General features: G+C 42.0%; 5 protein-coding genes and 1 long non-coding RNA gene across 9 annotated transcripts; 1 reads left to right on the top strand and 5 right to left on the bottom strand.

Annotated features, from left to right (window-relative positions):
- Window positions 1-31,952: 31,952 nt before the first annotated feature.
- Window positions 31,953-62,354, bottom strand: LOC135527138 (homeobox protein EMX1-like). The gene is made up of 3 exons (XM_064955783.1): window positions 61,563-62,354; window positions 34,636-34,820; window positions 31,953-33,496 (listed from the first exon to the last, which is right to left on the bottom strand). The coding sequence occupies exons 1-3, from the start codon at window positions 61,903-61,905 to the stop codon at window positions 33,326-33,328; spliced, it is 699 nt and encodes a 232-aa protein (XP_064811855.1). The 5' UTR covers window positions 61,906-62,354; the 3' UTR covers window positions 31,953-33,325.
- Window positions 62,355-67,628: 5,274 nt separating this feature from the next.
- LOC135526738 (beta-1,4-galactosyltransferase 7-like) lies at window positions 67,629-76,015 on the bottom strand. Of its 2 annotated transcripts, XM_064955358.1 has the most exons (7): window positions 75,570-75,796; window positions 75,193-75,234; window positions 74,491-74,823; window positions 74,008-74,233; window positions 71,836-71,919; window positions 71,276-71,380; window positions 67,629-71,131 (listed from the first exon to the last, which is right to left on the bottom strand). In XM_064955358.1, exons 1-7 carry the CDS (start codon window positions 75,620-75,622, stop codon window positions 70,976-70,978), a joined length of 999 nt encoding a protein of 332 aa, XP_064811430.1. In that variant the 5' UTR covers window positions 75,623-75,796; the 3' UTR covers window positions 67,629-70,975. The 2 variants fall into 2 exon arrangements, with proteins under 2 accessions (XP_064811430.1, XP_064811429.1); XM_064955357.1 differs by lacking the exon at window positions 75,193-75,234 and having other exon boundaries at window positions 75,570-76,015.
- Window positions 76,016-76,829: 814 nt separating this feature from the next.
- Window positions 76,830-82,170, bottom strand: LOC135526739 (transmembrane emp24 domain-containing protein 9-like). The gene is made up of 5 exons (XM_064955359.1): window positions 81,985-82,170; window positions 81,333-81,433; window positions 81,051-81,176; window positions 80,734-80,880; window positions 76,830-78,469 (listed from the first exon to the last, which is right to left on the bottom strand). The coding sequence occupies exons 1-5, from the start codon at window positions 82,130-82,132 to the stop codon at window positions 78,320-78,322; spliced, it is 672 nt and encodes a 223-aa protein (XP_064811431.1). The 5' UTR covers window positions 82,133-82,170; the 3' UTR covers window positions 76,830-78,319.
- Window positions 82,171-82,481: 311 nt separating this feature from the next.
- LOC135526736 (vesicular integral-membrane protein VIP36-like) lies at window positions 82,482-89,019 on the bottom strand. 2 transcript variants are annotated; one of them, XM_064955356.1, is made up of 8 exons: window positions 88,736-89,019; window positions 86,155-86,273; window positions 85,859-85,976; window positions 85,459-85,538; window positions 84,544-84,705; window positions 84,093-84,207; window positions 83,607-83,726; window positions 82,482-83,422 (listed from the first exon to the last, which is right to left on the bottom strand). In XM_064955356.1, exons 1-8 carry the CDS (start codon window positions 88,893-88,895, stop codon window positions 83,262-83,264), a joined length of 1,035 nt encoding a protein of 344 aa, XP_064811428.1. In that variant the 5' UTR covers window positions 88,896-89,019; the 3' UTR covers window positions 82,482-83,261. The 2 variants fall into 2 exon arrangements, with proteins under 2 accessions (XP_064811428.1, XP_064811426.1); XM_064955354.1 differs by lacking the exon at window positions 85,459-85,538 and adding an exon at window positions 85,590-85,672 and having other exon boundaries at window positions 88,736-89,010.
- LOC135526737 (uncharacterized) lies at window positions 88,836-91,558 on the top strand. Its single transcript, XR_010453347.1, has 3 exons — window positions 88,836-88,925; window positions 90,861-91,126; window positions 91,214-91,558. It is a non-coding gene; the product is annotated as an uncharacterized LOC135526737 (long non-coding RNA).
- Window positions 91,559-100,583: 9,025 nt separating this feature from the next.
- On the bottom strand, window positions 100,584-138,743 carry LOC135526735 (cyclin-J-like). 2 transcript variants are annotated; one of them, XM_064955353.1, is made up of 7 exons: window positions 138,492-138,743; window positions 136,786-136,839; window positions 136,328-136,436; window positions 129,894-130,104; window positions 105,592-105,891; window positions 104,334-104,493; window positions 100,584-103,995 (listed from the first exon to the last, which is right to left on the bottom strand). In XM_064955353.1, the coding sequence occupies exons 3-7, from the start codon at window positions 136,403-136,405 to the stop codon at window positions 103,455-103,457; spliced, it is 1,290 nt and encodes a 429-aa protein (XP_064811425.1). In that variant the 5' UTR covers window positions 136,406-136,436; window positions 136,786-136,839; window positions 138,492-138,743; the 3' UTR covers window positions 100,584-103,454. The 2 variants fall into 2 exon arrangements, with proteins under 2 accessions (XP_064811425.1, XP_064811424.1); XM_064955352.1 differs by lacking the exon at window positions 136,786-136,839.
- Between the last annotated feature and the right edge of the window lie 5,436 nt (window positions 138,744-144,179).

Genomic DNA, 144,179 nt, shown 5'->3' with positions numbered 1-144,179 from the left:
AGGTCTATAACTCCATTAGGTTGAATGTCTGTCTATAACCAGCCTGAGTAGGTCTATAACCAGCCTGAGTAGGTCTATAACCAGCCTGAGTAGGTCTATAACCAGCTTGAGTAGGCCTATAACTCCATTAGGTTGAATGTGATAGTCTGTCTATAACTAGCCTGAGTAGGCCTATAATTCCATTCCAATTCTTTTCAGAGTTTAGAGAAATTAATCGAATTGCTAATTAGCTATTATCAGGCTGGTTAATGTGCTGTATGTCTGTTTAATTTTGAAAAATCCACCAGCACTCTGTCCCGCCCCACCTACTCAGGCAGTCGGGAGCTGTGCTGCAGGCATACTGCTTACTTTTTTCTAAACGGTACGCACTAAATAATATGCGACGATGAGTATGCAGTTTTTTTTTCAACGGATCCACTTCTAAAACAATAAACATCTGCTCTGTTCAGGCCTTGTATTCTTGAGCTTTTCTTGTCTGGTAAACACAACCTAAGCTTGTTTCCTCACCCTCCCACCCCTTTTAACTTCTGTTTCAGCCACCCAATAAATTGGCTGCAGCTCGGCTAGACACACGTCCCTCTCTTCTCTACCCGGCTCTGTGTGCCGCTCTCATTTAAAACGTGAGAAATTATAATTATCAGAATTATGCTTTTAATTATGCGTTAATTAGACTCCTACAGTGAGATTAGCAAGCGCTTATGAATTATTAGCTGTGAAATCCTTCCAGATTCATACGTTTTTTGTGTGTTTTTTTTACAGACGAGACCATAGAAATGTAGCTTTCTGCTTGGTGATTAGCGTGCCTCAAAATAACAGAACAGACTTTGGTACATATGCTTATGATTACAACTTTTAGAAATGCATCGATTTAACTCTGTGTTGTACATGCAGTCTGGTAGCCTACTGAAGATAAGTGACTATACACTAATTATCCTTGATGGCCTGGTTCACAGTCAGCTATTGACACAACAGATGTTTGAGTTGAGTTTGATGTGTCTCTGCACAAAAAAAATGTTTAGACAACGAGCTGTTACGTCAAACCAGTATCCAGGTTCATGAAACATATTATGTCTGTGTGAAACTAGGTCAGAATGTTCTGGTATAGGAATGAGTCACGTAGACCTAGTACAGGCAGTTGTACAACCCGTAAGAGGCCATGTTGAGAGCGCTTCTGACTGTCACGAGGGGAGAGACGACAAAGGGAAAAGTTAACAGAGCATGCAGGGAGAATTTGGGTAATCCTTCCTTGCAATAACCACCCCTAGGTTGTTTTGAATCTGAGGCGGCACAGGCGGCCATCCCTTGTTCAATCACTGCGTCCTTGGCCATCCTCTTTAGGCCCTGGCGTTCCACTCTGTCGTCTGCTGTCCAAACTATGGGAGGGAAATGGATGGAAATGGAGCTGCTAATTTGCTGCTAATTTGCAGGATGTGTGGCTTGGACCATCCTACCTCCTCCTCCTGCTGCTAGACATGCACGTTGGGGATGGGAACATCCTACCTCCTCCTCCTCCTGCTGCTAAACATGCAGATTGGGGATGGGAACATCCTACCTCCTCCTCCTGCTGTTTAACATGCACATTAGGGATGGGAACATCCTACCTCCTCCTCCTCCTGCTGCTAAACATGCAGATTGGGGATGGGAACATCCTACCTCCTCCTCCTGCTGCTAAACATGCACATTAGGGATGGGAACATCCTACCCCCTCCTCCTGCTGCTAGACATGCACATTAGGGATGGGAACATCCTACCTCCTCCTGCTGCTTAACATGCACATTAGGGATGGGAACATCCTACCTCCTCCTGCTGCTTAACATGCACATTGGGGATGGGAACATCCTACCTCCTCCTCCTGCTGCTAAACATGCACATTAGGGATGGGAACAACCTACCCCCTCCTCCTGCTGCTAGACATGCACATTGGGGATGGGAACATCCTACCTCCTGCTGCTGCTAAACATGCACATTGGGGATGGGAACATCCTACCTCCTCCTGCCGCTAAACATGCACATTGGGGATGGGAGCAACCTACCTCCTCCTCCTGCTGCTAAACATGCACATTAGGGATGGGAACATCCTACCTCCTCCTCCTGCTGCTAAACATGCACATTAGGGATGGGAACATCCTACCTCCTCCTGCTGCTGCTAAACATGCACATTAGGGATGGGAACATCCTACCTCCTCCTGCTGCTAAACATGCACATTAGGGATGGGAGCATCCTACCTCCTCCTGCTGCTGCTAAACATGCACATTAGGGATGGGAACATCCTACCTCCTCCTGCTGCTTAACATGCACATTAGGGATGGGAGCAACCTACCTCCTCCTCCTGCTGCTAAACATGCACATTAGGGATGGGAACATCCTACCTCCTCCTGCTGCTGCTAAACATGCACATTAGGGATGGGAACATCCTACCTCCTCCTGCTGCTTAACATGCACATTAGGGATGGGAGCAACCTACCTCCTCCTCCTGCTGCTAAACATGCACATTAGGGATGGGAACATCCTACCTCCTCCTGCTGCTAAACATGCACATTAGGGATGGGAACATCCTACCTCCTCCTGCTGCTAAACATGCACATTAGGGATGGGAACATCCTACCTCCTCCTGCTGCTTAACATGCACATTAGGGATGGGAACATCCTACCTCCTCCTGCTGCTAAACATGCACATTAGGGATGGGAACATCCTACCTCCTCCTGCTGCTTAACATGCACATTAGGGATGGGAACATCCTACCTCCTCCTGCTGCTAAACATGCACGTTGAGGATGGGAACATCCTACCTCCTCCTGCTGCTTAACATGCACATTAGGGATGGGAACATCCTACCTCCTGCTGCTGCTGCTGCTAAACATGCACATTGGGGAAAGGAACATCCTACCTCCTCCTCCTGCTCCTGCTAAACATGCACATTGGGGATGGGAACATCCTACCTCCTGCTGCTGTTTAACATGCACATTGGGGATGGGAACATCCTACCTCCTCCTGCTGCTAAACATGCACATTGGGGATGGGAACATCCTACCTCCTCCTGCTGCTAAACATGCACATTGGGGATGGGAACATCCTACCTCCTCCTGCTGCTAAACATGCACGTTGGGGATTATGTAAAATATATCACTAGCCACTTTAAACAATGCTACCTAATATAATGTTTACATACCCTACATTATTAATCTCATATGTATACATATATGCTGTACTCTATATCATCTACTGCATCTTTATGTGATACATGTATCACAAGCCACTTTAACTATGCCACTTTGTTTACATACTCATCTCATATGTATATACTGTACTCAATACCATCTACTGCATCTTGCCTATGCCGCTCTGTACCATCACTCATTCATATATCTTTATGTACATATTCTTTATCCCCTTACACTTGTGTCTAAAAGGTAGTAGTTTTGGAATTGTTAGCTCGATTACTTGTTGGTTATTACTGCATTGTCGGAACTAGAAGCACAAGCATTTCGCTACACTCGCATTAACATCTGCTAACCATGTGTATGTGACCAATAAAATGTGATTTGATTTGGATGGGAACATCCGACCTCCTTGCCTTTTAGATCATAACGAATAAGATTAAATCAAGATGGGGGACCTGATCCAAGATCAGCACTCCTACTTTTGGACTCCCGAGTAGCGCAGCGGTCTAAGGCACTGCGTCTCAGTGCTAGAGGGTTCACTACAGATACCTTGGTTTGAATCCAGGCTGTATCACAACTGGCCGTGATTGGGAGTCCCAGAAGGCGGCGCACAATTGGCCCAGCGTCATTTGGCCGGTGCAGGCCGTCATTGTAAATAAGAATTTGTTCTTAACTGACTTGCCTAGTTAAATAAAAATAAATCAAACAAAATACTCTGAGATGTTTGTTGAATACAAATTTTACTTTGTCAATGGACAAGCACTAGACCTTTTCACCTACTTTCATATCTAAATATTTTATATTATGTTTCGTAGTTTACGTGATTTTATCTTATCAAGCTAAAAAGGCGATATGCCCTGAGGTGAATATTTAAGCAATGAGGCACGAGGGGGTGTGACATATGGCTAATGTACCATGGCTAAGGACTGGTCTTAAGCACGATGCAACGCAGAGTGCCTGGATCCAGCCTTTAGCCGTGGTATATTGGTCATATATCACAAAGCCCTGAGGTGCCTTAATGCTATTACACACTGGTTACCAACAGAATTAGAACAGTAAAAATACATGTTTTGTCATACCAGTGGTATACGGTCTGATATACCATGGCTGTCAGCCAATCAGCATTCAGGGCTCGAACCACCCAGTTTCTGAATAAGCAATAAGGCACGGGGGAGGTGTGGTATATGGCTAATATACCACGGCTAAGGGCTGTTCTTATGCCCGATGCAAAGCGGAGTGCCTGGATTCAGCCCTTAGCCGTGGTATATTAGCCATACGGTCTGATTTACCATGGCTGTCAGCCAATCCGCATTCAGGGCTCGAACCACCCAGTTTATAATACAGGATCAACCTTAATCTCATATAATAGTGTTCATAATAATACACCCATGAGGGATTCAATCAAAATAAATGTAATTTACACTTTCAGCTAACAGAAGAACAACACCATAAACATTTAAATATTTCAGTTACTTTATCTGTGCCTGATTGAGCTTGCCTGGCTTGATGGACCAATAGAATAGTGCCGAACAGTGCCAACCCCGCCCTTACGCCACTCCAAGCAGGCCAGAGCAAACGCTGAATGTATTGAGTATTTGAACCCAGCCTGTAAGGGAGACTCGATCGGGGTTTCTGTTGGTGCACTTTATGCTAATGTGTAAGGACAGATGCTGGAGTCGAGAAGCAGGTACGGGGAGTCAATATTTAATTAGGAACAGACAGGTAACAAGACAGGAATAGCGGAAGAACATGGGAATACAAAGACAGACGACAATCACTGCAGCAGCGGGAACAGAGCTGCGGAACTGACAAATATAGGGGAGGTATTAAACAGGTGATTGAGTCCAGGTGAGTCCAATAATCGCTGATGCCCATGACGAGGGAAGGCAGGTGTGTGTAATGATGGAGGCAGGAGTGCGTAATGCAGGGCAGCCTGGCACCCTCGAGCACCGGGAGCAGGCGTGACACTAATGAGCTGACGTTGAACTTGTTGTCTCCTCTCGTTATAACATTAATTAACACACTGCTACCTTGCTCAATATTCGGTAAGAGAACCATCGCTTGCGGATGTAAAAATGTACAAGATTCCACTTTTAATGAGGAAGCTCACGCAGCACAGGTGTGCTAAGGAGGAAGTTTTCCTCATTTGAATAAAAATCATCCTGTTTGGAGGGACAATTAATTAGCGCTGCTCGGAGTATAAACGATGTGGGCTACATTTCTGGGTAAGAATAGTGAAATGATGCCAAAATGCTAATTGAGATTTCGATAGGCTTCTGGGTATTTGTTTTCTGCTTATTTAATGAGATTTGTTTTGAACCTATTATTATCTCAGTTTGTTCTTCATTTACTCACCAACTAAATCATTAATATATCATAAATGCTCCCGGAAATCACTTCACTTGTGATGTGTTATTGTGGAGCTCTCTTTACACGGTATCACCACATAATTCCAAATTTAACCCCTTGACCTGAACCCTTAAAATGAAAAGGAACCCTTAAACATTATAATCTCTGAAGGTAAATTGATACGGTTAAGCTGGGCCTTGAATAAATTATCCCAATATTATTAATAGCTATATTGACTCCCAATAGTTTATATTCTATTACATTCTACTGTGTATCACGGGTTCAGCCATGAATCTAAAGGATAATTTACTCAAAGCCAAGACTTACAGTGTCAATTTACCTCCAGCAATTACAATGTTTAAGGGTTCTTTTTCATCAGACAACACTTTACATAATTACAGAATAATAACACTGTATTAAGTCTCATCGTGACTTGTGGAATTCACAGAGCTGCTGGTAAGGTGATGTAGCTACTTTAGACAGGTTAAAGGGGGGGTAAGGTAGCTACTGTAGACAGGTTAAAGGGGGGATAAGGTAGCTACTGTATACAGGTTAAAGGGGGGATAAGGTAGCTACTGTAGACAGGTTAAAGGGGGGATAAGGTAGCTACTGTAGACAGGTTAAAGGGGGATAAGGTAGCTACTGTATACAGGTTAAAGGGGGATAAGGTAGCTACTGTAGACAGGTTAAAGGGGGGATAAGGTAGCTACTGTAGACAGGTTAAAGGGGGGATAAGGTAGCTACTGTAGACAGGTTAAAGGGGGATAAGGTAGCTACTGTATACAGGTTAAAGGGGGGATAAGGTAGCTACTGTATACAGGTTAAAGGGGGATAAGGTAGCTACTGTAGACAGGTTAAAGGGGGATAAGGTAGCTACTGTAGACAGGTTAAAGGGGGATAAGGTAGCTACTGTAGACAGGTTAAAGGGGGATAATGTAGCTACTGTAGACAGGTTAAAGGGGGGTAAGGTAGCTACTGTATACAGGTTAAAGGGGGTAAGGTAGCTACTGTAGATAGGTTAAAGGGGGGGTAAGGTAGCTACTGTAGACAGGTTAAAGGGGGGGGTAAGGTAGCTACTGTATACAGGTTAAAGGGGGGTAAGGTAGCTACTGTAGACAGGTTAAAGGGGGATAAGGTAGCTACTGTAGACAGGTTAAAGGGGGGATAAGGTAGCTACTGTAGACAGGTTAAAGGGGGATAAGGTAGCTACTGTAGACAGGTTAAAGGGGGATAAGGTAGCTACTGTAGACAGGTTAAAGGGGGATAAGGTAGCTACTGTAGACAGGTTAAAGGGGGGATAAGGTAGACAGGTTAAAGGGGGATAAGGTAGCTACTGTAGATAGGTTAAAGGGGGGATAAGGTAGCTACTGTAGACAGGTTAAAGGGGGGTAAGGTAGCTACTGTAGACAGGTTAAAGGGGGATAAGGTAGCTACTGTATACAGGTTAAAGGGGGGATAAGGTAGCTACTGTATACAGGTTAAAGGGGGGATAAGGTAGCTACTGTAGACAGGTTAAAGGGGGGATAAGGTAGCTACTGTAGACAGGTTAAAGGGGGGATAAGGTAGCTACTGTAGACAGGTTAAAGGGGGGATAAGGTAGCTACTGTAGATAGGTTAAAGGGGGATAAGGTAGCTACTGTATACAGGTTAAAGGGGGATAAGGTAGCTACTGTAGATAGGTTAAAGGGGGATAAGGTAGCTACTGTATACAGGTTAAAGGGGGTAAGGTAGCTACTGTAGACAGGTTAAAGGGGGGATAAGGTAGCTACTGTATACAGGTTAAAGGGGGGATAAGGTAGCTACTGTAGATAGGTTAAAGGGGGGATAAGGTAGCTACTGTAGACAGGTTAAAGGGGGGATAAGGTAGCTACTGTAGACAGGTTAAAGGGGGGATAAGGTAGCTACTGTATACAGGTTAAAGGGGGGATAAGGTAGCTACTGTATACAGGTTAAAGGGGGGATAAGGTAGCTACTGTAGACAGGTTAAAGGGGGGATAAGGTAGCTACTGTATACAGGTTAAAGGGGGGATAAGGTAGCTACTGTAGACAGGTTAAAGGGGGATAAGGTAGCTACTGTATACAGGTTAAAGGGGGATAAGGTAGCTACTGTATACAGGTTAAAGGGGGATAAGGTAGCTACTGTAGACAGGTTAAAGGGGGATAAGGTAGCTACTGTAGACAGGTTAAAGGGGGATAAGGTAGCTACTGTAGACAGGTTAAAGGGGGATAAGGTAGCTACTGTATACAGGTTAAAGGGGGGATAAGGTAGCTACTGTAGATAGGTTAAAGGGGGGATAAGGTAGCTACTGTAGACAGGTTAAAGGGGGGGTAAGGTAGCTACTTTAGACAGGTTAAAGGGGGGATAAGGTAGCTACTGTAGACAGGTTAAAGGGGGGATAAGGTAGCTACTGTAGACAGGTTAAAGGGGGGATAAGGTAGCTACTGTAGATAGGTTAAAGGATAGCAGGCGCTCCATTCAAAATGGCACTCTATTCCCTAGTCCACTGCTTTTGACCAGAGCTCTATGGGTCGTAGTCAGAAGTAGTGCACTATAAAGGGAATAGGGTGACATTTGGGACGCTGAGAGTGTTGAACGTTGGTTTAACCTGCAGGCCTGACATTAAAATGTTCTTTCCTCGCCTGCTTAAAGCAGCAATTAGTGAACGTTGTGAAACAAGTGTAAGATACTAAAAAACTCTCTCACACGATATCTCATGATCTCTCCACTTTGAACATTCTAAGTCAATACCCACTTGGGGCAAATGCAAATTCTTTCCATATCTAAGATAGCAAGGTGCTTTACCCCTCCTCACATTTGAACGTTGATAAAAAAGAAACCACAATGTGATGATGAGGTGGTGTTTTATCCCAATCATACCACCTAAAAAGACCAAAGACTTCTTCCCAACAAAGGCCTGACTAGACAGCAGTGGAACAAGCCTTTGCCTACAGCCATGAATAACTTACAGTAGTCTGTGTGTGTGGTATGTCTGTGAATTAATAACACAGTAGAGAACCTTGTCTTCAGAACTTTACCAGAACTCACATCATCAACATTCACCTGGAGTGAATCAACCAAGAACCTGTCTCACCCTCTCTCCTGTCTCACCCTCTCACCTGTCTCACCCTCTCTCCTGTCTCACCCTCTCACCTGACTCACCCTCTCTCCTATCTCACCCTCTCTCCTGTCTCACCCGCTCACCTGTCTCACCCTCTCTCCTGTCTCACCCTCTCACCTGTCTCACCCTGTCACCTGTCTCACCCTCTCTCCTGTCTCACCCTCTCTCCTGTCTCACCCTCTCTCCTGTCTCACCCTCTTTCCTGTCTCACCCTCTCTCCGGTCTCACCCTCTCTCCTGTCTCATGCTGTCACCTGTCTCACCCTCTCTCCTGTCTCACCCTCTCACCTGTCTCACCCTCTCTCCTGTCTCACCCTCTCACCTGTCTCACCCTCTCTCCTGTCTCACCCTGTCACCTGTCTCACCCTCTCTCCTGTCTCACCCTGTCACCTGTCTCACCCGCTCTCCTGTCTCACCCTCTCACCTGTCTCACCCTCTCTCCTGGCTCACCCTCTCACCTGTCTCACCCTCTCTCCTGTCTCACCCTCTCTCCTGTCTCACCCGCTCACCTGTCTCACCCTCTCTCCTGTCTCACCCTCTCACCTGTCTCACCTTGTCACCTGTCTCACCCTCTCTCCTGTCTCACCCTCTCTCCTGTCTCACCCTCTTTCCTGTCTCACCCTCTCTCCGGTCTCACCCTCTCTCCTGTCTCACCCTCTCACCTGTCTCACTCTCTCTCCTGTCTCATGCTGTCACCTGTCTCACCCTCTCTCCTGTCTCACCCTCTCACCTGTCTCACCCACTCTCCTGTCTTACCCTCTCTTCTGTCTCACCCTCTCACCTGTCTCACCCTCTCTTCTGTCTCACCCACTCTCCTGTCTCACCCACTCTCCTGTCTCACCCTCTCTCCTGTCACACCCTCTCACCTGTTTTACCCTCTCTCCTGTCTCACCCTCTCTCCTGTCTCACCCTCTCTCCTGTCTTACGGAGGTGGAGCTCCATTCCAGCCAGGGTGCAGCTGTGCTTATGTTAAATCTAACCCTCAACTCTAAATCTGACTCTCCATCACGGGTAGACATATACCCTAACCCTGAATCTCCATCATGGGTAGACATATACCCTAACCCTGAATCTCCATCACGGGTAGACATACACTCTAACCCTTCATCTCCATCATGGGTAGACATACACTCTAACCCTTCATCTCCATCATGGGTAGACATACACTCTAACCCTTCATCTCCATCATGGGTAGACATACACTCTAACCCTTCATCTCCATCATGGGTAGACATACAGTCTAACCCTTCATCTCCATCATGGGTAGACATACACCCTAACCCTTCATCTCCATCACGGGTAGACATACACTCTAACCCTTCATCTCCATCATGGGTAGACATACACTCTAACCCTTCATCTCCATCATGGGTAGACATACACTCTAACCCTTCATCTCCATCATGGGTAGACATACACTCTAACCCTTCATCTCCATCATGGGTAGACATACACTCTAACCCTGAATCTCCATCATGGGTAGACATACACCCTAACCCTGAATCTCCATCACGGGTAGACATACACTCTAACCCTTCATCTCCATCATGGGTAGACATACACTCTAACCCTGAATCTCCATCACGGGTAGACATATACACTCTAACCCTTCATCTCCATCACGGGTAGACATACACTCTAACCCTTCATCTCCATCATGGGTAGACATACACTCTAACCCTTCATCTCCATCACGGGTAGACATACACTCTAACCCTTCATCTCCATCATGGGTAGACATACACTCTAACCCTGAATCTCCATCACGGGTAGACATATACACTCTAACCCTTCATCTCCATCACGGGTAGACATACACTCTAACCCTTCATCTCCATCATGGGTAGACATACACCCTAACCCTTCATCTCCATCATGGGTAGACATATACACTCTAACCCTTCATCTCCATCATGGGTAGACATATACACTCTAACCCTTCATCTCCATCACGGGTAGACATATACACTCTAACCCTTCATCTCCATCACGGGTAGACATACACTCTAACCCTTCATCTCCATCATGGGTAGACATATACAGTCTAACGCTTCATCTCCATCATGGGTAGACATATACACTCTAACCCTTCATCTCCATCATGGGTAGACATATACACTCTAACCCTTCATCTCCATCATGGGTAGACATATACACTCTAACCCTTCATCTCCATCATGGGTAGACATATACACTCTAACCCTTCATCTCCATCATGGGTAGACATACACTCTAAACCTTCATCTCCATCATGGGTAGACATATACAGTCTATTGGCTATCTGAGAGGAGTACAAGTAGTTGTTTTCCTTACGTCTTTATTTCCTGTTTTAGAAAATGGTCAGGTCAGATCATCAAAAAATAGCCTACGATTTAGACTTCCGTCTTACACATCCATGAAAGGATGAGTATCTTCGTCAGTGGCTTTGTATATACAAGATATAGAATATAACATGGCCCTTCTAGGCCGGTCCCTTTAGATAGTAATGCAGCAACAGAACACAACCAAGAGATGCGTGATCACATCGGAGGAAACCTGCTGTCGAGTGTTGATTCTCGCTGTCTGTCTGTCTGTCTGTCTGTCTGTCTGTCTGTCTGTCTGTCTGTCTGTCTGTCTGTCTGTGATGGAGGGAAGAAGTGCTAATGGGGAAGAGTGTCAGTTTAAAGGGGCAATCCGGGATTGGTAAATCAATTTTTGGTCTTTTAAATGAATGATATTTAGCCATTTATTCTTGAATAATATAACTTATAATGCCTCATGAGCTTAGTTCAAATGTCCTACACCCTATCAGAACTAAATAATGATGTATAAATATATAATAATAATAATAATAATAATAATAATAATATTCGATTTCACGGATGATCTGTCCTTGCAACCGTAGCTCCGTCTATGAATTTGTGAGTCGTTACATTTCTCCAGCCCCATCCCTCAGCTGATTACAAAAACGTGTGGTCGCTTTGTTGTTTTTCAAATCCCAGATTGCTCCTTTAACGGTGGAGTCTGCAGGAGAGGCGTTGGCAGGGGAAGAGAAGGCTTCTCATCAATGTTTATTAATCATCAGCTAGATATGATACAGTAATAGCTGTGGTATTTTTACACCCCACCACAGTGAACATAACGCACAAAGTGGCTTTGGCTAAAAGTCTTGTAGCATTGACTTAATTAGTGGTAAGTCTGCTTAAAAGCCACGCAAAACTGTTGCTGCTATAAACAGACAACGTCCTCAATTAATCAACTGTCAGTCAAGGTCTGAGCCAAAAGTGAGAATGTCTGTTTCTCAGAGTTGTGATTGCAAACAAGTATTTGGTCTGGCATGGCCAATAGTAGGCTACTGTATAAGAAACATTAGGGCCCAGTTTGACCTAGACTATGGATACACTAGGAACAGAAAACATTCTATTACTGTAATATAGGTATAGAATAGGAGCAGAGTAAGAATCAAAAGTCTTTAATTAGAATTGTGGCTTTCAGTGTCCTTAAAGGAGTCACAGGTCCGGTTCTACAGAGTTTTCCGGCAGCAAGGGTTCCTAAGGGTTGCTATGGGTGATTTATTCTCGTCCAATCAGTGTTATTCTAACGATAGTAAATACAGGTTTATTTTGTCTGAAATAGTTGTTAGACGTATTGAGTGAGAAATGAAGGTAATGTTTATATATCTTACTTACATTAAGATAGCACTTTAAGTACACTTGGCTATCTGGTTCTGACATTCTGGGTCAATCCAAAATGTCAGTTACTGTATGCTTAGTGATAGCTAAAATGACTGTCTGTCAGTGTGTTGTGATTAGTGTAGACAGATCGTGTTTGTTTTAATGGCAGAAATGAACATGTTTAGATAAGTCTGAATGGTGTTAGTCTGATCACAACTACACTCTATACTACAGCTTATTGCCAACTAAACACACTGCCCCTGTGGAGATGGAAGACTCACACAATCAAATCCCATGCTTATTCCGCTGACCCTTTGGAATAGATATTTCAGATTTTTATCCAGAGTGGCATATTTATTTGTTATTTTCTACATTCATTATACTGTAATTGAAGATACACTCCAGGACCTTAAGCGCAAAACGGGCGGCAGGGTAGCCTAGTGGTTAGAGCGTTGGACTAGTAACCGGAAGGTTGTGAGTTCAAACCCCCCGAGCTGACAAGGTACAAATCTGTCGTTCTTCCCTTGAACAGGCAGTTAACCCACTGTTCCCAGGCTGTCATTGAAAATAAGAATTTGTTCTTAACTGACTTGCCTGGTTAAATAAAGGTAAAATTGCATTTGTAAATTATAGTATGAATTGCAACCACAACAACAACAAAAAATGCAGGACATAACATATTTTACGAAATGGATGATATAGTGCACAATCTGATGACATTGTACACAATCTGATGACATAGTACACAATCTGATGACATAGTACACAATCTGATGACACAGTGCACAATCTGATGACATAGTACACAATCTGATGACATAGTGCACAATCTGATGACATAGTGCACAATCTGATGACATAGTACACAATCTGATGACATAGTACACAATCTGATGACATAGTACACAAAAAACAGTGACCACTTTTGGCTCGTGTGCACCTCTTTCAAATCTACTGGCTGAAATTGTTAACAAAAAAGTTAGAGACTGCATCTTTAAAGCCTCTTTTTCTGATTCCTAAAACCAATGAATTGCAATCTGGGTCTGACTGGCAGCACCCTATAATTGGTTAGAGCTGCTGTCCTTTTCTCAAGTACCCTGTAGCCTATAACTGCAGACTAAACAGGTGTCAGGCTAAGAAGCAGGCCCTTCCAGTCTATAAAGCAGCTAACTAGCTCCCCGGGTCGTGTCAACCTGTAATTATTACATCATTTGGGTTGTAAATCACACCCGCTCTTGTCATGGTGTCATCACATCCACAGCAGCAATTTCTGAGCTCCAAATCTAGCTGGTCATGTGGTCCCAGACAGACAGAATGGAGGTGGAGGAGTTGAGGTGCCTGTTGCACGTAATGCTATGGCACAAGTATAAAGACAGGCTGATGGAATGGTACAGTATGGAATCTGCCTGAGCACAAAGAACTCATATCTAACTTAGCACAAATAACTAATATCTAACTTAGCAGAAAGAACTCATATCTAACTTAGCACAAAGAACTCATATCTAACTTAGCACAAAGAACTAATATCTAACTTAGCACAAAGAACTCATATCTAACTTAGCAGAAAGAACTCATATCTAACTTATCTCAAAGAACTAATATCTAACTTAGTACAAAGAACTCATATCTAACTTAGCACAAATAATTAATATCTAGCTTATCACAAAGAACTAATATCTAGCTTATCACAAAGAACTAATATCTAGCTTATCACAAAGAAATAATATCTGACTTAGCACAAAGAACTAATATCTAGCTTAGCACAAATAATTAATATCTAGCTTATCACAAAGAACTAATATCTAGCTTATCACAAAGAAATAATATCTAACTTAGCACAAAGAACTAATATCTAGCTTAGCACAAAGAACTAATATCTAACTTAGCATAAAGAACTAATATCTAACTTAGCACAAAGAACTAATATCTAACTTAGCAGAAATAATTAATAACAAACTTAGCACAAAGAACTAATATCTAGCTTATCACAAAGAACTAATATCTAGCTTATCACAAAGAACTAATATCTAACTTATCACAAATAACTAATATCTAGCTTATCACAGAGAACTAATATATAACTTAGCACAAAGAACTAATATCTAGCTTATCACAAAGAACTAATATCTAACTTAGCACAAAGAAATAATATCTAACTTAGCAGAAATAACTAATAACTAACTTAGCACAAATAACTCATATCTAATTTAGCACAAAGAACTAATATCTAGCTTATCACAAATAACTCATATCTTACTTAGCACAAATAACTCATATCTAACTTAGCAGAAAGAACTCATATCTAACTTAGCAGAAAGAACTCATATCTAACTAACCAGAAAGAACTCATATCTAACTTAGCAGAAAGAACTCATATCTAACTTAGCAGAAAGAACTCATATCTAACTTAGCAGAAAGAACTAATATCTAACTTAGCACAAAGAACTAATATCTAACTTAGCACAAAGAACTCATATCTAACTTAGCAGAAATAACTAATATCTAACTTAGCAGAAATAACTAATATCTAACTTAGCAGAAAGAACTAATATCTAACTTAGCACAAAGAACTCACATCTAACTTAGCACAAAGAACTCATATCTAACTTAGCACAAATAACTCATATCTTACTTAGCACAAATAACTCATATCTAACTTAGCAGAAAGAACTCATATCTAACTTAGCAGAAAGAACTCATATCTAACTTAGCAGAAAGAACTCATATCTAACTTAGCAGAAAGAACTCATATCTAACTTAGCAGAAAGAACTCATATCTAACTTAGCAGAAATAACTAATATCTAACTTAGCAGAAAGAACTAATATCTAACTTAGCACAAAGAACTAATATCTAACTTAGCACAAATAACTCATATCTAACTTAGCAGAAAGAACTCATATCTAACTTAGCAGAATGAACTCATATCTAACTTAGCAGAAAGAACTCATATCTAACTTAGCAGAAAGAACTCATATCTAACTTAGCAGAAAGAACTCATATCTAACTTAGCAGAAAGAACTAATATCTAACTTAGCAGAAAGAACTAATATCTAACTTAGCAGAAAGAACTAATATCTAACTTAGCACAAAGAACTCATATCTAACTTAGCAGAAATAACTAATATCTAACTTAGCAGAAAGAACTAATATCTAACTTAGCAGAAAGAACTCATATCTAATTTAGCACAAAGAACTCATATCTAACTTAGCACAAAGAACTCATATCTAACTTAGCACAAATAACTCATATCTTACTTAGCACAAATAACTCATATCTAACTTAGCAGAAAGAACTCATATCTTACTTAGCACAAATAACTCATATCTAACTTAGCAGAAAGAACTCATATCTAACTTAGCAGAAAGAACTCATATCTAACATAGCAGAAAGAACTCATATCTAACTTAGCAGAAAGAACTCATATCTAACTTAGCAGAAAGAACTCATATCTAACTTAGCAGAAAGAACTAATATCTAACTTAGCAGAAAGAACTAATATCTAACTTAGCACAAAGAACTAATATCTAACTTAGCACAAATAACTCATATCTAACTTAGCAGAAAGAACTCATATCTAACTTAGCAGAATGAACTCATATCTAACTTAGCAGAAAGAACTCATATCTAACTTAGCAGAAAGAACTCATATCTAACTTAGCACAAAGAACTCATATCTAACTTAGCAGAAAGAACTCATATCTAACTTAGCAGAAAGAACTCATATCTAACTTAGCACTAAGAACTCATATCTAACTTAGCAGAAAGAACTCATATCTAACTTAGCAGAAAGAACTCATATCTAATTTAGCAGAAATAACTCATATCTAACTTATCACAAAGAACTCATATCTAACTTAGCAGAAAGAACTCATATCTAACTTAGCAGAAAGAACTAATATCTAACTTAGCAGAAATAACTAATATCTAACTTAGCACAAAGAACTAATGTCTAACTTAGCACAAATAACTTATATCTAACTTAGCAGAAATAACTAATATCTAACTTAGCAGAAAGAACTCATATCTAACTTAGCACAAAGAACTCATATCTAACTTCCTGTATCTGTAATTGGTTGTCTGATCATGCCACTTATCTTGATCAAATCAGATTGTCTAAAAAAAAGTTGAGCTTATGAAAATGCATGTTATGTGAATTAAATATTATAAATGTTATCTCTGGCTTTCTAAGGGTCCAAATCCCCAAAACAAATGAGGTCATACTGTCTTTATTCAACTCCAGTATATCTATCCTCATCGGTGTCTTTATGGTCTGTGATTGAGGTTGACCAATAGAAGGGCCACCACTGCACCAAGGACAAACATTTGATCTCAGTAGAAGAAGAAATTCAAACTATTCTGGAAGTTCCCTGCGTCAAGTCATGACACCCATCGGTTGCATGGTGCCCACCCATCTCCACTCTCCTGTCTCAACACAATTCCAGACATCCATCTCCACTCTCCTGTCTCAACATAACTCTAGACACCCATCATTACACTCGCCTTCATCATCAACCCTGTCAATCACATAAATATTCCCTGGATGACTTCAGTCAATGTCAGACATCACAGAGCATGATTCTACTCTCATACAGTATGAAATCAAATATGTATTATGCATTGATCTTGAAAAATCAAACCAGTCGAATCAAATCCATAATAGATGTTTTATACACTAACAAAAGGATTACATTAACCTGTACTGTATACAGTATGTAAATGTATATATTGTACAATTCCTATCAGATAAAATAACTACCAAAAGTTTACAATACTATGATACATACAGTGTATATTCATACAATACATCAAATGTGGGATGAAGGCAGTAAGACTGATGTGGCAGAACTGTCACGTGTCAGGGAAACTTTCCACTCCGTAACACGGGGGGAAGATTTGGGGCTGATCATTTATGGGGATGCAGGGCTTGTTGTGAGTTGTCATCTATTTCTACAGACACTCAACAATGCTGGCAATTTAACCTTTCACTGTCTTCACCAACTAGGAGCTAAAAGGAATGTCAAGAAAGTCAACCTTGTACTCTTCCTAACCTATCTTAAGATATGTTAACAGGGTACCCTGCTAACCCATCTTAACCCTTTACCCTGCTGACCCATCTTAACCCTTTACCCTGCTAACCCATCTTAACCCTTTACCCTGCTAACCCATCTTAACCCTTTACCCTGCTAACCTATCTTAACCCTTTACCCTGCTAACCCATCTTAACCCTTTACCCTGCTAACCCATCTTAACCCTTTACCCTGCTAACCTATCTTAACCCTTTACCCTGCTAACCCATCTTAACCCTTTACCCTGCTAACCCATCTTAACCCTTTACCCTGCTAACCTATCTTAACCCTTTACCCTGCTAACCCATCTTAACCCTTTACCCTGCTAACCTATCTTAACTCTTAACCCTGCTAACCCATCTTAACCCTTTACCTTGCTAACCTATCTTAACCCTTTACCCTGCTAACCCATCTTAACTCTTAACCCTGCTAACCTATCTTAACCCTTTACCCTGCTAACCTATCTTAACCCTTTACCCTGCTAACCTATCTTAACCCTTTACCCTGCTAACCCATCTTAACTCTTAACCCTGCTAACCCATCTTAACCCTTTACCCTGCTAACCTATCTTAACCCTTTACCCTGCTATCCTATCTTAACCCTTTACCCTGCTAACCCATCTTAACCCTTTACCCTGATAACCTATCTTAACCCTTTACCCTGCTAACCTATCTTAACCCTTTACCCTGCTAACCCATCTTAACCCTTTACCCTGCTAACCTATCTTAACCCTTTACCCTGCTAACCTATCTTAACCCTTTACCCTGCTAACCCATCTTAACCCTTTACCCTGCTAACCTATCTTAACCCTTTACCCTGCTAACCTATCTTAACCCTTTACCCTGCTAACCCATCTTAACCCTTTACCCTGCTAACCCATCTTAACCCTTTACCCTGCTAACCCATCTTAACCCTTTACCCTGCTAACCCATCTTAACCCTTTACCCTGCTAACCTATCTTAACTCTTAACCCTGCTAACCCATCTTAACCCTTTACCCTGCTAACCTATCTTAACCCTTTACCCTGCTATCCTATCTTAACCCTTTACCCTGCTAACCCATCTTAACCCTTTACCCTGATAACCTATCTTAACCCTTTACCCTGCTAACCTATCTTAACCCTTTACCCTGCTAACCCATCTTAACCCTTTACCCTGCTAACCTATCTTAACCCTTTACCCTGCTAACCTATCTTAACCCTTTACCCTGCTAACCCATCTTAACCCTTTACCCTGCTAACCTATCTTAACCCTTTACCCTGCTAACCCATCTTAACCCTTTACCCTGCTAACCCATCTTAACCCTTAACCCTGCTAACCTATCTTAACCATTAACCCTGCTAACCCATCTAAACCCTTTACCCTGCTAACCCATCTTAACCCTTTACCCTGCTAACCTATCTTAACCATTTCCCCTGCTAACCCATCTTAACTCTTAACCCTGCTAACCCATCTTAACCATGCTAACATTAACCCTGCTAACCTATCTTAACCCTTAACCCTGCTAACCTATCTTAACCCTGCTAACCTATCTTAACCCTTTACCCTGCTAACCCATCTTAACCCTTTACCCTGCTAACCCATCTTAACTCTTAACCCTGCTAACCCATCTTAACCATTTACCCTGCTAACCTATCTTAACTCTTAACCCTGCTAACCTATCTTAACCCTTTACCCTGCTAACCTATCTTAGTCCTTTACCCTGCTAACCCATCTTAACTCTTAACAATGCTAACCTATCTTAACCATTTACCCTGCCAGATCTCTATAGCAGCTCATGCTACATGATCCAAACACAACTAGCTTCATGTTCTCTTGCCTCTACTGCAGGCTGGTTGTATCTGAAGGACTTTAATCATCATAACAGCATTAATCATGTGTACATAAGTGTATAACTACTGGGTCCTAGGAGGAACATAACTAATTATATTGATTTGACTTATTTTAATTGTTGCATTTCTACATTTGCTAGATTATAAAATCAGTACTAAAATAGGAACACAGGATACGTGTATTAATTAATCTCATTTTGATCAATAACACAATAATTATCACAATTATCCCTGTTTAAGCTGTTGACCTGTTTTCTGATCAACAGGACACACACATACATACACTAACACAAACACACTAATGCACACACACATGCACTCATGCACACACACACATACACACACACAAGTACACGCTGTAAAAAGTAATTGTCTAACTCATTAAAGCAATTGAGTAGTGGTTACTCAACCATCTCCAACTGCCTGTAGAACTCAAATCATATAAGTGGTACTCATTCAGGTGTTTTTTTTTTTTACCTTTATTTTACTAGGCAAGTCAGTTCAGAACAAATTCTTATTTTCAATGACGGCTAGGAACAGTGGGTTAACTGTGTAAATGTTACAATTACATTTACACAATTTTCCCAATTGTTATAACACTATATCTCAGATACTCAAAACTCTAAAAACGAAACACAAAACAGTTAGCCAATTTCCTCCAAATCCCACAGACATTTTTCAAAATGAAACACAGCAAATCAAAATCATGTACTCCCTGCTCAAAATGAAAAAAAGTGAGACAGACACACACACACACACACACACACACACACACACACACACACACACACACACACTAGACTGACACGTCAACACACACTCAAAATACAGTCAAATCATAAGTCATAAGTCAAGAAACAAAATCAGTAATGTCTGTTTTGGTCTAGCCACAGATTTTCATCAATATCACAGGCCAGACAGCGGGGGAAATATCTTCTGGCATGACACATCCATCCCTGACAGGACTCTGCTGGAATGTCACCACAAGCCTCCTCCATTGCCTGGAGAAGGGCCATACGTTCATGGAGTTTGAGATCATACACATTCTGTAAGGACCGACGCTGGAGAAGAGAAGCAGGTACGGGCAGTAGAACATCTAATATGGAACAGACAACAAATAGGACACAGACAGAGTCAGAACCGGGTATGCAAAGACAAACAAAAATTAATCCTGAAGCAGGGAACAGAGCTTGGGAACAGACAGATATAGGGGAGGTAATGACACAGGTGATTGAGTCCGGCGTCCTGCCTGGGCGAGCCTGAGGGGCCGGCCGAGGCCTGGGAGCTGGACCAGCCAGCTGGGGCGTGACAGTCCGACGAACTGGCAGGGGCGTGGGAGCCTGGCGAACCGGCTGAGGCGTGACAGCCTGATGATCCCGCTGGAGCGTAGACACCTGGCGAGTCGGCTGAGGCGTAGACACCTGGCGAGCCGGCTGAGGCGTAGACACCTGGCGAGTCGGCTGAGGCGTAGACACCTGGCGAGCCGGCTGAGGCGTAGACACCTGGCGAACCATGGTTGACCAGCCTCTCTCAAGGACAAACCATAGTTGACCAGCCTCTCTCAAGGACAAACCATAGTTGACCAGCCTCTCTCAAGGACAAACCATAGTTGACCAGCCTCTCTCAAGGACAAACCATAGTTGACCAGCCTCTCTCAAGGACAAACCATAGTTGACCAGCCTCTCTCAAGGACAAACCATAGTTGACCAGCCTCTCTCAAGGACAAACCATGGTTGACCAGCCTCTCTCAAGGACAAACCATGGTTGACCAGCCTCTCTCAAGGACAAACCATGGTTGACCAGCCTCTCTCAAGGACAAACCATGGTTGACCAGCCTCTCTAAAGGTCACACCATAGTTGACCAGCCTCTCTAAAGGTCAAACCATAGTTGACCAGCCTCTCTCAGAGATTACTCTCCTTGTTCTTGGTCTTCTTCCACCTCCACCTCCACCTCCACCTCCACCTCTACCTCTGTCTGCCAAGTTTGCTTACATTGTTCTCCAAACACACACAAGTGGCCTTTTTATCCATACCAGAGGTCTGATTGTAAAGTGAACATTTACACAATTACTGTTGGCACATGTGAAGAGAGAAAGTGATCAATTGGTAATTGATCTTAGCTTGTTGAACAGTGTTGTTTTTCCTTTTCATACAATACATTTTAGTTGTGAAGGTTGTGCCAAAGGTAGAGAATTGTGTGTTGTGTTTTGCCAAATGTTTGTTTGATTATGAGTGTAAAGCAAAACATGTAGTATTGCAGATGTGTTGTCTGGTTCTACTAGTTACAGGTTTGGGTCATTGTGCCACATGGGCCAATTTTAGTGTGTAAACAATTGGGGTACACTGTAATAGTGCCACTTGTCTCTGTTTTTAGAGGATTGTGGGTAATTGGAATTTTAAAAACTTTATTATACTTTTACACAATGGTGTATGCATGTTTGAAGAAAGAAAAGTACATTTCTAAAATAGTATTAAGCAGCTTGTTGTGAGTTGTAATTGATCATGATGAATGGATATCAAAACCGTCAAGCAAATTGACATTAAATAACGAGACAAGCCATTCCCGCCATCCACAAGGCCATATGCACCACTCTTAATGGCAGAGGTTAAATTCAGTATCCTGTAGTGCTTGCTTCGTGGAATGAGTAATCTGCTCAACAATACAAATCAAATTGTATTGGTCACATGGGTCAATACAACAGGTGTAGACTTTACTGTGAAATGCTTATTTACGAGCCCAATAACAACAATGCAGAGTTAAAAAGGAAGAAACATTTTTGCTAAATGAAAAAGGAAATAGTAACACAATAAAATCCCAATGACAAGGCTATATACAAGGAGTGGGAACAAGGTAGTTGAGATAATTGAGGTAATACAGTATGTACATGTAGGTAGGGGTAAAAGTGACTAGGCAGTCAGGATAGATAATAAACAGAGTAGCAGCAGCGTATGTGAAGATTGTGAAAGTGTGTGCGTGTGCGCGTGTGTGTGCGTGTGCGTGCGTGCGTGCGTGCGTGTGTGTGTGTGTGTGTGTCTGTGAGCGTGCGTGCGTGCGTGTGTGTGCGTGTGTGTGTGTGTGTTGGGTCTAGTGAATAGAATCAGTGCAAAAAAAATAAGATACGAAAATGAATGATAAAGGGTCAATGTAAATAGTCCGGGTAGCCATTTGATTAACTGTTCAGCAGACTTATGACTTTGGGGTAGAAGGTGTTCAGGAGCCTTTTGGCCCCAGACTTGGCACTCCAGCACCACTTGCCATGTGGTAGCAGAGAGAACAGTCTATGACTAGGGTGGCTGGAGTCTTTGACAATGTTTCAGGACTGCCTCTGACATCGCCTGGAATAGAAGTCCTGGATGGCGCCTGTAGCGCTTCGGTTGCAGAGCTGTTGCCACACCAGGCGGTGATGCAGCCAGTCATGATGCTCTCAACGGTGCAGCTGTAGAACCTTTTGAGGATCTGAGGGCCCATGCCCAATATTTTCAGCATCCCGAGGAGGAAGAAACAATGTCTGCTAAGGTGGGTTCAAATGACAAATCGTCAAATACTGTACATTAAACAATATTAAACATTAAGACAAGACCACGGAAAATGACTTATCAGAACTTATTACACTTGACAAAAAAAATAATTAAATTAAATTATCATTTAAATGGAAGGGACTCAAAATGTGTATGTTCATTACAACAAATGTTTAAGTAACTTCAGTCGTTATAATTCAGAATACATAAATGCAATGGGTCTGAAAACGTTCTGAAGGTCAGAACCAATATGGTTATCTAGTTCTAAATACTAAACTGTTTTGTGTTTTATGAACTGTTTGACAGCCTTACTCTAAAATGGATAAAATAAATAATCAATTCAATCTACACACAATATCCCATAACAGCAAAACAAAAACTGTTTTTTTTATAAATTTTGGCAAATTTCTTTAAAATAAAAAACAGAAATACCTTATGTACATAAGTATTCAGACGCTTGAGTCTGCATCATGTTTCCGTTGATCATCCTTGAGATGTTTCTTCAACTTGAATGGAGTCCACCTGTGGTAAATTCAATTGATTGGACATGATTTGGAAAGGCACACACCTGTCTATATAAGGTCCCACAGTTGACAGTGCATGTCAGAGCAAAAACAAAGCCATAAGTTTGAAGGAATTTATCCGTAGAGTTCGAGACAGGATTGTGTCGAGGCACAGATCTGGGGAAGGGGAACAAAAAATGTCTGCAGCATTGAAGGTCCCCAAAAACACAGTGGCCTCCGTCATTCTTAAATGACAGATGTTTGGAACCACCAATAGAGCTGGCCGCCCGGCAAAACTTCGCAATCGAGGGAGAAGGGCCATGGTCAGGGAGGTGACCAAGAATCCAATGGTCACTCGAACAGAGCTATAGAGTTCCTCTGTGGAGATGGGAGAACCTTTCAGAAGGACAACCATCTCCGCAGCACTTCACCAATCAGGCCTTTATGGTAGAGTGGCCAGACAGAAGCCACTCCTCAGTAAAAGGCACACGACAGCCCGCTTGGAGTTTACCAAAAGGCACCTAAAGACTCAGACCATGATAAACAAGATTCTCTGGTCTAATGAAACTAAGATCGAACTCTTCGGCCTGAATGCCAATCATCATCACGTCTGGAGGAATCCTGGCATCATCTCTATGGTGAAGCATGGTGGTGGCAGCATCACGTCTGGAGGAATCCTGGCATCATCTCTATGGTGAAGCATGGTGGTGGCAGCATCATGTCTGGAGGAAACCTGGCATCATCTCTATGGTGAAGCATGGTGGTGGCAGCATCATGTCTGGAGGAATCCTGGCATCATCTCTATGGTGAAGCATGGTGATGGCAGCATCATGTCTGGAGGAAACCTGGCATCATCTCTATGGTGAAGCATGGTGGTGGCAGCATCATGTCTGGAGGAATACTGGCATCATCTCTATGGTGAAGCATGGTGGTGGCAGCATCACGTCTGGAGGAATCCTGGCATCATCTCTATGGTGAAGCATGGTGGTGGCAGCATCATGTCTGGAGGAAACCTGGCATCATCTCTATGGTGAAGCATGGTGGTGGCAGCATCCTGTTGTGGGGATGTTTTTCAGCGGCAGGGACTGGGAGACTGGTCAGAATTGAGGGAAAGTTGAACGGAGCAAAGTACAGAGAGATCCTTGATGAAAACCTGCTCCAGTGCACTCAGGACCTCAGACTGGGGTGAAGGATCACCTTCCAACAGGACAATGAACCTAAGCACACAGCCAAAACAAAGAGTGGCTTCAGGAGGAGTCTCTGAATATCCTTGAGTGGCACAGACAGAGCCCGGAATTGATCCCGATTGAACATCTCTGGAGAGACCTGAAAATAGCTGTGTAGCAATGCTCCCCATCCAACCTGACAGAGCTTGAGAAGATCCGCAGAGAAGAATGGGAGAAACTCCCAAAATACAGGTGTGACAAGCTTGTCGTGTCATACCCAAGAAGACTCAAGGCCTTAATTGCTGCCTACGGTGCTTCAACAAAGTACTGAGTAAAGGGTCTGAATACTTATGTAAATGTGATTTTGCAGTTTTGTATTTTTTTTATACATTTGCTCAGATTTCTAAAAACCTGTTTTTGCTTTGACATTATGGGGTATTGTGATGTCATTATGGGGTATTGTGTGTAGATTGATGCGGGAAATCAATTTGAGAATAAGGCTGCTAATTAAGTAACAAAATGTGTAATAAGTTCCAACATGAATTTAAAATGTATTCAATTGGAATTTTTGGTCATTGGCCTACGCTCAATAGCCCAAAATGTCAAAGTGAAATTATGTTTTTAGAATTTTTTTACTCATTCATTACAAATAAAAATCTTAGTGTTCAACCCCTTTGTTATGTCAAGCCTAAATACGTTTAGTAGTATACATTTGCTTAAGAAGTCACATAAGAACTTGCATAGACTCACTGAGTGCAATAATAGTGTTTAATATGATTGTTGAATGACTACCTCATCTCTGTACCCCACACATACAATTATTTATGAGGTCCCTCAGTCGAGCAGTGAATTTCAAATACAGATTGAACCACAAAGACCAATGAGGTTTTCCAATGCCTCGCAAAGAAGGTCGCCTATTGGTAGAATGTGTAAACAAAACAGAAAGCAGACATTGAGTATCCCATTGAGCATGGTGAAGTTATTAATTACACTTTGGATGGTGTATCAATACACCCAGTCACTACAAAGATACAGGTGTCCTTCATAACTCAGTTGCCAGAGAGGAAGGAAACCGCTCAGGGATTTCACTATGAGGCCAATAGTGACTATAGAACAGTTTAATGGCTGTGATAGGAGGAAACTGAGGACGTATCAACAACACTGTAGTTACTCCACAATACTAACTTAATTGACAGAGTGAAGAGCAGGAAGCCCGTACAGAATACAAATATTCCAAAACATGCATCCTGTTTGCAACAAGGCAAAGAAATTGGCAAAGCAATTAACTTTTGGTCCTGAATACAAAGTGTTGTGTTTGGGGCAAATCCAATAGAGCACATTACTGAGTACCATTCTCCAAATTTTCAAGCATAGTGGTGGCTGCATCATGTCATGGGTATGCTTGTAATCGTCAAGAACTGGTGAGTTTTTCAGGGTAAAAAAACAATGGAATGGAGCTAAGCACAGGCAAAATCCTAGAGGAACATCTGGTTCCGTCTGCTTTCCACCAGACACTGGGAGATGTATTCACCTTTTTTAGCAGGACAATAACCTAAAACACAAGGCCAAATCTACACTGGTGTTGCTTACCAACAAGACAGTGAATGTTCCTGAGTGGCCGAGTTACAGTTTTGATTAAAATCTGCTTGAAAATCTATGGCAACACTTGAAAATGGTTGTCTAGCTACGTTCAACAACCAATTTGACAGAGCTTGAAGAATTTTGAAAAGAATAATGAACAAATACAATCCAGGTGTACAAAGCTCCTCGAGACTTAATCAGAAATACTCACAGCTGTAATCGCTGCCAAAGATGATTCTAACAGGGGTGTGAATACTTATAGAAATGATACATTACTGGATTTAATTTCCAATACATTTGCAAACATTTCTAAAAAATATGTTTTCCCTTTGTCCTTATGGAGTATTGTGTGTAGATGTTGTGAGGAAAAAATATAAATTGAATCCATTTTGAATTCAGGCTGTAACATAACAAAATGTGGAATAAGTCACGGGGTATGAATCATTTCTGAAGGCATTGTACTTTGAGTTTGGTTACTCGAATGGTTCTAGGCAGCGGGTTTCCGCCAAATGAAATTGTTAGCAGAACTAATGACTTTTTACAGTGCACTAATGCACACACATACACTAACGCACACACACACACACACACACAGAGGTACTGGGGGTTGTGTCGTTTTCTGATTACTGCAATCACTCAGGTCATTATAAAAACTGCTACTAATAGCCTACACTTTTCACAACACTATTACACCGTAAGGCATATTCATTTTCACACAACCCTTGACAACCCTTATCTGACTTTCAACAAAGGAACCAAACTTCTTTTCACTTCATGGTGTTTATTTTAAGCCTAATGGTTGAGAAAAACATTTAAATAAGAAAGAAGACTTGTTGTTTTTTTTTACTTGAGAAAAGCAACAGGGAACTTTTCCAACCATCTATCTAAGGTCATGTCAATGTGAGCTGTGTTTGTGTCTTTGTCTATGACATCCAGGCAAACAGAGGTCTCATAATGGAGCCTCGTGGGATTGTCAGTCACTAATTAGTAATAAAGATGATTACATCTTTCAATCAGCAGAAAGAAGAACATTCATAGCTCATTCCATAGTTCTAGCCTCTAGTTCTAGAGTTCTAATATTTAATTCTAGAGTTCTAGCCTCTAGTTCTAGAGTTCTAATATTTAATTCTAGAGTTCTAGCCTCTAGTTCTAGAGTTCTAATATTTAATTCTAGAGTTCTAGCCTCTAGTTCTAGAGTTCTAATATGTCATTCTATAGTTCTAGTCTCTAGTTCTAGAGTTCTATTACTTAATTATATACAGTAGTTATAGGCCTCTTGATCTGCCAGCTGTATGGCTGGCTGCACACAACTACACTGTTGTGTGCATAAGTTAACCTACATAAAAGTAAATGTAAAATGGGATCTGAAAATAAGGAATCCAGACATTAAATACTTTAGTATATTAAATTATTATTATAAATATCAACAGCATAATATAATCATAACAATAAATATCTCTCTTGATTTCTCTTGAGATATGGTGGCTACTGAACAAAGCTGATCATTCTGTGCACCTACATGCATTCTACCATCTGGTATTTTATTTGGCCCCATAAATTTCCAATTTCCATGGCAACGCCAAGGAGGCAGGTAGCAGGAAAGTGTATAAATGTTTTCCCCTGAATAAAACCACTCACAGGGTTCATAAGGCTACAACTGAACTGAGGGCATTTGGACAGACCAGTGCAATATATTTAGAGAGCTGAGGACATTGAGGTTTCTGCATTATGATGTATTTACATGGCACTACAACATTGTATGGTAGCCATGATAGCTCCGCATTACATAACATGGGGAATATTTAAACAATGCTGTGAATGTCTAGAATTAGAAAATGTTCTTAACGTTGTTCCAACTTTCTAAATATATGGCTCTGGAACAGACTATAATAATTGACCCAACTTTCTAAATATATGGCGCAGGAACAGAATATAATAAATTGGCCCAACTTTCTAAATATATGGCTCAGGGACAAACTATAATAAATTGTCCCAACTTTCTAAATATATGGCTCAAGAACAGAATATAATAAATTGGCCCAACTTTCTAAATATATGGCTCAGGGACAATCTATAATAAATTGTCCCAACTTTCTAAATATATGGCTCAAGAACAGAATATAATAAATTGGCCCAACTTTCTAAATATATGGCTCAGGGACAAACTATAATAAATTGTCCCAACTTTCTAAATATATGGCTCAAGAACAGAATATAATAAATTGGCCCAACTTTCTAAATATATGGCTCAGGGACAAACTATAATAAATTGTCCCAACTTTCTAAATATATGGCTCAAGAACAGACTATAATAAATTGTCCCAACTCTCAAAATATATGGCTCAGGAAAATACTTTAATAAATCTACTACTGAATAATCTTCAAATCTATAATCTATAGTAAATTAGGCATTCTATACAATACCATAAAACTCTACTATACAATACCATACTACTTTACTATACAATACCATACTACTTTACTTTACAATACAATACTACTTTACTATACAATACCATAATACTTTACTTTTCAATACCATAATACTTTACTTTACAATACAATACTACTTTACTATACAATACCGTACTACTTTACTTTACAATACAATACTACTTTACTATACAATACCATACTACTCTACTATACAATACCATACTACTTTACTATACAATACAATACTACTTTACTATACAATACCATACTACTTTACTTTACAATACAATACTACTTTACTATACAATGCCATACTACTTTACTACACAATACTACTCTACTATACAATACAATACTACTTTACTATACAATACAATACTACTTTACTATACAATACCATACTACTCTACTATACAATACCATACTACTTTACTATACAATATCATACTACTTTACTACACAATACTACTCTACTATACAATACAATACTACTATACTATACAATACCATACTACTTTACTATACAATACCATACTGTACTGCACTGTACTATACTATAATACCACTTTACTATACAATACCATACTACTTTACTGTACAATACAATACTACTCTACTATACAATACAATACTACTTTACTATACAATACAATACTACTTTACTATACAATACCATACTACTTTACTTTACAATACAATACTACTTTACTATACAATACCATACTACTTTACTACACAATACTACTCTACTATACAATACAATACAACATTACTATACAATACAATACTACTCTACTATACAATACCATACTACTTTACTATACAATACAATACTACTTTACTATACAATACTACTTTACTATACAATACCATATTACTTTACCATACAATACCATACTACTTTACTATACAATACAATACTACTCTACTATACAATACCATACTGTACTGCACTGTACTATACTATAATATGCTATACTGTACTAACCGAAAGGTTGCTGGATCAAATCCCAGAGCTGACAAGGTAAAGATCTGTCGTTCTGCCCCTGAGCAAGGCAGTTAACCCACTGTTCCCCGCGCGCCGAAGATGTGAATGTCGATTTAGACAGCCTTCCACACCTCTCTGATTCAGAGGGGTTTTGGGTTAAATGCGGACGACACATTTCAGTAGAATGCATTCAGTTTTAAAACTGACTAAGTATACACCTTTCTCCTTTCCCCTTTATAATATAATATACTGTACTATAATGTACTATAATGTAATGTACTATACTACTATACTATACTATGCAATATTATACTATACCAGACTTTATTGCACTATACAAATGTAATGTAATACTATGCTATGGTATAATATACTATACTACAATGTGCTATGCTATAATATACAGGTAGCCTAGTGGTTAGAGCATTGGACTAGTAACCGAAAGGTTGCATGTTCAAATCCCCGAGCTGACCAGGTACAAAATCTGTCGTTCTGCCCCTGGACAGGCAGTTAACCCACTGTTCCTAGGCCGTCATTGAAAATAAGAATGTGTTCTTAACTGACTTGCCTAGTAAAATACAGGTAAAAAAAATAATAAAAAATATTTCAGCGTGCCATACTATGATATACTATACTGTACTACACTATACTTAAGCAATAAGGCAGGGGGGGTATATGGCCAATATACCACAGCTAAGGAATGTTCTTAAGCACGACGCAATGAGGAGTGCCTGGATACAGCCCTTGGCCGTGGTATATTGTCCACATACCACAAACCCCCGAGGTGCCTTATTGCTATTATAAACAGGTTACCAATGTAATTAGAGCTGTTTTGTCATACCCGTGGTATACGGTCTGATATACCATGGCTGTCAGCCAATCAGCATTCAGGGCTCAAACCACCCAGTCAATAATATAACATAATCAACTATACTATACTAAATATACTATAGATTAATCCCCATTACAACAGTACAAATAAGATTACTTAGAATTACTAAAAGAGAGCTGGTTTGTATTCCACTCATGCGTCAAGCAGAACAGAAACAACTGTATCAATTTAACAACAAAATCCTGGCATTCATGTTGCCTTGGCAGATTTTTCGATCCCTATTTCAATGCTCGTATCATCAATGTGTCTGAAATGATGTGATTGACTATGTAATCGTACCCTGAAAAAAAAGATTCAAGTCCCAATTACCGAGAATATGAATAGTTTGCTCCTACATTTTGTTCACAGTTTATGCGCCTATCTGCCGATAATGAGGCTGTCTATTGTAAAAAGGTGATGAAAATGACGCAAATCTAACACCTCTCAATTGCTCGGGGCTTGAAGAATTAGCAGGTGTAAATCACAACGCATAAAGGTGATATGAATTAATTTTCCAGCTGGTAAAACACAGAACCGAAGGCCCAGCAGAGGCCCTTCAAGCAACGTTTCATCAATCTACATTAATACAAGCTAAATATCAAACACAACAATGGTGACATAGAATATAATAAAACGTAGAATGAAATTAGGGACAGTTTGAGTATGAAGAACAACGGCTCTAAATGATTGACCACTCGGGGACTATGTTCCATATATCACTGATTAATACTATGGCTCACGCTAGACTTGTCTCTATTCCCCAAAGAAAGCCGTTTTAGTACGGAGGAAAAATGTCATGTTAGTAATAATAGCAGGGACGGGTTTTGACCTGTTGTTGGGTTGATCATGTCCGTTTGGCCCGACACATGTCTTGCTGTGATTGTCTATTTCTCAGCCGTTACTCGTCTGTGTGTGTCGGCATAACGGAACAGTGAAGTTGTTTTCCCATAGCAGCATATCCTCATCTCATGTATGGCAAAAATTGGAATAAAAAATATGCGTTTGATTCTGAGTCTGACATAGGCCTACCTTTTTGGAAACTCTTTCGGTTGAAGTGTTATGGCCTAGGATGCTAATCAATTTACGTTTGTCATTCTCTATTTTTGCTGTTGTAAGTGTTGCATATGTCCTTCGGTGTGTCCGGAAAGAAAAACATCTCTGGCACAATAATATTTCTGGTGAAAGATGTCCTTTGAAGAGCACGAGACGGAACAGAGTGTGTATTGACACCGAGTTATGTTAAACTTGCTTCACATATCGCTTTGAACGTGTCGTCGTATTTGGCCCTGCACTCATCGCAACCTATCCAGTGTCTCGTTGAGTTACAGATTATAGACCTACAGGCACAAGTCCAGACGGAGAATACATTGAACAAGGATTGGCCCTAACTTAATAGGCCTACTGCCGTCTAAATAACCTCCTTATGTTTAATGTTTTCGTCAAAAGGTGTATTAATAATATAGGCTAATTGTTAATAACCCTATTATAGCCAATGTATAATTTAGGATAGGCCTAATAATAAAGGCTATCTGCAGACTGAATAAAGATGAGTAAAACACAAACCATTTGGGTTTCTTATGGATAACACGTTTAACAACACAAGATAAAGCGTTATAAACTATAACCATGCCTCTTTATATAGGCTAGACTAGGCTTTATGTACTTTTTTATTAAAATATAATAAAAAAATGTATACATGTCACAAAAATATGCTGATCAGTAGCTTGGACTATTCAACCGCAGTTCGCAAAAATATTAACAGCTGTTCTACAAAGGTGTAGACCAAATAACAAATACCAAATCGTCGTGAATCAATTTACTTTTTCAAGTTCTGTGTCGTTGTCATTTAACCGATATGTGTTTGTAGTTTGACGTGTCGACAATTATAGATGTTGAAAGTAGGTTATAAAATTAACGCTTAGACATCCTCGCACATAACCTATCAGTAGTATTGTACAAATAATGTTATGTTGATGTTTTTTTATTTTCCAAAGTCATCTGACCACACACAGAAAGTACAAAAAACGTTCACTCTCGGGGCATAGGTTCAAAGAAAATCAAAGTGTCGGCCTACTTATAGTGCGTTATTTCTAACATCTATTTAAAACAAATAAAAATATATATATATATATTCCACTACGAAGTGCTACATAACATGATATCACAGGAAGTGTAATGTTGCTGAAATAAATGTAGTATTGAGGTACATTTGTTTTCCATGTCATTCTTGTGGACAAGTTGTAATGTGCCTGAGCTGTACATTCTACATGGTCTCAGTAGAATTGATCAAATATTTGTCAAAGGGCAAAAACAAACTTGCAATGAATTTAAAGAGTAACAAACTAGGCAAAAACTACCTTTTTAAACATACAGAGGAAACAAAACCAGGACAAAATATGCATAGAATAACATTTTCAGATGTACATAAATACTTACAATTTAAATTGTCCAAACTATTCCAATGTGAGACTCCAAAATATATCTCAGGGGTAATGTGACATCTGATGTATTGTCTGTAGTGGTGGTCACCTACTTTTCAGTGGGACTGGTGTAAAGACTATAATTAAGACAAACAAAATCCTAAACAGAATCAGCAGGTTCTAGGTGGTTCCTCTATAGCTATCATACCAATGGCTTATTTTTGACCTCAAACATATTGTGCATATTGAGCATTGTACAATTACACAACAAACTGAAAACGCTAAAACAATGACAAAGTTTTGTTAAATGTGAGTGTGAGGGAAGGACAATCTCAAGTTCAGGTAGACAATAGAGTAACCAACTGTATTGAATGGATTCCTCTCAGTCAAACCGTCTCTCTTCAGTCATTTGTGCTGCTACGGCAAGCAACATAGACCAAAATGCAGATGTCCACCACGTTTACAGCAGTCAGAGCTGTGTAATAAAAATGATAAACTTGGCCTTCTTCTGTCCAACTTAAAGCAGTGATCGTTTTCATTGAAAGGTCAAACCAGGTGTTCAGAGGAGCACACAGACTGCCGACACAGTCAGTCAGTCAGTCTGCATTCATGACAAATGATTTATGATGGTTTAATCAAGGTGACAACGACGACGTACGTCAGTCCTCTGAGATGACATCGATGTCCTCAGGGCCACTGCCCTGCTGCGTAGCCACCCTCCAGCGGCTGACGTGCTGGCTTCCTTTCCTCTTCTGCTGTGACTCGGGTGACTCTTCCTCCAGCTTCTGTCTCTTGTGCTTCGTCCTCCTGTTCTGGAACCAAACCTTTACCTGGGAGAGAAAGGAGAGACATCACGTTTAGTACTGGAAGAAACATTGGCAAAATATATAGTATCAATGTGCTTTTTGTAAAAACGACTACTACTTGTTATTCCATGTCCATGAAACACACATTTTCTTCAGTACATGTACCTTTACTAGTTATAAAAGTGTCTGCGTGTGTCTCCCCTATGATTTTTAAGCAAAGCTTTTTTCAAAGTGTCCTAGCAACAATGGCAACACAATATTTCACACGGTGTAAAACTGTTATTTCTTCCATATTGTCTCTATAGCACTGGCAAACATTGCCTTTACCTAAGGCTTCACATACTCTCGTTCTTAACAGCTGTTTGCAAATAGCAACATATTTCTATCTCATGTTTCAGGCATTGTCTGGTTGTAATTTTTATATCACATTTACAAGCTTGATTCAATTATTGGTCTAATTGCTTTGAAATTAAAAGTTCAGCACATCGCAATACTGTATTCCCAATGTATAATATATTGCATGAGAGGATTGCGAAAAGCCTAAATTGCTGTTTATCAGCAGCGTGTTTCTGATGTTGATTAGTGAAATGAAGTCATAAATAATTGTGAAATCTACTACATAATTTATTGACATCACCTTGCCCATCCCGATAGCTACCGTAGGACAAACAACTTGTGGTTAAGAAACCTGGTTTTGCTATACGTTGGTTGAGGGGGTGTTGTGGAGTTCTGACTACGAGTCTACTCATATCTCCTGTTTCAGCGCTCTGGAATGCAGCCATGCCTTAAAGGCTTTGCACGGTAAATCCGCGTGCTGCAGTGGCCATACAGCATTTACTATGATACGGCCTCTAAAGTCAGGGCATGTATACTTCTTTCACTTCCCTGATTAGAGCTGTTGACAAGGAAGTTGTCAAGGAAGTGAGTTTATGTTCATACTGGACCTACCGTCAACCAATCATGTCAATGCGGAGCTATACGAAGGAGCATAACGATGCGGTACAGAGTTCGATTTGGCCTCCGCAAGCCTCCAGAAGCGCTACAATTGTGTCACACCCTCCATCCGGAGCCTCCGAACACATTTTCGGATCAAGCACAAATGGGCTTTTAGGCCCTAGGGGTTAAGGGTGCGTTCAACATCGCTGAGTCCCCTCATCACACACCTGTGTCTCCGTGAGGCAGAGGCCGCTGGCGAGCTGCTTCCGCTCTGCTCCCACCACATAGTGGTTCTTCTCAAAGGCCCTCTCCAGCCTGAGGAGCTGTGAGGGGGAGAAGGCTGTCCGGATGCGCTTCGGCTTGCGGGAGAAAGGCCCATGAAGGAGCAGGTTCTCTGGGCTGCTGTCCTCATCTGGAGAGAGGAGAGGAAGGAGAGAAAGTGAAGGTTTAGACTTAGGGTTGACAGACAGGAAAGACACCGTAGCAGCTCTTGTTGTATGTGTAAAGAGACCGGTAAAGAGAGAAACCAAAGTATACTAACTGCTGTATACTAACTATAGTAAACGAACTATAGTATACTAACTGCTGTATACTAACTAAAGTATACTAACTATAGTATACTAACTGTTGTATACTAACTATAGTATACTAACTATAGTATACTAACTATAGTATACTAACTGCTGTATACCAACTATAGTATACTAACTGTTGTATACTAACTATAGTATACTAACTATAGTATACTAACTGCTGTATACTAACTATAGTATACTAACTATAGTATACTAACTGTTGTATACTAACTATAGTATACTGACTATAGTATACTAACTGCTGAATACTAACTATAGTATACTAACTGCTGTATACTAACTATAGTATACTAATTGCTGTATACTAACTATAGTATACTAACTATAGTATACTAACTGTTGCATACTAACTATAGTATACTAATTGCTGTATACTAACTATAGTATACTAACTATAGTATACTAACTGTTGTATACTAACTATAGCATACTAACTGCTGTATACTAACTATAGTATACTAACTATAGTATACTAACTGTTGTATACTAACTATAGTATACTAACTATAGTATACTCACTATAGTATACTAACTGCTGTATACTAACTATAGTATACCAACTGTTGTATACTAACTATAGTATACTAACTATAGTATACTAACTGCTGTATACTAACTATAGTATACTAACTGCTGTATACTAACTATAGTATACTAACTGTTGTATACTAACTATAGTATACTAACTATAGTATACTAACTGCTGTATACTAACTATAGTATACTAACTATAGTATACTAACTGTTGTATACTAACTATAGTATACTGACTATAGTATACTAACTGCTGTATACTAACTGCTGTATACTAACTATAGTATACTAACTGCTGTATACTAACTATAGTATACTAATTGCTGTATACTAACTATAGTATACTAACTATAGTATACTAACTGTTGTATACTAACTATAGTATACTAACGGCTGTATACTAACTATAGTATACTAACTATAGTATACTAACTGTTGTATACTAACTATAGTATACTAACTATAGTATACTCACTATAGTATACTAACTGCTGTATACTAACTATAGTATACTAACTGTTGTATACCTACTATAGTATACTAACTATAGTATACTAACTGCTGTATACTAACTATAGTATACTAACTGTTGTATACTAACTGTTGTATACTAACTATAGTATACTAACTATAGTATACTAACTGTTGTATACTAACTATAGTATACTAACTGCTGTATACTAACTATAGTATACTAACTATAGTATACTAACTGCTGTATACTAACTATAGTATACTAACTATAGTATACTAACTGCTGTATACTAACTATAGTATACTAACTGGTGTATACTAACTATAGTATACTAACTATAGTATACTAACTGTTGTATACTAACTATAGTATACTAAATGTTGTATACTAACTATAGTATACTAACTGCTGTATACTAACCATAGTATACTAACTATAGTATACTAACTGCTGTATACTAACTATAGTATAGTAACTATAGTATACTAACTGCTGTATACTAGCTATAGTATAGTAACTATAGTATACTAACTGCTGTATACTAACCATAGTATACTAACTATAGTATACTAACTGCTGTATACTAACTATAATACACTAACTATAGTATACTAACCACAGTATACTAACTATAGTATACTGACTATAGTATACTAACTATAGTATACTAACTGCTGTATACTAACTTTAGTATACTAACTATAATATACTAACTATAGTATACTAATTGTTGTATACTAACTGCTGTATACTAACTATAGTATACTAACTATAGTATACTAACTGTTGTATACTAACTATAGTATACTAACTGTTGTATACTAACTGCTGTATACTAACTATAGTATACTAACTATAGTATACTAACTGTTGTATACTAACTATAGTATACTAACTATAGTATACTAACTGCTGTATACTAACTATAGTATACTAACTATAGTATACTAACCGCAGTATACTAACTATAGTATACTAACTGCTGTATACTAACTATAGTATACTAACTGTTGTATACTAACTGCTGTATACTAACTATAGTAAACTACCTGTTGTATACTAACTATAGTATACTAACTGCTGTATACTAACTATAGTAAACTACCTGTTGTATACTAACTATAGTATACTAACTATAGTATACTAACTATAGTATACTAACTGCTGTATACTAACTATAGTATACTAACCATAGTATACTAACTTCTGTACAACTCAGCAAACTTATACTAATGGTTTGTTTGTAGGCTTTGGTGTTGTTTGTGATTAACAGCTTGTCTAATTACACCTCAAAAGGAGGAAAAATAACTGAATAAGCAGGACATCAGTGTTGAAGCACATTGCATGTTGCTAAGCAGGACATCAGTATTGATATGTATTGCATGTTGCTAAGCAGGACATCAGTATTGATATGTATTGCATGTTGCTAAGCAGGACATCAGTGTTGATATGTATTGCATGTTGCTAAGCAGGACATCAGTATTGATATGTATTGCATGTTACTAAGCAGGACATCAGTATTGATATGTATTGCATGTTGCTAAGCAGAACATCAGTATTGCATGTTGCTAAGCAGGACATCAGTATTGATATGTATTGCATGTTGCTAAGCAGAACATCAGTATTGCATGTTGCTAAGCAGGACATATGTATTGATATGTATTGCATGTTGCTAAGCAGGACATCAGTATTGATATGTATTGCAAGTTGCTAAGCAGGACATCAGTGTTGATATGTATTGCATGTTGCTAAGCAGAACATCAGTATTGCATGTTGCTAAGCAGGACATCAGTATTGATATGTATTGCATGTTGCTAAGCAGAACATCAGTATTGCATGTTGCTAAGCAGGACATCAGTGTTGATATGTATTGCATGTTGCTAAGCAGGACATCAGTATTGATATGTATTGCATGTTGCTAAGCAGGACATCAGTATTGATATGTATTGCATGTTACTAAGCAGGACATCAGTATTGATATGTATTGCATGTTGCTAAGCAGGACATCAGTGTTGAAGCACATTGCATGTTGCTAAGCAGGACATCAGTATTGCATGTTGCTAAGCAGGACATCAGTATTGATATGTATTGCATGTTGCTAAGCAGGACATCAGTATTGATATGTATTGCATGTTACTAAGCAGGACATCAGTATTGATATGTATTGCATGTTGCTAAGCAGGACATCAGTATTGCATGTTGCTAAGCAGGACATCAGTATTGATATGTATTGCATGTTACTAAGCAGGACATCAGTATTGATATGTATTGCATGTTGCTAAGCAGGACATCAGTATTGATATGTATTGTGTGTTACTAAGCAGGACATCAGTATTGCATGTTGCTAAGCAGGACATCAGTATTGATATGTATTGCATGTTGCTAAGCAGGACATCAGTATTGATATGTATTGCATGTTACTAAGCAGGACATCAGTATTGATATGTATTGCATGTTGCTAAGCAGGACATCAGTATTGATATGTATTGTGTGTTACTAAGCAGGACATCAGTATTGCATGTTGCTAAGCAGGACATCAGTATTGATATGTATTGCATGTTGCTAAGCAGGACATCAGTATTGATATGTATTGCATGTTACTAAGCAGGACATCAGTATTGATATGTATTGCATGTTGCTAAGCAGGACATCAGTGTTGAAGCACATTGCATGTTACTAAGCAGGACATCAGTATTGATATGTATGGCATGTTGCTAAGCAGGACATCAGTATTGATATGTATTGCATGTTGCTAAGCAGGACATCAGTATTGATATGTATTGCATGTTACTAAGCAGGACATCAGTATTGCATGTTGCTAAGCAGGACATCAGTATTGATATGTATTGCATGTTACTAAGCAGGACATCAGTATTGATATGTATTGCATGTTGCTAAGCAGGACATCAGTATTGATATGTATTGCATGTTGCTAAGCAGGACATCAGTATTGATATGTATTGCATGTTACTAAGCAGGACATCAGTATTGCATGTTGCTAAGCAGGACATCAGTATTGATATGTATTGCATGTTGCTAAGCAGGACATCAGTATTGATATGTATTGCATGTTGCTAAGCAGGACATCAGTATTGATATGTATTGCATGTTGCTAAGCAGGACATCAGTATTGCATGTTGCTAAGCAGGACATCAGTATTGATATGTATTGCATGTTGCTAAGCAGGACATCAGTATTGATATGTATTGTGTGTTGCTAAGCAGGACATCAGTATTGATATGTATTGTGTGTTGCTAAGCAGGACATCAGTATTGCATGTTGCTAAGCAGGACATCAGTATTGATATGTATTGCATGTTACTAAGCAGGACATCAGTATTGATATGTATTGCATGTTGCTAAGCAGGACATCAGTATTGATATGTATTGCATGTTGCTAAGCAGGACATCAGTATTGATATGTATTGCATGTTGCTAAGCAAGACATCAGTATTGCATGTTGCTAAGCAGGACATCAGTATTGATATGTATTGCATGTTGCTAAGCAGGACATCAGTATTGATATGTATTGCATGTTGCTAAGCAGGACATCAGTATTGATATGTATTGCATGTTGCTAAGCAGGGCATCAGTATTGATATGTATTGCATGTTGCTAAGCAGGGCATCAGTATTGCATGTTGCTAAGCAGGACATCAGTATTGCATGTTGCTAAGCAGGACATCAGTATTGCATGTTGCTAAGCAGGACATCAGTATTGATATGTATTGCATGTTGCTAAGCAGGGCATCAGTATTGCATGTTGCTAAGCAGGACATCAGTATTGCATGTTGCTAAGCAGGACATCAGTATTGCATGTTGCTAAGCAGGACATCAGTATTGCATGTTGCTAAGCAGGACATCAGTATTGCATGTTGCTAAGCAGGACATCAGTATTGATATGTATTGCATGTTACTAAGCAGGACATCAGTATTGATATGTATTGCATGTTGCTAAGCAGGACATCAGTATTGCATGTTGCTAAGCAGGACATCAGTATTGATATGTATTGCATGTTGCTAAGCAGGACATCAGTGTTGATATGTATTGCATGTTGCTAAGCAGGACATCAGTATTGAAGCACATTGCATGTTACTAAGCAGGACATCAGTATTGATATGTATTGCATGTTGCTAAGCAGGACATCAGTGTTGATATGTATTGCATGTTGCTAAGCAGGACATCAGTGTTGAAGCACATTGCATGTTGCTAAGCAGGACATCAGTATTGCATGTTGCTAAGCAGGACATCAGTATTGATATGTATTGCATGTTGCTAAGCAGGACATCAGTATTGATATGTATTGCATGTTACTAAGCAGGACATCAGTATTGATATGTATTGCATGTTGCTAAGCAGGACATCAGTATTGATATGTATTGCATGTTGCTAAGCAGGACATCAGTATTGATATGTATTGTGTGTTACTAAGCAGGACATCAGTATTGCATGTTGCTAAGCAGGACATCAGTATTGATATGTATTGCATGTTGCTAAGCAGGACATCAGTATTGATATGTATTGCATGTTACTAAGCAGGACATCAGTATTGATATGTATTGCATGTTGCTAAGCAGGACATCAGTATTGCATGTTGCTAAGCAGGACATCAGTATTGATATGTATTGCATGTTGCTAAGCAGGACATCAGTATTGATATGTATTGTGTGTTACTAAGCAGGACATCAGTATTGCATGTTGCTAAGCAGGACATCAGTATTGATATGTATTGCATGTTACTAAGCAGGACATCAGTATTGATATGTATTGCATGTTGCTAAGCAGGACATCAGTATTGATATGTATTGCATGTTGCTAAGCAGGACATCAGTATTGATATGTATTGCATGTTACTAAGCAGGACATCAGTATTGCATGTTGCTAAGCAGGACATCAGTATTGATATGTATTGCATGTTGCTAAGCAGGACATCAGTATTGATATGTATTGCATGTTGCTAAGCAGGACATCAGTATTGATATGTATTGCATGTTGCTAAGCAGGACATCAGTATTGCATGTTGCTAAGCAGGACATCAGTATTGATATGTATTGCATGTTGCTAAGCAGGACATCAGTATTGATATGTATTGTGTGTTGCTAAGCAGGACATCAGTATTGCATGTTGCTAAGCAGGACATCAGTATTGATATGTATTGCATGTTACTAAGCAGGACATCAGTATTGATATGTATTGCATGTTGCTAAGCAGGACATCAGTATTGATATGTATTGCATGTTGCTAAGCAGGACATCAGTATTGATATGTATTGCATGTTGCTAAGCAAGACATCAGTATTGCATGTTGCTAAGCAGGACATCAGTATTGATATGTATTGCATGTTGCTAAGCAGGACATCAGTATTGATATGTATTGCATGTTGCTAAGCAGGACATCAGTATTGATATGTATTGTGTGTTACTAAGCAGGACATCAGTATTGCATGTTGCTAAGCAGGACATCAGTATTGATATGTATTGCATGTTGCTAAGCAGGACATCAGTATTGATATGTATTGCATGTTACTAAGCAGGACATCAGTATTGATATGTATTGCATGTTGCTAAGCAGGACATCAGTATTGCATGTTGCTAAGCAGGACATCAGTATTGATATGTATTGCATGTTGCTAAGCAGGACATCAGTATTGATATGTATTGTGTGTTACTAAGCAGGACATCAGTATTGCATGTTGCTAAGCAGGACATCAGAATTGATATGTATTGCATGTTACTAAGCAGGACATCAGTATTGATATGTATTGCATGTTGCTAAGCAGGACATCAGTATTGATATGTATTGCATGTTGCTAAGCAGGACATCAGTATTGATATGTATTGCATGTTACTAAGCAGGACATCAGTATTGCATGTTGCTAAGCAGGACATCAGTATTGATATGTATTGCATGTTGCTAAGCAGGACATCAGTATTGATATGTATTGCATGTTGCTAAGCAGGACATCAGTATTGATATGTATTGCATGTTGCTAAGCAGGACATCAGTATTGCATGTTGCTAAGCAGGACATCAGTATTGATATGTATTGCATGTTGCTAAGCAGGACATCAGTATTGATATGTATTGTGTGTTGCTAAGCAGGACATCAGTATTGCATGTTGCTAAGCAGGACATCAGTATTGATATGTATTGCATGTTACTAAGCAGGACATCAGTATTGATATGTATTGCATGTTGCTAAGCAGGACATCAGTATTGATATGTATTGCATGTTGCTAAGCAGGACATCAGTATTGATATGTATTGCATGTTGCTAAGCAAGACATCAGTATTGCATGTTGCTAAGCAGGACATCAGTATTGATATGTATTGCATGTTGCTAAGCAGGACATCAGTATTGATATGTATTGCATGTTGCTAAGCAGGACATCAGTATTGATATGTATTGCATGTTGCTAAGCAGGGCATCAGTATTGATATGTATTGCATGTTGCTAAGCAGGGCATCAGTATTGCATGTTGCTAAGCAGGACATCAGTATTGCATGTTGCTAAGCAGGACATCAGTATTGCATGTTGCTAAGCAGGACATCAGTATTGATATGTATTGCATGTTGCTAAGCAGGGCATCAGTATTGCATGTTGCTAAGCAGGACATCAGTATTGCATGTTGCTAAGCAGGACATCAGTATTGCATGTTGCTAAGCAGGACATCAGTATTGCATGTTGCTAAGCAAGACATCAGTATTGCATGTTGCTAAGCAGGACATCAGTATTGATATGTATTGCATGTTGCTAAGCAGGACATCAGTATTGATATGTATTGCATGTTGCTAAGCAGGACATCAGTATTGATATGTATTGTGTGTTACTAAGCAGGACATCAGTATTGCATGTTGCTAAGCAGGACATCAGTATTGATATGTATTGCATGTTGCTAAGCAGGACATCAGTATTGATATGTATTGCATGTTACTAAGCAGGACATCAGTATTGATATGTATTGCATGTTGCTAAGCAGGACATCAGTATTGCATGTTGCTAAGCAGGACATCAGTATTGATATGTATTGCATGTTGCTAAGCAGGACATCAGTATTGATATGTATTGTGTGTTACTAAGCAGGACATCAGTATTGCATGTTGCTAAGCAGGACATCAGTATTGATATGTATTGCATGTTACTAAGCAGGACATCAGTATTGATATGTATTGCATGTTGCTAAGCAGGACATCAGTATTGATATGTATTGCATGTTGCTAAGCAGGACATCAGTATTGATATGTATTGCATGTTACTAAGCAGGACATCAGTATTGCATGTTGCTAAGCAGGACATCAGTATTGATATGTATTGCATGTTGCTAAGCAGGACATCAGTATTGATATGTATTGCATGTTGCTAAGCAGGACATCAGTATTGATATGTATTGCATGTTGCTAAGCAGGACATCAGTATTGCATGTTGCTAAGCAGGACATCAGTATTGATATGTATTGCATGTTGCTAAGCAGGACATCAGTATTGATATGTATTGTGTGTTGCTAAGCAGGACATCAGTATTGCATGTTGCTAAGCAGGACATCAGTATTGATATGTATTGCATGTTACTAAGCAGGACATCAGTATTGATATGTATTGCATGTTGCTAAGCAGGACATCAGTATTGATATGTATTGCATGTTGCTAAGCAGGACATCAGTATTGATATGTATTGCATGTTGCTAAGCAAGACATCAGTATTGCATGTTGCTAAGCAGGACATCAGTATTGATATGTATTGCATGTTGCTAAGCAGGACATCAGTATTGATATGTATTGCATGTTGCTAAGCAGGACATCAGTATTGATATGTATTGCATGTTGCTAAGCAGGGCATCAGTATTGATATGTATTGCATGTTGCTAAGCAGGGCATCAGTATTGCATGTTGCTAAGCAGGACATCAGTATTGCATGTTGCTAAGCAGGACATCAGTATTGCATGTTGCTAAGCAGGACATCAGTATTGATATGTATTGCATGTTGCTAAGCAGGGCATCAGTATTGCATGTTGCTAAGCAGGACATCAGTATTGCATGTTGCTAAGCAGGACATCAGTATTGCATGTTGCTAAGCAGGACATCAGTATTGCATGTTGCTAAGCAGGACATCAGTATTGCATGTTGCTAAGCAGGACATCAGTATTGATATGTATTGCATGTTACTAAGCAGGACATCAGTATTGATATGTATTGCATGTTGCTAAGCAGGACATCAGTATTGCATGTTGCTAAGCAGGACATCAGTATTGATATGTATTGCATGTTGCTAAGCAGGACATCAGTGTTGATATGTATTGCATGTTGCTAAGCAGGACATCAGTATTGAAGCACATTGCATGTTACTAAGCAGGACATCAGTATTGATATGTATTGCATGTTACTAAGCAGGACATCAGTATTGATATGTATTGCATGTTGCTAAGCAGAACATCAGTATTGATATGTATTGCATGTTACTAAGCAGGACATCAGTATTGATATGTATTGCATGTTGCTAAGCAGGACATCAGTATTGATATGTATTGCATGTTGCTAAGCAGGACATCAGTGTTGAAGCACATTGCATGTTACTAAGCAGGACATCAGTGTTGATATGTATTGCATGTTGCTAAGCAAGACATCAGTATTGATATGTATTGCATGTTGCTAAGCAGGACATCAGTATTGATATGTATTGCATGTTGCTAAGCAGGACATCAGTATTGATATGTATTGCATGTTGCTAAGCAGGACATCAGTGTTGAAGCACATTGCATGTTACTAAGCAGGACATCAGTGTTGATATGTATTGCATGTTACTAAGCAGGACATCAGTATTGATATGTATTGCATGTTGCTAAGCAGGACATCAGTGTTGAAGCACATTGCATGTTACTAAGCAGGACATCAGTGTTGATATGTATTGCATGTTGCTAAGCAGGACATCAGTGTTGAAGCACATTGCATGTTACTAAGCAGGACATCAGTGTTGATATGTATTGCATGTTGCTAAGCAGGACATCAGTGTTGAAGCACATTGCATGTTACTAAGCAGGACATCAGTGTTGATATGTATTGCATGTTACTAAGCAGGACATCAGTATTGATATGTATTGCATGTTGCTAAGCAGGACATCAGTATTGCATGTTGCTAAGCAGGACATCAGTATTGCATGTTGCTAAGCAGGACATCAGTATTGATATGTATTGCATGTTGCTAAGCAGGACATCAGTATTGATATGTATTGCATGTTGCTAAGCAGAACATCAGTATTGATATGTATTGCATGTTGCTAAGCAGGACATCAGTATTGATATGTATTGCATGTTGCTAAGCAGGACATCAGTGTTGATATGTATTGCATGTTACTAAGCAGGACATCAGTATTGATATGTATTGCATGTTGCTAAGCAGGACATCAGTATTGATATGTATTGCATGTTGCTAAGCAGGACATCAGTGTTGATATGTATTGCATGTTACTAAGCAGGACATCAGTATTGATATGTATTGCATGTTGCTAAGCAGGACATCAGTATTGATATGTATTGCATGTTGCTAAGCAGGACATCAGTATTGATATGTATTGCATGTTGCTAAGCAGGACATCAGTGTTGATATGTATTGCATGTTACTAAGCAGGACATCAGTGTTGATATGTATTGCATGTTGCTAAGCAGGACATCAGTGTTGCATGTTGCTAAGCAGGACATCAGTATTGATATGTATTGCATGTTACTAAGCAGGACATCAGTATTGATATGTATTGCATGTTGCTAAGCAGGACATCAGTATTGATATGTATTGCATGTTGCTAAGCAGGACATCAGTATTGCATGCTGCTAAGCAGGACATCAGTATTGATATGTATTGCATGTTACTAAGCAGGACATCAGTATTGATATGTATTGCATGTTGCTAAGCAGGACATCAGTATTGATATGTATTGCATGCTGCTAAGCAGGACATCAGTATTGATATGTATTGCATGTTGCTAAGCAGGACATCAGTATTGATATGTATTGCATGTTGCTAAGCAGGACATCAGTATTGATATGTATTGCATGTTGCTAAGCAGGACATCAGTATTGATATGTATTGCATGTTACTAAGCAGGACATCAGTATTGATATGTATTGCATGTTACTAAGCAGGACATCAGTATTGATATGTATTGCATGTTACTAAGCAGGACATCAGTATTGATATGTATTGCATGTTGCTAAGCAGGACATCAGTATTGATATGTATTGCATGTTGCTAAGCAGGACATCAGTATTGATATGTATTGCATGTTGCTAAGCAGGACATCAGTATTGATATGTATTGCATGTTGCTAAGCAGGACATCAGTATTGATATGTATTGCATGTTGCTAAGCAGGACATCAGTATTGATATGTATTGCATGTTGCTCTCTAGGCCAGTATCAGCCATATCAATGTGCACCGATGTCATCTTCACTTGACTCATCATTCATGACACTTTCCCATAACGTGAGTAATTGATTAATGTACAGGTAAACGCTACTAATGTTTGGTTGTGACATTATCCCTTCATTTCACAATGCTACCACACCTCATTCCACATGCTTGTTCTAGTATGTAGACAGATTTATCGTTAAGGAGATGATATACTGTATGCATTACACATAACGTTTGAATGTCATCACAGTTAGGAAATAGTAGTGCTGAATTTCATCACAGTTAGGAAATAGTAGAGTTGAATGATTGACATGTTGGTTCAGCCAACATGGACGACATCCGTCTCCAGGGACTTTCAACAACGAGCCTATTGGTTCCTCACACACACACACACACACACACACACACACACACACACACACACACACACACACACACACACACACACACACACACACACACACACACACACACACACACACACACACACACACACAGAGAGAGAGAGAGAGAGAGAGAGATAGAGAGAGAGAGAGAAGAACATTTGAAAGAAAAAAGAAACCTCTGATATATCAAGGTCATGACCAATGTTCCCTCTAATAATAAAGGTGTCTGCATTCTTCCCAGCTGAAACAGGTCGGTAGAGTTCGTGCACATATTATGATGACATTTTGTTTGTTTTTGACTTCGGTGAGGGTTTTTTTGGTTGTTCGGGAACACACATTTTTTTTCTGAAAGCAAGCCGAAGTTTGGAGCCGAAGTCTACGCCTCTTCGTCGGTGATTGGTCAACATCTTAGTTAGATGTAAAATTGCGTGACTAAACGTCAAAATTAATTACAAATTTCTTGAGTTATCTTAGGTTAATTCTGACTATTTTGAGGAAGTGTATACTGGCTATGGCATCGCAAAAGGGACAAACAGTACCATTGCTGATTTTATTCTCATTTTTCAAGCGAAGGTCTTTTACCATTGCTGCTTATTTTCTCATTTTTCAAGCGACGGTCTTTTAAAGGAGTTTGTGAGCACACTCGTTCAGTTCGGCTAGCCGAGTTCAGCTAAACTGAGGCCTTCAGCTGGGCTCGTGCGCACCCCTGGGACTACCGCACAGAGCGACGCACTAGATTGAACTTCACTCAACTTTCTAGTTTTCCAACTTAGTTAAACACTAACAGGCACGAGTCAGGCCCCGTACTCTACACAGACCAGACCAGTGTGGCATAACCAATCAGAGCTGCAGTAGGCCTATATGTAAATAGACCATTGCCATATATGGATCTGTGCCATTCACTTTGAACTGGACTGTCTTTACAGGATGAGCGGTCATGAGTAGATGCGCTTGTTTTGAGATCAAAGCGAGAGCTGCATGTAGCGAAATGTGCACATTTGTTCATATCCTTGCTATTTAGTGAGTTATTAGCCCAGTTATATATTATTTGTTGTCAGCAATGGGGGAGTGATTTCTTCCTACAACCCCACCTCTTCAAGGAATACCTAGGATAGGATAAAGTAATCCTTCTCACCCCCCCCTTAAATGATTTAGATGCACTATTGTAAAGTGGCTGTTCCACTGGATGTCAGAAGGTGAATTCACCAATTTGTAAGTCGCTCTGGATAAGAGCGTCTGCTAAATGACTTAAATGTAAATGTAAATGTTAGAGAAGAAAAGCTGTACATCTTTGAAAAGCGAGTCAGGTAAAAGCTTTTTTTTTGTCTTTAATTAAGGGGCCATGTTGTATTTTGAGACATGCTTGAATAAGCTAAGTAGCCAATAGGCAGAGGGTAGAATCATTTGTCTGATTCTCTGTAATTATGATCTAAGTAGCCAATAGGCAGAGGGTATAATCATTTGTCTGATTCTCTGTAATTAGGATCTAAGTAGCCAATAGGCAGAGGGTAGAATCATTTGTCTGATTCTCTGTAATTATGATCTAAGTAGCCAATAGGCAGAGGGTACAATCATTTGTCTGATTCTCTGTAATTATGATCTATGTAGCCAATAGGCAGAGGGTAGAATCATTTGTCTGATTCTCTGTAATTAGGATCTAAGTAGCCAATAGGCAGAGGGTAGAATCATTTGTCTGATTCTCTGTAATTATGATCTAAGTAGCCAATAGGCAGAGGGTAGAATCATTTGTCTGATTCTCTGTAATTATGATCTATGTAGCCAATAGGCAGAGGGTAGAATCATTTGTCTGATTCTCTGTAATTATGGTATGGGAATAATTAAACATCTTTAATTTTGTAAAGTGGTGTCCTGCATCAACACCACAACATGTTCAGTCACCTCCTTGTCTGAAGGACAAGTGGATAAACAGGGTAATGTCTTATTTATTTATTTTTACTCACAGAATGTAGTCCTATATTGACCAACATACAATTTCTCAATTGTTGTTGATGGTAGGCTACTCTGTTAAGCCTACATTATGATCAAATAGCCACAGTAGAATACTTTTTGAAACAGTAACTTAAAGTGGGTACAGCCTCAGCAAACGTGTGCTGGAAGTTGCACAGAATTTTCACACAGTTCAAGTTTGCACTCAGCAAACCTGAAATTTGCTCAAGTGCCTAATTTTTTTATAAGCATATGTTTATTGTGAGAGAAATGTTATGTTTGCTATTCAGATCAAAGTGTTTCAAAATAAAAAACTTTAAATAGGACATTGCATAGGTGTGCCAATGTAACAAAGACATGAATCACATTTTAGTAGTGTAATTTAAAGTGAGTTATTCCATAAATCTTTGTGAATACTTATCTTTTCTTTTTTTTCTTTTTTTCTTCTTCTTACTCAATAAAACTTGAAGTATTTTTATTTATTTAACCAGGGAAGTCAGTTAAGAACAAATTCTTATTTACAACGACAGCCTACACCGGCCAAATGACGCTGGGCCAATTGTGAGACCCTATGGGACTCCCAATCACAGCCAGTTGTGATACAGCCTGGATTTGAACCAGGGTGTCTGTAGTGATGCCTCTAGCACTAACATACAGTGACCATAGACCGTTGCGCCACTTGGGAGCCCCAAGTATACTAAAAAAAAATATAAACGCAACATGTAAAGTGTTCCCATGTTTCATGGGCTGAAATTAAAGATCACAGATACATTCCAAATGCACAAAATAAAAAAATTGTGCACAAATTTGTTTACATCCCTGTTAGTGAGCATTTCCCCTTTACCAAGATAATCCATCCACCTGACAGGTGTGTCATATCAAGAAGCTGATTAAACAGGATGATCATTACACAGTGCTGGGGACAATAAAAGGTCACATTAAAATGTGCAATTTTCTCATACAACACAATGCCACAGATGTCTCAAGTTTTGAGGGAGCATGCAATTGGAATGCTGACTGCAGGAATGCCCATCAGAGCTGTAACTAGAAAACTGAATGTTAATTTCTCTACCATAAGCTGCCACCAACGTCGTTTTAGAAAATTTGGCAGTATGTCCAACTGCCCTCACAACCGCAGACCACATGTAACCAAGCCAGCCCAGGACCTCAACATCCGGCTTCTTCCCCTGCGGGATCATCTGAGACCAGCCACCCGGAGGGCTGATGAAACTGTTTTGTTTGCACAACCAAAGAATTTCTGCACGAACTTTCAGAAACCATCTTCATGCTCGTTGTCCTCACCGGGGTCTTGACCTAACTGGAGTTCGGCGTCGTAACCGATGTAAGTGGGCAAATGCTCACCTTCGATGGCCGCTGGCACGCTGGAGAAGTGTGCTCTTCACGGACGAATCCCAGTTTCAACTGTACCGGGCAGATGGCAGACAGTGTGTGTGGCATTGTGTGGGCGAGTGGTTTGCTGATGTCAACATTGTTAACAAAGTGCCCCATGGTGGGGGTGGGGTAATGGTATGGGCAGGCATAAGCTATGGACAATGCACACAATTGCATTTTATTGATGGCAATTTAAATCCATAGAGATACCTTGATGAGATCTTGAAGCCTATTGTCGTGCCATTCATCCGCCACCATCACCTCATGTTTCAGCTTGATAATGCACGGCCCCATGTCTCAATGATCAGTACATAATTCCTGGAAGCTGAAAATGTCCCAGTTCTTCCATGGCCTGCATACTCACCAGACATGTCACCCATTGAGCATGTTTGGGATGCTCTGGATCGACATGTACAACAGCATGTTCCAGTTCCCACCAATATCCAGCAACTTAGCACAGCCATTGAAGTGGCACAACATTGAAGTGGCACAATGAACAGCCTGATCAACTGTATGCGAAGGAGATGTGTCGTGCTGCATGCATCATTTGGTGGTCACATCAGACACTGACTGATTTTCTGATCCACGCCCCTACCTTTTTTTAAGGTATCTGTGACCAATAGATGCATATACACTACCGTTTCACAACACTAAAAGTTTTAGAACAGCTACTCATTCAAGGGTTTTTATTTTTTATTTTTAACTATTTTTCTACATTGTTGAATAATAGTGAAGACATCAAAACTATGAAATAACACATATGGAATCATATAGTAACCAAAAAAGTGTTAAACAAATCATAATATATTTTATATTTGAGATTCTTCAAAGTAGCCACCCTTTACCTTGATGACAGCCTTACTATTGGCATTCTCTCAACCAGCTTCATGAGGTAGTCACCTGGGATGCATTTCAATTCACAGGTGTGCCTTCTTAAAAGTTGTGGAATTTATTTCCTTCTTAATGCATTTGAGCCAATCAGTTAGGTAGGGGTGGTATACAGAAGATAGCCCTATTTGGTAAAAGACCAAGTCCATATTATGGCAAGAACAGCTCAAATAAGCTAAGAGAATGACAGTTCATCATTACCTTAGGGCATGAAGGTCAGACAATACATAATATTTCAAGAATTTGAAAGTTTCTTCAAGTGCAATCACAAAAACTATCAAGCGCTATGATGAAACTCGCTCTCATGAGGACCGCCACAGGAATGGAAGACTCAGAGTTACCTCTGCTGCAGAGGATAAGTTCATTACAGTTACCAGCCTCAGAATTTGCAGCCCAAATAAATGCTTCACCGAGTTCAAGTAACAGACACATCTCAACATCAACTGTTCAGAGGAGACTGTGTGAATCAGGCCTTCACGGTTGAATTGCTGCAACAACAAAAAAACACTTATAAAGGACACCAATAAGAAGAAGAGACTTGCTTGGGACAAGAAACACGAGAAATGGAAATTAGGCCGGTGGAAATTTGTCCTTTGGTCTGGAATCCAAATTGGAGATTTTTGGATCCCGTCTCTGTGTCTTTGTGAGACACAGTGTGGGTGAACGGATGATCTCTGCATGTGTGGTTCCCATCATGAAGCATGGAGGAGGAGGTGTTATGGTGTGGGGTGCTTTGCTTTTGAAACTGTCTGTGATGTATTTAGAATTTAAGGTACACTTAACCACCATGGATACCACAGCATTCTGCAGTGAAACACAATCCCATCTGGTTTGTGCTTAGTGGAACTATAATTTGTTTTTCAACAGGACAATGACCCAACAATCCTCCAGGCTGTGTAATGGCTATTTTACCAAAAAGGAATGTGATGGAGTGATGCATCAGATGACCTGATCTCCACAATCCCGCAACCTCAACCAAATTGAGATGGTTTGGGATGAGTCGGACCGCAGAGTGAAGGAAAAGCAGCCAATAAGTGCTCAGTATATGTGGGAACTCCTTTAAGACTGTTGGAAAAGCATTGAGAGAAGCCGGTTGAGAGAATGCCAAGAGTGTGCAAAGCTGTCATCAAGGGAAAAGGTGGCTACTTTGAAGAATCTCAAATCTAAAATATATTTTGATTTGTTTAACACTTTTTGTTTACGACATGATTCCATATGTGTTATTTCATAGAAAATAATACAAATAAAGGCAAACCCTTGAATGAGGTAGGTGTTCTAAAACGTTTGACCGGTAGTGTATGTATTCTCAGTCATGTGAAATCCATAGATTAGGTCCTAATGAATTTAATTAAATTGACAGTTTTCCTTATATGAACTGTAACTCAGTCAAATCATTGAAATTGTTGCATGTTGCATTTATAATTGTGTTCAGTGTAGATCATCTAGTTTCAATACTGATTCCCACTTCATTCAGAAGCTATGGGGTATCCACTGTGGATGGCAGGTTCATTCAGAACTAGAGGAGTATCTTACCACACTGGATGGCAGGTTCATTCAGAACTAGAGGAGTATCTTACCATACTGGATGGCAAGTTCATTCAGAAATAGAGGATTATATTATCACCGTAGATGGCAGGTTGATTCAGAAATAGAGGATTATATTACCACTGTAGATGGCAGGTTGATTCAGAAATAGAGGATTATATTACCACTGTAGATGGCCTGTTCAGTGACTTTTCTCCTCTTTATATTGTGACATTATGATAATTTGTATACAGTAGCAGTGAAAAGTTTCAACACACCTACTCATTCAAGGGTTTTTCTTTATGTTTTACTATTTTCTACATTGTAGAATAATAGTGAAGACATCAAAACTATGAAATAACACATATGGAATCATGTAGTAACCAAAAAAAGTGTTAAACAAATCAAAATATAGTTTATATTTCAGATTCTTCAAAGTAGCCACCCTTTGTCTTAATGACAGCTTTGCACACACTACAATATTATAGGAATAATGTCATGCTAATATAAACCTAGTTCGAAACTGACCTGGCTCTCTACTACAGACTGTTAAATGAGTTCAATGAAAGCACAGTTTTTTTGGAAACAACCGTGCATTTCTCGCCTAGCATAAAAAATCACATCTGCTTATGGTCAACTTTTAATATCTTCTTTGACATGCCTGGAATTACCAGCGGCAAAAGTCATTCCGCTACCCAAGAGTGGTAAAGAGGCTTTTACTGGTTCTAACAGGAAACCTATCAACTTGTTGCAATGCAAAATGGTTTGCAAAGTCAACTTAACACACAGCACTGACACACATAGTTACCCCACCAGACATGCCACCATGGGTCTTTTCACAGTCCCCAGGTCCAGGACAAATTCAAGAAAAGGTACAGTATTACACAGAGCCATGAGTGCCTGGAACGTCCTTCCATCTTATGTAGCAGAAGTGAACAGCAACACCACCTCTCCCCCATGTGACCTACTTGTTGTGTGTATGAACTGACATGTATGTGTAACTGATAGATGCACACACACATTAATGTTTTACATTTATTTAACTAGGCAAGTCAGTTATTAAGAACAAATTGTTATTTACAATGACGGCCTACCTTGTCAGCTCAGGGATTAGATTCAGCAACTGGCCTGACGCTCTAACCACTAGGCTACCTGCCGCCCCAAATGTGTGTCAATTGTAAAGTATTTTGTCTGTAATGTCTTTTTCGTTATGTGTCAGACCCCAGTAAGACTAGCTGTCGCCATCGGCGTCGACTAATGGGGATCCTAATATATCAAATAAAGAAATAATCTTTCTTATTAGCACCAGGTAATAATAGCTAATAGCAGGTATCCTCAGCTTCTATTCAAAACAATGCTACAACAATGTTTATCAACATGCACAGATGAATATACACCGAGTGTATCAAACATTAAGAACACCGTCCTATTGCGTTGTACCCCTCCCCCATTTTCCCTTCAGAACAGACTCAATTCCTCTGGGCATGGACTCTACAAGGTGTCGAAAGCGTTCCACAGGGATGCTGGCCCATGTTGACTCCAATGCTTCTCACAGTTGTGTCAAATTGGCTGGATGTCCTTTGGGTGGTGAACCAATCTTGATACATACAGGAAACTGTTGAGCGCGAAACACTCAGCAGCGTTGCAGTTCTTCACACAAACCGGTGCGCCTAGCTCCTACTACCATACCCCGTTCAAAGGTAGTTAAATATTTTGTCTTACCCATTCACCCTCTGAATGGCACACATACTCAATTGACTCAAGGCTTAAAAATCCTTCTTTAACCTGTCTCCTGCCCTTCATCTACACTGTTTGAAGTGGATTTAACAAGTGACATGAATATGGGACCATAGCCTTCACCTGGATTCACCTGGACAGTCTGTGTCTCAGTGGTCTCCAACAGGTCGATCGCCAGCTACCAGTAGCTACCGCTGAGTAGTTTGCCAAACAATTCTGAAGGTAATGTGATTTTCATGTGTTCCACCGCATACTGTCATTAACAAATCTCACCAACATCAGACACAGCAAGTTCGAATATACTATCTTATCGACGCAAGATTGACATTATCCCACCCCTGGTTAGCTACTACTGGTTTAAAAAGGCAAACCTAACACGCTATTTGCCAATTAATTTCCAGCAATATTGCTCCTGTATGTCTGCGTGGTGCATGTGTTTGTTAATCACTCCCTGTGTGGCGATTTGATGTGATTAACGTCTTGTGGGTTGACAGAAATACTTTCCCCCAAACCTTCTCAATGAAATGTTAACTGCAAAGTAGGCTTGCTTACCTGGCAGAAGTATATCATGAGTATATCATTTGTATCTATTATTTGTTATTTCCTAACTTTGCCACTAGAACCATCGCTAGAGCAGCACATTAGATGGCACAATCCTCACTCGCTAGATGCGCAATTAAAGGGGAATTACAAAAAAAAAAACATCTGAATGTGTTTGTTTTCTTCCAGACCTAAAAACAAATGTGATATGATTTTAGTATTGCCATCAACACAGAACGTCCAATTTCGTTGTTTCTCTATGAACAATTTTATTTTTGATTGCGAAAAACTAAACTAAAACCAGGAAAACTAAAACGGAGAAAAGTATATTGAATTTGGGAAAATATAAAACAGAATTTGGGAGAAAAAAAATCGCAGATTTTATAAGGCCTCCCTTAGAGTTGTTTGTGAACTGTTATTTTACAAGGTATATTGGCATAAAATACAGCGCACTACTTTCGCTTGTACACCAAGGGCCCGGGGAAGAGTTGTTTATTAACCATTATATTCCCACCTATATTGACAGAAAACACATATCTTGTACACCAAGGACCCGGGGAAGAGTTGCAGGGGAGAAGAGAAGAATGGGCCTATTTAATGACTAAGAAAAAAATGTGTAACTTGTGACATGTTACATTTTTTTTTGAAGTAGCTCTTATGCTAGAAAAGGTTGGAGACCCCCTAATGTTTTGGAAACTCAGTGCCCTCAGAAAGTATTCATACCCCTTGACTCATTCCACATTTTGTTGTTACAGCCTGAATTCAACATGGATAAATATTTTTTCCCCCCACACATCTACATACAATACCCCATAATGACAAAGTGAAAACATGTTCTTAGACATTTTTGTAAATGTATTGAAAATGAAATACAGAAATATTTAATTTACATAAGCATTCACACCCCTGAGTCAATACATGTCAGAATAACATTTGGCAGTGATTACAGCTGTGAGTCTTTCTGGGTAAGTCTCTAAAAGCTTTGCACACCTGGATTGTACAATATTTGCATAATATATATTTTTTTAATTCATCAAGCTCTGTTAAGTTTGTTGTTGATCATTGCTAGACAGCCATTTTCAAGACTTGACGTAGATTTATGTCAACACTGTAACTAGGCCACTCAGGAACAGTCAATGTCGTCATGTTAAGTCAATGCAGTGTATATTTGGCCGTATGTCTTAGGTTATTGTACTGCTGAAATGTGAATTTGTTTCCCAGTGTCTGTTGGAAAGCTGACTGAACCAGGTCTTCCACTAGGATTTTGACTATGCTTTGCTCCATGGTTAGCTCCAAACTCCCTAGTCCTTGCCGATGACAAGCATACCCATAACATGATGCAACCACCACCATGCTTGAAAATATGAAGAGTGGTAGTCAGTGATGTGTTGTGTTTGATTTGCCCCAAACATAACGCTTTTTATTCAGGACATTTCTTAGCCAAATGTTATGCAGTTTTACTTTAGTGCCTTGCTGCAAACCGGATGCATGTTTTGGGCGGCAGGTAGCCTATTGTTTGGAGCGTTGGGCGTGTAACCGAAAGGTAGCTAGATCGAATCCCTGAGCTGACAATGTAAAAAAAAATAGTTTTCTGCCCCTGAACAAGGCCTTTCATCCACTGTTCCCAGGCCGTCATTGTAAATAAGAAAAATAATAATTTTAATAAAAAAATTGGAATATTTGTATTCTGTACAGGCTTCCTTCTCTTCACTCAGTCAATTAGGTTAGTATTGTGGAGTAACTACAATGTTGTTGATCCATCCTTAGTTTTCTCCTATCACAGCCATTAAACTCTGCAACTGTTTTAAAGTCAACATTGGCCTCATGGACGCCCGTATCTTTGTAGGGTTCTGGGTGTATTGATACACCATCCAAAGTGTAATTAATAACTTCACCTTCAGCTCAAAGGGATACTCAATGTCTGCTTTCTGTTTGGTTTACACATCTACCAATAGGCGTCCTTCTTTGCGAGGCATTGAAAAACCTCCCTGGTCTTTATGGTTGATTCTGTTTTTGAAATTCACTGCTCGACTGAGGGACCTTATAGATAATTGTATGTGGGGTACAGAGATGAGGTAGACATGCAAAAAAATAATGTTAAACACTATTATTGCACGCAGAGTGAATCCATGCAACTTATTATGTGACTTGTTAAGCAAATGTTAACTCCTAAACTTATTTAGTTTTGCCATAACAAAGGGGTTGAATAATTATTGACTCAAGACATTTCAATTAATTTGTAAAAAATTCTAAAAACATTGGCTATTGTATGTAGGCCAGTGTCACAAAATCTTAATGTAATACATTTTAAATTCAAGCTGTAACACAACAAAATGTGGAAAAACTCAAGGGGTGTGAATACTTCTGAAGGCACTGTAGCACCCCTTACTGCTACAATAAATAGGCTATAGCACTAACAATGCCATGGATAACAGTATAGTGGGGTCCGCAACAAATACGGTATGCTCTCCAGCACTTCAGCTGTGTTAGCTAACTAAAGAATGCATATTTTTTGTCACAGGACTGTCGTTAACAACCATCTTCAGCTGGCATGCTGAAAATGCTTTGAACATCAGAGAAGATAACAATAGAGACACCTCTGAAGAGAGAGAATGTGAGGAGCGCGACTCTGGTAGAACAGGAGAATGTAAAAAGAGATCCACTGCAGCTGCAGGTGATGAAAACGTTGGTCTTAATGCTTCTCAAGGGGCACTGAACACCAACGAGCCATACTGTCACAGAAGTCACAGGATATCCTGGTTTTAGGGTCCAAAAAAAGGGTTTTAGGGTCTAAAATAAAATAACTAAATAGTATCTCCATTTTGTGGTACATTTATTTTGTAAAGCTCAGCATTAGGCCAAATTAAATACATTTAGGAGAATGTAATGTAATATATCTTGTGTTAAAGTCTTAATTCTTAACAGCAGTAACTATTGTAGTTTTCATCTAATATAGTAATGCATTGATAAGGAAAGAAACAATATGATTTTCCTTGAGAATTTTCCCTCCTATCACACACTGGTGAACCCCATGCTAGTTCTGGCTGGTGGTTTAGCCACTCAGATAGACAGTCAGACTGGCATCATCTGTTGTATGGCGTTAGTGGCGTCACCTTCACTCACATCCCCCTGGAGAAGCCTGAGACTGGGAAGGAACTTACCAGGCTGAACACTAGGCCTGAACGCTAATGCTGGTTCTGCTCAGACCTCCACTCAGTAAGAGTGCTGATCTAGGATCAATAAGAACACTAGGCCTGAACGCTAATGCTGGTTCTGCTCAGACCTCCACTCAGTAAGAGTGCTGATCTAGGATCAATATAGCCTTATAGAGCATAATAAATATAATTTTATGGACTCGGGGACCTGATCCTAAATCAACACTCCGACTCCGAGACTCTTTGTGAATACTAACCCTAAACTGTAAGGCTCAGCCCCAACCACAGAGGGAATACCCTCCAGGCGATGAGCCTTCAACACTCTGGCCTGTAGTCAGCGGGTGGGGGAACATGGGGGAACATGTCTCCAACATGACTACCAGGGAGCAGATGGCAGCGCCAGCCAGAGAGCTGTGTTCATCACCAATAACACCAGTCCCTTGGCACCAACAAGAATGGTCTTGTCAGCAGTCAGCTACACACTGGGTAGTGGTGGGGGCCAATCTCTCATTCTAACCCTGGATGGATGAATACAGAGGGAGCCGGATGGCTGTTATTAAGGACAAGGATGGTCTATTTCCGTTTATCACTAAATGGACTATAAAGTATACGTGCAGAGAGCTAATTAATGAATGTGAAAAGGAAACTATCAATTCCTGCATAAATGATTCTTTATATACAACATTTTTAATCAATTAGGATTTTATATGCAAGCAATCATAATGTTTTATCCTCCTCACACAGTCCGTCTTTATTTCAGTGATTGATTGATTGATTGATTGTTTTTCTGTCTGATTATAAACCAAAGACGGAAACAAAAACAAAAGAGGAGTATTCTACGAACTATCCAATATGTTTGGAAAATAATGTTTACAATGCCCTGTTATCCTATCAGTTAACCTCCTGCCATTCAACACCTCCTAATGAATACAAATGTGTCAAAGCAAACCTCCAGACCATCAGACCATTGGGAGATGAGATGGGTGAATGAACTGTCTGCCCTCCTTCCTGATGTTAACAATCCCATAACAATCTCATACACACTCAAATGTACCCCAGAGATTACACACTGAAATGCACCCCAATATAAAGAGCTGCTCACATGTGTAAGACCTACGAACCTGTTTATATTGCACTTCTCTCTCTCTCTGTCTCTCTCTGTCTCTCTCTCTGTCTCTCTCTCTCTGTCTCTCTCTCTCTCTCTCTCTCTCTCTCTCTCTCTCTCTCTCTGTCTCTCTCTCTCTGTCTCTCTCTCTCTCCCTCTCTCTCTCTCTCTCTCTCTCTCTAAGCCTCCCAGGAAGTGTGGGGAGTATGAAAGAAGATAAATCTCCCATCCATCCCTAACAGTAAGTGACAGTCATGATGGCTAATCCTCTCCTCTCACTCCTCCGGTCTGTAGTTAGCCTTGTCTAAACACTAGTTTTCATGGTTATTGGACACCATCAGTGAGTGGATTGGCTGTGTCTGTAAACAAAACCACTTTATCTGAGATCCTGATCTGAGCAACAGTGACAACAACCTCTGACTCCCACTGATTACCTGACTGAGGTACACCCTGAAGGTTGCCTGGACAGGACCGTAAAGAAGAGGAGTGCTGATCTAGGATCAGATTCCCCCCTTTGTCCTCATAATCTCATTCATTAATGATCTAAAAGGCTGATCCTAGATCAGCACTAATAACCTGAGACACTGTGAATACAGCCCTGGGCTGATTGGTCAGAGTGTAACATACCTGAGAGCACACCTGATGTGGCTAACTACTGCTGTCCACTGGTTTAACAAATTGCTTTGTTTTTTGAGGACCACCCAACATCAATTATTAAGGATCTTCACCATATATTGAATGAATGCACTGCACATAGCTTGAGTAAGAAGATTTAAAGTTTTGGTCACTGAATCCTGAGATTTTCTAATATTCAATTTCTCTCATGGATTTATTTGGTTCCTAAAGACTTTCGTATCTGGTCCATTGTCTGATCAGAAATATGCACCCCTTAAATCAAAATTTGAACACAAAACAAATTTCAATTAAATAATATTGTTATTATTTTTTTATTGTTTATTATTTCTGTTATTATTTGTTATAATACTATAATATGATTAGAAATTAATAATATTACATTATTCCTGTCTTTTGTTACTTTTAATCCAAATAACTTTGAACATTAAATTGTCTAATTAAATATTAGTTACGGTAATTATATCTAAATATTTGAGAAACAAAAATCCCTATAATCAGTGGTGTAAAAATACTTTAAAGTACTACTAAGTAGTTTTTTGGGGTATTTGTACTTCACTTTACTATTTATATATTTTTTTTACTTTTACTCCACTACATTTCTAAAGAAAATAATGTACTTTTTACTCCATACATTTTATGGCACCTAAAAGTACTCGTTACATTTCGAATGCTTAGCAGGACAGGAAAATGGTCAAATTCACGCACTTCTCAAGAGAACATCCCTGGTTATCCCTACTGCCACTGATCTGGCAGACTCACTAAACACAAATGCTTCGTTTGTAAACTATGTCTGAGTGTTGAAGTGTGCCCCTGGCTATACGTACATTTAAAAATCAAGAAAATCGTGCCGTCCAGTTTGATTTATATAAGGAAAGTGCTTTTGATGCTTAAGTATATTTAAAAAAACAAATACTTTTAGACTTTTATTCAAGTCGTATTTTACTTTTACGTTAGTAATTTTCTGTTAATATATCTTTACTTTTACTCAAGTATGATAATTGGGTACTTTTTGCACCACTACTTATAATTAACTTTGAAACCACTCACGTCTTTGAATGATGTAAAACCTAAAACGAATGGTCAGGCAAAAGTGAAATAATTCTTGATTATAGGCCTATTTTATTAATAATTGCATACAACTTACACATTTAATTGAATTGACCCTATTATTATTATTATTATTATTATTAAACATATTAGACTATTGATCTCCTAACAACCTTATCGGAACATATATTATAAGAAAGTGCAATGGCTTCGATGTGTAAATGAATAAATGAATAAAAATAAACAATATAGTCTACTTTCACTGAATTAAAACATATCTTAGTGTTTTTTTTAAATCACTACTGGAAAAGGACGAAAAGTATGTATTTATGTTTTTTACAGGCTTTTTAATCTAGCGGCGGGTTCGACGCCTGGGTGCGTTGTTTTATGATTATTTTAATGCATCCAATCTCAGAAAATGTAGCAATAATGAATAGACCTATAAAATAACTATAGGTGGATGTTGAAACTTTGTCCTCTGCAAACAGTAGTTTCAGTCATTTGCATTGATCCTGTTTTTGTTGCTTTGTTGACGACCTTTTTAGACCTTTTTAGTTTCCTGAATAAATTACCATCCCTACCAACATGTTGCATGTTCAGGGATCATAAGGACATTTCTTCCATCACGGAACTATAGAGTGAGTTCTCAATTCTAATGCTTACAGTCATTGTAATTTAGCTCGTGCGTAATATGTCCCCATACGTGTGCAATAACAAGGATATGCACAAACATATGATATTATTTAAAATAATTTAGCAATATTCGTTAAATTAAAGTACTTGTTCGCTTACCTTGGAACCTGTGTCCGAGATATCTGTTTCGAAGAACCCACGGGTAGAAATTCAACGTGTCTCTCTGATGCGGGTTGAAGAAAGGCTGCGATGGAAGCTGGAGGGGATGCAGGGGCAGACCAGAGTTCCCTGTGTGTGTGCCCGGGTCAGGGAACATCATGTCTGGACTGCTGTATAAAGTCCTGCCGGAGTTCTGGAAACAACTCCCAAAGGGCGCCGGGTGAATTGATTCCGTGAACCTCAGCGCTGTCGGTCTGATCGGTTCGTCGCCGGTAGTTGAAGAGTTCACGTCTTTCCCAACCAGGGATTCGATGGTAAAACATTTCTTACTATGTTGGTACATGATCAAATAGGTTGTAGTTTATATATTTCTAATAATATATTCAATAACACTGTTATAAAACAGGTGATTCAGAAGAAAACCTCACAACAGAAGCAGTAGAACAGTTCCCGGGAAATCCATAACTCGCAGTTCCTTGCGCGTGCAAACCTCGTTGCCAGTATCAGTGGACGTCTGGAAGCGGGTTGCCAGTAGAGCCGGTTCAGTTGTCTCCGTCACTTGTCTCAGGATATCGTCGGGTTTTCTCTGCTGTAACAATATGCCAAAAATCAAGTTTCGGTTCTAGTTACCACTGCAACGTCAGATCTATTAGTCTGTGATTACTTTAGGTTTATGACAGCCTGGCTCTTGTCTCGGTCTCATCACTCCTGGAAACCATTGTTGGACTGTGCTGTATTAGGAGCCAGGATCAGTAGGCTAAGCCTTTGAGAAAGAGCCTGTCACTCGTCAGACTCAATACCTGGTCTCTACTGTCGGTGACAGAGGTGTGGTGGGCATGCGCAGATAAGACCGTGTAGCCTAGCGGATGACAGCCATTTTGTTAGTCTGAATGAGTGACTTATGCTCTATTGAATTGACTTGTGACTAATAATAGCCTATCCATATACGTTTATTTAAATGTTGCAAAGTGATATCATATTAAATCAGAAGCACCATAATATGAGATGTTCTTGTTAATGATTGACTAATTATAACTTACTCATAACAAGTTTATCATTCCCTATGTCCCGTCCCCCAAATGGTCCCTAAAATCTAGGAAATTAGCCTTGTAATAGAAAACCATTAAAAAAATTCTCACACAAATGAGTTGTTCTGCTATTTCCTATCTTATAGACCATATCTATTTCCTATCTTATAGCCCATATATTTTCCCTATCTTTTAGCCCACATCTTTTCCCTACATTATAGCCCATATCTGACAGTGGCACCTGTAGGTTTATTGATCAATTTAATTCTAGGTCAAAGATCAGACTAGTCATCAGACTAGTCCCTGATAATTCTAGGGATTAACTACAAAATATCTCTGAGGTTTACTATGACTTTTTTTTGTTAGTCAAGGTATCCAAAACCACTGATGACTGAAAATCATTTAAGTCCTTTACAGAATAGGCCTATAGATCTGATATTTGATACTCCTTTACAGAATAGGCCTATAGGTCTGCTAAATGGAAGTCCTTTACAGAATAGACCTATAGGTCTGCTAAATCAAAGTTCTTTACAGAATAGGCCTACAGGTCTGCTAAATGAAACTCCTTTTGAGAATAGGTCAGTTAAAGAGGTATTGTTTTACTAAGGTCAAAGGTCTGGGAAATATGTCCTCTTTACATTATGTCCAGGGTGCCTTACCTCCCTCTTTTGGTAGTTACCATCTTAGATGTTGTTGAGGGAGAGGAGGGGGTACCAGTAGATCAGAGGAACAGCCAGTCCCAGGAACCAAGGACAGATGTCAGTCCTTTCAGGGGAGAAATAATCAGGGACGAACCACAAAAGCCCCCTGCTTCCATCTTTCATGATCTGCTCTGTGGAAGCTGATGTGAACCACCAAGGGCCAAAGAGCCCTTTGAGTCCCTAAGGAGTTTACTCTCCACCCCTCTTGTCCCCTATACCGATCCCATACCGCCCAGTCCCCCTGTATAGAATTAATAGGTTTTACTGGCAGATCTAGCCCCGGAGCCTTTGATTCGGGTGGCCATTAACAACTATTAATTTTGCCTCTGGCAATTAATGACAGAATTTGCTGGTCTGAAAAGAGGGATTAAGCAGTTGGAGTTTTTGTAGGAACGCAGGGGTGTGAAGCTGAGTTAAAATGTGATTATTGTCCCCCTGCATGGTAGGCCTTGAATCAGCTAACTGGAGTTAAGTCCCTTTTACAAGGAATGAGGTTACTCTATTCAGAAAGGAACAGAAATAGGATGTGTTATAGGAAATGCCTGTCATTTATTTTACTATACATAGTAAGCTACAGTATAAAGGACATGAAAAACACGAGCAGTTTATAGAACTCTGATGAATGGAACATTCATGGAAAACATCAGGTCATTACAGATTACCTTCATGGTTTCAGTACATTGAATGAGAAATGGACTGAATAAAACAGTCCCCTTATTAAATATACATTGTTGTTGATGATACTAAATCAGTATTTTAATAATAACTTTATCAATTCAAATAGTTACAGTATTGCCCTAGTTAAGTACATTTGTCAAGGGTAAAGTTTAGTGGCATAATTTTGTCAAATCTTGTGCTGGTTTAATAATTTATTGTCATTTGCATTTAATTTGGTGGTGAATGAATGATTTCAAGTGAATGAATGAGTTACTTTGGGAGCTCTATTTTTTTGCATTTAATTAGGATCCCCAGTATCTGTTGGAAAAGTATCAGCTACTCTTCTTGGGATCCACACAAAATAGACAAGAACAGCTCAAGGACAGAACTACATACATTTATTTTTAAAGGGCACATGTAGCCTCCATGTCAATGCATTCATACGAACTACTATGTGGTCAATGCCCTCTAGTGGATTTTAATGGTCTCAGTAAAGGTCAGTGCGGGCTGAGTAAAAACTTTTACTTTTTAAGATAATATTGATATTCTGTTCAAATCAGATCTGGGATAGAATTCATAATATTCTCTATAATTACATATTTGCAAAAAAAATGTCTAATTAAATTCAACAATATTATTTTTAATTTTATTTACCCCGAATTTACTTTAACTTTATTAGTTATTAATAATGTTAATTAATTCCACACGTATTATTTTTAATAACTACATAATGGAAACTTCCATCTACTACCTAATTGCCATTTTTTTATTTTTTTTTATTTCACCTTTATTTAACCAGGTAGGCCAGTTGAGAACAAGTTCTCATTTACAACTGCGACATGGCCAAGATAAAGCAAAGCAGTGCGACACAAACAACAACACAGAGTTACACATGGAATAAACAAGCGTACAGTCAATAACACAATAGTAAAAAAAAAGGTATATGTACAGTGTGTGCAAATGGCGTGAGGAATTTAACCTTGAAGCATATTTAGGCTCAAATTGTGGAACATTTTGTGCCCTTATGGCTGTCGCTCTCTCTCCGGACGGTCTGATTTATTTACTCTCGCGGACAAACATTTCCTGTCGCTGTCAGCTCGAGTCCATAAAGGTCAATCAGGGAGAAGAATGTCAGTGTTGGGTCTGACTTTAAGCTTTTACCTCCACACACCTGGCTTCTAGGAACATAATACCTGGTTAAGTGAGGGCCAGTATGCCTGGAGCGACTTCTTAACCCATTGAAAACGAATAAACAGTCTGTAGTGGTCCATAATGCATTAGTCACTCAGTTTGGTGCTATATCTGCAGTCTTGTGTCCATCACACTATTGTCATCCGAGTATATTAGAATTAGTCGATTTGAATGATATATTTATGTAGCCTATAATTATTTGCAGAAAATAGTGTGTTCTTTAATAAATCCAAACTTGCTATTTTGGACACGGCCTTTCCTATGTATTTTTCATCATTTCACATCTATAAGCCTAAGGTTTATTTTTATTTTTTTAAATACAAGAGAATTACATATCAAGTAGCTAAAAAATATCAGTCAAAACAACAATATAGAGACAGTGATCAGTACAAAATATTCCACATTAAGAACAGAAACAACAGCAATATAGGAGGCTATGCCTATATCCTGGGTTCGGTACAAGGCTAGGCCTATATCCTGGGTTCGGTACAAGACTAGGCCTATATCCTGTGTTCGGTATATAGCTAGGCCTATATCCTGGGTTCGGTATAAAGCTAGGCCTATATCCTGGGTTCGGTACGTGGATAAATGCCGCCACATAAACTGAAAGGAAACCAATAAAAACTGCAGGTGTAAAAGGAATGCAGGGGAGAAAATTAAATCACATAAGGAATGTTGTGATATGGGGAATATGAAATACATTACACAAATTATATGGCTAAATCTTCAGTGACTCATAGCCTAGTTGTCAGCTGATGAGCACAAGCATACCATGCCAGGCCACGCAGTGGTAAAATATCGCCAATATTCTCTCTTGTTTGACAAAAATAAAAATTCAAGAATCACTATGAATGTGTGTGGTGGGCTCAAGGCATTTACTAATATAAAACATATTAAAAAAATACATCCATGACTCGTCATTGTCCACTGAAATCCACTCATCCTCCTCCTTGCTCAACTTTTCACCGTGAGCGTGTCTCTCCCGTACACCGACCATGTCCCCGTGGGCCTTCCTCCACCGCGTTCTCCTGTCCTGGAGCCAGACCTTGACCCGTGTCTCGGCCAGTCTCAGCGATGAGGCCAGAAGAATATTCTCGGTCCCGGTCATGTACCGCTGCTTACTGCACACCTCTTCTAGTTTAGTCAGCTGGTTGTCGGTGTGTCGATAGTGCGGGATCTCCACACGAAGGTTCCTCTATAGACTGTCCGGTTGTCCTGCAGAGAGAAAACAAACATTAGTTTGCTATATTTTCTTAATTATACATTATCCCAATGACCCCTATTCCGTATTCCATTTGGAATTAATAGAGAAGTCAGGTCATCAGTTTTACGAAACAATTCGAAGCGAGACCTATAATCTATGCTACTATCCCTTGGACCATAACAATAAAAGTCGGAAACATTTACGAGATAAATTCAACTTTAAATCTTACCGTTCTACAGAACTTGATTATAACCACTTAGACGCCTCTAGTAAACTGGGTGAAGTGAATGTGTCTCCAAAATGCGTCCAAGTCAGCATCGCCGGATGGTGCAGTGCGCCTCCGTCTGGTTGCTGGATGTGCATGGCTTGTTGTGCGGCTGCTTCCCCGGAAGGACCCACGGAATGAATCACTTCTATACTGAAGGATCGCGCTTTTTTTTGTCTGTGTTGTTGATAGAATCGTGTTTGTCAAGCACGAGATGTCTGTTGCTCCACCATAAAAAGGAAAGTATGATGGTAAGGAGAAAGATGATGTTCCGTTGAGGGATCTCGCGCTCAGGCTTCCTCTCGTCATGCTGCGCGGATGAGTGTGGCTCAATGTGGCCCCTTCTCCAGGCGGGAGGCGAGGACTTCATACCCCGCCTCAACAGATAGATCAGAGGGCCTGAGAGGTATTGTCGCATCGAGTCAGAAACTACTTTGAAGAGATTAGTGTAAACCTTTCCTGATGGGGCCTGTCCTAAACGGTGCCGTGTTCTGGTCGATCAAGAGCCGATGGATCAATTATGACCTGACAAAAGACTTCAGACAGGAGCTTTTACATGCGGGGCTGAAGTGACAAATCACCACAGTCATGATTCAGTAGACAAGCCTAAAGGTTTTCATTGTGATATTCAAATGATATCACGATCTAAATCGAAAACGAACGCCATTGGGTTTTGGGAAACGTCTGCCCCCAGAATTAGGCAAAGTTGCCATTGAGTGAGACATAGTTTGTGCTTATAAAATAAATATGCTATAGTCTTTTATCGCATATGGACAGGATTTATGGTAGCTTGCGCCCTCGGCTATTTAAATGCAATAATGAAACGTTTCATGGTCATGATGCAGAAATAGGCTCCGGCAGTCCTGAGCTGACTTTAAATGCATAACAAGTTATGCCTGATCTTATAAACGTAGAATACCATATACTACATTTCAGACAGGCTATTGTAGACTTCTGGGGCAGTGATACAAGTATCTAGTGGATTCAAAAATTGGCTTGTCTATAACCAGCGGGACAGTGCAGGGTTGACTTCAAAGGCAGTTTTACTGGACCAGGAAGATTAAAAACACACCTGGAATGACAGGCCAGTGGTCACTTTAAGCACCTGAAATCTAAACAAGAGGTGACACAACTTCATTTACACTGTCATGCAAAGTGCCATCAGTTATTAACGAACCCTTATTAGCATTTCCTCAGAAGGTTTCAACTGGAGCAAGTACTTTACAATTTCAATTATAGTGAGAAACGTCAACATAAAAGTCTAAGCACAATGGCCTGTCATACAGATCTTGAAATGGATCATGTTCAGTATTGAAAATACATACAGGTATGTTAATGATATGTACAATGAAGACATTTATAATGAGAATAAGACAATGTGCATGTTTTTCCCAGGGTTTTGAGTCATAACTTTACATAAATACTGAATATTGTACAAATACATTTTTCGGGTACCATTGACTTGTCGAATCATTCTAAAAGACATTGCAGCAGTATGATATATGGCCAAACTGTTGTAACATACGCTTGACATTACAGCAGTACGATACAGTTGAAGTCGGAAGTTTACATACACTTAGGTTGGAGTACTTAAGACTAGTTTTTCAACCACACCACAGATTGCTTGTTAAACAAACTATGGTTTTGGCAAGTCGGTTAGGACATCTACCTTGTAAAGGTAAAATAAATTGTGCATGACAAGTCATTTTTCCAAAAATTGTTTACAGACATATTATTTCAATTATAATTCACCTTATCAAGATTTCAGTGGGTCAGAAGTTTACATACACTAAGTTGACTGTGCCTTGAAAAAGCTTGGAAAATTCCAGAAAATGATGTCATGGCTTTAGAAGCTTCTGATAGGCTAATTGACATAATTTTAGTGAATTGGAGGTGTACCTGTGGATGTATTTCAAGGCCTACCTTCAAACTCAGTGCCTCTTTGCTTGAAATCATGGGAAAATCAAAAGAAATCAGCCAAGACCTCAGAAAAAAACATTGTAGACCTCTGCAAGTCTCGTTCTTCCTTGGGAGCAATTTCAAAACACCTGAAGGTACCACGTTCGTCTGTACAAACATTAGTACGCAAATATAAACACCTTGGGACCACACAGCTGTCATACCACTCAGGAAGGAGACGCGTTCTGTCTCCTAGAGATGAACGTACTTTGGCGTGAAAAGTGCAAATCAATTCCAGAACAACAGCAAAGGATCTTGTGAAGATGCTGGAAGAAACAGGTACAAAAGTATCTATATCCACAGTAAAAACAAGTCCTATATCGACATAACCTGAAAGGCCGCTCAGCAATGAAGAAGCCACTGATCCAAAACCTCCATATAAAAGCCAGACTACGGTTTGCAACTGCACATGGGGACAAAAATCGTACTTTTTGGAGAAATGTCCTCTGGTCTGATGAAACAAAATTAGAACTGTTTGGCCATAATAACCATTGTTATGTTTGTAGGAAAAATGGAGAGGCTTGCAAGCCAAAGAATACCATCCCAACCGTGTAGCACGGGGGTGGCAGCATCATGTTGTGGGGGTGCTTTGCTGCAGGAGGGACTGGTGCACTTCACAAAATAGATGGCATCATGAGGCAGGGAAATTATGTGGATATATTGAAGCAACATCTCAAGACAACAGTCAGGAAGTTAAAGCTTGGTCGTAAATGGACAATGACCCCAAGCATACTTCCAAAGTTGTGGCAAAAAGGCTTAAGGACAACAAAGTCAAGGTATTGGAGTGGTCATCACAAAGCCCTGAACTCAATCCCATAGAACATTTGTGGGCAGAACTGAAAGAGCATGTGTGAGTAAGGAGGCCTACAAACCTGACTCAGTTACACCAGCTCTGTCAGGACGAATGGGTCAAAATTCCCCCAACTTACTGTGGAAAGCTTGTGAAAGGCTACCCGAAACGTTTGACCCAATTTAAACACTTTAAAGGCAATGCTGCCAAATACTAATTGAGTGTATGTAAACTTCTGACCCACTGGGAATGTAATAAAATAAATGAAAGCTGAAATAAATCACTCTACTGTTATTCTGACGTTTCACATTATTAAAATAAAGTGGTGATCCTAACTGACCTAAGACAGGGCATTTTTTACTGGGATTGAATGTCAGAAAGTGTGAAAAACTGAGTTTAGATGTATTTGGCTAAGGTGTATGTAAACTTCCGACTTCAACTGTACGCTTGACATTACAGCAGTATGGTATATGGCCAAACTGTTGTAACATATGCTTGACATTACAGCAGTATGGTATATGGCCAAACTGTTGTAACATATGCTTGACATTACAGGAGTATGGTATATGGCCAAACTGTTGTAACATATGCTTGACATTACAGCAGTATGGTATATGGCCAAACTGTTGTAACATATGCTTGACATTACAGCAGTATGGTATATGGCCAAACTGTTGTAACATATGCTTGACATTACCTAAACATACTTTCATAATCTAGTTGTTCTCTGAAAACTTTATAAAGAACAACTGTAAACCTTAAAAGCTGATTTTACCATCAACAACAAACCCAAAAGGGCACTCTTAATACTCAACTCACTACCAGTTGAGTACATGATGGGTCACAATGGATACCGGATGAGAATACAGCGCTATGTACCATGGAGGTGGCATGCCAATCCCGGTGCATTACAATGTCAGAAAGAAAACCCTTTCATAGCAAACTAACTCTGATGATAAGACATGAATCCAGACAGTATAGCAGACTTCAACTGAAGGACAGGCAATGTTCCACTAGTACCACGCCCAGGAGCCAGACCACCCAACATCCCACTGCTGGTTGGTCCTGGTCGGTCACCTGGATAAACAGACACAAAGGCCTTTGCTTACGATTTCAGTACACCTTTCCTTTCGTGTGTCGTCAATATTGGCAAAGTGTCTGTAGTTTAAAAGAGCCTGAAGTTCGGCCTGCTTGAGATCCAGCCACTCACAGTTCTGAATGCAAGTCAGACGGCTACGCCGCAGTTCTAAAGGACCGCGTCATTTAGCTAGTTTATAAATACATTCCATCTCTCCGATGAGGGAAGGCGTTGCTGGGTTCAAAGGTCAAAGGCTCTTCTCTGGACCGGACAGAATATGGTACCCATGTCTCCTGGTACGGTTGTTTGTTTTAGCCATGTCCTCAGGACCAGAAACTGTCCCGAAGTAGCACAGTAAGCAGGGGTTAACAGCACCCCTCTGTAGCACCGGGGTCATATTCATTAGGGCACACAAAAACAAGTGTTTCTCATTGGAGAAGCTCAGGTAGTCCCTCCCTGTTTTAGTCGGTTTTATTTCGTTTGGTAGATAATGAACATAACCCAGATGAGAGGCAGCATAGGTCTATCATGGGGGCCATCTTAGTTCAACAGACACCAGGGAGTCTTGTCTGTGTCACACTCCAGTTTGGTGTTGAGGACAGTGACAGGGGCTCCACTAATAGTCAGCTCCTGTCTCGACTCCACCTTGTACTGCAAGTTAGTCAACCCGCCGTCAGGGTCAACCTTGAATTGTTCCTTCCAAAAAACGAGGAGAGAAAAACAACGTCAGTACTGTGATTAGAAATACAACCAAAGAGATCAATCCAGTATCCGTCTATCTGAGAATGCAACACATAGCAATACAACACGGTAGGAGGTTCCCAGTGAATGCATCTCCACCTGTTTTTGTGCAGCCACTCTCTTCTGGTCTCTCTTCCTCCAGGCAGGGTCATGGATGTGGCGAAAGGTTTTATACCCTGTTTTTATCCCACTGGGCCTGAAGAGCTGGCAAACAGAAAATGACAGATGGATTATATTATTCATAGTATTTAGAGACGTGGCGGTAGCCGTTTTGCTGATCTACATGCAAACGTACTCTTGAGTTGTTCTACTACGTAAGGTAGATGTGTCAGATACTGATGGTAATGGGGCGGCAGGGTAGCCTAGTGGTTAGAGCGTTGGACAAGTAACCGAAAGGTTGCAAGTTCAAATCCCCGAGCTGACAAGGTACAAAATCTGTCGTTCTGCCCCTGGATAGGCAGTTAACCCACTGTTCCTAGGCCGTCATTGAAAAGAAGAATTTGTTCTTAACTGACTTGCCTAGTAAAATAAAGGTAAAATAATAAAATAATAATCATTCAATGGCTTTATCATTATTTTGCGAGTATTTTCAGGGATTAACCCAAATTCTTAGCGATCTCTTGTCTCTTTTTGACACGTAAAGGACAGTCCTGGTTTACCTGTAATCCAGCAGTTCTTAGTCTCCTGTAGAATTCATCGTCTTCTCTCCCCCATCCCCAGAACCGGTTGGACATGCCGTTGCACTTTAGGAACACAGAACATGACACAGCTAAAACACCACAATCATACAACTATTATGATCTATCCTGATGCCGAGTCACTTCACCCTGCCTTCATGTACATATCTCGGCACATTGATCTGGTACTGGTATTCCCTGTATATAGCTACATTTTTGTTTATTTTATTTCTCTTGTGTTACTATTTTTAAACTCTGCATCATTGGTAAGGGCTCTTAAGTAAGCATTTCACAGTAATGTCTACTAGAGGCCGACCGATTATGATTTTTCAACGCTGATACCGATACCGATTATTGGAGGACCAAAAAAAAGCTGATGCCGATTAATCGGACGATTTTTAACTTTTTTTTTGTAATAATGACAATTACAACAATACTGAATGAACACTTATTTTAACTTAATATAATACATCAATAAAATCAATTTAGCCTCAAATAAATAATGAAACATGTTAAATTTGATTTAAATAATGCAAAAACAAAGTGTTGCAGAAGAAAGTAAAAGTGCAATATGTGCCATGTAAAAAAGCTAACGTTTAAGTTCCTTGCTCAGAACATGAGAACATATGAAAGCTGGTGGTTCCTTTTAACATGAGTCTTCAATATTCCCAGGTAAGAAGTTTTAGTTTGTAGTTATTATAGGACTATTTGTCTCTATACGATTTGTATTTCATTAACGTTTGACTATTAGATATTCTTATAGGCACTTTAGTATTGCCAGTGTAACAGTATAGGTTCCATCCCTCTCCTCGCCGCTACCTGGGCTCGAACAAGGAACACATCGACAACAGCCACCCTCGAAGCAGCGTTACCCATGCAGAGCAAGGGGAACAACCACTCCCAAGTCTCAGAGCAAGTGACGTCACCGTTTGAAACGCTATTAGCGCGCACCCCGCTAACTAGCTAGCCATTTCACATCGGTTACACCAGCCTGTTCTCGGGAGTTGATAGGCTTGAAGTCATAAACAGAGCTGCTGGCAAAACGCACGAAAGTGCTGTTTGAATGAATGCTTACGAGCCTGCTGCTGCCTACCATCGCTCAGTCAGACTGCTCTATCAAATCATAGACTTAATTATAACATGATAACACACAGAAATACGAGCCTTAGGTCATTTAATATGGTCGAATCCGGAAACTATCGTCTCGAACACAAAACGTTTATTCTTTCAGAACCGTTCCGTATTATATCTGACGGGTGGCATCCCTAAGTCTAAATATTGCTGTTACATTGCACAACCTTTAATGTTATGTCATAATTACGTAAAATTCTGGCAAATTATTTCGCAATGAGCCAGGTGGCCCAAACTGTTGCATATAACCTGACTCTGCGTGCTATGAAAGCAAGAGAAGTGACACAATTTTACCTGGTTGATATTGCCCGTTAACCTTTCTTTTAGTTAAATATGCAGGTTTAAAAATATATACTTCTGTGTATTGATTTTAAGAAAGGCATTGGTGTTTATGGTTAGGTACACGTTAGGTACAGTCCTTTTTCGCGAATGCGCACCGATTTATATGCAACGCAGAACACGCTAGATAACCTAGTAATATCATCAACCATGTGTAGTTAACTAGTGATTATGATTGATTGATTGTTTTTTATAAGAAGTTTAATGCTAGCTAGCAACTTACTTTGGCTTCTTACTGCATTCGTGTAACAGGCAGGCTCCTCGTGAGGCAGGTGGTTAGAGCGTTGGACTAGTTAACCGTAAGGTTGCAAGATTGAATCCCTGAGCTAACAAGGTAAAAATCTGTCGTTCTGCCCCTGAACAAGGCAGTTCACCCACCGTTCCTAGGCCGTCATGGAAAATAAGAATGTGTTCTTAAATTAACTGACTTGCCTCGTTAAATAAAGTTGTAAAAAAAAAATCTGTGTCCAAAAATACCGATTTCCTATTGTTATGAAAACTTGAAATCGGCCAATCCGATTAATTAAGACCTCTAATGTCTACACCAGTTGTATTCAGTGCATGTGACAAATCATTTTATTTTAGTATGTACATGGGTAAAGAAAAAAAAAACATATTGGAGCTTTGAAGTGCTGTCTATTATTATGGATAATGAATGATTAACTTAACAATTGGCTAACCTACCATGTGATAATGCTGTTTGGTGAGCAGCAGGATTCCTCCCACGTATGTCTTGTAGTGATACAGGGGGTGCAGCTCTGGTGAGGCCACGTGGAACGGGCCCTCCTCTGGGAAACCATAGTCCAGAGCTTCATTCAGAGGTAACAAGTCCACATCATGCATGGCCATGTAATCAGTGTCGTTACCACTCTCCATGTAACCAACGTTAATGAGAGAGGCTCTGTTGAACCTGCGGTGAGATATGGGTGGAACTCATTATTTACTTCCAGGAGGAGTCAATATTTCTTTGGTAAGGCGCAAATCAACTAGGCACACATCCAGACTATAGTTCCCCTGTGCCAAGCAGAATTCATCAACAACCATTGGACTGAAATAGAATAGAACAGGATAGAACAGAATAGAATATGTTGTGGCCTTCAGATTAGACAACACTTCTGTTGTAGGCCTAATGACTAACAGGGCAAAATAACATCTTCCATCACTTACCGATAGTGATCCATCTGGTTGATTACAAAGATCTTATGCAGTATTTTCTTGTTGTTCAAGAAGGTGTGCATGAAGGGGACAAACACCAGCAGCTCCTCAAACCTCTCCCTGAAAGGTATCAGGAGAGCCAGCTTGTGAGGACCCCAGGAAGGGTCGTCCGCAGCGGATGCCTGTCTCTCCAGAGGACAGGGCTGATGGAGGAGGCGTCTGTCATCCCCTCCAACCCGGCTCATGTCTCCTGTACAGCTGAGTTGGAGCCATAGGAGGGAGACCAGTACCAGCACCACACACAGACCAAATAGTTTGTAGACTGTGCATTTCCCAGAACAGAATCTGAAAGTAGAAGTAATAGCAAGTCTCATATTGAGCAATGTAGTATAGTCAATCAATGCTATGATGCACACCTTCACCAAAGTGAGCGGTTTAGTAGCTGAAAGACACATCACATTGCCATTGGAAAACAGCTAATAGTTAAAATGTTTCAATAAGTCAAGTTAGGCATTAGTATTGTACATTAAAACGCTTGCACAACCAAACCCATACACACTGTATGCATTGGCTACGTCCAGATTACAAGGAATGGCTGATTTAAAAATATTATCGTGCAATTTTACCAGAAAACAAACTAAAATCAATGCACCAACATGATTTCACACAACAAAATCTGAGAGCAACACACTTCTATTGTAGTCAACTACTCACTGATTACGCTCTTCTGGACGAGGTGCTTTTGGTGTTTCATTTCTTTGAGGTTGAACAATACCAAGAAATGATGTGAAATATTTGAACCATCTTCAACACCTGACTGCAATCCATCTACACCGGCTGCATTCTCACACGTTTTTGAGAAATAGGCTAGTGGCCCAATGTAATAGAGATTTAGGCTTTAGTGTACCTACAGTAGTAGTGTATTTTTTATGATTCACATAGGCCTCACTAGTAGATTAAAAAATGACATTTTTCTAGTTTACTAATGTCTTGAAATGCATACATCTGTTCCCTCGTCTAGCCTAATCAGTCTAGGATTGGATAATCTCTCATTGTTAACATTAGAGATACCGAATACCGTTATGTTTTACCTTCTGTCTTCTTTGAAATAGAGGACTGGTTTTCTTCTTGATGAATACATCATTTTCAAAGTTGCAAATGACAACAGCTTCAAGGTTGCACAGAAGTTAGCTACTCGTGAAACAAGAGAATGTTGTTGTCGTGATTCTACAATCGAACTTCCCCATTCTTCCTGGCTCTCTCCTTTGCAGTCGGATTTCGATGCCCAACTGATATTCTTGTCATATTTTTCCTCGAAATGTCACAATATGCCTTTGGTTACTGACATTCCGTGTCCATTTTCTTGTTACATTGGCAAAGCTTTAGCTTGACGCTGGCTAATGACTAGTGAGCTGTCTAGCAGGGGAGTAATAATTAGTCCAAACTGTTGTAAACAGTTTTACAGCTAAAACGAGTGTTTATATTGGACACATTCGGGTAGGTCCAGTCCCGTTCCCTTCCGTTTAAGAAACGTTTTGCAACAGAATCAGCGTAATGAAGACGCCCCGGGTGGACACGTGGCAACACAGAGGAGCAAGGGAAATGTTGTTCCTACCCTCCATGACCTACTGCACAGTGAAACCCGTGGCTTTCGGGAAACAAAAGAAGTCTAGCAACAAACTATACAAATTTAATTTGTTTCAATAATTAACGGTGTGTTTCACACACTACCATACGAAAGTTACATTGACATCATTCGTTAGTTGACTAAAGCGCTTCTACTCAAGAAAATATCACAACCTGTTTTTCTAAAGTTCGCCTAAGATATTGCTCCGGGAGAAACATGATCAAGACGAAACATTCCTATGCATTTGGGGAACTATAGAACGCATTCACTATGGATGGACCATCGTCTAATCTATTTTTGTTAGGCAAAGTGTCTAGGGAAATAGTAATTCAATCTCGCTAGCCAAAGGTCACAAAACTTTATATTTGAGTGCAATTTAGACAAGTTTTCAAATTGACAGAATCTGAAATATCCCCACCCAAAATAAACCATTAAAATCAATTAAATTAATTTCATACTCAACCTCTTGACATCTAACCATAACAAAAGGCAACAAAAACACCAATGATGAACTAACACAATTAGGAATCATTTTAGGAACATTAAGGATAAACAAAAAACAGATTAACTGAACAAAACATTTTTTGCAAAAATTATCCAGTATAGTTCTTGTTTTATGATAGACAAGAAGCAAAGACTGCTTTCTGGCTAAATACTTTAAGTGTACAATTGATGTTTACCCACGAAACAACTCCTTGTATATGATGAGACCCGGAGCAAACTGTTAAACTGGACAGCAGTTCTTTATTGAATTAAATCAGTGTCTTCAAAACTCTACTTGAGAATTTGGAGAAAGGAAATGGACAAAACAGAAGCCAAAAACACCATCTCTCCTGGTTCACTTAGATATGCAGTATAGATGGAAAAAAAACAAGCAAATCTCTTTAAATCAATATTTACTTAACCATCATCAAGTCAATGGATTGTGATAAGTGAACATATTTGGCAGTGTATTCAGCAAGTTAGGGAGAAACTGTGAACTGCTCACTTAATTAAGCAAATGCATAGCTAGTATTTCACATTACTTTTTCTTCTTCCATAGAACTACCATATTAACAGACACTACCACCACCCTTTAACTAAAATGTCATGTTTCTTGTCTCACTTTCGAGCTTTATAAAATGGACCATTAAATAAAACACAGACAGAGCCCGTATTCAGAAAGCGTCTCAGAATAGAAGTGCTGAGCTAGAATCAGCGTTTGACTTTTAAATCAAAATGAATAGCAAGGGGTAACAGATACTAGATCAGCAAGCCTACTCCAGGGTGCTTTGTGAATACAGATACTGGCTAACAAGACAGGAGAAGGTTCCAAATTTTCAAGATCTCCATAAAAAAAAAAAAAATGCTGGATGTCTTTCTGTTTCTAAACACACAGACAATGACTGACACTAAATACATCAGGGGTTGAAACGTAAATTAATTTGAATGTAAATAAAAACATCCAGATACAAAGACCAGTATGCACACATGACCAAAAATACATTTCATAAATCAAGTCACAATCTGTTGTACAGCTCTAAACTAAAACAGGTGCTCTCAGCTAGTAACAAAAACCCCATTACAATGCAGGTAGAGTGAGAACATCGTCTAATTCGTTTGGAAACACACCTGTTATTTTGAGAGAGAAGATGCAGCCTATAATATGACTGACTGTCACAAACAGAAATATATTATGGGGGGGGGGGGGGGGCAGCATGTGTTGAACAAAAAATACAAGTGGTTTTAACTTTCCGAAGAACAATGTTTGATATCATCAATAGTAAAAAAAAAAAAAAACTTTTTTCCCAGCCTAAAATAAAACATTATGTAGAGGATCATAAATAAAACTAATTGCAGACTGATACCTTATAGAAACAGGGAATATCAAGGTCATAAAAGGGTCTTAAAAATCCAAAAGCAGAACCCTATCAAAATGCAAAGTAATTGGGTGGTTTTCACTGATAGGATGGTAACTTCACCAGTCTGCACATATACTTCTGGGAGCAAACACACATTCTGACTGATGTTTGAGTACTGCATTCAGACCAGAGTTGGGTTCATTTCACTTATCAATTCAGGAAGTGAATTTAAAACCAGAATTGATTAATGAAAAATGCCTCATAGAAAACAATGGGAGAATTTTCAATTGAATAGAGTTAAAGTTCACTTCCTGAATTTACTGATTTGATCCCCAACCCGGACTCAGGTAAACAACAAAATGAGAGTGCAGGCCTACACTAATTTCTTGGCTTCGAAGAAACTCTTGAGATGTCTCATCTGCCAGAAGCCAATGGCCACCAGGATCAATGTCTGAACGATGGACCACCACAGAACCCTCTGGTTTGTGCTCTCACTGGTCTGCCTGAAGCGCTCCTCACGGTACTGAAAAAGACATAGCAATTATAAATACAAATAGTAGCACACAAGCCAAGGGAATCAATATCTGAACTCGAGGTAAATATGGAGGTAAATATGGAATTCAGTAAATGTCTTAAATCAAACTGCCTTGAAAAGACTGGTATTTTAAGGAGAAAACATTGCACCAAATGGTTTGTTTCGCGTTCATTCCGCTCATTGTGTTTTACCGACCACCTGTCGGTAGACGTCTGACTGGCATTATTTTAGTATTTTTCTACATGTAGAATCGGTTTGTAAATTACAGCCAGCTCTCTTTTCAGAGGTGCCAAGGACTCATGGCAAGCAAACACTACCAGTGTGTCCAGGGCTTTACTCAAGAGGACAGCTGATGTAGACTTGAGTTAGAATTGGGCTCCCAAGTGACACAGCGGTCTAAGCAGTGCTAGAGGCTTACCTACAGACCCTGGTTAGATCCCGGGCTGTATCACAACCAGCCGTCATCGGAAGTCCCATAGAGCGGGGCACAATTGGCACAGCGTCATATTACGGACATATTCAATCAATCCTTATCCCAGTCTGCTGTTCCCACATGCTTCATGAGGGCCACCATTGTTCCTGTTCCCAAGAAAGCTAAGGTAACTGAGCTAAACGACGAGCACTCACTTCCGTCATCATGAAGTGCTTTGAGAGACTAGTCAAGGACCATATCACCTCCACCCTACCTGACACTCTAGACCGACTCCAATTTGCTTACCGCCCCAATAGGTCCACAGACCACGCAATCGCAACCACACTGCACAAACCAATCTGGACAAGAGGAATACCTATGTGAGAATGCTGTTCATCGACTACAGTTCAGCATTTAATACCATAGTACCCTCCAAACTCGTCATCAAACTCGAGACCTTGGGTCTCGACCATGCCCTGTGCAACTGGGTACTTGACTTCCTGACAGACTGCCCCCAGGTGGTGAGGGTAGGTAACAACATCTCCACCCCGCTGATCCTCAACACTGGGGCCACACAAGGGTGCGTTCTGAGCCCTCTCTAGTACTCCCTGTTCACCCACAACTGGTTGGCCATGCACACTTCCAACTCAATCATCAAATTTGCGGACGACACTACAGTGGTAGGCTTGATTACCAACAACAACGAGACAGCCTACATGGAGGAGGTGAGGGCCCTCGGAGTGTGGTGTCAGGAAAATAACCTCACACTCAACATCAACAAAACAAAGGAGATGATTGTGGACGTCAGGAAACAGCAGAGGGAGCATCCCCCCATCCACATCGACGGGACAGTAGTGGAGAAGGTAGTAAGTTTTATGTTCCTCTGTGTACACATCACGGACAAACTGAATTGGTCCACCCACACAGACAGCGTGGAGAAGAAGGCGCAGCAGCGCCTCTTCAACCTCAGGAGGCTGAAGAAATTCAGCTTGTCACCAAAAGCACTCACAAACTTCTACAGATGCACAATCGAGAGCATCCTGTCGGGCTGTATCACCGCCTGGTACAGCAACTGCTCCGCCCACAACCATAAGGCTCTCCAGAGGGTAGTGAGGTCTGCACAACGCATCACCGGGGGTAAACTACCTGCCCTCCAGGACACCTACACCACCTGATGTCACAGGAAGGCAATAAAGATCATCAAGGACAACAACCACCCGAGCTACTGCCTGTTCACCCCGCTATCATCCAGAAGGCGAGGTCAGTACATGTGCATCAAAGCAGGGACTGAGAGACTGAAAAACAGCTTCTATCTCAAGGCCATCAGGCTGTTAAACAGCCACCACTAACATTGAGTGGCTGCTGCCAACATTATGACTCAACTCCAGCCACTTCAATAATGGAAATTGATGGAAATTGGTGTAAAAAATGTATCACTAGCCACTTTAAACAATGCCACTTAATATAATGTTTACATACCCTACATTACTCATCTCATATGTATATACTGTACTCCATACCATTGCCTATGCCGCTCTGTACCATTACTCATTCATATATCTTTATGTACATATTCTTTATCCCTTTACACTTGTGTGTATAAGGTAGTAGTTGTGGAATTGTTAGGTTAGATTACTTGTTGGTTATTACTGCATTGTCAGAACTAGAAGCACAAGCATTTCGCTACACTTGCATTAATATCTGCTAACCATGTGTATGTGACAAATAAAATTTGATTTGGGTTAGGCTGGAGTAGGCTGCCGTGGTAAAGAATAATTTGTTCTTAACTGACTAGTTAAATAAAGGTTCAATTTAAAAAAACATTTAAAAATGTACTCACCCTCTGATAGTTCTGCTCCTTCTGGATCTGGTCCACTTGCTCCACCAGCTGTCTCACTCTCAGCTGCAGCTCTGTCAGCTTGTCTTTGGCTGCAATCTCTGCATAGTTATTGGTGTGCTCTCCCACTTGGATGTCCAGGTGAACTCTCTGAGGGTGGTTCACAGCAATTCAGAGGAGCATAAACATGGGTATTTTCAAAACACTTACACCCCCCCGCCCCCATCCCATATTGTATCCTGCCATCAGCTTTTCTTATTGACCCACATTGTGAGTGCAATAGCCTTTCCCCCCCACATTTGTCACACTAATGTACTTACAAGCATTCCTCCAGCGAAGAGGGCAAACTTGGAAGAGTTGGAGTGAAGGCATATCTGATGTTCTCCTGGGGTGTGAGAAGTGAAGGTGAATCTTCCCTCCGAGCCGTATTGACGCGACAGGATCACCTAGAGTCCAGATAAGAAAACACACAGGAAGCAACACTTTTTCAGTATAATTACTATTCAATTCAATGTAGCTTGGTTTTTAATTATTCTCACAGGCTTCTCTCAGAGAATACCATATGATGTGAATGATACTGGTTGCAGAGTGTAGCATCCTACCTTCTCATCAGGGTCTTTCACCTCAACAAACATCCCCAGGCCCTGTGTGGCAGGAAGGTACTCTTCTTTCTGTTTGTCGTACAATTGTGTACGATAGTTTCCTTAAAAAAAGAGACAAAAATGTAATGGTTTACACATGCCAGCCAATGACTGCTTCTACCGGTCTTATCCTTACAAGTGCCTAGCTAGAGGGTAAACTGATAGGGTCAGGGGTCGTTTCAGGACCTACAATATGGAAGGTACGAAAGTAACATGTAGTTACACTAGACATGGTTTATATTTATTAAAAGTATCCACATCATGATAGTTGTAGCTAGTTGAGGACATCAATATGACAAGTTTTTGTTAGATATAACTGCACTGTTGGAGCTAGAAACATGAGCATTTCACACCTGCGATAACATCTGCAAATGTGTACGCCACTAATAAAATTGTATAGCTAACGTTAGCTAGCTGGTTAACTTAGTTAGCTAACATGCTCATGAATTTGATAAGCTAGTTAGCCAAGTCTGTCAACAAGTCAACTGAAAAGTTTACAGACACATTTAATGTTGGCTGGCTAGCTTTCTAGCTAACTAACTAGATTGCTGGTTAACGTTAGCTGACTTCCCGAGGCTAAATAGCATAGCAATCCCAAGATAACGTTACTGACCGATGATCATGGTTTCATCCGGAATTTCCTCTATGAAGCATTTCTTCTCAGTCTCCCCGATGTGAAAGTACAGCGAGGAGACAAAGGTGTAATAAACGTTCAAAAACAAAACTAACAACACACAAGACTGCATTTTGACTGCCACCATCTTCCAGGCGATGAAAGACGAAGGATGTTGTGATCTGAGTCTGCGCGGACACCAATGCCACGTAACCTATCGCTTATCATCGTCCAATCAACACTCGAGTTAGACTTGTGGTTATGGTAGTTCCAAGTAATGTTCTTCCGGTTTCATGATTATGCATATATTATTATTATTTTTTAAATCCGACACTAACAATGCGAATGAAAAGAATTAACTGACTATGGTCTTCAATTTGGACATCAATTAGTTTAATCAGTAGTAGAGCTTCACTAGAAAAAGTGCAGGGCTAACGTGTACTGTGTCACACAAAATGATACGAAAGCTTTAGGACTACACATTAGAAGACACTGAGTTTAATCATTTGGGGAGACCAGTTTTATTGAGTCTTACAGGATAACGCAACACGGCCTTGTTCAGTTTGAATGATTCAATCACGGCAAAGGGACATTTCTACTCAAATAATCTGTGTTTAAGCAGCCACCTCAAAAGGAAAGAAACACTTTATGCAGAATCATTAAAAACACAATTCCAATGGATCTAATGTCAAATGTGATGCAATCTCACATGAGAGATTTGTAAAGCCCCCAAGGTAGGCCTTACCGAATATAAATGTGCCAAAATCCTTACCAACACCCATATTGAATTCAAAGTCAAGAGCAGTTAGAGCAATGTAAAAAACTAAATGAAATCCTAAACATATTTAAAATCAGTCCAATCACTCAGAATCCAATGGTATAAAAATATGAGGTGAAAATAAATCAACTTGTTGTGAAAGTAAATCTCATTTGAAAGTTAATTAACCAATCAGTGTTTTTACAGGTTGATCCAAATTCACAAGTATCCCCTGTACTGTGAAAACAAAAATAACAGGGAAAAGGGTGTGAATAAAAACAATAACAAACTGCCTCCATCAAAAGGTCACTCATATACGTGGTAGTAACCATTAGTCATGGTTATTTCACAAAAATTGGACGATACCATAAGTGACTTGTAATCATTGCGGTGCTTCAGCAGATATAAACATTTGTACAATCTTTAAAAAAAAATCACTTTGGATGTGTTTCTGAATCTGTATTTTTCACTACAGTTCATTTTACAAATACTTCTCACATACAGAAATATGTTTTTCCTCTCAGTAAAACCTCCTGTTTCTTTCCTGGCGCTTCTGAAAGACTACAGCCCCTACAACACCACAAACTACAATTCCCAGTAGAGCACATAGCAGAAGCAGGAAGACCTTCCAGCCAGTAAGAGGTGTGCTTCGGAAGTTACCAGTAGGATCATCAATGTTGTCTTTGAAAGAGAAGAATTAAAGAAGAATGATCATGGTTAACTCTTAATCTAACAAGTCTACTCACCTACCATAGATGATTTATAGTAAGATGACAAATACTTAACGGTGGTCAAATGGAATACCATCTTTGTCTATTTGGTTAGAACAGAAATGGGTTTTCTTTATCAAATAAAATCTACCTACCTTTGGGGGACTTCAGCAGGCTGACGCTTGGCTCAATCTTGGTCCAGTCCAGACTGTCCTCATCAGGTGCGTGTTCCACCATCAGTTGATACATCTTCATAGAGATGATGTCATGGTTATCTGCAACATGAGAGTTGTGTTAGCATGAATCACCATAGACTTCAAATGTACAACGCCAGACTGTGAAATGACAAACAAATAATTGGTTCAATCTGTGTGTACTCTTCTGCACAGCAAGGTTGTTTTTTTAAATAAGAATTTAATCAAGGTCAGGCATCATCTTTCTCAGCGTGCAGTTTTTAAATTTGTGTTCGAGACCTAAAAATAAATGTGATCTACATCTTGAAAGAATCAGTCTCTATTTAATCGACCCTGACCCAACCTACCAGAGATCCACTGTAGCAATAATCAGTCTCCACAACCTGACCCAACCTACCAGAGATCCACTGTAGCAATAATCAATCTCCACAACCTGACCCAACCTACCAGAGAGATCTCCTGTAGCAGCAGAAGCCCCAAAGTAGTACCCTGTGGGGAGGCGGACACCCCCGATGTCAATGCACTCTTTCCATTCATTCTTATCATCAATGTCAATCATCACCTGTAGAGATCAGAATGGCACAATTCAGCAATTGCCATTATTTGAATAGAAATGTATCATGTCAATTACATAACTTACACTCTATAACATAAAAGAAGAAAAAATATGAAATTAGATATATATATCTATCTATCTATATCTATCTATCTATCTCAAGAGGCCAGGTTCCCAGACAAAGATGAAGCGTAGTCCTGGACCAAAAAGCATGCTCCAAGGAGCATCTCTATTAAGCATGCCGTTTAATACAGGACTGGGTTAAGCCTCATCTGTGTTTAAGATACCAGTCCAAGACGTTTAGACTATAGTAATTTATATCACTTAAAAGGGGATTCCTACCGTGAGTCTGCCCTTGGAGTAGCGAATGGCGAGGTAGGTGTCATGGTCTTTGTTCCTGATCTCAGAAGAGCAGCCTCCCAGTTCAGAGGTACGTCCATCATTCCCATGGTCATAGGGCAGAGAACCATTATTCACCATGGCAGAGATGTAGGGGAATGAACGCTAGTGTAAAGCACAAGGGATGTAACAACAGAAAACAACAAAAAATATTCAATAAAGATAAGACATTGTGAATCAATTATTTGATCCTAGTCCTGACTCAGTTACCAATCAATCCATCTTACGCTGTGATGCAAAAATATATATATATTTTTTTAAATTTGACCCCTTTTTCTCTCCAATTTCATGGTATCCAATTGTTTTTAGTAGCTACTATCTTGTCTCATCGCTACAACTCCCGTACGGGCTCGGGAGAGACGAAGGTTGAAAGTCAGGCGTCCTCCGATACACAACCCAACCAAGCCGCACTGCTTCTTAACACAGCACGCATCCAACCCGGAAGCCAGCCGCACCAATGTGTCGGAGGAAACACCGTGCACCTGGCAACCTTGGTTAGCGTGCACTGCGCCCGGCCCGCCACAGGTGTCGCTGGTGCGCGATGAGACAAGGACATCCCTACCGACCAAGCCCTCCCTAACCCGGACGACGCTAGGCCAATTGTGCGTCGCCCCGTCGCCGGTTACAGATGCAAAAATATTTGTACATGTATTTCAAAATGTTTAATAAGCCGAATGCAGCATATTAAAGGGGATGTTGATGATGCTACAAAAAGGTCCTTCTCAGAAAGAAACTAAAAAGCTTCATACGAAAAAATAATAAAGAAACTCAAAAAGAAAATGCATCACATTAAAATCCTTCCATCACATTGACATGAAACGCAGGAGAATAATGATGAATGTAGCTGCATCAACTCACGTCAGCCGCCTCATCGTTATGGTACGCGTCTATAAAAAGGGCGAGGCCGTGGAACTTAGCATTGCTGCCAAACACAGACCCTGCAAAGGGAAGAATCACGTCAAGTCAACCAGCCAAATCGCTGCACTTACATCCATCCCATGGAGATCATTGCGGAAGGTATCCACAAATAAAGCCAGGCCAACAAAATGATCTTGGTTTCCAAAGACTGGGCCTGAATGGAAGGCAAAGAGGCGAGATATGATGAGCACATGACTGAGACATGAAGTGCTTACGGCAAATGCAACCCAGTGCTACCACATCACATAGACTGGTCTACTGATTTGATTGCCAAAGCGTTGTACTGGAATGAGGAAGTGATTGATGACAAAGATTCTATTTTGGCAAGATGATGTATTACCTGGATGAAGTCTCTCCTTCGTGTACCAGATGGCGATGCCGTCTCCATGGAGATTTTTCTTCCCCGACCCGTGGATCTTGTACTGCACGTGCATCTCCCAGTCTTTCAGATGAACAGGCTGCACAGAGAAAACACAATGACATTGGATCATCAATTCAACCATGAATTGGACCTATCTATTCAGTTTAAAATGTAGATATTCTCCAATCAAGCTATTATGGATTTGAGAGTGGACTGTATTTTCGGGCTGTAATGCCTAACAGAATACATTTCATAGAAGCAAGTTCCTTACTCACCACTGTGTTCCATATGGATCCCTGTTTACTTCTCTCATCAGGTGTCAGGCGAACATAGGAGCTGGTGACTAGTGTGCTCCCCCAGAAGTCCCACTGACTGGATGGGCTGCTTCCAACACCTGTACAACATTTTGATTTAGAGTAAAGCAGGATGTTAGGGACGCATGGGAGAAGAATGTGAAGAATTACGTTGTTCATCAATTACTCATTGCCACCCCTTGCCCAGCTCTCAAGAACCCAAGGGGGCCCACAGCCGGTCCCATTCTTGGGTTCTCAGTTGATGGTATGGAGGACAGCTGGCTCCATGTGAACTACAACCCGACGCTCTGTTTTAACATTTAGAAACATTATTAATCCTCACTAGCAATATAGTTTTGGAAACCTTTGAAACTTAACTTTCATATAAACAAGAAAGAATCTTTCAAATACAAAATTACTGTGCAGAGTTTAGCAAAAGACCATTCCCCTCACAAGTGGAATTGTCATTTGGCTCAATGTAATGGTCATTTGGCTCAATGTAATGGTCAATGGCTCAATGTAATGGTCAATGGCTCAATGTAATGGTCAATGGCTCAATGTAATGGTCAATGGCTCAATGTAATGCAATAGAATTAAGAGTTATTAATTAGCCAAGCAGACTAAACAGAGTTGAGTGGAGTTGGCTACCCCAAGCCTAGCCCAAGATGTACTGTTAAGGAGGAGCCTACCGTTACTCCTCAAGGTCCAAGGACCTTATCATTTATTTTATTTTATCTTTATTTAACTCGGCAAGTCAGTTAAGAACAAATTCTTATTTTCAATGACGGACTAGGAACGGTGGGTTAACTGCCTTGTTCAGGGGCAGAACGACAGATTTTTACCTTGTCAGCTCGGGGATTCCATCTTGCAACCTTCCGGTTACTAGACCAATGCTCGAACCACTAGGCTACCCTGCCGCCCCATATGATATCCTAATAGTAATATATGATATCCTAATAGTAATATATGATATCCTAATAGTAATATATGATATCTCATCCTAATAGAAATATATAATATCCTAATAGTAATATATAATATCCTAATAGCAATATATAATATCCTAATAGTAATATATGATATCCTAATAGTAATATATGATATCTCATCGTAATAGTAATATATAATATCCTAATAGTAATATATAATATCCTAATAGTAATATATGATATCCTAATAGTATATGATATCTCATCCTAATAGAAATATATAATATCCTAATAGTAATATATAATATCCTAATAGCAATATATAATATCCTAATAGTAATATATGATATCTCATCGTAATAGTAATTTATAATATTCTAAAGGTAATATATGCTATCCCGTCCTAAAGGTAATATATGCTATCCCGTCCTAAAAGTAATATATGCTATCCCGTCCTAATAGTAAAATATCATATTTTTGACCTGCAATAGATGCAAAGGCTTTGGCAGGGGGAAAAAAACTCAGTAGGGAGAGTAACCGTTTCAAGACGTGGGCCCAACGTTGTATGAATGCCACCAGGGCACAGGCAAACAAAGCCAAAGACAAATATGCTGCTGAAAGGGATAAGAAGAAGGCAGTAAGTTCAAAGACAAATCACTGTCATTTATACTATACACTTTTATAACATTCTTTTAATTTGAATAATAATAACCCCCTGTATAGAGTGGTGAGTTTCCCCTGTATAGAGTGGGGTTAGGGTGGTGAGTTTCCCCTGTATAGTGGGGTTAGGGTGGTGAGTTCCCCCTGTATAGAGTGGGGTTAGGGTGGTGAGTTCCCCCTGTATAGAGTGGGGTTAGGGTGGTGAGTTCCCCCTGTATAGAGTGGTGAGTTCCCCCTGTATAGAGTGGGGTTAGGGTGGTTAGTTCCCCCTGTATAGAGTGGTGAGTTTCCCCTGTATAGAGTGGGGTTAGGGTGGTGAGTTTCCTCTGTATAGAGTGGTGAGATTCCCCTGTATAGAGTGGTGAGATTCCCCTGTATAGAGTGGTGTTAGGGTGGTGAGTTTCCCCTGTATAGAGTGGTGAGTTTCCCCTGTATAGAGTGGTGAGATTCCCCTGTATAGAGTGGTGTTAGGGTGGTGAGTTTCCCCTGTATAGGGTGGTGAGTTTCCCCTGTATAGGGTGGGGTTAGGGTGGTGAGTTTCCTCTGTATAGAGAGGTGAGATTCCCCTGTATAGAGTGGTGAGATTCCCCTGTATAGTGGTGAGTTTCCCCTGTATAGAGTGGGGTTAGGGTGGTGAAAACTAGTTAGTTCCATCAAGCTAGTTAGCTAAATTGACATATGTTTACTGCTTTTCGATCTGTCCCTAAATTAATTTGGTTTGGTTCAAAGTTCGTTTTGATACTTCAACCTGCGTGTCCTGATCGCGTCAAAATCAACTTGCGCGAGCGGTCTGGTCAGCATGTTATGACGGAACCAATGGGATGCAGGAACGCCCCGAATTGCGGGCTGCAGTTGCACACTATTTGGCTAGTTAGCGAACGATCTAGTTAATTGGTTTAACTGGCTCCTTGCAGCTAACGTTATTGACAATATAAAAGTTAGCTATCATTATCACATGCCGTTAGCGTACTTACCCTGGTACGGTTTCATGAGCGAATGCTCCCGCTTTAAGTGCTCTACATTGCCGTCTGTTATATCGCATTTCAATAGAGTAAAGTGGAGTAATAGGAAAGGCAGTGGTCTGCTGATAAATGTACCAACACCTCTCATTTTGCTGCCTGGGAAAGACACCATGGATCCTGGATAACCATCTTCCTGATCCGGGTAGGACACAGCAACTCCCACTAAAATAGTTCCTATGTTACTTTTCAGTTCAGGAACTTTAACCGTGTCCTATTTTTGTTGTTGAAATAACCGTCTATATGAAAGTAATATTTTTATTGTTACCTTTCAAAGTTCAAACAGCGTTTTCTTTTATTATCGCTTTGAACTTGTAGTTGTAAATAATGTTTTCATAGTTGGTAAAAATTACTATAGCCAATCATGGACGACCACATAGTTAAAGACAACAAAAACGACCAATCAGGGGCTTGGTTGTAGTTGGAACGTTCGAAGTATGCAAACGTTCACAACTTTGCAAATGGCACGACTGACGTTTCTTTTTGTCCACTAGATGGTGCCACTACATCAGTTTGTTAATTTGAAGAGTTCGTAACTTTCTACTGTGTCGGCCCACAAGGTCGCAAATAAAAACTATGAAAATAAAGCTGAAATATTGACTTCACAACAAAATTAAGTATATAAAAAAAACGAAATTACACAAACGGAACAATTAAAAAGCACCCTAAGGAAAAGCAAAGCTAAAAATATGTTTTAAGCTCTCTTTTCAATTTGTCCACAGATTAAATCAAACTTTATTTGTCACATTCGCCGAATACAACAAGTGTAGACCTTACCGTGAAATATTTACTTACAAGCAGCAGTGCTGCTCTTCCAGAGGCTGGGGGCGTAATAACTAAAGGCTGCCTTTAATCTTAAAATGAATTCTAAAACTCACAGGCAGAGACCTCAAAACGGATGTAATGTGTCCTCTCCATCTGGTCTTGGACAGTACCCGGGCTGCAGCATTCTGTAGGGTTTGAAGTTGACCACTGGTTTTCTTGGGTAGACCAGACAGAGCATTACAGTAGTCAAGCCTGCTTGTATTTTTTTTAATGATTTAACATATATTAAACTAAGCAAGTCAGTTAAGAACAAATTCTTATTTTCAATGACGGCCCAACGCTCTAACCACTAGGCTGATACAGAGAGACTCATCCATGCATAAGAGAGAAAAGGCCGCACCTTGACAAAATTACTCAGGTGGTAAAAAGCCATTTTTGTCACATTCCTAATGTGTGATTTGAAATTTAGTTCAAAATCTAAAATAACACCTAGTTTTAAAAAAACCTGGTTTTATCTTTATTGCCCGTGAATTCGATTGTGTGGCCAGATTCTCTCTCTGTGCTTTGGCTCCAATAAGTACCTCAGTCTTGTCTTGATTTAGCTGAAGGAAGTTGTGAACCAGCCAGGTATTTAAATAACTAATACGGTCTAATAATTTATCCGTGGAGCTAAAGTCCTCTGGTGACACATAACTTTATGTTGCCGTATCTTCTGCGTAGCAATGAAAATCAATTATGTTCTTTCTGATAACTCTGCCAAAGGTTAACATAAATGCAGCATGCAACAATTTTATAGAGGTACAGTTCATAAAAGGACAATCAGTCAATTGAAATAAATTCATGAGACTCTAATCTATGGATTTCACATGACTGCAGGGGCACAGCCATGGGTGGGCCTGGGAGGGCATAGGCCCAGTCACGGAGGAGCCAGGCCCAGCCATTCCTGCAGTCAGCATCCCAATTGCACATTTTAGTGTCCTTTTATTGTCCCCCAGCCCAAGGTTCACCTATATAATGATCATGCTGTTTTAATCAGCTTCATGATATGCCACACCTGTCAGGTGGATGGATTATCTTGGCAAAGGAGAAATGCTCACGAACAGGGATGTAAATACATTTGTGCACAACATTTGAGAGGTATAAGCTTTTTGTGCATATGTAACATTTCTAGGATCTTTAGTTTCAGCTCATGAAACATGGGACCAACACTTTACATGTTTTGTTTATATTTTTGTTCAGTATAATTCCTATTATATTGAAGCTTTGTATGTTTGCTCTCTAGACACAGTGACTTACTTTTCTACTTTGTCTTCAGATTTAACATCAAAACAATAAAGAAGGGGTCCTACCACTGCACCCGGGGGGGCCCCCAGGACTGACAACATTTATTAAGGATCCCCAGTAGTTTCTGCCAAGGCAGCAGCTACTCTTCATGTTTTTTTTTAAATAGAATTTGGGAGTGCATCCAACCGGCCTCACTACTGCACACCACCTGTAACCCCGCCAGCCCAGGACCTCCACATCCATCTTCTTCACCTGCGGGATCATCTGAGACCAGCCACCCGGACAACTGATAAAACTGTGGGTTTTCATAACTGAAGAATTTCTGCACAAACTGTCGGGAAACATCTCTGGAAGACTAATCTGTGTGCCCTTCATCCTCACCAGGGTCTTGACCTGACTGCAGTTCGGAGTCGTAACCGACAGTGGGCAAATGCTCCCCTTCGATAGCCACTAGCATGCTGGAGAAGTGTGCTCTTCACGGATTAATCCAGGTTTCAACTGTACCTGGCAGATAGCGAGTGTGTATGGCATTGTGTGGGCGAGTGGTTTGCTGATGTCAACGTTGTGAACAGTGTTCACCATGGTGAAGGTGGGGTTGTGGTATGGGCATGCATAAACTACGGACAATGTACACAATTTCATTTTTGTCAATATGAATAAACAGATACCGTGACGAGATCCTGATGCCCATTGTCGTTCCATTCATCTGCCAGCATCACCTCATATTTCAGCATGATAATGCACGGCCCCATGTTGCAAGGCTCTGTACACAATTCCTGGAAGCTGAAAACATCTGAGTTCTTCCATGGCCTGCATACTCACCAGACATGTCACCCATTGAGCATGTTCGGGATGCTCTGGATCGACGTGTACAACAGCGCGTTCCAGTTCCAGCCAATATCCAGCAACTTCACACAGCCATTGACGAGGAGTGGGACAACATTCCACAGTCCAAAATCAACAGCCTGATCAACTCTATGCGAAGGAGATGTGTCACGCTGCATGAGGCAAATGGAGGTCGCCAGGTACTGACTGGTTTTCTGATGCACGTCTCTACCTTTTAATTTTTATATTTTATTTTATTCCCAGTGATATGAAATCTGTAGATTAGGGCCTAATTAATCTATTTAAATTGACTGATTTCCTTATATGAGATGTAACTCAGTAAATATATTTTTGTTCAGTGTAGCGATCATATCATTCAGCAACATCAATAACAAAACCATAACTATCCTGCTATGGTTTTTTTAAAACTTCGATTATAAAGAGCTCACCTTAAGCAGAAAGGCCTACCATCAATGAGGGCTTAATAATGTTTGACACCAGATAAGATAAAGCTGGAGTCCTATGTCCAGTCTGAAAATAGAATTAATCAGTTAAGCACTCGGGCTGTTCTTATGGGAAGAAACAAACATTGCATGTGTTGCATTCTTTTTTGCAACGCAGTGATCTGCTTCTCGCTGTTTATTATCTATGCATAGTCACTTTACCTCTACCTACATGTACATATTACCTCCACTCCCAGCCCCCCTCCCTGCACATTGACTCAACACCGGCACCCCCTGTATATAGCATATTTTATTGCCATTTTTTTTGTTCTTAACTCTATTTTTTTTTTTTTTTTTTTAGACTACATTGTTTGTTAAGGGCTTGTAAGTAAGCATTTTCACGATGAGATCTACACCTGTTGGCAGCTTACCTTGAGTTGCTGATGTCTTCCATCCTCGTATCCTGACTAAAGAGAAACAAGGCCGCGTTCATTACAATAACTATCAAACCACATGTGAGAAAAAAAAAAAAAAGTCAGATTCATGTATAGTCATGACGTCTCTCAATGAATCTAAATCAATTCAATCTACACTGCAGTATCTAGGGTTGGTTGATCCCTGATCAATGAGACAAAGTCATCCATAAATTCACCAGACATTTCTCTATCATTTATGTCAGCGATTTATTTGACATAACACGTAGATGTATTCTCTATTTTAAAATAATGGAACAAAATAGCCCTGAATTGCAGTCCAAACTGTTAAGCAAGAGATAGATCAACTTGATGCCTTGAGGCATGTTAAAGGTCCTGGACAGTCATTATAATTCCCATGTAAAATAGCCTTTTGATTGACTCCAATATCACCCATAATATTTTTTGGGGGGTTAGAAATGATACATTTGACGAAGTACTTTTTATCTCATGATTAACTGCTTGGAAGTTTGAAAAGGCAGGCTCTTTATTATATACATATTACACACACACACACACATCTCCCGTTTGGTATGTCTCTTGTAATGCGTTTCACAGCAGCACTGACTGATGTGTTGGCATGACAACTGGGTCAGAGTTTTGAACGAACCCCCTTCCCCCACACCATTTTGTTCCATGCTGGATGAAGACCGAGCTAGCCAGTAAACTAACACCAGACACAGATGAAGACCTAGCTAACACCAGACACAGATGAAGACCTAGCTAACACCAGACACAGATGAAGACCTAGCTAACCCCAGACACAGATGAAGACCTAGCTAACACCAGACACGGATGAAGACCTAGCTAACATCAGACACAGATGAAGACCTAGCTAACACCAGACACAGATGAAGACCTAGCTAACATCAGACACAGATGAAGACCTAGCTAACACCAGACACAGATGAAGACCTAGCTAACCCCAGACACAGATGAAGACCTAGCTAACCCCAGACACAGATGAAGACCTAGCTAACACCAGACACAGATGAAGACCTAGCTAACACCAGACACGGATGAAGACCTAGCTAACACCAGACACGGATGAAGACCTAGCTAACACCAGACACAGATGAAGACCTCGCTAGCCGGTAACTGGCTAACACCAGACACAGATGAAGACCTAGCTAACACCAGACACAGATGAAGACCTAGCTAACAACAGACACAGATGAAGACCTAGCTAACACCAGACACATATGAAGACCTCGCTAGCCGGTAACTGGCTAACACCAGACACAGATGAAGACCTAGCTAACACCAGACACAGATGGAGACCTAGCTAACACCAGACACAGATGGAGACCTAGCTAACACCAGACACAGATGGAGACCTAGCTAACACCAGACACAGATGGAGACCTAGCTAACACCAGACACAGATGGAGACCTAGCTAACACCAGACACAGATGAAGACCTAGCTAACACCAGACACGGATGAAGACCTAGCTAACACCAGACACAGATGAAGACCTAGCTAACACCAGACACAGATGAAGACCTCGCTAGCCGGTAACTGGCTAACACCAGACACAGATGAAGACCTAGCTAACACCAGACACAGATGAAGACCTAGCTAACAACAGACACAGATGAAGACCTAGCTAACACCAGACACATATGAAGACCTCGCTAGCCGGTAACTGGCTAACACCAGACACAGATGAAGACCTAGCTAACACCAGACACAGATGGAGACCTAGCTAACACCAGACACAGATGGAGACCTAGCTAACACCAGACACAGATGGAGACCTAGCTAACACCATACACAGATGGAGACCTAGCTAACACCAGACACAGATGAAGACCTAGCTAACACCAGACACAGATGAAGACCTAGCTAACACCAGACACAGATGAAGACCTAGCTAACACCAGACACAGATGAAGACCTAGCTAACACCAGACACGGACGAAGACCTAGCTAACACCAGACACGGATGAAGACCTAGCTAGCCAGTAACTAACACCAGACACGGATGAAGACCTAGCTAACATCAGACACGGACGAAGACCTAGCTAACAACAGACACAGATGAAGACCTAGCTAACACCAGACACATATGAAGACCTCGCTAGCCAGTAACTGGCTAACACCAGACACAGATCAAGACCTAGCTAACACCAGACACGGATGAAGACCTAGCTAACACCAGACACGGACGAAGACCTAGCTAACACCAGACACAGATGAAGACCTAGCTAGCCAGTAACTAACACCAGACACATATGAAAGGGGAAACATATAAGTATATTTGCCATAGATGAATAGTGTAAACTTTCAATTATATTTGCTGACACTCTACAGTCAAATTTTAGCACAAGTAGCATCGCTATCGAGCCATATATACCATGCCCCTTTGCAAACACGCCTTCTCCGATGTTGGTACTTATTTAAATTAGGTACGAGAATGTCATGTTGCCATTGGTGTATTAAAATAGAAGTTAAGGTGATGTCCCCTTAATAAGGAATCCAAGTGTTTGACATGGGGGATGGAACTAGAGGTCGACCATTATGATTTTTCAAAGCCGATCCGATACCGATTCTTGGAGGACCAAAAAAAGCCTGTACCGATTTAATCAGCCAATTGAAAAAATATATATAATATATATATTTGTAATAAAGACAATTACAACAATACTGAATTAACACTTATTTTAACTTAATTTAATACAACAAAATCAATTTAGTCTCAAATAAATAATGAAACATGTTCAATTTGGTTAAAATAATGCAAAAACAAAGTGTTGGAGAAGAAAGTAAAAGTGCAATATGTGCCATGTAAAAAAAGCTAACGTTTAAGTTCCTTGCTCAGAACATATGAAAGCTGGTGGTTCCTTTTAACATGAGTCTTCAATATTCCCAGTTAAGAAGTTTTAGGTTGTAGTTATTATAGGACTATTTGTCTCTCTACCATTTGTATTTCATATACCTTTGACTATTGGATGTTCTAATAGGTACTTTAGTATTGCCAGCCTAATATCGGGAGTTGATAGGCTTGAAGTCATAAACAGCGCAATGCTTGAAGCACAGTGAAGAGCTGCTGGCAAATGCAGGAAAGTGCTGTTTGAATGAATGCTTTCGAGCCTGCTGCTGCCTACCACCGCTCAGGCAGACTGCTCTCTCAAATCATACACTTAATTATAATATAAGAAACACACAGAAATACAAGCCTTAGGTCATTAATATGGTCAAATCCAGAAACGATCATTTTGAAAACAAAACCTTTATTCTTTCAGTGAAATACGGAACCGTTCCGTATTTTATCTAACGGATGGCATCCCTAAGTCTAAATATTGCTGTTACATTGCACAACCTTCAATGTTATGTCATAATTATGTACAATTCTGGCAAATTAATTATGGTCTTTGTTAGGAAGAAATGGTCTTCACACAGTTCGCAACGAGCCAGGCGGTCCAAAAGGCTGCATATACCCTGACTCTGCTTGCCAAGAACGCAAGAGAAGTGACACAATTCCCTAGTTAAAATTAAATTCTTGTTAGCAGGCAATATTAACGAAATAAGCAGGTTTAAAAATACATACTTGTGTATTGATTTTAAGAAAGGCATTGATGTTTATGGTTAGGTACACATTGGTGCAACGTTAGTGCTTTTTTTTGTGAATGCGCTTGTTAAATCACCCTTTTGATGAAGTAGACTGTGATTCAATGATAAATTAACAGGCACCGCATCGATTATATGCAATGCAGGACAAGCTAGATAAACTAGTAATATCATCAACCATGTGTAGTTAACTAGTGATTATGTTAAGATTGATTGTTTTTTAATAAGATAAGTTTAATGCTAGCTAGCACCTTACCTTGGCTCCTTGCTGCACTCGCATAACAGGTAGTCAGCCTGCCACGCAGTCTCCTCATGGAGTGCAATGTAATCGTCCATGATCGGTGTCCAGAAATGCCCATTACCGAATTGTTATGAAAACTTGAAATCGGCCCTAATTAATCGGCCATTCCGATTTAATCGGTCGACCTCTAGATGGAACCAGTAACTTTATGATCAAACTTTATCAATGTAGAAGCAACAGTCATTTCATACTTTGGTCACCATACTTTGATCTGGTTTCATCCAAATATCATCTAATTTAATTTAACATTATTTTGACTGTTCATGACCTTTAAGATTGAAGGTGGTGATAAGGCTGAGATATCATTGAAAAATTTGACATGATCCCTTCCTCTCTCTCTGATCTCCCATGGACTCCATGGGCAAATGAAACAATGTATCAACCAGGAATTAGAGATGTTGTGTTTATTTAGCTAAGCTAATGACAGTTGTTAGCTAAACAGAGTCTTCAATATAAATCGTGGCATTGCTAAAACAAGATGTTAACAACATAATTCTTAATATTGACAAAATGTTATTCTGGAGTAACATATACTGAACACAAGTACAAACGCAACATGTAAAGCTTTGGTTTCATGAGCTGAAATAAAAGATCCCAGAAATGTTCCATACGCACAAAAAGCTTATTTCTTACAACACAACGCCACAGATGTCTCAAGTTTTGAGGATGTGTGCACTTGGCATGCTGACTACAGGAATGTCCACCAGAACTGTTGCCAGGTAACTTAATGTTTAATTTCTCTAACAATGTAGTTTTTTCCCCCAGCCGGCCTCACAACCGCAGACCACGTGTAACCACACCAGCCCAGGACCTCCACATCCTTCTTCTTCACCTGTGGGATCACCTGAGACCAGCGACCCGTACAGCTTATGAAACTGAGTGTTTCTGTCTGTAATAAAGCCCTTTTGTGGGGAAAAACTCATTCTGATTGGCTGAACTAGGTTCTCCAGTGGGCGGGCCTATGCCCTCCCAGGCCCACCCATGGCTGCGCCCCTGCCCAGTCATGTGAAATCCATAGATTAGGGTATAATTAATTTATTTCAATTCACTGATTTCCTTATATGAACTGTAACGCAGTAAAATTGTTGAATGTTGCTTCTTTTTTTAGTTTTTTTTTCAGTATACATTCAAATGCTTTGCTTGCTTACCTCAAGTTAAAAATCTGATTGTCAATCCTCCAGGTTTGCCAGACTGTTTGTTGACTTGCATCAACTGTCAGTTGACTAAAGAATGTTCTGTGAATTTAATATGTAAAAACAATCCTAAATTCCAAACTTTATGAACAGGGGTATGAGTGCAGGCCAGAGTGATCCCCACATGTATTTTAATTATGTTTTGTTTGCCTTTTGTGATAATGTTTTGAATTCAAATGTAAAAGGGTGTCCTTGACCCTGAGAAGGCTCCACATGAGGCTGTCCAAGCAGAGAGAGAGTCTCTAGGCAGCCTTCTCTGGAGTATTCTCTCTTTCAGTGGTTTTCATTATTTTCTTTATTTTTATCTTGTTTCCTTAATAATATGTTCTTCTTTTTCAATTATATAGACATGCATAAAATGTGTCAGGTACTGTCAATTTATTTTATTTAACATTTATTTAACTAGGCAAGTCAGTTAAAAACAAATTCTTATTTACAATGACGGCCTACCCCGGACAACGCTGGGCCGCCCTATGGGACTCCCAATCACGGCCAGTTGTGATACAGCCTGGAATCGAACCAGGGTGTCTGTAGTGACTCCTCTAGCACCGAGATGCAGTGCCTTAGACCGCTGCGCCACTCGGGAGCCCAGTGTATAGACCTAAATAACAACAGTGTCTTGAGACATCCTATAGAATTGCATGTCTTCAAGACATGGCACAAAATGGCATGGGCTGTCTCGAGACACGTCTTCAAAACAGCAAATGTCACAAAGCGTCTTGAAATGTCTCGAGACAGCTGAAGGCTGGCTCTGCATGAAAGTAATGAGATTACGATACTAATTTTGGGTAATCCAAAACGACTACACTATTGATTACAATTTTGGACAGGTAGGCCTAACTAGTAAGTGTTATGGATTACATTTAAAAAGTAATTTACCCAACCCTGGTCCCACCAGAGGCTTGGCCACTGGTTTTATGAACTGGACAGTCACAGAATTATCAACAAAATGGTTTAAATTTATGTTAGTAGTCAATGTTGGTTTAACTCTTAAATACATCTAATCCCCAGGACAATATATTCATCTGATCCTGCCCAGCGTGTCTTCAAGAAGCCCCAGTAAATTCCTCAGAAGCATGTGGACACAGACACCAACCACCCAATGAAGACAATTACAGGGTGAGGAATCTCCACCATGAATATATATATATCAGTGGGGAGAACAAGTATTTGATACACTGCCGATTTTGCAGGTCTTCCGACTTACAAAGCATGTAGAGGTCTGTAATCTTTATTATCATAGGTACACTTCAACCGAGAGACGGAATCTAAAACAAAAATCCAGAAAATCACATTGTATGATTTTTAAGTAATTAATTTGCATTTTATTACATGACATAAGTATTTGATACATCAGAAAAGCAGAACTTAATATTTGGGACAGAAACCTTTGTTTGCAATTACAGAGATCATATGTTTCCGGTAGTTCTTGACCAGGTTTGCACACACTGCAGCAGGGATTTTGGCCCACTCCTCCATACAGACCTTCTCCAGATCCTTCAGGTTTCGGGGCTGTCGCTGGGCAATACGGACTTTCAGCTCCCTCCAAAGATTTTCTATTGGGTTCAGGTCTGGAGACTGGCTAGGCCACTCCAGGACCTTGAGATGCTTCTTACAGAGCCACTCCTTAGTAGCCCTGGCTGTGTGTTTCGGGCCGTTTTCATGCTGGAAGACCCAGCCACGCCCCATCTTCAATGCTCTTACTGAGGGAAGGAGGTTGTTGGCCAAGATCTTACGATACATGGCCCCATCCATCCTCCCCTCAATACGGTGCAGTTATCCTGTCCCCTTTGCAGAAAAGCATCCCCAAAGAATGATGTTTCCTCCTCCATGCTTCACAGTTGGGATGGTGTTCTTGGGGTTGTACTCATCCTTTTTCTTCCTTCAAACACGGCGAGTGGAGTTTAGACCAAAAAGCTCTATTTTTTGTCTCATCAGACCACACCTTCTCCCATTCCTCCTCTGGATCATCCAGATGGTCATTGGCAAACTTCAGACGGGCCTGGACATGCGCTGGCCTGAGCAGGGGGACCTTGCGTGCGCTGCAGGATTTTAATCCATGTCGGCGTAGTGTGTTACTAATGGTTTTCTTTGAGACTGTGGTCCCAGCTCTCTTCAGGTCATTAACCAGGTCGTGTTGTTTTGGGCTGATCCCTCACCTTCCTCATGATCATGATGCCCCACGAGGTGAGATCTTGCATGGATCTTGCATGTGGCAGGTGTCTTCACTAGTCTCCACAGATGGGCTGTGTGGCAGGTGTCTTCACTAGTCTCTACAGATGGGCTGTGTGGCTGGTGTCTTCACTAGTCTACAGAAGGGCTGTGTGGCTGGTGTCTTCGCTAGTCTACAGAAGGGCTGTGTGGCTGGTGTCTTCGCTAGTCTACAGAAGGGCTGTGTGGCTGGTGTCTTCACTAGTCTACAGATGGACTGTGTGGCTGGTGTCTTCGCTAGTCTACAGAAGGGCTGTGTGGCTGGTGTCTTCACTAGTCTACAGAAGGGCTGTGTGGCTGGTGTCTTCACTAGTCTACAGATGGACTGTGTGGTTGGTGTCTCCTGCTACTTGATCTCACTATATCCTCCTCTAGTGATAGCATCAGAAGGTATAGTATATGTGAAAAAATATAAATGGACAATTGTTTTAGCAGGAATTAATTGGTCGGTCATGTTTCACTGTGTGACGTCTGTGGGTTCATATTCATAAAACACTCGTCTGACAGTGTGTGATGAAAAGGCCTCTGACAGAATGTCGTAGAACACAGACCACGCTGAATGATGAATGAGACGAGGGCGTGGAGTGTGAGGACTGAAGAGAAGAGTTGATTTGTAGAAAAATGTCTGAGGGACACTTCGTATTCCTCCCCCTCAGTTTAAGTCCGCTAGACCAGGGTTTCTGCCCCCTCCTCCCCCCCCCTTGGGTGCACAAAACAAACACCAACTCAGTGAAGATATTCAGTTTGTTGTTTATTTCAATGGCTCATCTGATAAAAGAAGCCCCTTTATCAACAAAAATACTGGGACATTTCTCATGTCCAATGAAATGACAAGTAGTGTGGTTGTTTGGTATCAGCACAGTTCTGTGTACATAGAAAAAATGCACAGTATCGCTATAGCAACATGTGCAGTACACCAGTCAAGGCTGCAATATGCAACATAGTTATGTGTTCAGAGCTCTCTGCTTTCTGGCAGCAAGGACCAACATGGAGTCAAATCACAAAATCATGTCAAAGAATAAGTCCTAAAAGATGAACCAGTAGTGATGGCTGTGAGAAGACTTCTCGCCATAAACAGAATGAATTATTCTAATGCTATGGTTCTATCAACAAAACAACCTTGAGACCTCAGTGAGAGAAGTGGCTTTTTAGTGAGGGAAGGGAGTACTTTTACTTAAAACAGGGTCTTATTCAATAGGTCATAGCGTAGCCAAAACGAACTTGTCCAATAAAGAAAAAGCTTATTTAGTCCCTTCCTGTGTCAGTCTTCTTCCGTTTGGTGCCTAATGAATGACCTAGTACTCCACACCGACCGCATCCATCTTTATTAACACAGCAAGAACAAGACTAAATAAAATGCACTTAAAAAAAAACTATACAAAGTTAAAAGGAAGAATCCCTTTGTCTATGAAAGTAGTGATGACCATACAGTGAGTGGGATTGACAGTTCAGAAGATCAGTCAGGAAGATGCATTTGGTTCCTACTAAGCCCTTCATTCCATTTGTAGTAAAAAAAAAATGCTTGCTAGATATCTTGCTTGAAGCCAGGCTTCACAGTGTTCAATGAAAGTGTCTCGATATCTAAGCCCAGAACATTGAGAATCAGAACACAGCCGTAGTAGTATCAGGATAGTTGAAGTATGAAAACTGTTGGGGACAAGGTACAACCATAGTAAAAATGTACACATTCAAAGCATACCGACAGAGAAGGACCAGAAGTTAACACTGTTGCAGATAGAAATGTGATTTCTAGAGCTTCCATCATTCTCTGCTCTACACAACAGATAGAAACGTGCTGTTTAGATCAGTTATGGGCATCTAAACATTCTGTAACCTTCCAACTGTCCTTCTGAGTGAGCCCCTGATTTAGATTTTTGGCCATTGCCACGGTAACCAGCGAGACCGCCTGTGACGCAAGAAGGGGAATCTGGATGTGTTTACGTTCCAGCAGGAAGTGGAAGTTTTGGAAATGTGGGAAGCAATTAGTGATAAGCTGCAGATGGGCTGTGTGTTTCATCGACCGCGAGGTCACGCATACCATCAGTGTGTTTTATATATCTTAGTATGTCATTTAAAAAAGGCAGGACCTCTTCCTCTGGGAGAGAAGTGAGAAATCCTCTTGGGTGCCATGCTAGCATCTACTTAAAGCACACAAAATAGTAAGAAAACAGCTGATTGGATATCCTCAGCCTAACAACCTGAGCCTGGGGCGGTAGGGTAGCCTAGTGGTTAGAGCGTTGGACTAGTAACCAGAAGGTTGCGAGTTCAAACCCCCGAGCTAACAAGGTACAAATCTGTCGTTCTGCCCCTGAACAGGCAGTTAACCCCACTGTTCCCAGGCCGTCATTGAAAATAAGAATTTGTTCTTAACTGACTTGCCTGGTTAAATAAAGGTAAAAAAACAACAACAAAAACCAACCTGAGCCTGAATATTCAGTCACTATACAATGGCTTTTTACATTTAAAATAAACATTAAAAAAAAGTGTTTCACACCGGTATAAAAACCAAAAACAACCAAGGAATACAAAATAAAACATAAAACTTAAATTAAAAAAGTTACGTCACGTTTCAATGGCATCGTATTCAAGTAATGTGTTACATCAAGTCCCTGATACACGCTGTGGTTCATGGAAACTAGTCTTCAGCTCACACAGAACCATCAGTTCATATAGAAGGCAGCAGCATGTCATTATGTACACAAAGTTCCAAGCATAGAATTAGAATGCTTACATTAATACACTCTCTCGCTCCAAAGGAAGGAGGATGGGAAGAGAACCAAAACATGACAGGTATGTTAACTGTGGAATTCCTCTGCAGTGACAGAACAATGAACTCTGGCCTACCCTCCCTATCCATCCATTGAGGATTATGGGTAGGAATACTCAGAGGGCTCCCTGTAGCACTTAGTGACATAATCCCGTTATTCACTGTCATAAGAGTGATATAAAGCCAATACACACACACACACACACACATAGCACGTGGCATAGCATCTTCAACTCACTGGTATGTCTGCTTATAACAAGTCATACCACTGTTCCCAAGTCAGCAGCTCAAAACTTTAATTTACTGGCCTATTTCTCGTCTTCAGTGGAGTTGATTACAGTGAGAGAGATCGAGCAGCACTTCATCTTCAGCTGAATTCACAGACAGAAATCACTCTGGTCAAAACCCAGGAGGCACTGAGGAGGAACCATGCTGCATAGCCTCTGGTTCACAGTGATAACAGCATCGTAACCAGGGACATACCGTGACCATTCCACAGTTTCAATGCTTCTGCCTTGGCTTCACGTTCCTATGACGTGATTAGAACACAGTGTCCAACAACAGTCAGGGGCATCATGTCAGCGTGATGACTTCCATGGGGTCATCGGTGCCCTTCGACCTTTGCTTGCGTTTGAGCAGTCTTTCTCTCCGTCTCTGTCTGAAGGTGGGGGGCGCGGGGCAAGGGGCGGCCGAGGAGGGGGGCGGGGTGCTGATGGAGAGAGTGAGGAGGTCTGCCAGGGACCGGAGAGGAGGAGGAAGTAGTGATGGGAGAGGATTGCAGCGTTCCCTGTCCCTGGCTCGGGGTGGTTTGCTGTTCATCCTCCCCTCGGTCTCCTGGCGTCATCTGTCGAAGCAGCCCGCTGCCGTGAAGGTGTGGTGGGGGCCTACGCCCCCCAGGTACCCCCGGCTGTAGGCCATGCTGAGGCAGTGTCTCGGCTCCGCAGCCAAGGCTACCTGCATGGAGATGGGGCCCTGCAAGGACAGCGGTGCCACCCGAGCCCCAGGCTGCAGCCCCGAAGTCAGGCTCGGATAGGAGGGGAAGGCCCCTGCTCTGGAGGTCATGGGGTTGGCCCCGGTGAGCAGCCCCATCCTGTGGCTCTGGAGGAAGTCCTGGGACATGTTGACTCCAGCAGGCTCCAGAGCCTGGGAGTCGGCTAGCGCGTGGAGCTGGGACAGGGAGGGGGAGAGGTGTGGGAAGCCCACTGGGCTGGGCTGGAAGAAGAGCTGCTGGGGGGTGGAGGAGGAGGAGGTAGCTGGACTCTGGATGGCTGGGACCGGTGAGAGGTGGGAGAGAGGAGGGTGAGACTGGAGAGAGGCGGATCGAGACAACGGAGGGGTGGATTTGGGCTTGTTGGCCTCCTTCACGTCGCTGTCATGTGCACTGTGGAAGAGAGACAAGAGTAATGCTGTGCAATGCTGTCATCAAGGCAAAGGATGGCTACTCTGAAGAATCTCAAATATAAAATACATTTTTATTTGTTGAACACTTTTTTGGTTACTACATAATTCTGTGTGTTATTTCATAGTTTTGATGTCTTCACTGTTATTCTACAATGTAGAAAATAGTTACAAATAAAGAAAACCCTGTGCATACAAGCATTCAATTGGTCTCAGATGTGTGTGTGTGTGTGTGTATGTGTGTGTGTGTGTGTGTGAGACTTACAGCAGCATGAGTTTGATGCAGTGTGTGAGGTGGCCCCAGGTGTGTGTGTGACTTACAGCAGCATGAGTTTGATGCAGTGTGTGAGGTGGCCCCAGGTGTAGCCAGTCAGTAGGTGTAGAGACGTGGTCCAGCTAGGAGAAATCTGGAGACAGATACGAGACGCCGCTACGCACGCTGCCGCCACCTGAGACGGCCGGAAACTCAGGAACGCATGGTCTAGAGGAACACAGAGACCGTTAGAAATGGTCTAGTCTCTAGAGGAACATTATGATTCATTATATTAAATTGTGACAAGCACAAGAGGCTGCACACATTTCCTAAGTCCCTCTATTTTTTTTCCTTCCCTCCATCACCCCCTCCGTCACCCCCTCCGTCACCCCCCCTCCATCACCCATCACCTTGCAGTGACACCTCCATCACCCCTCACCTTGCAATGACACCTCCATCACCCCTCACCTTACAGTGACACCTCCATCACCCCCCCATCACCCCTCACCTTGCAGTGACACCTCCATCACCCCCCCATCACCCCTCACCTTGCAGTGACACCTCCATCACCCCTCACCTTAGTGACACCTCCATCACCCCTCACCTTAGTGACACCTTCATCACCCCTCCATCACCCCACCATCACCCCTCACCTTGCAGTGACACCTCCATCACCCCTCCATCACCCCCTCCATCACCCCTCACCTTGCAGTGACACCACCATCACCCCTCACCTTGCAGTGACACCTCCATCACCCCTCACCTTGCAGTGACATCTCCATCACCCCCTCCATCACCCCTCACCTTGCAGTGACACCTCCATCACCCCTCACCTTGCAGTGACACCACCATCACCCCCCCATCACCCCTCACCTTGCAGTGACACCACCATCACCCCTCACCTTGCAGTGACACCTCCATCATCCCCCCCCATCACCTTGCAGTGACACCGCCATCACCCCCCCATCACCCCTCACCTTGCAGTGACACCGCCATCACCCCCATCACCCCTCACCTTGCAGTGACACCGCCATCACCCCTCACCTTGCAGTGACACCTCCATCACTCCCCCATCACCCCTCACCTTGCAGTGACACCTCCATCACCCCCCATCACCCCTCACCTTGCAGTGACACCGCCATCACCCCTCACCTTGCAGTGACACCGCCATCACCCCTCACCTTGCAGTGACACCTCCATCACCCCTCACCTTGCAGTGACACCTCCATCACCCCTCACCTTGCAGTGACACCTCCATCACCCCTCACCTTGCAGTGACACCTCCATCATCCCTCACCTTGCAGTGACACCTCCATCACCCCTCACCTTGCAGTGACACCTCCAGGAAGTAGTGTGTGTACTTGTCCATAAAGGTTTTGGTCTTGGAGAGGGAGGAGAGAGGCCAGCCGTTGTACAGGTCTCCCTCCTGCACCGAGGCCTGGAGGTAGTGGTCTATGAAGTGGGCCGGGGTGGGCATACACAGGTTCCAGCTGAACGTCTCCAACAGCAGCAGCTCCATCTTCATGAGGTCTCGCTTGTTGAGAACAAGGTTCAGAGAACACATGAAGCCCAGGGAGTTGAGCTGCTCCAACTTAGGTACCCGGTCCTCCCTCTCCTCAAACTTACCTACAGGGCAGAGAGAGGGACAGAGACGGACAGAGAGAGAGGGACAGAGACACAGAGAGAGGGGGACAGAGACACAGAGAGAGAGAGACACAGAGACAGAGAGACAGAGAGAGACACAGAGGGACAGAGAGAGAGAGGGACAGAGAGGGACAGAGGGACAGAGAGGGACAGAGAGAGAGAGAGAGAGGGACAGAGGTTAGAGGCTATAGAACAGCCTTTTAGGGCTGACCCCATGTAGTGGACTGGTCCATTGTTTGGTCGACAGATATTTCTTTAGTCGAGCAGCAGCAACAAAAAAATATCATGATGCTCCTGTCTGATTGGCTCCTGTTTGAGTGGACTGATCCATTGTGGAGGCCGTGGGGATGGAACAGTCCATCAGTCTAAGACATGTGGTAATGAAATTGTAAATGGTTATTACTTAAGAACAATGTTGCAACACTGATAAAAAAAATATATTTTATAACAAATGCACCTAATCCCACATTGGATTGTGGTCGCAGTCCTTGTTTGTAAAACACATCAGGTCGCTGTTGAATTGGTGGTTTTTCCTAGACCGTGTTGAGAAGTGCATAGTAGCAAAGTTAACCAGCATATTGGTGTTGAGAACAATTCAGTGGAGGCAGCAGCAGAATGAGATGAGAAAAACAGCCCCTGTCCTATGGTCGAAGAAAAGTGAGAACTGAAGAAACCCCAACTTTATTCTAGAATCAATAACCTAAATGTTCCTGGCTTTATTAAATCATCCATATCTCCAGAAATAAGACAGATCCTGATGCCTGTTTGATTAACAGTGTACTGATTCTGGGAGCACCAAGTCTCACGCGAGCACCAAGTCTCACGCGAGCACCAAGTCTCACGCGAGCACCAAGTCTCACGCGAGCACCAAGTCTCACGCGAGCACCAAGTCTCACGCGAGCACCAAGTCTCACGCGAGCACCAAGTCTCACGCGAGCACCAAGTCTCACGCGAGCACCAAGTCTCACGCGAGCACCAAGTCTCACGCGAGCACCAAGTCTCACGCGAGCACCAAGTCGGATAAACAATTACACAAATTTGTCTGTTAATCTTTGTTATGCTGTAATAAAGGCTTCTCGTTCGACCTCTCCGGTATTATTTATCAGTTGATGAAGTGTTGTTTACACTGCTCCAAATGTTCAGATTTTATTTACTCATAATAATCATCCTCTGTTTTCCTTGATCATCATTATTGTCAGTATTTTTAGGACGTGGGGGACTTGATTGGGCGTTGTAGTAGAATAACAAAAGTACTGATTTATTTGAAAACAAAGCCTTTAAACCCCCCCCCCTGCATCTGATCCCTCATCCCCTCTAGAAGCCAGTAACTACAGCAATATCTTTATCACCACTACCAGCAGCAACCTACCGACCAGAACCCTCACTACCAGCAGCAACCTACCGACCAGAACCCTCCCTACCAGCAGCAACCTACCGACCAGAACCCTCCCTACCAGCAGCAACCTACCGACCAGAACCCTCCCTACCAGCAGCAACCTACCGACCAGAACCCTCCCTACCAGCAGCAACCTACCGACCAGAACCCTCCCTACCAGCAGCAACCTACCGACCAGAACCCTCCCTACCAGCAACCTACTGACCAGAACCCTCCCTACCAGCAGCAACCTACTGACCAGAACCCTCCCTACCAGCAGCAACCTACCGACCAGAACCCTCCCTACCAGCAGCAACCTACTGACCAGAACCCTCCCTACCAGCAGCAACCTACTGACCAGAACCCTCCCTACCAGCAGCAACCTACCGACCAGAACCCTCCCTACCAGCAGCAACCTACTGACCAGAACCCTCCCTACCAGCAGCAAACTACTGACCAGAACCCTCCCTACCAGCAGCAAACTACTGACCAGAACCCTCCCTCCCAGCAGCAACCTACTGACCAGAACCCTCCCTACCAGCAGCAACCTACCGACCAGAACCCTCCCTACCAGCAGCAACCTACTGACCAGAACCCTCCCTACCAGCAGCAACCTACTGACCAGAACCCTCACTACCAGCAGCAACCTACTGACCAGAACCCTCCCTACCAGCAGCAACCTACCGACCAGAACCCTCCCTACCAGCAGCAACCTACCGACCAGAACCCTCCCTACCAGCAGCAACCTACCGACCAGAACCCTCCCTACCAGCAGCAACCTACCGACCAGAACCCTCCCTACCAGCAGCAACCTACCGACCAGAACCCTCCCTACCAGCAGCAACCTACTGACCAGAACCCTCCCTACCAGCAGCAACCTACTGACCAGAACCCTCACTACCAGCAGCAACCTACCGACCAGAACCCTCCCTACCAGCAGCAACCTACTGACCAGAACCCTCCCTACCAGCAGCAACCTACTGACCAGAACCCTCCCTACCAGCAGCAACCTACCGACCAGAACCCTCACTACCAGCAGCAAACTACCGACCAGAACCCTCCCTACCAGCAGCAACCTACCGACCAGAACCCTCACTACCAGCAGCAAACTACCGACCAGAACCCTCACTACTAGCAGCAACCTACTGACCAGAACCCTCACTACCAGCGTGTCCACTACCATTCTAGACATTCTCCTCTGAACTTTCCATAGCAACAGCCCTGAGGCCACAGTCTCACGAGTCTAAGTGGCCAATGAACACCAATGATTTTGCCTTTAATCCAAAAACAGTCCTTCACTTCCTCTCTCACCCCCACTCACAGTGAAAAGGGGGCAGGGAGGGGGAGGAGTCAGGTTACTCTGGCATATTTCCCTAAAACACCTAATAAACCTCCGGGGTTCTTCTAGAAACCCGTTTCAGCAGGAAAACTGTGGGGGGGGGGGGGGCACGGCATCCTCAAGGCAGAGAAAACTGACATGAGGGAGATGACAACGAGGCCTAACCTCCACAGATGGATGACTAAATGTATGTTGAGGAAATGTGTACAATGTCCATTCATAGACAACTGACACACAATGGAACATTGTTCAGAACAAAGAATGGACAAGGTTACCAACACAACCACACACACAGAAGGCGACACTCAAACACAGTCACCCTCCGTAGGGTTTGGATGGACCGTGCCACAGTCAAGACTAGAGTATTGTTGAAGAAGTCCTAAAACCCAACAACTTGGATTAACAGTCTATGGACAAAAATGTACACACCCTTCTAGATCTCAAAATATCACAGAGGTCGTTGGTCAAAAACCAAACACTGGCTTTGACCGCAGCACTATCGTCATGGCAACGAAGACAGACAGGGGAGTTGAAGCGGAAGGAGGTTTGGTGTAATCCACCTTGAAGAGTATTTAGTCCTTACACCATCAAACTGGCTCGGTCTCTCCCCCTCTCTTTCTCCCTCCATCTCTCTTCACTCCTTGGTCTTTCCCTCCCCGCTCTCTCAATTCAATTTAAATGTAAGGGCTTTATTAGCATAGGAAACATGTTAACATTGCCAAAGCAAGTGAACTAACTAATGCATGCATTATTTGGTGTTCTATGTTGTTTAAGTCTCAATTTGGTGTTTGTCCCATTTTGTGAATTCTTGGTTAGTGAGCGGACCCCAGACCTCACAACCATAAAGGGCAATGTGCTCTATGACTGATTGAAGTATTTTTAGCCAAATCCTAATTGGTATGTTGAAATTTATGTTCCTTCTTTAATGCATAGAAGGCCCTTCTTGCCTTGTCTCTCAGCTCGTTCACAGCTTTGTGGAAGTTACCTGTGGCGCTGATGTTTAGGCCAGGTATGTATAGTTTTTTGTGTGCTCTAGGGCAACAGTGTCTAGATGGAATTTGTATTTGTTGTCTTGGCAACTGGACCTTTTTTGGAATGCCATTATGGTTGCGGACAGAGCTAGGTGCTGCTGTAGGCCCTCCTTGGTTGCGGACAGAGCTAGGTGCTGCTGTAGGCCCTCCGTGGTTGCGGACAGAGCTAGGTGCTGCTGTAGGCCCTCCTTGGTTGCGGACAGAGCTAGGTGCTGCTGTAGGCCCTCCTTGGTTGCGGACAGAGCTAGGTGCTGCTGTAGGCCCTCCTTGGTTGCGGACAGAGCTAGGTGCTGCTGTAGGCCCTCCTTGGTTGCGGACAGAGCTAGGTGCTGCTGTAGGCCCTCCTTGGTTGCGGACAGAGCTAGGTGCTGCTGTAGGCCCTCCTTGGTTGCGGTACAGAGCTAGGTGCTGCTGTAGGCCCTCCTTGGTTGGGGACAGAGCTAGGTGCTGCTGTAGGCCCTCCGTGGTTGCGGACAGAGCTAGGTGCTGCTGTAGGCCCTCCGTGGTTGCGGACAGAGCTAGGTGCTGCTGTAGGCCCTCCGTGGTTGCGGACAGAGCTAGGTGCTGCTGTAGGCCCTCCGTGGTTGCGGACAGAGCTAGGTGCTGCTGTAGGCCCTCCGTGGTTGCGGACAGAGCTAGGTGCTGCTGTAGGCCCTCCGTGGTTGCGGACAGAGCTAGGTGCTGCTGTAGGCCCTCCGTGGTTGCGGACAGAGCTAGGTGCTGCTGTAGGCCCTCCGTGGTTGCGGACAGAGCTAGGTGCTGCTGTAGGCCCTCCGTGGTTGCGGACAGAGCTAGGTGCTGCTGTAGGCCCTCCGTGGTTGCGGACAGAGCTAGGTGCTGCTGTAGGCCCTTCGTGGTTGCGGACAGAGCTAGGTGCTGCTGTAGGCCCTCCGTGGTTGCGGACAGAGCTAGGTGCTGCTGTAGGCCCTCCTTGGTTGCGGACAGAAGCACCAGTTCATCAGCAAACAGCAGACATTTGACTTCAGACACTCTCCCCTCTTTCCCCATTCTCCAACTCGCCCCTACTCTCTAACTCCCTTCCTCCCCTTTGTCTCAATGCCAGCCACACACACACACACTGAGTTTTACTGCTGATGCTGTAGCCTGCCATTAACCCTGTAAAGGAGAAACAGAGAACCCAGCCAGCAGCCAATCACCCAGCAGACGATAGTTCTCAGGAGGCAGTTAACACATAGGCTGTAATGGCATCTCACAACCAGAACAGGAAACAATAACTGCTGCTCTGTTCACTCCCACCCAGCCCAGACCCAGTGTCAGTCTACACTTTCCCATTCACCATCATATCCTATAGGCTAGTAGCCTCGTCTGTCTGCTGGACTCCTGTGTCCACAGGCGCAGCCATGAACAGCCATCAGCATCTCTTCAAAACCCTCTTTTCATCCTGGTAGGGTTAGGGGACGGGTAGGGGACATTGTGTTGTCAGTCTTCAACGATGGCTCTTTCATTTACTACTTGTAATTAGCTGTTGATTGTGTTATTTAAAAACAAGTGACGCACAAAACCTACATTTCTGAAAGGAGGTAGAACTCATTAGGGACAATGTGCTTTCTACACAACCTGTCCCATTTCATGTCAACAAGATGAACACAGTGACTAACCTACGAGCTGTATGCATGTGTGAGAGATAGAATTCATTCCTCAGCTTACGGTTGGAGTCAATGCTTCCTTTGATGAGCCAAGAGCATGCCTGTCCACTTCTGAAAATATAGGTCTCCTCTCCTTCACCGTCTCATCGAGATCACTACAGCCCTCATGAGCACTGCCTTGTCCACTTCTGAAACTATAGGTCTCCTCTGCTTCACCGTCTCATCGAGATCACTACAGCCCTCATGAGCACTGCCTTGTCCACTTCTGAAACTATAGGTCTCCTCTCCTTCACCGTCTCATCGAGATCACTACAGCCCTCATGAGCACTGCCTTGTCCACTTCTGAAACTATAGGTCTCCTCTCCTTCACCGTCTCATCGAGATCACTACAGCCCTCATGAGCACTGCCTTGTCCACTTCTGAAACTATAGGTCTCCTCTCCTTCACCGTCTCATCGAGATCACTACAGCCCTCATGAGCACTGCCTTGTCCACTTCTGAAACTATAGGTCTCCTCTCCTTCACCGTCTCATCGAGATCACTACAGCCCTCATGAGCACTGCCTTGTCCACTTCTGAAACTATAGGTCTCCTCTCCTTCACCGTCTCATCGAGATCACTACAGCCCTCATGAGCACTGCCTTGTCCACTTCTGAAACTATAGGTCTCTTCTCCTTCACCGTCTCATCGAGATCACTACAGCCCTCATGAGCACTGCCTTGTCCACTTCTGAAACTATAGGTCTCCTCTGCTTCACCGTCTCATCGAGATCGCTACAGCCCTCATGAGCACTGCCTTGTCCACTTCTGAAACTATAGGTCTCCTCTCCTTCACCGTCTCATCGAGATCACTACAGCCCTCATGAGCACTGCCTTGTCCACTTCTGAAACTATAGGTCTCCTCTGCTTCACCGTCTCATCGAGATCACTACAGCCCTCATGAGCACTGCCTTGTCCACTTCTGAAAATATAGGTCTCCTCTCCTTCACCGTCTCATCGAGATCACTACAGCCCTCATGAGCACTGCCTTGTCCACTTCTGAAACTATAGGTCTCCTCTGCTTCACCGTCTCATCGAGATCACTACAGCCCTCATGAGCACTGCCTTGTCCACTTCTGAAACTATAGGTCTCCTCTCCTTCACCGTCTCATCGAGATCACTACAGCCCTCATGAGCACTGCCTTGTCCACTTCTGAAAATATAGGTCTCCTCTCCTTCACCGTCTCATCGAGATCACTACAGCCCTCATGAGCACTGCCTTGTCCACTTCTGAAACTATAGGTCTCCTCTGCTTCACCGTCTCATCGAGATCACTACAGCCCTCATGAGCACTGCCTTGTCCACTTCTGAAACTATAGGTCTCCTCTCCTTCACCGTCTCATCGAGATCACTACAGCCCTCATGAGCACTGCCTTGTCCACTTCTGAAACTATAGGTCTCCTCTGCTTCACCGTCTCATCGAGATCACTACAGCCCTCATGAGCACTGCCTTGTCCACTTCTGAAACTATAGGTCTCCTCTCCTTCACCGTCTCATCGAGATCACTACAGCCCTCATGAGCACTGCCTTGTCCACTTCTGAAACTATAGGTCTCCTCTGCTTCACCGTCTCATCGAGATCACTACAGCCCTCATGAGCACTGCCTTGTCCACTTCTGAAACTATAGGTCTCCTCTCCTTCACCGTGTCATCGAGATCGCTACAGCCCTCATGAGCACTGCCTTGTCCACTTCTGAAACTATAGGTCTCCTCTGCTTCACCGTCTCATCGAGATCACTACAGCCCTCATGAGCACTGCCTTGTCCACTTCTGAAACTATAGGTCTCCTCTGCTTCACCGTCTCATCGAGATCGCTACAGCCCTCATGAGCACTGCCTTGTCCACTTCTGAAACTATAGGTCTCCTCTGCTTCACCGTCTCATCGAGATCACTACAGCCCTCATGAGCACTGCCTTGTCCACTTCTGAAACTATAGGTCTCCTCTCCTTCACCGTGTCATCGAGATCGCTACAGCCCTCATGAGCACTGCCTTGTCCACTTCTGAAACTATAGGTCTCCTCTGCTTCACCGTCTCATCGAGATCACTACAGCCCTCATGAGCACTGCCTTGTCCACTTCTGAAACTATAGGTCTCCTCTGCTTCACCGTCTCATCGAGATCACTACAGCCCTCATGAGCACTGCCTTGTCCACTTCTGAAACTATAGGTCTCCTCTCCTTCACCGTCTCATCGAGATCACTACAGCCCTCATGAGCACTGCCTTGTCCACTTCTGAAACTATAGGTCTCCTCTCCTTCACCGTCTCATCGAGATCACTACAGCCCTCATGAGCACAGCCTTGTCCACCTCTGAAACTATAGGTCTCCTCTCCTTCACCGTCTCATCGAGATCACTACAGCTCTCATGAGCACTGCCTTGCAGAGGCCTGAGAGTCGGCCCTGTGGGTGGATGTGTGTGATGAGGCAGTAGAGCGCACCCAGAGAGGGGTCAAAAGGTACGAACAGCAGGATGTAGCATGTCCCCTCTCTTCCCAGGTGTGCTGACGGAGGGGACGAGACTACTGCTGAAGGAGTTTAGAAACCTGAGAACCTGCTGGAGGTATTAGACTACTGCTGAAGGAGTTTAGAAACCTGAGAACCTGCTGGAGGTATTAGACTACTGCTGAAGGAGTTTAGAAACCTGAGAACCTGCTGGAGGTATTAGACTACTGCTGAAGGAGTTTAGAAACCTGAGAACCTGCTGGAGGTATTAGACTACTGCTGAAGGAGTTTAGAAACCTGAGAACCTGCTGGAGGTATTAGACTACTGCTGAAGGAGTTTAGAAACCTGAGAACCTGCTGGAGGTATTAGACTACTGCTGAAGGAGTTTAGAAACCTGAGAACCTGCTGGAGGTATTAGACTACTGCTGAAGGAGTTTAGAAACCTGAGAACCTGCTGGAGGTATTAGACTACTGCTGAAGGAGTTTAGAAACCTGAGAACCTGCTGGAGGTATTAGACTACTGCTGAAGGAGTTTAGAAACCTGAGAACCTGCTGGAGGTATTAGACTACTGCTGAAGGAGTTTAGAAACCTGAGAACCTGCTGGAGGTATTAGACTACTGCTGAAGGAGTTTAGAAACATGAGAATGCTCTTCACTAGAGTTCGAGGGATGAAGAAAAATCATAACTACTGTTGCAGCCATCCCTTATGTTCCACTAAGAGGAAAGGAGACGACCATTACAGTGTTGCTCTCTGCCATAACCATTAGTGTTCCTCTCTGCCACTACCATTAGTGTTCCTCTCTACCACTAGTATTAGTGTTCGTCTCTACCACTACCATTAGTGTTCCTCTCTACCACTACCATTAGTGTTCCTCTCTACCACTACCATTAGTGTTCCTCTCCACCACTAGTATTAGTGTTCCTCTCTACCACTACCATTAGTGTTCCTCTCTACCACTACCATTAGTGTTCCTCTCCACCACTAGTATTAGTGTTCCTCTCTACCACTACCATTAGTGTTCCTCTCTACCACTACCATTAGTGTTCCTCTCTACCACTACCATTAGTGTTGCTCTCTACCACTACCATTACAGTGTTCCTCTCTACCACTACCATTAGTGTTCCTCTCTACCTCTCTGCCACGACCATTACAGTGTTGCTCTCCACATCTACCCCTCTACCACAACCATTACAGTGTTGCTCTCTACCATTACAGTGTTGCTCTCTACCATTACAGTGTTGCTCTCTACCATTACAGTGTTGCTCTCTACCATTACAGTGTTGCTCTCTACCATTACAGTGTTGCTCTCTACCTCACCCACAGAGACAGACTGTATTGATTTCTATCAATGACCACACTGCTCCATCCGGTCACTGCAGTCTTCATTAAAACAATTCCCTCAGTCTTCTGAAGGAGTTCATGTGAAGGGGAAAGAGTATGTCAGCACTGCTAGCCTATAAACTAGACATAGATGATTCAATAATAAAACATTTAAAAAAAGAGCTGACTTCTACAGCCAGAAACAGTAACAATAAATCAAAACTACAACATCCACCAACCCCCTTTCACAAGCCTAATAGATTCACTGCCTTCAGAAAGTATTCATACCCCTTGACTCATTCCACATTTTGTTGTTACAGCCTGAATTCAACATGGATACATATTTTTTCCCCCCACACATCTACATACAATACCCTATAATGACAAAGTGAAAATGTATATATATTGTTTGATTTTGGGGGGTCAAAATTACAGAAATATCTAATTTATGTAAGTATTCACACACCTGAGTGAATACTTTGTAGAAACAGCTGTAATCGCTGCCAGAGGTGCGAGTCTCAGAGCTTTCCACACCTGGATTGTGTAACATTTATCCATTATTATTTTCTAAATTCTTCAATCTTAGTCAAATTGGTTGTTAATCATTACTAAAAAAAAAACTATTTTTCAGGTCTTACCATAGTTTTTACTTAAATCTACTTGGAAATCTAACTCGGCCACTCAGGAACATTCACCCTCTTGGTAAGCAACTCCAGTGTAGATTTGGCCTTGTGATTCAGGTTACGGTCTTGCTGAACAGTGAATTAATCTCCCAGTGTCTGGTAGAAGGCAGATTGAACCAGGCTCTAGGAGTTCGCCTGTGCTTAGCTCCATTCAGTTTCTTTATATCCTGAAAAACTCCCCAGTAAATTTTTACAAGCATACCAATAACATGATGCAGCCACGAAGGCATTGGAAAACGTCCCTGGTCTTGTGGTTGAATCTGTGTTTGATATTCACTGCTCGACTGAGGGACCTTACAGATAACTAAATATGTGGGGTACAGAGATGAGGTCGTCACTAAAAAAAATCATTAAAAACACTAACACTATTACACACAGGGTGAGTCCATGCAACTTATGTGACTTGAGTAAATGTTTACTCCTGAACCTATTTAGGCCTTCCATGTTTAATACTTATTGACTCGAGACATTTCAGCTTTTCATTTTTAAAATTTAAATTAGTAAAAAGTTCAAGTGAAAGAAAAATAAAACAAATCATTCCACTTTGACATTATGGGGTATTACGTGTCGGCCAGTGGAAAACAATTGCAAATATTTTTCAACAAAATGTGAAAGAAGTCAAGGGGTGTGAATACTTTGAAGGCTCTGTATAACTCTCTCTAGGTCTGTGTCGGTCTCCCTCTCGGTCACCGGCTCTGGAGGAATTCTGTCCTCTCTTTAAAACTCCTTTCATTTGCCGGCTCGTCTTTCTTTCAGATGAAATTTGCTCCGCCACAACCCCTTCCACAACGCCACCCCAAATCCCCTAGGCTCCGCCACAACCCCTCCACAACGCCACCCCAAATCCCCTGGGCTCCGCCGGCTCACACAATGTAGACCCATTCTGACCTCTAGAGCCTAACGCTTGGGTGACCAGGAAGAGTCATCTCGTGTCCTGCCTATCGGGGCGAGGATGTGGGTGGGGGTGATGGTGACTACCCACCCCCCTCCCTAAAGCAAAACACTAATCAATAACTAAAATGGCATTATGACATTTCAGTACTACCCTGGTATTTGTGTAAGAAACTAAATACATCTATAGAACCAGAACGCTAGTCTCCTGGGGCGGAAGGAAGCCTAGTGGTTAGAACATTGGGCCAGTAACCGAAAGGTTGCTAGATTAAATTCCTGAGCTGACAAGGTAAAAATCTGTCATTCTGCCCCTGAACAGGGCAGTTAACCCACTGTTCCTAAGCAGTCATTGAAAATAAGAATTTGTTAACCGACTTTCTTAGTTAAATAAATGTTTAAATAAAAAAGTATTTAAATAATGAATCAATGGCATTAAAATATTGCTATTCATTCAGTCAATGCTGTCCATTGACTACGGCTCAGTGTTCAACACCATAGTGTCCTCAAAGCTCATCACGAAGCTAAGGACCCTGGGACTAAACACCTCCCTCTGCAACTGGATCCTGTACTTCCTGACGGGCCGCCCCCAGGTGGTAACACACCTGCCACGCTGATCTTCAACACGGGGGCCCCTCTGGGGTGCGTGCTCAGTCCCCTCCTGTACTCCCTGTTCACCCATGACTGCATGGCCAAGCACGACTCCAACACCATCATTAAGTTTGCCGACGACGCCACAGTGGTAGGCCTGATCACCGACAGATGAGAGCCTTATAGGGAGGAGGTCAGAGAACTGTCAGTGAGGTGTCAGGATAACAACTTCTCCCTCAACGTGATCAAGACAAAAGGAGATGATTGTGGGCTACAGGAAAAGGAGGACCGAGCACACCCCCATTCTCATCGACGGGGCTGTAGTAGAGCAGGTTGAGAGCTTCAAGTTCCTTGGTGTTCCCATCACCAACAAACTATCATGGTCCAAACACACCAAGACAGTCATGAAGAGGGCACGACAAAGCCTATTCCCCCTCAGAAGGCTGAAAAGATTTGGCATGGGTACTCAGATCCTCCAAAAAAAATTCCACAGCTGCACCATCGAGAGCATCCTGACTGGATGCATCACTGCCTGGTATGGCAACTACTCGGCATCCGACCGCAAGGTACTACAGAGGGTTGTGCATACGGCCCAGTACATCACTGGGGCCAAGCTGCCTGCCATCCAGGACCTCTACACCAGGCGGTGTCAGAGGAAGGCCCTAAAATAAGCCAAAGACTCCAGCCACCCTAGTCATAGACTGTTCTCTCTGCTACCACATGGCAAGCAGTCCTAGAGCGCTAAGTCAAGGTCCAAAAGCCTTCTTAACAACTTCACCCCCAAGACATAAGACTCCTGAACAGCTAATCAAATGGCCACCCAGACTATTTGCATTCACCCCCCCACCCCCATTTTTACACTGCTGCTACTCTGTTTATTACCTATGCATAGTTACTTTACCTACATATTACCTCAATTACCTCGACTAACCGGCACATTGACTCTGTACTGGTACCCCCTGTATATAGCCTCCACATTGTCTCTGTACCAGTACCCCCTGTATATAGCCTCCACATTGACTCTGTACCAGTACCCCTGTATATAGTCTCCACATTGTCTCTGTACCGGTACCCCTGTATATAGCCTCCACATTGACTCTGTACCGGTACCCCCTGTATTTAGCCTCCACATTGACTCTGTACCGGTACCCCTGTATATAGCCTCCACATTGACTCTGTACCAGTACCCCTGTATATAGCCTCCACATTGACTCTGTACCAGTACCCCTGTATATAGCCTCCACATTGACTCTGTACCGGTACCCCTGTATATAGCCTCCACATTGACTCTGTACCAGTACCCCTGTATATAGCCTCCACATTGACTCTGTACTGGTACCGCCTGTATATAGCCTCCACATTGACTCTGTACCAGTACCGCCTGTATATAGCCTCCACATTGACTCTGTACCAGTACCCCTGTATATAGCCTCCACATTGACTCTGTACCGGTACCCCCTGTATTTAGCCTCCACATTGACTCTGTACCAGTACCGCCTGTATATAGCCTCCACATTGACTCTGTACCAGTACCCCTGTATATAGCCTCCACATTGTCTCTGTACCGGTACCCCTGTATATAGCCTCCACATTGACTCTGTACCGGTACCCCTGTATATAGCCTCCACATTGACTCTGTACCAGTACCCCTGTATATAGCCTCCACATTGACTCTGTACCAGTACCGCCTGTATATAGCCTCCACATTGACTCTGTACCAGTACCCCTGTATATAGCCTCCACACTGACTCTGTACCGGTACCCCCTGTATATAGCCTCCACACTGACTCTGTACCGGTACCCCCTGTATATAGCCTCCACATTGACTCTGTACTGGTACCGCCTGTATATAGCCTCCACATTGACTCTGTACTGGTACCGCCTGTATATAGCCTCCACATTGACTCTGTACCAGTACCCCTGTATATAGCCTCCACATTGACTCTGTACCAGTACCGCCTGTATATAGCCTCCACATTGACTCTGTACCAGTACCCCTGTATATAGCCTCCACATTGACTCTGTACCAGTACCCCCTGTATATAGCCTCCACATTGACTCTGTACCAGTACCCCCTGTATATAGCCTCCACATTGACTCTGTACAGGTACCACCTGTATATAGCCTCCACATTGACTCTGTACCGGTACCCTCTGTATATAGCCTCCACATTGACTCTGTACCGGTACCCCCTGTATATAGCCTCCACATTGACTCTGTACCGGTACCACCTGTATATAGCCTCCACATTGACTCTGTACCGGTACCACCTGTATATAGCCTCCACATTGACTCTGTACCGGTACCACCTGTATATAGCCTCCACATTGACTCTGTACCAGTACCCCTGTATATAGCCTCCACACTGACTCTGTACCGGTACCCCCTGTATATAGCCTCCACATTGACTCTGTACTGGTACCACCTGTATATAGCCTCCACATTGACTCTGTACCGGTACCCCCTGTATATAGCCTCCACATTGACTCTGTACTGGTACCCCCTGTATATAGCCTCCACATTGACTCTGTACTGGTACCACCTGTATATAGCCTCCACATTGACTCTGTACCGGTACCCCCTGTATATAGCCTCCACATTGACTCTGTACTGGTGCCCCCTGTATATAGCCTCGTTACTGTTATTTTATTGTTGCTCTTTAATGATGTTATTTTTTCTTAACTTCAGTTTATTTTAGCAAATACTTTAACACTTATTCTTCTTAAAACTGCATTGTTGGTTAAGGGCTTGTAAGTAAGCATTTCACTGTAAGGTCTACTACACCCATTGTATTCGACGTATGTGACAAATCGAATTTGAACGAGACTACACTTTAAAAAAATATTTTCTTTCTGTAGGGATAAAGCAGCATTTGACGAAGTCACTGTCCAAGATCAGAACAATTTCACCATCGCCTTCCTTTAATTAGCAGAACATGATTGTAATTCTAAGAAAATTCAATCCAAGCATCAGAGAGACAGACCGAGAGAGGTATAGGGAGAGAGGAGATGGGGGACTGTGGGGATCCCCTGTTAATCTACATATCGAGTGGTTCAGTTCAAACATGGAGCCCCCCTCCTTCCTCCCTGCTTAACAACAGCAGTCGACATCTCTTTGAAGCACCGCTCAGCTCGTTTCCGAAGGTGGAAGGGGGGGGGGGGGGGTAGAGGTGCTTTAGAGGCCCCAGCCCAGTCTCGGGACTGGTTGTGCTTGCCTGGGTCCTGACAAGGCGAGTGAGACAGAGGAAACACTCCTAGCAGTGGGGCTATGGAGGAGGATAACTCCACCTGAAACACTCCTAGCAGTGGGGCTATGGTGGAGGATAACTCCACCTGAAACACTCCTAGCAGTGGGGCTATGGTGGAGGATAACTCCACCTGAAACACTCCTAGCAGTGGGGCTATGGTGGAGGATAACTCCACCTGAAACACTCCTAGCAGTGGGGCTATGGTGGAGGATAACTCCACCTGAAACACTCCTAGCAGTGGGGCTATGGTGGAGGATAACTCCACCTGAAACACTCCTAGCAGTGGGGCTATGGTGGAGGATAACTCCACCTGAAACACTCCTAGCAGTGGGGCTATGGTGGAGGATAACTCCACCTGAAACACTCCTAGCAGTGGGGCTATGGTGGAGGATAACTCCACCTGAAACACTCCTAGCAGTGGGGCTATGGTGGAGGATAACTCCACCTGAAACACTCCTAGCAGTGGGGCTATGGTGGAGGATAACTCCACCTGAAACACTCCTAGCAGTGGGGCTATGGTGGAGGATAACTCCACCTGAAACACTCCTAGCAGTGGGGCTATGGTGGAGGATAACTCCACCTGAAACACTCCTAGCAGTGGGGCTATGGTGGAGGATAACTCCACCTGAAACACTCCTAGCAGTGGGGCTATGGTGGAGGATAACTCCACCTGAAACACTCCTAGCAGTGGGGCTATGGTGGAGGATAACTCCACCTGAAACACTCCTAGCAGTGGGGCTATGGTGGAGGATAACTCCACCTGAAACACTCCTAGCAGTGACACTATAACGGCTAATGATTTAGTGATGTGTTATGATCTCATGTCTGGTTTATCTGATAAACTAAAATACCCCTGGAAATTGAGTTCTAGTCAGATAAGATACTAAGCGGAAGCCTCTACACATCAACCTCTCTTGCGCTCAGTCACAAAAACACAAATGCTCAGACAAAAACACGACAACCTACACCCTTGTCTCTGCACCCCTCCCCCAGCCTGGCTGCTCCTGTTGACGGGCTTTTGTTTGGGCCTGACTCAGGGAGCATATGGCCTGTGGCCCTCTCCCTCCCCACCCTCTAAACCCCGGGCCTCCAGGCAGGAGTGTGTGTGGGATGAATTGGGGGTGTGGGGTGTGTGTGTGTGTGTGGGGGGGGGGGGGGGGTTGCTCTTTTTAAAGCCCCTTCTCTCTAACACAAATCGTTAGCCACACTATTGCAGGTCATCCACAGCCGGTACACACAATGTAACACACACAACCATTACAAAACATTCAAACCCACCCACTGAACCCATTCAACCAATGCCCCAGCATTGTGGTTACTGCTACTAGGCTCCATGTAGCAAGACAGCAGCATGGAAGACACAGAATAAAACACAGCACAGAACTAACTGTCAGCAGCCAGCTGAGCTCATTGAGAGGGAATAAATAATACAATGAGATTACATGAACATAGTGTTGTATAGCGGTCTAAGGCACTGCATCTCAGTGCAAGAGGCATCACTACAGTACCTGGTTCGAATCCAGGCTGTATCACGTCCGGCCGTGATAGGGAGTTCCATAGGGCAGCACACAATTGGCACAGGGCAGTCCGAATTAGGATTTGGCAGTCATTGTAAATAAGAATTTATTCTTCACTTACTTGCCTAGTTAAATAAAGGTTAAATTTAAGATATCACCTCTGACCTCATCATGAACACAGAGCCAAACTCACAGACTGCAACAGACAGACAGTAATGGTACAGGGCAACACCAAACAGTTTCAGCTGGACTTTCACATGAACAAATAGATAGCTCAGCAGGATAAACTCTGGAGAAAGATAACCCCCCCCCCCAAGCGTGTCAAACCAGACCTCTTCATTACACAGCCCCACAGACGAGCAAACCAAAGTGAAAAGTCAACCTCACAGCACAGAGTACTACTCCCTCAGTGAAATGGATACATTCACCCAGCTGGAGGTAAGGCAGGTGGAGCTGGAACAGCAGGTGAACACACACCAGTCTGCACAATAAAAAATAAATAAAAAAACATCCCCCTCAACCAGACCCAGAGAGCTGGAGAGAGACATATCTGCACTCTGGACTGTGGTGAGACAACAAGAGAAAGAGCAGGAGAAGAACAAAGCACTAGAGGATGAGACTGCAGGAGGAGAAGGTGAGGGGGATTGCGTGTGACAAGAGAACAACCTACTAGAGAGGAGACCACCCCCACAGAGAAGCCAGCAGAACCCCCCCCCCACCTCAACCCCCTACACCACAGCAGAACAGTCCACCCCAGACCATAGCCTCAATATCATAGCAGGACAGAAACAAAGAAACCCACACCCAGGGGATCCTACCCACATCAGAAATCAGCGAATTGGAAAACACTAAAACAAACACACAAAAAAAACAGAACACACTGGATTCTCCAATTACATTGAATGAACTAAAGGACAAAATACAAACCCTCCAACCCAAAAAGGCCTGTGGTGTTGATGGCATCCTCAATGAAATGATAAAATATACAGAGCCCAAATTCCAATTGGCTATACTAAAACTATTTAACATCATCCTTAGCTCTGGCATCTTCCCCAATATTTGGAACCAAAGGACTTGATCACCCCAATCCACAAAAGTGGAGACTAATTTGACCCCAATAACTACCTTGGGATAGGAGTCAACAGCAACCTTGGGAAAATCCTCTGCATTATCATTAACAGCAGACTAGTTCAATTCCTCAGTGAAAACAAATTGTACTGAGCAAAGGACAAAATTGGCCTTTTTAACCAAATTACCGTACAACAGACCACACATTCACCCTGTACACCATAACTGACAAACAAACCAAACGGCAAAGTCTTCTCATGCTTTGTTGATTAATCATGAGGGTCTGATATACAAATTGATGGAAAGTGGTTTTAGAGGAACAAACATAGAACATAAAATCCATGTAAACAAACAAGTCTGCAGTTAAAATTGGCAAAACACACAATTCTTTTCCACAGGGCCATGAGGTGAGACTGGGATGCAGCTTAAGCCCGACCCTCTTCAACATACAATGTATATCAACGAATTGGCGCGGGCACTAGAACTGTCTACAGCACCCAGCCTCAACCTACTAGAATCTGAAGTCAAAATGTCTGTTTGATGATGATCTGGTGCTTCGGTCACCAACCAAGGAGGGCCTACAGCAGCACCTAGATCTTATGCACAGATTCTGTCAGACCTGGGCCCTGACAGTGAATCTCAGTAAGACAAAAATAATGGTGTTCCAAAAAAGGTCCAGTTGCCAGGACCACAAATACAAATTCCATCTAGACGCCATTGTCCTAGAACACACACAAAAAAACAATACATACCTTGGCCTAAACATCAGCGCCACGGGTAACTTCCACAAAGCTGTGAACGAGCTGAGAGACAAAGCAAGTGCCTTCTAAGCCATCAAACGGAACATAAATGTCAACACACTAATTAGGATCTGTCTAGAAATACTTGAATCAGTTATATTGCCCATTTCCCTTTATGATTGTGAGGCCTGGGGTCCGCTCACTAACCAAAGATTCCACAAAATGGGAAAAAGCACCAAATTCTGCATGCAGCATTCTACAAAAATATCCTCAGTGTACAACGTAAAACACCAAATAATGCACGCAGAGCAGAATTAGGCCGATACTCACTAATTATCAAAATCCAGAAAAGAGACGTTCAATTCTACAACCACCTAAAAGGAAGCGATTCCCAAACCTTCCATAACAAAGCCATCACCTACAGAGAAATTTACCTGGGGAAGAGTCCCCTAAGCAAGCTGGTCCTGGGGCTCTGTTCACAAACACACCCCACAGAGCCCCAGGAAAGCAACACAATTAGACCCAACCAAATCACAAGGAAACAAAACAACAATTTCTTGGCACGTTGGAAAGAATTTACAAAAAAACAGAGCAAACTAGAATGCTATTTGGCCCTAAACAGAGAGTACACAGTGGCAGAATATCTGACCACTGTGACAGACCCAAAAGTAAGGAAATCTTTGACTATGTACAGACTCAGTGAGCATAGCCTTGCTATTGAGAAAGGCCAACCTAGGCAGACATGGCTCTCAAGACAGGCTATGTGCTCACTGCCCACAAAATGAGGTGGAAACTGAGCTGCACTTCCTAACCTCCTGGCCAATGTATGACCATAGAGACACATATTTCCCTCAGATTACACAGATCCACAAAGAATTTGAAAACAAACCCGATTTTGATAAACTCTCATATCTACTGGGTGAAATTCCACAGTGTGCCATCAGAGCAGCAAGATTTGTGACCTGTTACCATGAGAAAAGGGCAACCAGTGAAGAACAAACATCATTGTAAATACAACCCATATTTATGTTTATTTATTTCCCCTTTTGTACTTTAACCATTTACACATCATTACAACACTGTATATAGATATAATATGACATTTGTAATGTCTATTTTGGAACTTTTGTGAGTGTAATGTTCACTGTTAATTTCTATTCCACTTTTGCTTATTATCTACTACACTTGCTTAGGCAATGTTAACATGTGTTTCCCATGCCAATAAAGCCCTTAAATTGAATTGAGAGAGATAGACTCATTGCGTATGTCATTAGTGATGCGAAATAACAGCTATGCAGAGCAGTGTCCTGACTTCAGAGAGGGATACAGTGCACTACTTTTGAACCCTAGTCCGTATACAGTGCACTACTTTTGAACCCTAGTCCGAATACAGTGCACTACTTTTTAACCCTAGTCCGTATTTAGTGCACTACTTTTGAACCCTAGTCCGTATACAGTGCACTACTTTTGAACCCTAGTCCGTATACAGTGCACTACTTTTGAACCCTAGTCCGAATACAGTGCACTACTTTTTAACCCTAGTCCGTATACAGTGCACTACCTTTGAACCCTAGTCCGTATACAGTGCACTACTTTTGAACCCTAGTCCGTATACAGTGCACTACTTTTGAACCCTAGTCCGTATTTAGTGCACTACTTTTGAACCCTAGTCTGAATACAGTGCACTACTTTTTAACCCTAGTCCATATACAGTGCACTACTTTTTAACCCTAGTCCGTATACAGTGCACTACTTTTGAACCCTAGTCCGTATACAGTGCACTACTTTTGAACCCTAGTCCGTATACAGTGCACTACTTTTGAACCCTAGTCCGAATACAGTGCACTACTTTTTAACCCTAGTCCGTATACAGTGCACTACTTTTTAACCCTAGTCCGTATACAGTGCACTACTTTTGAACCCTAGTCCGTATACAGTGCACTACTTTTGAACCCTAGTCCGAATACAGTGCACTACTTTTGAACCCTAGTCCGTATACAGTGCACTACTTTTGAACCCTAGTCCGAATACAGTGCACTACTTTTGAACCCTAGTCCGTATACAGTGCACTACTTTTGAACCCTAGTCCGTATTTAGTGCACTACTTTTGAACCCTAGTCCGAATACAGTGCACTACTTTTTAACCCTAGTCCATATACAGTGCACTACTTTTTAACCCTAGTCCGTATACAGTGCACTACTTTTGAACCCTAGTCCGTATACAGTGCACTACTTTTGAACCCTAGTCCGTATACAGTGCACTACTTTTGAACCCTAGTCCGAATACAGTGCACTACTTTTTAACCCTAGTCCGTATACAGTGCACTACTTTTTAACCCTAGTCCGTATACAGTGCACTACTTTTGAACCCTAGTCCGTATACAGTGCACTACTTTTGAACCCTAGTCCGAATACAGTGCACTACTTTTTAACCCTAGTCCGTATACAGTGCACTACCTTTGAACCCTAGTCCGTATACAGTGCACTACTTTTGAACCCTAGTCCGTATACAGTGCACTACTTTTGAACCCTAGTCCGTATACAGTGCACTACTTTTGAACCCTAGTCCGTATTTAGTGCACTACTTTTGAACCCTAGTCCGAATACAGTGCACTACTTTTTAACCCTAGTCCATATACAGTGCACTACTTTTGAACCCTAGTCCGTATACAGTGCACTACTTTTGAACCCTAGTCCGTATACAGTGCACTACTTTTGAACCCTAGTCCGTATACAGTGCACTACTTTTGAACCCTAGTCCGTATACAGTGCACTACTTTTGAACCCTAGTCCGTATACAGTGCACTACTTTTGAACCCTAGTCCGTATACAGTGCACTACTTTTGAACCCTAGTCCGAATACAGTGCACTACTTTTTAACCCTAGTCCGTATACAGTGCACTACCTTTGAACCCTAGTCCGTATACAGTGCACTACTTTTGAACCCTAGTCCGTATACAGTGCACTACTTTTGAACCCTAGTCCGTATACAGTGCACTACTTTTGAACCCTAGTCCGTATTTAGTGCACTACTTTTGAACCCTAGTCCGAATACAGTGCACTACTTTTTAACCCTAGTCCATATACAGTGCACTACTTTTGAACCCTAGTCCGTATACAGTGCACTACTTTTGAACCCTAGTCCGTATACAGTGCACTACTTTTGAACCCTAGTCCGTATACAGTGCACTACTTTTGAACCCTAGTCCGAATACAGTGCACTACTTTTTAACCCTAGTCCGTATACAGTGCACTACCTTTGAACCCTAGTCCGTATACAGTGCACTACTTTTGAACCCTAGTCCGTATACAGTGCACTACTTTTGAACCCTAGTCCATATACAGTGCACTACTTTTGAACCCTAGTCCGTATACAGTGCACTACCTTTGAACCCTAGTCCGTATACAGTGCACTACCTTTGAACCCTAGTCCGTATACAGTGCACTACCTTTGACCCCTAGTCCGTATACAGTGCACTACTTTTTAACCCTAGTCCGTATACAGTGCACTACCTTTGAACCCTAGTCCGTATACAGTGCACTACCTTTGAACCCTAGTCCGTATACAGTGCACTACTTTTGAACCCTAGTCCGTATACAGTGCACTACTTTTGAACCCTAGTCCGTATACAGTGCACTACTTTTGAACCCTAGTCCGTATACAGTGCACTACTTTTGAACCCTAGTCCGTATACAGTGCACTACTTTTGAACCCTAGTCCGTATACAGTGCACTACCTTTGAACCCTAGTCCGTATACAGTGCACTACTTTTGAACCCTAGTCCGTATACAGTGCACTACTTTTGAACCCTAGTCCGTATACAGTGCACTACCTTTGAACCCTAGTCCGTATACAGTGCACTACCTTTGAACCCTAGTCCGTATACAGTGCACTACCTTTGAACCCTATTCCGTATACAGTACACTACTTTTGAACCCTAGTCCGTATACAGTGCACTACTTTTGAACCCTAGTCCGTATACAGTGCACTACCTTTGAACCCTAGTCCGTATACAGTGCACTACTTTTGAACCGTAGTCCGTATTTAGTGCACTACTTTTGAACCCTAGTCCGTATACAGTGCACTACCTTTTGAACCCTAGTCCGTATACAGTGCACTACTTTTGACCAGAGCTCTTGGGGTGTCTGGAGTCTTGGTATATACGAGCACCATTGAAATGATGGGACCATTGGAAGGGTATGGATTCCTTTAGGATGAAAGGATGGACTGAACAATTTGTCTCATGTCCCTGTGTGCCTGGGAAGAAGACGTTCTGAGAATCCATTTCTCTCCTCTCACAAATCGACTATGGACCAATACACGAATACCACAGAACCACAATTTACCTCGCTGTGAATGTCTATGAAAAACACTCACACATCGTTCAAACACAGGGAGAAAAAGTTTGAAGAGAGAGAGCCCCCCCCCCCCAGAGAGCAGAGAGAGAGAGCCCCCCCAGAGAGCCCCCCCAGAGAACAGAGAGAGAGCCCCCAGAGAGCAGAGAGAGAGCCCCCCAGAGAGCAGAGAGAGAGCCCCCCAGAGAGCAGAGAGAGAGCCCCCCCAGAGAGCAGAGAGAGCCCCCCAGAGAGCAGAGAGAGAGCCCCCCCAGAGAGCAGAGAGAGAGCCCCCCCAGAGAGCAGAGAGCCGCCCCCCCTCCCAGAGAGCAGAGAGAGAGCCCCCCCAGAGAGCAGAGAGAGAGCCCCCTCCCAGAGAGCAGAGAGCCCCCCCAGAGAGCAGAGAGAGAGCCCCCCCAGAGAGCAGAGAGAGCCGCCCCCCTCCCAGAGAGCAGAGAGAGAGCCCCCCCCCCAGAGAGCAGAGATATTACCAATAGGCTAACAGGATTAAGTTCTGACTGTTGATAGGCACAATGGAGGCAGTGATTGATTAACCCAGCGCGGAAGCCCGTAGAATTTTAACAAAGACAATGTGTGCCTGTCAAAGTCTGAGTATCAAACGGCAACCCTATTCCCTAGTTAGTGCACCACTTTTAGCAAGTAGTGCACTATGTAGTGAATAGGGTGCCATTTGTGGGACACAGAACAAGCACAGAGCAGAGTGAGCATCAAACCTGAAACTCAGGGGAAACCGAGTACTGAACAACCAACCAGACAGAGAAGTCCAGTTCAAGAACTAGGCCAGATTCCAGCAACTCGGGGAGATTAAACAGCAAACCCAACCAGGACCACCTTGAATCAAAACAGCCCTTTCAAAGCCTTCATCAAACCACACAGAGCTGATCGCTAGAGGAACCTAGCGGGTGGGAGGGAGGCAGCTAAGAGAAGGGTCTGACTGTTCTCTCACTCAAAAGACTCCTTAATTAGTCGAGTCAGAGAATCTTCTATCGGGGTTTTTGGCCGATACGTTTTCATCTTTTCATTTAGTGTTCCAGTGAACTGTACAAGCTTCGCGTACGTCTCCCCAGTGAGCGGACCCCATCCCAGACTCCCAGTTTGACAGCATCATTTGTGTAATTACCCATGATGCTGTGTTGAAGTACAGACAAGCCGTTAATCACCACACACAGACCCACTTACAGCAACTACTCCTACACAAACTAGGCTACATGTAGTAACAGCAGCACAACTCCAAGATCACAATCAGCCATCTGACAAAACCTAGTTCCAAGTTTCCTTTGTGTCTTTACTCCTGCTCTAAATGGCTTTCATACACTTTGCTGTGTAGGACATTCATTTAGATCTTGACAAATGCCACCAGGAACGAATAAAGACCCAGAGTCAAAACCCGCAGACGCGTTATCAAAGCTAGGATCAAAGCTGTGCACGTGAAGACGTACAGACACAGGCTAATCTTCACAGAGTCACAGAGACTGGGTTTCTACCTAAACGATGTGACAAGCCACAGCACCACAAATGATATAGGGCTTTCCAGCCAGCCATCATCTGGACACTGGAGTAAATGATCATTACAAAAAGGTCATGGATGGGAACTGAGAGGGTTAGGCTATCACACAGTTATGAATGGTTATAAGATATGTTATGACAGCTTTTGGAACATCATTAACGTGCTGTGTAATTCCACTGTGTCAGCTGCAGGAAGCTGACAACAGCCTTCATTCTGTAAAGACTCACGGTACTTACTGGCGAGGAGCAGGCAGGACAGAGCGATGACGTAGAGCTGTTTGACGGCTACATCGTAGTGATCCATGAACAGGTCCAGCAGGTAAACAGACAGGTGTCTGGCTGTGGGACACAGCTGGTAGCGGTTCGACAGTATGGCCAGCAGGTCCGCAAAGTACCGACGCATCCCTATCTGAGGGGAGTGGGCCCGGTACACAGGCAGCTTCAACTCCTAGAGGGAGAGGATGGAGGGAAGGAAAGGAGAAGGAAGATGGAGAGAAGGGAAGGAAAGGAGAAAGTAGAGGGAAGAGAAACAATATGGAGAGTAAGAATAAACCTATATTATATTAACGCACAAACATACAGTTCTTTTGAAAAGTGTTTCACATTTGGTCACGTTACAACCTTGTTCTAAAATTTATTAAACCCCCCTCAATCTACACACAATACCCCATAATGACAAACAAAAAATAAATATCATATAAGTATTCAGACCCTTTACTCAGTAATTTGCTGATGCACCTTTGGAAGCTTTTACAGCCTCGAGTCTTCTTGGGTATGACGCTACAAGCTTGGCAACACCTGCATTTGGGGAGTTTCTCCCATTCTTCTCTGCAGATCCTCTCAAGCTCTGTCAGGTCGGATGGGGAGTGTCGCTGCAAAGCTATTTCCAGGTCTCTCCAGAGATGTTCGATCAGGTTCAAATCCGGGCTCTGTCTGGGCCACTCAAGGACATTCAGAGACTTGTCCCGAAGCCACTTCTGCGTCGTCTTGGCTGTGTGCTTAGGGTCGTTGTCCTGTTGGAAGATGAATCGTCGCCACAGTCTGAGGCCCTGAGCCCTCTGGAGCAGGTTTTCATCGAGGATATCTGTACTTTGCTCAGTTCATCTTTGCCTCGATTCTGACTCGTCTCCCAGTCTCTGCCGCTGAAAAATATCCCAACGGCATGATGCTGCCACCACCATGCTTCACCGTAGGGATGGTGCCAGGATTCCTCCAGGCGTGACACTTGGCATTCAGACCAAAGACTTCAATCTTGGTTTCATCAGACCAGAGAAACTTGTTTCTCATGGTCTGAGAATACTTTAGGTGCCTTTTTCTCCCATCTCCACAGAGGAACTCCGGAGCTCTATCAGAGTGACCATTGGGTTCTTGGTCACCTCCATGACCAAGGCCCTTCTACCCCGATTGCTCAGTTTGGCCAGGAAGCCAGCTCCAGGAAGAGTTTTGGGGCTTCCAAACATGTTCCATTTAAGAATTATGGAGGCCATTGTGTTCTTGGGGAACTTCAATGCTGCAGAAATGTTTTGGTACCCTTCCCCAGATCTGTGCCTCGACATAATCCCGTCTCAGACCTCTACAGACATGTCCTTTGACCTCAGGGCTTGGTTTTTGCGCCGACATGCACTGTCAAACTGTGGGGCTTTATATAGACAGGTGTGTGCCTTTCCAAATCATGTACAAATCAATTTAAATTTACCACAGGTTGGACTCCGATCAAGTTGTAGAAACATCTCAAGGACGATCAATGGAAACAGGATGCAACGGATGTCAATTTTGAGTCTCATAGCAAAGTTTCCAAAGGAGATAGGCATGGATGGTAGTATTGTCAGACATGGCTACACACTACATGTCCATATAGAACCCAATACTACATTTCAATTCAGGTCAGGAAGGGGAGTGAGAGGAGGGAGACAGGGTTCCCCATGGTGAGTAAAGGGAAGGGGACAGGAAGTAGTGGTGGCTATTCAACATGATAAATATCCATTAGGATGGGGGCAGGGTTGAAGTCTGTTTGGGAAAGGGGGGGTGGATCCAAAAGGAGGCTGGTAGCTGAGAAGTGGTGGCTATTCAGCAGCCTGACCCTCTGGTAGAAACTGGTTTTATTATTTAAAAAAAACAACCTTTAACTAGGCAAGTCAGTTAAGAACAAATTCTTATTTACAATGACTGCCTGCACCGGCCAAGCCTGGACAACGCTGAGCCAAGTGTGCCACACTATTGGACTCCCAATCACGGCCGGTTGTGATACAGCAGGATTCAAACCAGGGTGTCTGTAGTGACGCTTCAAGCACTGAGATGCAGTGCCTTCGACCGCTGCGCCACTCTGGAGCCCAGTGTTCTATTGGCCAGTCAGCCATGATGCTCCTGTACTGCACGTGAGTGATGGATGGGGGAAGAACAGTGGCTCAGGTCCCTGATGATCTTCTTGGCCTACCTTCAACACCTGGTGTTGCAAGTGTCCTGAAGGGCAGGCGGTGTGCATCCAATGGTGCAGTCGGCTGAGCACGCCTCCCTCTGTAGTGCCTTGGTCAGTGGCGGTGCCATACCAGGCTGTGATGCAGCACAACAGTATGCTCTCAAGGATGTTCCTGTAGAACACTGAAGGCCTTCGGGGACAGGCCAATTCAATCACTGCCTCGCAGGACAACCTCCTGAGAGGTTAAAGAGTCGCTGTCATGCCTTCACCACTGTGTCCGTGTGGTTTGACCATTTCACCTCCTCGGAGATGTGTATGCCGAGGAACTTGACGTTTTTGGCCGTCTCCACGGGAGCCACTCCTCAAGTCCACAATCAGCTCCTTTGTTTTGCTGACGTTGAGGAAGAGGTTTGTTTACCTGGCACCCCACAGTCAGAGTGCCTGTCTCGTCGCTGTTGGTAATTAGGCCACCTGCGGTTGTCGTGTCGTCAGCAAACTTGGAGTTGAAACTGAGGCAGTCGTGGATATACAGAGTTCAGGAGGGGACTGAGGACGTATCTTTGTGGGGGCCCCATGTTGAGGAGCAGTGTGGAAGAGGTAATGCTTCCTACATTCACCACCTGGGGGGCAGCCTGTCAAAAAGTCTAGGGCCCAGTTACATAGAGAGGAGTTCAGTCCCAGGGCCATGCTCTTCGCGGTGAACTTCGAGCCAAGCTGTAGTGGATAAACAGCATCTTCAGATTTACATTCCTCTTGTCCAGCTGGGTGAGCGCAGTGTGCAGTGCCATGGCGATTGTGTCGTCAATGTATCTATTGGGGCGATAGGCAAATTTGAGAGGGTTGAGTGTCAGGGATGGAAGTGGTGATGTGGTCTTTGACGAGCATCTCAAAGCGAGTGCTACAGGCTGGTAGTCATTCATTTCAGTTACTTTCCCTTTCTTGGGCACAGAGATGATAGTTGACATCTTGAAGAAAGTGAGAATAAATGGCCTGAGCTTGAGCGAGATTGAAAATGTCCAAAAACACAACAGCTAGCGGGTCTGCACATGCTCTGAGAGCACTGCTAGGGATGCTCCCTGGGCCGGCATCCTTGCAAAGGTTAACACGTTTGAATGACTTCCATACATCCTCTGTGGAGACCGTAAACACGTAGCCCTCGTTGTCTTCAGGGGCTCTCCTCAGCAGCGAAGTCGTTATGCTTGAAGCGTGAGAAAAATGTGTTTCGCTCGTCCAGTAGCGCGCTGTTGGTGTCGCGGCGGGATAGCACGCTGTTGGTGTCGCAACGGTTTTCTTTTTGAAATCCGTGATTGTTCGAAGCCCCTGCCACATACGCCTCGTATCTGACCCACTGAATTACTCTTCCACTTTGTCCTTACACTTGCGTCTCACCATCTTGAGCGATCTGCATAGGTCGTTTTTGTATCGTTTAACCATACAAATTGTTCCTGGTCACCTTGCCCCGTTTATAAGCAGAATCTGTCTTCTTCAGTTCTCCCCAACAAGGCTGCCATCAATCCATGGTTTTCGAAAGACACCATCGGTATCGCAACATCTATGCATTTTTTTAATGAATCCGGTGACTGAGTCGGTGTATTAATTGATCTTATCCCCAGAGGAAACCTGTAACATATTCCAGTCCACGCGATCAAAACAGTCTTGGAGCATGGATTCTGATTAGACAGACAAGTGTTGTACAGATGTGAACACCAGGACTTCCCTTGAGTCTTTGTAGGCCGGGAGGAACAAAATGGAGTCCTGGTCTGATTTGCCGAAAGGAGGACGGGAGATTGCCTTATACTGGTGTCGGAAAAGCATGTAGCGTTGGTCCATTGAGAATCTTTGCGAGTTGGACAGCCAACGTGTTGATAGTAATTCGGGAGCATGGTTCTCAAATTTACTTTTGTTAAAGTCCCCAGTGACAATGAACACTGCCTCCAGGTACACGGTCTCCAGTTTGTTCAGGGTGACAATGAAGATCTTTGAAAGCATTTTTGGTGTCCGTTTGGGGCGGGATGTGGTAGTGCACAGGTGACATTTTTGACACGCCCCCTAGGACACACCCAGTCTCCTCCTAGTCAACCACATAGAATAGAGGAGCATCACGTGAGCCTTCAGCTTAAAGACGCATTTGACAAGGGGAGCGATATAAAAAAATAAAAAAAACACTTTCTCCCATATGTATAGCCTTTAATGCTTCACGAGTCTGTCTCTATCCTAATACAGGCTTAGAAAAATGAGTTATGGTTTTTCAAAAAATGCTTTGTTTCGTCATACCCCACATAGATGAATATTTGATCCAAAAAAAAGGGCTTTATAATGTGGATTTACTTAATATCAGACTGAATCGGGGTGGATTAATCTCTTTAAGTAGTGCTGTACCAGTTTGTGTTTCGCTGCTAGAGGCACACCAAAAACATCCACCCATACTAAAAATACAGGTTACTATTGTTTGTCAGAGACAGCGGGCCTACTTTTCCCCTTCCCTAAGGGTTGTCCAAATAACAAAACGCTGCCCACGTGTAAAGCTAATCTTCACTGGATACTGACTTGCTGTAGATCGGTGAAGAATAACCCTGTGGCGCCTGTCAGCATGACCAACGTACTGATGACCACAATCTATGGCACACACGTGCCTCACATATTTAATCTGCGAGTTACATCAATTGTCTGTTGAGTTTGTTGTATGTTGGCAAAACCTAAACAACGGTGATCACTAAGGTGATCGGCAGCTGAAGGACAATATAAACAGTGCATACAGACACCCCCATAAACACTACCCTTGACTTGACTTCTCTCTTCTCCGCCCCCCACCATGCATGTCTGAGGGTTCAGTGGTGCAGGGCATTGTGGGGAACCGCAGCATAATTAATGCAGTGGAAGGCAGGGGACTCGATGCCGAGAGGTGGGGGTGGGGGGGGGGCAGACTAGCCTGCTGATGGGCTACAATTATTTAGAGATGGGGTTTATGTCTGGGGTGTCGTTTGGCTTTCAAAGACCTTACATCAGCATCCATGTTGTTTTACAGGGATGTTTTGTCTTTGGTCTGCAGATTAGTTAAAGGGCTGGGGTCAGAATAGAATCAGAAGGGGGGCCCTAATCTACACGCCCCTGGTTACAGACATTCAACTCAGTGATTTAGACACAAGTAAATCAAATGACTGTTAGGCTTAGTGAATAACTTGTAAGGAGACTGCCTGATTGGAACAGAGTGGGGGCAGCTGCCTGCAACAATTCCATCTATCCAAATACTCCCGACATGTGACATGTGCGTAGACACACACAAACCTACTCCATATTGTTCTTTCTAAGTAGAATCAAATTAGCTATGATATTCTTGCTCCCTTTATGAGGATGGCAGTCCAGTGACAGATGCTGCCATTAAAATGGCCAAACAGTAAAATATCATCAAGCCGGAGGTTTGCCTAATTACTGCATCAGCCAATTAATGAGCCTCAACCCTTCTGTGTAATCTAAATTAGACCACGCTCACATAGATGACAGTCATGTAATTATATCCATCTGCCAACATTAACTACACTATATAGAAGCTATAAATAGAAGGTGAGGAGTTGCTATCATGTCCCTCTACTGGCTTGGATCTTCATTTTCACCAAAGCACTACAGTATGTCAACAAGAACACATACATTTTACTTTTTTATTTTACTAGGCGAGTCAGTTAAGAACAAATTCTTATTTTCAATGACAGCCTAGGAACAGTGGGTTAACTGCCTGTTCAGGGGCAGAATGACAGATTTGTACCTTGTCAGCTCAGGGATTTGAACTTGCAACCTTCCGGTTACTAGTCCAACGCTCTAACCACTAGGCTTCCCTGCCTCCCCCTTTAAGCCATTGAGCAGAAGCGCTTATCCAGTGTGACATATAGGAGCATATAAAGTTAACGGCCTTGCTCAAGGGAACATGGGATGTTTCACCTCATCATCTTGGGAATTTGAACCAGTGACATTTTGGTTACTGGCCCAAAACGCTGAACCGCTAGGTTACCTAGATTAGTTGTCTTTTTCAGGTTAAGATGTATGTAAGCACAGGTGAACTGCATTCCACCAGACAAAGCGTTCTCCCTGGCATTGAGAACATCCCCATAATACACATTTCACCATGCAGTTGAGATTCTTATCAGGTGGTGATGAGGAAAATGGAACTCCAGGAATGAACCAAGGAGACCCAGAGAACTGCATTCATAGAAATAAAATTCAGAATTCTATTTATTCTGATTCTATGACTGGCTGGTCTTACCTTGATGCGGAGGGACTGATGGATATCCCCTGCTAGCTGTCCTTTCCACCATTGTAACTCCCTTTCCATCTTTCCCATTCAGAGAAGGCCACAAAGATGAAGTTCAACCCTGCAGACACACAGCAATGTGGGCCAAGTCAAGAGACATCCTGGCTGTACGCAGCATGTTATGGTGTCTTATCACAACTTTAGGTATTTGATATCAAAGGGACAAGGATTTATAGAATAAGTTGTAATATCCTATATTCATACTGGTGAATAAAAATCTATTTTATAAGAGATGAAATAAACACTTTTTTTTATTTGCTGGGACTTCAAGGGGAATAAAACATTGTATCCTTTAAATTCATAGTGCAAATTAATAGATATATAAAAAAAATATATATATACACACATACACATATATATATATACATATATATATATATTAAATAGCATTGTGGAGAATTTTATTTCACCTTTATTTAACCATGTAGGCTAGTTGAGAACAAGTTCTCATTTGCAACTGTGACCTGGCCAAGATAAAGCATAGCAATTAAACACATACAACAACAGAGTTACACATGTAATAAACCAAACATAGTCAATAATATAGTAGACAAAAGAAAACAAAAAGTCTATATACAGTGAGTGCAAATGAGGTAAGATAAGGGAGTTAAGGCAATAAATAGGCCATGGTGGAGAAGTAATTACAATATAGCGATTAAACACTGGAATGGTAGATGTGCAGAAGATGGATGTGCAAGTAGAGATACTGGGGTGCAAAAGGAGCAAGATAAATAAATACTGTATGGGGATGAGGTAGGCAGATAGCCCATCTGTAAACAGCCCATCTATGTACAGGTGCAGTGATCTGTGAGCCGCTCTGACAGCTGGTGCTTAAAGCTCGTGAGGTAGATATGAGTCTCCAGCTTCAGAGATGTTTAATGGGTTATGGGGGCAAAGTGAAGCATGCCTTTGATATTAATGAAAGCAATCAGTTTAACTCGATTGTTAAAGATCAGCCTTTGATTTTTAAAATACATTTTTAAAAACACATCCAATAGCCTTTCAAAATATTTCAAATGCAACATTCTGGGAAACTTAATTTGTGAGATGCTCTTTTGTAAGCTTAAAAATGTGATTGAGTTAATTTCCTCCATGACCATGTGTACAGTAAACATTGGTCACTGGCACTGCATCGCCCTTGATCGTTCATGACTCAGTTCCATTACATTCCACCTAATAGCCATTTATCAGAGGTTGTATGTTAAGAGCGGTGACGCTCGGTCTGAACATTAACACGTTTTGGAAGCATAAGGACTTTAAATCTTTCATATTTGCGAGAAATAATCAATTAAGTTAATATAAAAATAAAAAACATGGATACACTTTTATACAGTAAGGGTTCTCACACAGCAATATGTCCACTGCGCTTGTTCACGGAAACCAGACGGATGACTACCGGTGCTAAATAATATAACTATCAGAGTCTCCTAACCTGTGTGTGAGGAAGACAGATGTCACAAACCTGCCACTGAAAAATACTGTTGGCTGTAACAACGGTGTTAAAACCGGTTAAAAACAGTGTATTTTGCATTTGTTAAATTAATTTGAATGTTTTTCTAGAACCGTACCTCAACTGAAAACCGCTTCACGTTTAGAAGGGAGTATTTGCCAGTTTAGTCTTTCGGAACCAATTCGCCCTTTAAAACAGTATGTAAGGTCCTTGAACTAAGGAGTAACGTTCGGCTCCTTTGGTCCAATACTAGGCTATGGTACTGAACTGCAATTACATTCCCCATGCAAGCGGGTGTGATTTAAAATGCCTTCAAATGGGGGAAAAAACTAAATGGAAATTGTAGCGCTGGGGTAACAAAATAACTTTTCTAGGCCTAACAATAACATTGCTACTGTGTCACAAATCTGCTATGAGAAAAACAGTACGTTGATAATGGAAACATTTTCATGACTTTCTCGCTCATTTAGCGGTGTCAACACCACGAGTGTTTTTTTTAAACAGAAACGTAGACCACTCATGCGGTTATAATACTATTATGTATAGGCCTATACCTTAAACTTAGACAAAGATAACACCTGACTGTTGACAGCATTACATCATTGCTATACACATTTAGTAAACTTTTAGATTCTCTAAATGTCCAAGATCGCATGTGCCGCTCACCCAATCTGACAGGAATGCCCCCAGACCTCTTTGTTTCACTCCGACATCCCGAATGAAGAATTCCTCTTTGGGAAGTTTTGTATTATCCTCCGTACCGGCGAAAAGCGACGACCGTTTCCGTTATTCAGTTGACAAAGTAACAATGCTTCAGAGCAGTTTAATTCAGCTGTTATCTCGTCTGTTTACACTTTCACAGAGATTTTTCCACGGATCCTCGTTCAACGAAGTGGTTCGCTTCCCCAGCTGCTGTTACGGTCGGTGAGGAGCAAGTGAATTTGCGTACGCGAAAGACCGAGTGTAAGATGGGAAATGTAGTCCAAAAACACGTGACCAAAATGGCTAATTATGACAATAACTCATTCTCTAATTGATTTCAAATAAACACAACTTGTCTCTCAAACACTGGCATTTTGAAAACGGATAGAACTGTTGAGATGATTAAACAAGTTTTTATTGCAAATCACTTCGTTAACTTTCTCAAGTGGCATGTGTGTAAAAACGTTTTCCTTTAGCACATTGTAAAATGTACTATAATAAGATTTATAACACAAAATAAACAATTTTAATGACGTAACACGGTTAGTACATTCTCGTTTAATTTAGACAGAGAGGGATAGTTGCAAATAGAAAAAAAAAAAAAAAAGTTGCATGTAGGAACATCTTATTGCTGAATATAAACAGCACTCAAAAAAATGTGACGTGAAAATAAAATCCTTTCCCTCATTTTCCCTCCAATCAGCCTTAACAAAATCAAATTACATTTTGTTGGTCACATGCACCGAATACAACAGGTATAATACTTACTTACAAGCCCTTAACTGTCAACGCAGTTTTAAGAAAAAATAGAATGCAATGATATTGTTATGACACTGAGCAAAAATAAATGCAACATGAAACAAATATTTTACTGAGTTACTCTTCATATAATGAAATCAGTGAATTGAAATACATTTATTAGACCCTAATCTATGGATTTACGTAGTTTATGCATGCCTATTCCATAACGCCACCTCCGCCATGGGGCGCTCTGCTCACAACGTTGACATCATCAAACCGCTCGCCCACACGACACCATACACGTTGTCTGCCATCTGCTCGGTACAGTTGAAACCGGGATTTATCCGTGAAGAGCACACTTCTCCAGCGTGCCAGTGGCCATTGAAGGTGAGCATCTGGCCACTGAAGTTGGTTAAGACGTCGAACTGCTGTCAGATCAAGACCCTGGTGAGGACTACGAGCACGTAGATGAGCTTCCCTGAGACAGTTTCTGACAGTTTTTGCAGAAGTTCTTTGGTTGTGCAAACCCACAGTTTCATCAGTTGTCCGGGTGGCTGGTCTCAGATGATCCCGCAGGTGAAGAAGCTGGATGTGGAGGTCCTGGGCTGGTGGGGTTACAGGTGGTGTGCGGTAGTGAAGCTGGTTGGACGTACTGCCAAATTCTATGAAATGACATTGGAGGAGGCTGATGGTTGGGAAATGAACATATAATTCTCTGGCAACAGCTCTGGTGGACATGCCTGCAGTTAGCATACCAATTGCATGCTCAATTAAAACGTAAGACATCTGGGGCCTTGTGTTGTGTGACAAAACAGCACATTTTAAAGTGGCTTTTTTATTGTCCCCAGCACAAGGTGCACCTGTGAAAAAAAATCACTGTTTAATCAGCTTCTTGATATGCCACACCTGTCAGGTGGATGGAATATCTTGGCAAAGTATAAATGCTCACTGACAGGGATGTAAACAAATTTTGTGTACAGTGTACTGCATAGGAACACAACATTAAAGGAACACAACATTAAAGCTAACACAGGAATCAATATCAAGGACTACAAGAGTGGTAGTGGACTAACAGGTACTACCTATACTGTAGGCTTCAGTTCAGTGGGCTAACTAACAGGTAATACCTCTACTGTAGGCTTCAGTTCAGTGGACTAACAGGTACTACCTATACTGTAGACTTCTACTCAGTGGGCTAACTAACAGGTCATACCTCTACTGTAGGCTTCAGCTCAGTGGGCTAACCTACTCAGCCTTGAGTTGTACTACAGTACTCGGTTTCAGACCCAGTCCAGGCTACTACCTGGATGCATCCATTAGGCTTCTTACCTGTCACCTCTCCCCCTTCTCTCCTTACCCATCTCTGCTTTCCTCATGTAACGGATGTGAAACGGCTAGCTTATTTAGCGGTGTGCGCTAAATAGCGTTTCAATCGGTGACGTCACTTGCTCTGAGACCTTGAAGTGGTAGTTCCCGGCTTTTGTGGAGCGATGGGTAACGATGCAATGTAACAGTATAATTTAAAACCGTCCCCTCGCCCATACCCGGGCGCGAACCAGGGACCCTCTGCACACATCAACAACAGTCACCCTCGAAGCATCGTTACCCATCGCTCCACAAAAGCCGCGGCCCTTGCAGAGCAACTACTACTTCAAGGTCTCAGAGCAAGTGACGTCATCGATTGAAACGCTATTTTGCGCACACCGCTAACTAAGCTAGCCGTTTCACATCCGTTACACTCAGTCACCCCTCCCCCTTCTCCCCATCTCTGCCTATATCTGCCACCCTTCTCCCCCTTGTCTCCATTCCCCCATCCAGGCCATCCTTCCCTGGGGTAACCATGGGACCCATAGTCCCTTGAGATCCAGGGGCCCCTGGGTTCCACCGGGCCTGATGTCCGGGTAGAATACACACCAGCTGGGAGGAATGGATGGTGATGTTGTGGCCCTTCTTGTACAAGGGGTGTGTAGTCTGGATGAGGACTGGGAGGTAGTGATGGTGATGGAAAGCAAGCACACCATGAGAGACAGCTGGAGCATGATGGTAGCTGAAAAGATAAGGGAGGCATTTAGAAATGATCAGTTGGAAAGCTGTGGTTGAAGAGATCATCAACACCGATGCATTACACTGCTGTCATCAGCCAGAGGTTCGCTGACCAAAACAGAGGTTTCACAAATATTTAAGAGACAGTGTATGGCTAATTTACTCAGCTGCACAATAAAAATAAAAATAAAGTTTTTTATTTCACCTTTATTTAACCAGTAGGCTAGTTGAGAACAAGTTCTCATTTACAACTGCGACATGGCCAAGAATAAAGCAAAGCAGTTCAACACAAACAACAACACAGAGTTACACATGGAATAAACAAAACATGCACTCAATAATACAGTTGCAGATGCTGGCTCTAAGACCGTTCTCAGTCAGCTGTATAAGGAAATAAGCAAACAGGAAACCACTCACCCAGAGGTGGCGATCCTAGTGGCCAGAGACTTTAATGCAGGGAAATTTAAATCAGTTCTCCCAAATTTCCATCAACATGTTAAATGTGCAACCAGAGGGGAAAAAAAATCTAGATCACCTGTATTCCACACACAGAGACGCGTACAAAGCTCTCCCTCGCCCCCTATTTTGGTCAATCGGACACTACTCTATCCTCCTGATTCCTGCTTAAAAGCAAAAATTAATTCAGGAAGCACCAGTGACCCGGTCTATAAAAAAGTGGTCAGAGGAAGCAGATGCTAAACTACAGGACTGTTTTGCGATCACAGACTGGAACATGTTCCGGGGTTCTTCCGATGGCATTGAGGAATACACCACATCAGTCACTGGCTTTATCAATAAGTGCATTGAGGACGTCGTCCCCACAGTGACTGTACGTACATAACCAACCAGAAGCCATGGATTACAGGCAAAATTCGCACTGAGCTAAAGGGCAGAGCTGCGCTTTCAAGGTGTGGGACTCTCTACTACATCGGCTCCGACGCTCGTCTGATGTGGCAGGGCTTGCAAACTATTACAGACTACAAAGGGAAGCAGAGCCGCGAGCTGCCCAGTGACACAAGCCTACCATCTCTCACACATTATTACATCGTTAGGGAACATCTCTCACACATTATGACATCGTTAGGGAACATCTTTCACACATTATAACATCGTTAGGGAACATCTCTCACACATTATGACATCGTTAGGGAACATCTCACACATTATGACATCGTTAGGGAACATCTCTCACACATTATGACATCGTTGGGGAACATCTCTCACACATTATGACATCTTTAGGGAACATCTCTCACACATTATGACATTGTTAGGGAACATCTCTCACACATTATGACATCGTTGGGGAACATCTCTCACACATTATGACATCGTTGGGGAACATTTCTCTCACATTATTACATTGTTAGGGAACATCTCACTCATTATGACATCGTTGGGGAACATCTCACACATTATGACATCGTTGGGGAACATCTCTCACACATTATTACATTGTTAGGGAACATCTCTCACACATTATGACATCGTTAGGGAACATCTCTCACACATTATGACATCGTTGGGGAACATCTCTCACACATTATGACATCTTTAGGGAACATCTCTCACACATTATGACATTGTTAGGGAACATCTCTCACACATTATGACATCGTTGGGGAACATCTCTCACACATTATGACATCGTTGGGGAACATTTCTCTCACATTATTACATTGTTAGGGAACATCTCACTCATTATGACATCGTTGGGGAACATCTCACACATTATGACATCGTTGGGGAACATCTCTCACACATTATTACATTGTTAGGGAACATCTCTCACACATTATGACATCGTTAGGGAACATCTCTCACACATTATGACATCGTTAGGGAACATACTGAAGGAATAGAGAAAGACAAAAGATGTAGGCTCCTCACCAAATGAAGAGTGTGCTATGTGTTGTGCTTCCGTTGGTTGTCCAACCTTTCAGTTCCACAGAACGGAAGCACAACCTGACCGCCTGCATAATACTCCAATGTCAGGTCCAAATACCATCTCCGAAGTGCAGCACTGGAAAGACATCCTGTGTCTATTTTAACCTCAAATGCAAAACATGAACATCCACCCTGTTTCAGCAATAGTTCTCTGTCTGCCAACAAATACTTTCACCATGAGGTAATTAGTTTCAACCAACTCAACAAGATTACCCTCTGACAATCCTTGTAATGTAAATAAATCTAGTCTAAGATGAAAGCTGAATGTATTGGTTTTGAGGCTTTTCTCTCACCGGTCCTTGTGTGAAATTTAATCTGACACTTGATTCTCGAGGCTTGTGATTGATTGACAGTTTTGGACAGTTGTGCCAAGGGGCCAAATTGCATTAGGGGATGTTTTGATAGGCACTATACCGCCAACTTCTCGGGTTATCACCATAACAATGTCAACTAAATAAAACACATGATAAAATTGTGCTTAAACCCTCAAACTAATTGACATGCAAAGAAACGGCTAACGTAAAACTGTTACAGAGGTGAGGACCATTGAACAATGACATTTGTGGTTTGTGAATCAGAAGGTCGAAGATGATAGAGGTGTCTCTCTCCCTCTCCCACTTCTTGTTGTCTCCACCCCTGTCCTGTTGTCTCTCCCTGTCCTGTTGTCTCTCCCTGTCCTGTTGTCTCTCTCTCCCTGTCCTGTTGTCTCTCTCCCTGTCCTGTTGTCTCTCTCCCACGTCATGTTGTCTCTCTCCCACTTCTTGTTGTCTCCACCCCTGTCCTGTTGTCTCTCCCTGTCCTGTTGTCTCTCCCTGTCCTGTTGTCTCTCTCTCCCTGTCCTGTTGTCTCTCTCCCACGTCCTGTTGTCTCTCTCCCTGTCCTGTTGTCTCTCTCTCCCTGTCCTGTTGTCTCTCTCCCTGT

This window comes from Oncorhynchus masou, chromosome 32 (genome assembly GCF_036934945.1).
Source record: "Oncorhynchus masou masou isolate Uvic2021 chromosome 32, UVic_Omas_1.1, whole genome shotgun sequence".
Classification (NCBI taxonomy): domain Eukaryota; kingdom Metazoa; phylum Chordata; class Actinopteri; order Salmoniformes; family Salmonidae; genus Oncorhynchus; species Oncorhynchus masou.
Note: the sequence above shows the minus strand (reverse complement) of the source record. Positions and strands in the feature narration are given on the sequence as shown.

Coding starts and splice junctions, on each gene's coding strand:
- LOC135527138 (XM_064955783.1), bottom strand. CDS start 61,905: ATGTACCAACATAGTAAGAAATGTTTTACCATCGAATCCCTGGTTGGG. Junction 34,821..61,562: donor TCTCGGACACAGGTTCCAAG/GTAAGCGAACAA, acceptor TCCTCTCTCCAG/ATGAGGACAGCAGCCCAGAG. Junction 33,497..34,635: donor TCTGCCTCACGGAGACACAG/GTGTGTGATGAG, acceptor TTTCTCTCCCAG/GTAAAGGTTTGGTTCCAGAA.
- LOC135526738 (XM_064955358.1), bottom strand. CDS start 75,622: ATGATGTATTCATCAAGAAGAAAACCAGTCCTCTATTTCAAAGAAGAC. Junction 75,235..75,569: donor TATTTCAAAGAAGACAGAAG/GTAAAACATAAC, acceptor TCAACCTCAAAG/AAATGAAACACCAAAAGCAC. Junction 71,132..71,275: donor GAGTGGCTGCACAAAAACAG/GTGGAGATGCAT, acceptor GTTTTTTGGAAG/GAACAATTCAAGGTTGACCC.
- LOC135526739 (XM_064955359.1), bottom strand. CDS start 82,132: ATGGTGGCAGTCAAAATGCAGTCTTGTGTGTTGTTAGTTTTGTTTTTG. Junction 81,177..81,332: donor TGAAAGACCCTGATGAGAAG/GTAGGATGCTAC, acceptor TCTGGACTCTAG/GTGATCCTGTCGCGTCAATA. Junction 80,881..81,050: donor TCTTCGCTGGAGGAATGCTT/GTAAGTACATTA, acceptor AACCACCCTCAG/AGAGTTCACCTGGACATCCA.
- LOC135526736 (XM_064955354.1), bottom strand. CDS start 88,895: ATGGTGTCTTTCCCAGGCAGCAAAATGAGAGGTGTTGGTACATTTATC. Junction 84,706..85,589: donor ATGATCTCCATGGGATGGAT/GTAAGTGCAGCG, acceptor GCTTTACACTAG/CGTTCATTCCCCTACATCTC. Junction 83,727..84,092: donor TGCTACAGGAGATCTCTCTG/GTAGGTTGGGTC, acceptor CTCATGTTGCAG/ATAACCATGACATCATCTCT.
- LOC135526735 (XM_064955353.1), bottom strand. CDS start 136,405: ATGGGAAAGATGGAAAGGGAGTTACAATGGTGGAAAGGACAGCTAGCA. Junction 105,892..129,893: donor GTCCTGCCTGCTCCTCGCCA/GTAAGTACCGTG, acceptor TCTGCCCTGTAG/GTAAGTTTGAGGAGAGGGAG. Junction 103,996..104,333: donor TGCATCAAACTCATGCTGCT/GTAAGTCACACA, acceptor TCTCTTCCACAG/TGCACATGACAGCGACGTGA.